Here is a 144,179-nt window from a genome sequence, read left to right on the forward strand (position 1 = left end):
TCCAGAACTGGACACAAGACTCCAGCTGAGGTCTTCACCAGAGTGAGCAGAGGGACAGAATCCCCTCCCTTGCCCTGCTGGTCCCACTGCTTTGGATGCAGCCCAGGACACAAGTGGCTTTCTGGGCTGCAAGCACACTTTGCTGTCTCCTGTTAAGCTTCTCAGCCACCATCACCTTCCAAGCATTCAAATTTTAGTTGTCTTCCTGTTTTCTTCTGGGGTTTGTGCTGGATTCTTCCCTGTCACGTCCTCTCTCAAGCTTCTACGTACACCACTGGAAAAAGCTGGTGAGGCAGGGAATGGCAAGCTGGAGTCACCAGCCTTTGGGTAGGACACTGCTGCTGAGTGCCCAGCAGCCTCACAGATGCCAGTGTGGAGTGCACTGCCAGGGATATTCTGTTCTGGTTCCCCGGCCTCAAATATTTCAACGTTGCAAGGGTAACAAAACCAAGGCTAGTGGTTCTGTGAAAACCAAAGGTGACTCTTAGTAATTTTCTTGCCCCTCTCTTCAAAACTGGTGATGAAGCAGCAGGGTCACGCAGTGGATCCTTGCAGACAGACCTTGCCTTCAAGCATGTTTGTAGAGGCTGTGCAGACCCTGCAGGAGGACTTAGATATACGGGGAGGCAGCAGCTGCATGGAAAGGTCTAGGTGCAATTTCGACTGCAACTGTTCTAAGTCATGCAGGAAGGAGCCAGAGGCTGTGGAAGGTCTGTAAGGCATTCCAGCCACCTGCACAGCAGCATGTGAACAGGCAGAGGTCAGCTCCACACACTAACAAACAGCGCTGATGCTGAGAAGCAACTGGAGCAGACTGAAACCAACTGTGAATCCTTGTTAGAGGAATTGGATGAAATCCAGCTGGGAGGACTGCAGAGATTGACTCCAAAGCAATAGGGAAGAAAAGAAAGCAACCGGCAACTGCTGTAATGACACCGAGATTTTTCCGCTTTACCCTCCTTTTTTTTGTGTTTAACCAAATTTCTGCAGTATTAATTTCTGAGTACAAGCATTACCTAATGGGTAAGATAAATGGTTTTCTCTGAGCACATTTAATAAGTTTTCCTTAGGTTTACACCAACCCACATCTCCAACTCTAATCCTGACACATTCATTTACTCTTCTGAATTGACAGATTCAAGTTAATCCTCTTATTCAAAGGCCATTTAATGAATGCAGTTAATATGACAAATATAGGCTCCCCATATTTGTAAAACTGTCTCCTAAATCCATATCTATAGTTCAGCTTCATATTTGCTGGGGTATAAACACAATAAGGCATACAAAGGGCTTCCACAACATCTTGTATCTTGTTGCACCTGAGACATCATCATGTCCATCATCTGAGAAGGCATTTTTCCCTATGATCAGAAAAGCAAATTTAAACAGTTAAGTCTCTGAGAATACTCTGCATTCTGAAACAGTGAGAATGTGCTTTGAAGACTTCTCTCTGCACAGAGCTGAGCAGAACTTTTTTATATGAGGCAAGGGCTGGTTCAAAACATTTGTATAGCACATACAAACATATATTTAACTTTTATCTTTATTTCAACAGAAGTAAATTTAATTCCACCTTTTATCTGAAAAATGGGAGATAATCAACGCAGAAACAATTTCTGCAATTATTCACTTTGCCTTTCACTGACCTATATGAACAAAGTGTGTTTGGGGCTATTTATATCAGAACAATGACTCAAGTTTTCTAAATATTCCAGCACTATTATTTCAGATGGATTCATACCAATGGAAACCCCTCTACTGAGTGGAGGGAAAAGCCCCTATGAATGAAAGTTTGGCTCCGATAACACTGCCTGAGCAACCGGACACTTCCATATACACAATTTAGGCAAAGAACACCAGAGATGGAGGAACTGAGGTGTGGAAAAGCTGGGAACCAGTCATCTCACAGGTAAAAAGGAGAATAGAGAATCAGCAACATTCTCTAACATGTTCTGATTCTCCATAACATCCTTCCATACCCCCAGCAGCACAGTGGAGAAAAGGAAGAGCCTAATCCCACTATAAAACTAGGGAATACCAACCAGTGCTTACTTCCAAGGAAGCCATGGTACATTTCCTCAGCTGTACTTCATCCTTTGTCCCACACTTCAGAGAAAGGAGCTTTTATTAAGTGACATTTTCAATTATGACAGTCATCAATCCAGAGAAAGGCCTGTGCTTGTATCCAGCTTTTAAAAACATAAACCAGTGTTTGGCAAGTACCAGTGTTATTACACAAGAAACCAAGTCCCTCAAACCCTCTTTGCTGTTAAAGAGGTTGAGACTGGGAAGGTTCACAGAACACTGAGAATAGGATCAAAAGCAAGTTCAAGTCATACACAAACTGAAGAAATAGGTGCTTTGAAGACTATAACTTTGTTGCCCTCCCTTTACAAGTCTGTACTATGATATGGACATAAAAGCCAGTGAGGGGGGGGCAAAGGTCTTCACCCAGTACTTCTTCTAAATTAAGTTCCACGTTTGTTCTTTTTAAAAAAAAAAATATAATTTAATACCTATTTCTGTGGTGCAGTTAACATTGCACTGAACTGGTATTCAATTTTTAAAAAGAAATTAAAAAGCAGCTCTGAACTTTGCTTCTGAGATGGCAGCACGGTCTCTGAACAGATGATGATTCCCATCACTCTTGCTTTGCATCTTTCAAGGCCTGAAGTCTTTCTAAAAGGGGCGGATGGGAGTAATGCCACATTGAAAAGATCCAGTCAGAAACAGGGAATCCTAAGTTATCTTTGTTTAGCTTGATCAAAGCAGAATATAGGTCTTTAGCCTTGCCAAGTTCCTTGGCAAATGCATCTGCTTGAAACTCAAACCGTCGGCTTAATACAGTCAAACAGAATGAGAGGACCTGAGGAGAGAAATATAGCAAAAATTATTTCAAAATTCAGCCATCTGCAAGTTCCTTATAGTATCAGTAAATGCTGCTGTACCTCCCTTCCCACATCCACCCATCACAGTTGCTGTTGAACGATCTCATTGAGGTTTATCCCGGCCACACCTGGAACTGGGACTCCTGCCCAACACCGAGCACTATGCCTACTCATTAAACCGAGACACTAGATAGAGCCCCTAAAAATTTCAAACATTTCCACCCCCCCCCAGTCAAAATAATATTGTTGTTTAAATAAGATGTAAATATGATAATACTTCAGCATCTATGTCTTGAAAACAATTTACCTCATTGTAAGGTGAAAAAATGAACTGGAAAATAATCATCAAGCCTATCAGGGTAGGCTGGGTGTCATAGAAACCAAATGCAGTGAAGAGTTCTTTTTGACCAATTAACACAGCAAAGAGGAAGAAGCAGAGGAAGGAATTCATCTAGAGAAAGGAAACAACCATCTTGATTAAGGCAAGTTTTTCAATTAAGTCAAAAACATGACCTAGTCATATTGCAGATTTGCATAGAAATATCACTGAAAAAAGCTCAAACATAATACTTTAGAGCTAATACACAAAGACGAACAGGCAGCTGGCCCTAATCCACTTTCTGTGAACACATGCAATAAAGAAACACTTACTATTTTCTGTCAGTAATCTAAGAAAAAGCCTAGGAAGATGAGGAAAGGAAGATGAAAAGACAAGAAGACAAGATAAGTGTGGAGGGAGTACAGGATAGAATCCATCTCCTTGGAATTAAGCATTTAGGTTCCAAGAAGTTTAAAACCAAGCAAGACGTGTCTGTGCTGTGTCATAATTCCTATTCCTGGAAACAATCTGCTTCCATCTAAGCCATATGTCTCTGTGTCCAAGCACTGTTCTTGCCTGGTTTTCCAGAGGCAAGAGGCAGGACCATGCCTTACTGAGTTTTCTAGAGAAGTTGATCTTCTCAATACAAGTGGCTGTTTGGCCTTCTCAGGGTAATGTGGAATGTGTCAGAACACTGTTTGTTATTGAAACACACGCGACAGAAATAAAGAGGATTGGCTGTGACAGCAAAAAATGAGCAGAAAAAGTAATGACATTGCAGAAGAATTTGTGAAAATGCCAGGAATTGAAGATAAAAATCTACCTATTAAAGCAAAATAATAATGTATAGAAAGTGGATCCAAAGACAAAAGGTACATGTGTGGCAAAAGCATCACAGTAGTTGCTAGTTAGTAGGGATCAACACTGACGTCAGAAGCTGGAAGATAATTGCCTTAAAGCAGACAATGATAAGGCCCTCACTGAAGCGTTCAGTTGTGTGGATAAGAAAAAGCCAGTGCGGAAACAGAAAGATAGAGATGTTCTTAAACAGAAGCACTGCTTGAAAAGCTTGTGAACAGCCTTAGAAAAAGAACAGCAGAGCATTCCTGGAATGGTGCACACATCTCAAGAAAGACATGATGGAGTTACAGAGGGTGCACAGGAGGGCAGCTAAGAGAGATAAAGAAAAGGCTGGGGATTTGGAGTAAAGAAGGGTGAGAAATACCTGGAGCAAAGAAAGATCTACGCCAAAGCACACAGGAGACTGCTGATAGTCGTTCTGTAGGAGGCACATAGCTGTGCCCTGCACGTAAAAGAACTTGAAGGAGGAGATTCGGTGGAAGAATTTTTTTGTACTGTGTGGTGTCCAGAGGCACATGCATGAGGAAACAGAGCACTGGCTCCTTTTCTTCCAAGGCGAGGCTGGGCAATCCCTAAAGACTGCCTCAGTGTTCACTCCCATTTGGGCACGCACCAAGAATGGCACAATAAAGTTATTTACAAGTCATCACTGCACAAGGTCTGAGTATACAGTGTAAATAAGTCAGAATGCCCTCCTCTGCCAGATTTCATAATACTCAGTCACATTCCTTCTCAGCCCTCCAAGGAACAAGACTGACAGAAGCTCTCAGACACAAAGCTTCCCCAGAGATAATGATAAACACCCAAAGAAATGCAGGCTGGTAGACAGGACACATCCAGTCCTATCCCTAGCACAGAGAAGGCCCTGATATCCATACAAGACAAAGAAGAGCAAGAAAAATATGTCCCAACTTCAGAAAGCTGCTGAGATGAATGCAGGCAGAAGAGCTGCTTTCTTAAGATGCTTTCTACCAACCAGATGGAGCACAGAGGGGACAGAAAGGCACATTCACTGCAATACAGCAAAGAAAAACAAAACCTGAGCAACTTTTTGTAGAGCATAAGTCTATTGTGTGAACGTACGCTTACAAATCTGGAAGCAGGCATACAAATCTGGAAAATGGCAATAATTACAGAATGCTCTAAGAAACCACCAGCTTCTCATAACTTACCTGGCTGATAATAATATTCTTGACAGTGTGACCTAGTTTCCAGTGACCCAATTCATGACCAAGTACAGCCAGAACTTCTTCATTTTTACATCCTTGTTTCTTGTTCTGAGGAAATACCAAAGCAGAATACCAGGTACGAGTAAACACAACCGCATAAATGTGATTCTCATTATGACTAGGAGCAGGTGTGCTCAAAATCCCCTCCTCTCATCACTCATTTCTGCAGTGTGCCATGCCAAACCAGGGATGAAAAGAATTCCATCAGCAGCATGGTTATAGGAAATGGAATCTGGACAGAACAACAATCTGCACAGTGCCCCAGCCCGAGGCTGCACAACACAATTCTGTCTTCTCTTATTCATGCAGGCTTTTCGGAAAGCATTCCATCCGTTTTAACCATTCTATGCTCTCCCGAAGCCACAAGTGCTGTTATAGCAGAGTCTTGCTGTGTAGCTGCACATCAATGGGAAGGACAATAGAAGGCCATCATCCTGAGGAGGATGCACATGTAGGATCCGTGTGTGTGCCCACATGAGGGCCTCTTGCACCACAATTCTTGCATGTAGTAAAAGGCACACAAATGACACACAGAGAAAAAACCTTTTCCTTCATAGGAAAGCTCCAATGTGGCTGACTCAAAAGAAGGAGAGCTAAAACCCCAAACAGGCCCCTTATTCAAACAATTACATGAGGAGAAACAGTGTCTTCCTAAAGCCCCTGTGGATTCCCAGTGGTGCCTTTAATGCTGTCTGCAGTATTCACACAGACTCAGAAATTCCAATTAGCAGCTCAGGGATACTTCGGTGTTGAAATAATTTGATTTTGTGTTTCAGCATCTCACTCAGAACCTTTAAAAAACACATGAAAATCTCACCAAGAAGTTAATGTAAATAACAATAAAAAAATAAAGAACTCACTTTGGGTTTAGGCTTTGTCTCTTCATTCTCACCATCTTCGCCTTCTGCTGGCTCTTTGTTCAATGCAGAATAATCTTCCAGGAGGGTGTCAAAGAGCACTATCCGCTTATTCTTGAAGAATCCATAGAAATAAGCATTGCTATGAGAAGAACGCTTAGAACCTGATGGGAAAAATTACATTTAAGACCATGATCTGAATAAACCCATGCACTGAAGACAATGCAATATTACACAGAACAGGTTCTTCCCATGGAATTCTCAAAGTTCACAAATAAACTCAGGCAAATGAGTTTGCAGGGTAAAGCACATTTTAAATTATGTAAGTGACTATTATCTCATTTGCTAACTTCAACAGAGAAATAATTTTTTTTCATCTGTAACTTGTAATCACTAAAAACACAAGCAGTCATGTGTCCATCCAATATCCAGAAGAAAAGTAATTTCTATTGCAGCTTTTGGTTAGAGCAGAAAGAGCACTCTACACAGTACATGCACTGCTCTCCTGGCAAAGGACCTGGGATGAGTACATCAGTGTGCCAGCAAAGACAGTTTGAAACAGGTAAGGGTGAAGATGCTGGAAACATAAGCAGAAGAAAATGAGAAGAACTACAGATTATTGGCCAGTCTCTCACAATTATTTCTGTTTGGAATAGGCAAATCAGGTAAATCATGGACTGTTTCTACTATCAATATGCTTGGGGCCAAGAAACTAATCTCTTTCCATAGAACACAGACTGTTTCAGTTGATACAAGAGCTGTTTAGATCAAAGCAGCTGTTAAAACGTGGCCTTTTTTTTCCCAATGGACAGCAGCTGTTGCAACACCAGGACTGACAGAGGTGTCCGTGAGCGAAGAGGTGGATTCCTATTGGACACAGAAGGAACAACAGTGACAGGGGATGAGGAAAAGGCTGAGGTACTTAATGCCTTCTTTGCCTCAGTCTTTAATTGTAAAGAAAGTCGTTCCGTCTGTGCACAAACCCAGGAACTAGAGGAGCATAATGAGGCTCCCGTGATCCAAGAGGAGGTGGTCAGAGCCTTGCGAGCCCAACTAGACACCCACAAGTCTATGGGGCCGGACGGGATTCACCCAAGGGTATTGAAGGAGCTGGCGGATGTGCTGGCCAAACCCCTTTCCATCATCTTCCAACAGTCCTGGAAGACTGGGCAAGTCCCACTGGACTGGAGGCTGATGTTGTGCCCATCTACAAGAATGGTCACAGGGAGGACCCAGGGAACTACAGGCCTGTCAGTCTGACCTCAGTGCCAGGGAAAGTCATGGAGCAGGTGATCTTGAGTGCTATCATGAAGCACATGCAAGAGAACCCGGTGATCAGGCCCAGTCAACATGGGTTCACAAAAGGCAGGTCTTGCCAGACTAACCTGATCGCCTTCTATGACAAAGTGACTCGGCTACTGGATGAGGGAAAGGCTGTGGATGGATCTTCCTGGACTTCAGTAAAGCCTTTGACACAGTTTCTCACAGCGTTCTGCTTGAGAAACTGTCAGCCTCTGGCCTGGACAGGCGCACACTCTCCTGGGTGGAAAACTGGTTGGATGGCCGGGCCCAGAGAGTGGTGGTAAATGGTGTGAAATCCAGCTGGAGGCCAGTGACAAGTGGGGTTCCCCAGGGCTCAGTGCTGGGTCCAGCCCTGTTCAATGTCTTCATCAATGACCTGGATGAAGGCATCGAGTGCACCCTTAGCAAGTTTGCAGACGACACTAAGCTGGGTGGAAGTGTCGATCTGCTGGAGGGTAGAGAAGCTCTGCAAAGGGATCTGGACAGGCTGGACCGCTGGGCTGAGTCCAACGGCATGAGGTTTAACAAGGCCAAGTGCCGGGTCCTGCACTTGGGGCACAACAACCCTATGCAGTGCTACAGACTAGGAGAAGTCTGGCTAGAAAGCTGCCTGGAGGAGAGGGAACTGGGGGTGTTGGTTGACAACCGACTGAATATGAGCCAGCAGTGTGCCCAGGTGGCCAAGAAGGCCAATGGCATCTTGGCTTGGATCAGAAATGGTGTGGGCAGCAGGTCCAGGGAGGTTATCCTCCCTCTGGACTCGGCACTGGTGAGACCGCTCCTCGAATACTGTGTTCAGTTCTGGGCCCCTCACCACAAGAAGGATGTTGAGGCTCTGAAGCGAGTCCAGAGAAGAGCAACAAAGCTGGTGAAGGGGCTGGAGAACAGGCCTTATGAGGAGCGGCTAAGAGAGCTGGGGTTGTTTAGCCTGGAGAAGAGGAGGCTGCGGGGAGACCTCATTGCTCTCTACAACTACCTGAAAGGAGGTTGTAGAGAGGAGGGTGCTGGCCTCTTCTTCCAAGTGACAGGGGACAGGACAAGAGGGAATGGCCTCAAGCTCCGCCAGGGGAGGTTTAGGCTGGACATTAGGAAAAAATTCTTTACAGAAAGGGTCACTGGGCACTGGCAGAGGCTGCCCAGGGAGGTGGTTGATTCACCTTCCCTGGAGGTGTTTAAGGCACGGGTGGATGAGGTGCTGAGGGATATGGTTTAGTGTTTGATAGGAACGGTTGGACTCAATGATCCGGTGGGTCTCTTCCAACCTGGTTATTCTGTGATTCTGTGATTCTGTGATTGCTCTGGCTTTTGCAACAGAAGATACTTCCAGTTGAAGGCATTTGCCTTCAGCCCTCAGTATAAACGTATGAGCTACGTAAATTCCTTAGGGCACAAAATATCCATTGTCAGGCAGCCCATTACTGTGCAGAATGCTCTTCCTGCTCTAACCTTCAGCACCAAATGAAGATGGATCAACAGAGGAAGAGACTGGTCTGAGTACAAAACCTCAGCATCAAGTCCCTCCTCAGTGACAAAATCTGAACAGCCACAGGGTAGTAACGCTCCCTTTCATCTGGATATCATTAAAAAACATAACCCTCCGCTAAGTGTTGGAAGAGAACAAACCTTTGTAATCCACCCACTGCACATGTTACTAAGAAGTCAGTTCTGGAGTGGGAAGAGTCAAGACAGAGTGCAGAAAAACACTGGCAAAAATATGCTCACACATCCAGCCTGCAAAATCAGAAGGAAATAGGGCCAGCTCAATACTCTTAAGGATTCTAGGAAAGAAAATGGGGGTTTGGCAACCTCACTCCACGGCAGATCATTGCCTCTAAATTTTGACACACTGAAGCAGCCAGTGCAGTGGCACACTACATTGGAAGCCAGAGTACTGACAGCTGGTTGTCTCATTGAACGTTGACCACGTTTAAAAGCCAGCAATGCCTCTGGGAAACCCCTCCCTGCTTGGCAAGACTCTGCACTGACTCTAAAGCTTGAAAAGCTTCAATTACATTAGAAAAGAGGAGTTTCTTGGGCCACAAGTAGATCTACAATAGTAGTTCTGGCTGCACTGAAGCAGAGTTTTGGAAGCCACAGCTTCCAGGCTCAGTAAAACCATCCCCCTCTCGACTGTAACATTGTACTGTTCCATCTCTTTATGCCATCTCATATTGCTTTCATGAAGGCAATAAAATCCCTTCTGATCCTCACAGCTGAGGCAAAGAAACAAAACAAAATTTGGGGAAGCACCTAAAATAAAGTTCAGAAGGGAACAAAATAGAAAAAAAAATGGAAAAAAAACCAACAGTGGCAAAGACAAACAGAAAAGTGCTCCATGAACATGGAGAGGAAAGGACACAGCAGCTGGCATGCTTCATGTTATAGTTCATGACCTAAGAAAAGAGGACAAGAAATTCATTACTAGAAAGTGAAAAAAATTAAGTATCAAGTTGAAGGTCTTGAGTTTGTCCAGCCACACCATCAGAAACCGTCCAAGTGAAGGCTCTAAGAAGGAGGAGGTGTTTTTAACTTGCATAACTTTTTCAACTGTTTCTCCAAGGACTTTGAGACAATTGATGTTGAACTCAGACTAGTAACAATAAAACACACTTATCCTAATGGTTTAAAGTTCTAAAATTGGAATCTTGACTCCTGCCTTGACTCCTGCCTTCCTTTTCCAACTCCAAGGCAAAAAAAAAAAAATAAAAAAAGGAAATGGCACAGGCATTAACAAGTATTCCACAAGCTAAGGAACACAATCAACTGCCATATTACAGCAACCACAATCAGAGCTAAAAATCCACAAATTCAAAATTAGAGTCTTTTTATTAACAAAAAATCCCGACTCTCACCTTCAACCACATACACCTTAGTCAGGGGGAAGTCAATGCTCTTTGCCATCGTTTCAATTTGTTGCTTGAGCTCTCCCTCGGGAAGTGGAATGAATTTATCAAACAAAGGTGCAATATAGTCTGCATAGATCGTAACAAGCACCTGCAAACACACACAGGTATTAAAAACAAGACACACAAATGTGTGGTCAGTACTAAAGGAGGAGTCCGAATACATACAAAAAGAGGGTACAGTTTCAGACAAAACACTTGAAAAAGCAGAGTCTGGTATGAAGCGTGATCTGTAGCCAGGCTGTCTATGGGTCATCTCATCCATGAAGACCACTGTTCAGTCTGCTGAGTCAGCAATTCCCCAGCATGGTGGGGTGGGGTAGGTCAATCTGCACTCTGCAGCCCTTGCAGAATCAGGGTGAACACGCTTGTGCTCTGATGGTTCATCAGACTGCAGAAGGCAAAGTCACTTGCAGAGCTGGGAGCAGGGGTCTTATCAGTGACAGACCATCACTGCCACCTGCTCCACCCATGCTGGAAAGCTCTGCAGTGTTTCATGATGAGCAGTAGTGCTGACTGAACCAGGAAATACTCACGCTTCTTCAAATTCCAGCTAACTTGCAAATTCACAGGGTCTAAAGCGAGTAAGAAATTTCATGTCCTGTATTTTCTGCCCTTTCTCCCAGCTGTACATAGGGCTGAGGAACTGCCTGAGGCTGCTGGTTCACAACAGGTAATGGCCATGTCCCAGAACCACTACAATGTACCTGCATCTTCAAACTGACAGCAGATGCAGCTCAGATGAGAAAGCCAGGACTGGAATAACACTGTGATGGGCAGGAAAGCTTAACTCTGATTTTTATTTATTTATTTAAAGAAAAGGACTGGAGAAAAGTTTAAATTCTGGTCAATGAAAATGCAACAGGACATGAGACAGAAATAGACATGAATAGCAGCTTCAAAGTTGTCTTGACAAAGACGAAGTAACTATTAAGACAAACCTCTGCAGCAATTTTGCAGCAAGTGTAGAAGGGGATTTTATCAGGCAGAAATCAGTCATTTTAGTCAAGGGAAGCATCTCAGACTATGCAATACCTGTGGGCTCATTTTAAGCTCTTATGTCTGATCCTTGGGTAACGTCCTGATGTTAGGAGGCAAAAAAAATGGTAAAAAGGATGCAACTCTAACTATGATTAGAGAGTTATGGAATGTGATTATAACCAGATTTTTTCCCTAAACTGAATGCCAAAGGGTAAATATAACATGTTTTACAGCTATTTAGCACATAAAAGATCACTCAAACCCACACCACTAAGGCCTCAAACCCTGTAAAGCTGCAGCAACATTGCAAGACACCTGAAAAGCACCAATTGTCTGGGCATGCACTTAACCTTCAGGATAAAAAGAGGAGAGAGAGGAAAAAATAACAGTGAGCCATTTGGTCTCAAACACAACCTTTCAGTACATAAATCTGTAGCTCTGACACGTCAGGTTTTATTTTCTAGCTTTTGTCATGTAAAAGACCAACCTATGTTTCATCAGTTCCTAAAGTATCTGTAATATCTCAGGAAAAAAAATAGTAAAATAAAAATAAAATAATAATAATTCAAAAAAAACCTATGTGGACAGCTCAATTGGAAGGGGCAGAGCAAAAACACAGGGTTGTGATAGAAAAGTAATAAAAAGAGAAATGTGCTCTCTACCAAGTATGTTCTGGTTCTCACCTTGAAGTTCAGGTATTCCTCACCTACATCTCTTCTTTCTACTAAACTTGCTTGGTAAAGATCATAAAATGGACATTCAGAAAGTTTCTCATACGAGACCATACAACATTTGTACAACACATATTTTAAAGAAAACATGGTAAGAATCAGAGCAGTTAATGACAGGTATAAATGTGGCTAAGGAAAAAAATGTCACTTTCTGGGCACAGATGAGGGTGGGCCATATCAGAAAATAATGTAACTTCTTAAAATCCTGAAAATACCAGTTCTTGCAAAATTTCAGATTAATCCTTCTATGAAGAAAACAAGTCTTTAAAGCCTCCAAGACTTAAAACATGAACTGAATATCACACAAGGAACTAACATCTCCCCAGTTTTACTAACAACAAGGCTGCACTAGGATGTTCTGTAAGTGTGGACTGCTTCACTCCAGCTGGCAGAGCAGCAGCTCAAATGCTGAAAGAAGATTTAAGAGTAAACTGCTGATTAAAGCTTGGAAGAAAGAATTGCTCTTCCTTAAAAGTACTGATCAGAGTCTACACAAATCTTTCTGCTTCAGTCATTCTGGTACGCTAAACTGACATTTCAGACACCTAACACGATTTTTCAGAGACACATTCAGAGACACATTCAGAGACAAAACCAGGGAACAGGTCACCAGAAAGGACATCTGACCTACAGACAACAAAACAGGAAACACTGTGTAAGTAAGCCAACAAACAAACAAATGAAAAAGCTTGAAAGAACTCGAAGTAGTAATCATGAGCCAGATTTGCCCCCTAAGTAGGGTACCTCTGCTACTACACTATTGTCATGGACTTCTTTGGACCACTGCTGGAAACGGCACTACTGCAAACTTAGTGGCCACACAGAAATCCAGTAATCCACACAGATTTTACTTCAGTTATGTGTTAGGTATCAATGAAGAAAAAATATGAGTAAGCAACGAATGCACTTCACATAATGGGATCCGTATCTGATAAAAACAGGTTTATGAAAAGATTTTGCAGTCATGATTTAAACTGAGTCACAATTCCTTCCATGTTGCCATGTCTGAGAAAGTCAATGCAGCTATTGGATATAACTGGGAAACCAGATTTTCCTGCATTAATTGCAGTGGCCTCCCATCTAGCGTTGTCATCATATTTTTGTACCAATTTGGCAAGCCAACACCTGTCATTTAGAAAGGAAGTTGACAAGGGGATGAAGGTACTTAGGTCATGAAAGGAGCTGAAGAAAGCAATCAATCATGACTGCTTACCCAGATATTCCTAAAAAAGTTCTTGATGATGCACTCCAGTGCAACCAGAGAGTCTGAACCTGCCACAAATTAGGGACTGACTGACCCAAATTTACTATTAGGCTAACGCGACAAGCTTTATTACAGTGTAACGTAATAATTCTTTTCTTTGTTAAGGTGTTCTCTAAATGTAAAATGAACTAATATATATGATAGCACTCCTGTAATTTCTTCCTTGGGCAAGCAAAGGTTCATATGTTGAGCAAAGAGACAGCAGAGCACTATGTTGAAAGAGGACAAGAAAAATACAGACCTCAGAGCTTATAGTAATAATAGAAAATATCAAATCCTTTCGACGTACACAAAAAGATCCTTTTAATTCAAGCCCTAAAAATGCCAGTTACTAATTCAGTGTATTAAAGCAGCTCTACAAGCAGAAGCAGCAAGGGAAAAAATCACTGCTCTTCTCAATACAAAGCAATGCAGTGGAGAATCAGTGTTTGATAACCTATAAGAAAAGGCCAATGGAAACATTTCTGACCAAAGCACATTCTGCCTCGTCTTGTCCCACTGCTGGCAGTTGCCCTTGTACCCTTACTATATTTAAGAAAGGAAAATGTGTCACCTCATCATGCCGTATTTCCAGTATCTATTCTAAAACTTTTTGAATGTTTATTTTTCAATTGATGAAGACAGTCGAGTACTAAATAGATAAAATATAAGGTATCGCATTGATGTGGAAAATTAATATGAGCTATTATTTCTGAACAAGTAACTGAGAGCAAGACACACTGTTAAAAGTTTGTAGGTACTAAAATTCCCAGGAGATTTAGAATTTTCTCCATTTCCATTCAGTTATGTTTTTAAACTTCAGCACAATGCAAGTAAGCCAGTATCCAGAAAAAAAACATATTCTCATACTCACCAAGGAAACAACTAATGTGAAGAGCCAGGCATAGATGAAGAAGTAGTCTCCCCCTATTTTAATAATGTAAAGCAGAAGGGAAGTCACTGGCAACAGAATACACTGAGTCACAATAAACTTCTTGATAGCGTCCTTAAAAAAAAATCCCAGTGTCTGTAAAGAAAGGATATTAGTCATATTTTCAGTGTAAATAATGACATGTACAGTGGCTAATGCCCCTCAGTGGGTGCACAGACACAAAATAAGATAAATGGCCAAACAGCAACACCAGTGTGATAAGAAAGTAAAAGTCAGTTAAGAAAAAGTGGAAGAAGCTCATCACTTCCTCTCCTGGGAGCTGTGCCTCTCTACATCTGCATGGCCTCCAAGTCTACGCAGATGTGCTTGTCCTCAGCGAGATCTGACCCAAACCCTTATATTTTGTTGCACATATGTATTTTGTTAGAGGAGTAAAGAAAAATTTAAGCCTATCTGTTCCTTAATTCCTTTACCAATCTATATCCTAGACATTATGGGACTTTTAAGAATAGGAAAACCTTAAAGAAACACAGCTAGTGTAAAATATTTTGTCTTCGAACAGTTGCTTTCATTCATCTTAACCTTCAGTTACCAGTAAGCTGACTGTCTTAACTGGAAATATATAGAAGTCCTATTAAAGATTTTTAGATATATGTTGGGCATCTCACCTCAAGCTCCCACTGACAGTTACTGCTCCAGTAGCACTGCCAGGTTTTAAAATTAGCATAACTTTAATGGAAACAATAGAAATTTCAAAGACCTCTACCTGAATGAATCTGATGTAGCGACTCTGCTATGTGATTAGACACCCAACTGGCTCCTTTAGGAACTGTTACTTAAGTATTTACAGCTATCTGCAAGGCACATAAGTGAGTGGGTTATTATGTAAAGATACTTCACAGCAAAGATGTATTAAAGAGCCCATACTACGTTAAAGATATGGAACCCGTTTGGAAAGGAAAAAAAAATACTTGTGAAACAGATTTAAATAAAAAATAAGGATTTGGGGCAAGAATTTGGATAGAGGCCTCAGACCTCCATAACTATCAGAAACAAATCAAACGCAGTATTTTAGACTATTCTTCACTCTGGTCACACAGTGGGTGCTCTGGTGACACATTCCTGCTATAAGACCATCAGTATCAGCAGTAACACGGTTGTGCAGACACCGGCCCATAGAAATGGAATGCTCCAGAGGACACCGTTCCTTGCCTGCCTTTCATATTCCCGGAACTCATGGGCTATCTTTTCCACCAAAACAGCTCTGTAACTAGAGCAGTCAAACTTGCAGCTCTTGTTCAGACCAAGCAGTGCTTCTTTCCTGAAAATGGCATGGAGAAGCATGAAAAACTCTGTGGGCCATCCTGGACAATGGAAATAGTGTTCCTGTTTGATAAAGACCTTAAACTGGTGCAAGCCACAAAATACACACCAGTGCGTTCCTCCTTTGTTAATTCCTCAGCTCAGAACTGTTGTTAAATAGCTTTTTCATTTTTTAGCTTAGTAAACAGCTCTCTAACCTAGAACAACTCTGAACAGAAGGATGCTGCCAGTGCTGCTTCCACTGGGCTTTCTGAAACACAGCAACTACAACCCATTTTGCCCAAGTTTTCAGTTCAGCTCTTTTACTTCCAGCTCCACAATCGAGAAGGAGTAGGGCCACAAAATCACATGGCGTCCTTCATTTTTGCCTGCTTTTTAACACCGATGGGACTTCAGGAGAAATCCTCATCTTCAACAAGCCACTGCCGTGGAAGAAGGATTCAATCTAAAGATCATTTGAGACTCATGACTAGAAATTCCAAAGTCTGGGCTGGTACTACAAGTCAATTTGGCTTGTTCACTGAAGGATCTACCCCGCCAGTCTAAAATGAAAGATTGAGATTTTATTGTGTTTGTGAGACATTTGGTACCTGGACTCAGCCTTCAATTCTTGGCACGAGGACCAAGCACAGTGAAAAAACCCTTGCAAGAGCCATCATGCAGGTAGCTCAGTCAAGCACATTACAAGATCCACAGGCGTCAGGGCAAAGCTTCCTTTTCTGGCCTGATCAAGCACAGTGCTTGCACTGACAACCGTGATGCACCCAGAGAGCGCAACTCCAAGGAGAAAATGTTTGGTGGATACACCCAGAATCCTCCTTGCCCTCCATAAAGCATACAAAGATAACACATGCATTCTGCAAGCTCTCAAGACCAGTTTTAAAGAAGTCCAAGCTTCTAAGTTTCTCCTGCACAGAGGCAGGGCCTGATCAACTCAAGCTCTCCATCCATCAATTAGTCTGCCAGTTTGCTCTAACTCTAGTGCTCTACAAGTCCCAATACAGACAGTCTTCGGAGTTCTGTCCTGGACATGAAGGGCGTGAAGATTTTCCTTGAAGCAAAGACTACTTGACTCATGCTCTGGAAACACGGGAACACTCCTTCCACCCTCTATAGGAAGAGTAAGTTTGTCAGTCAGTATGCTTCCTGGAAAGTCTGCAGAAGGGAAGGGGATGTCCAGGACTGTAGCTCAGATTCACCTGGATATGAATGGCCATGTGTGTTCTCATTCTGGCAGTGAGGATTTACTGACTGGTGAGAGAAACAAGTGGTTGTTAGAAGTTACACAGGGGTTTTTAGAAGCACAAGGGGTTTTAATAAGACTAGAGAGCTAAATGGAATATAGAGAGAGTTCAGAGGTGGTCACATGCTCAAGGCTCACGACTAACTAGACCAATCCTCCAATTTGCTTCCCAGAGACTGGAGCAGGAGCTGCCACTGGCACAGTATTCAAACACTGGAGGCGGGGACACCAAACAAGCCCTGCAGTTACTGGGAATAAACACAGATGTCAAGGCAGAACCGCGTAGGGAAGATTTTCATTGTTGGGCTTCCCCAAAAAGAAAACAGTCTGCCAGAATTTGGTGTGAAAATAATATAGGATGTGTCAGGATGTACACACTTCTGTATTAAGGATGATTGAGAGAGGGTGCAAACTGGATCATTGCGTTCAGGACTTTTTTCCTCACTTATTTTCTTACTCGTTTTATAAAAAGGAATAAGAAAATCAATTTAGCTATTTACCAGAAACATTAGGAGTTTAGAAACAAACTGCACTTCTTTAGGTGTAGCTCAGTCTTCATGCTTCCATAGTGACTGGAAGATGAAACTGGCAAACACCAGAACATCTCTACCTTCATCAAAATGAGCCAAACAGCTTTATCTCACATCTGTACCCACCCAAATTTCATTCTGCTGTAAAAAAAAAGCCCTTAGTTGACCAGAAACAGAAAGTACTGTAGACAACACTAGCTGGGTCCAAAAGCAGAAAACTGATTTTATGCTCTGGCATGAAGTGACTAATGACGTGTCCCAGATTGAGGCTCCTCTCCCAGAAGAAAAATCTGATATCATGAGAAACTGTTACTGAAACAGGTTAAGCTAAGTTAGTGACAGAAATTAAGAATGCCAGAGCTGATATTAAGCGCAGACCTGACAGAAGTACAAATGAAGAGCTGAATTCTCTCATTTAACAAAGGCTGATACAAGAAATCAATAAGCAAAACACAACGAGAAAAGTAATTTCTGTGTTGTTTCACCTGTTCAGTGTCCATAAACCAGAACTGCCCCTGCAAAGCAGACTGTGCAGTAATAGCAAAGAACAGTTCATCCAAAACCAAACCCTGAAGTACAAAATGTTCCTTGTTCCACTGCTCAGACACACATTTCTCTTTACACAGAGGCATGGGCTCATGCAGAGACATTCCAGTGAGGCACAGGGACTTCTGCAGGAGTCACAAACTGTCACTGCTCTTACGTTTATGCAGTGCAAGTAGAAATGTTCCTAAACCTTGAAGTGTTCCTAAACCTTTGGCACAGATATGGATGTACCAGTACATCCAGCCAACCAAAGCTACTGAAGGTGTTAGCTCAGCACCAGTGTCATTTACAGTACCTGTTGATTGAAGCCATGCTTCTCTTCTATGACAAATGTGTTATACAAACTCCACGGGAGGCCGGTCACTGCACTGAAGAGAGTTGCCAGCAGCAGGAATACCAATGACTGAACAATCTGAAAACAAAAAATGTAAATCTGATCTTTACTGATCTGTAGTTACGTTATTCAAGGTGTTAAAAATGGATTTTATGTCAGTGGTTTAACTAAAACTGGTTAAAAGATGAAGCTAGATAAATTCACAGATAGAATGTGTTTGTTAGATTACTGACCCCTGGAAGAGCTTACTGTATTAAAGAAAAAAAATACACCGATGAAATAGATTTAAATAACAACTAAGGATTCAGGACAAGAATTTGGATAGATGCCTCATCCACAGCACAAAGACAACATGAGCAGTAGCCTCAAATTTCTTACCCCTTTACTGTGCAGAAAGGTCACATCTAGAATTAGTATAAAGACACCATCAAAATAAAAAGTCCCCAAAAACTCGAAGCACCACCTTGTTTGACTCAAATAGTTTTAAGACTTGTATGATTTTAACATACACGGATATTCTAATTATTAAGCTAATTTAAAAGTCACACACTGTTAGCAAGTCTCAGACTCACTCAGTCACTGCATTCACCAGAATCTGTTTCTTTTATGATGTTGTACCTATAGCCGAATCCCACTCAAGTAAATGGCAAGCTTAAAAATAGAAATTATTAAAATAGTACAATTCTCAGAGCAAAAGTTTCTACTAAAATTTAAAGGCTGCTTACCTCATATTCAGGTCCAAACCCAGCACGAGCAGAGATCTGCCCAGACAGATTCCAGAGAAAAGGAATTCCTCCACAGAGGAGAATCATCTTGAAAACAAAACCACAGAGGCACTATCAAACAGACTGTCACCTTATTCAACTGAAATTTCATCACAATGAGGACCGTTTAAGGGTGAATGAGAACAGTTTTATAACTAGACACTTTGACTTCCTCTGACCTAAGCAGTGCATAAAGAAAGCCTGGAATATCTAGCAATGGTTCACTTTTACTTTACAGAAGTGCAGATCAGGTCAAGCTTCCCCCGTCCTGGGAAATATGAGCATATTTCCAAGCCTCTTGCTGCAGACTTTGCTGCTCTGATGGCTCAAAAATAAGGCATATTTCTCAGAGACCTTCAAACTCGTATCCCTGTGGCTGAGTAATGCACCATCACAAGGAGGGGAATGCAAGATGCAGCATCCTGACTGCACACCCTGCCAAGAGAAAGGTAGTAATTTCACTTTCAGTATTATTGATGCTTCAGCCATTTTAAGAAAGCTTCACACTCTCCCCCCTTCATCTGCCTCACAATGCCTCCTGCCATACCAGAATGGGGAGCAGGCAACTAGGGACACACCACCATCAAAGTAATGACCAGGGCAGAGCTGAGCCTGAGCCCCCACCCCCCGCACCCCAGGGGCTGGTGGTGTTTGTTGAACAGCTTGACTTCCAAATATTTCACATTTACTTTTTTAGCAATTAATACATCGCTATATATACATACATGTGAAAAATCAGTTTTCAAGAAGTAGGCAGACTTCCAGTATGGAAAGTACCAGGTTTTTATCCACTTATTTTTTTATTAAAGGGCTTTATCTTATAACATAACTATTAGGGTGAATTTTGAGTGTCAGCAGGAGACAGAATGGACCAAAGCAAACTCATTTTTTCCTTTGCATGCTGCCTGCAAGTTCCAGAGCTGGAAATCCCAGAAGTACCTATCCCTGAACAAAGACAGCTATTAGCATGATGTTGATACTACTTAATTAGCTAAAAAGAAACCCACATAATTAACAGCTGAAATAAATCAACACATGCAAGTAATTCTAATATAGCATCTCCCCTTCAATTAACTTGCTAGGTTAATGAATCATACTTCTAAAAGGGAAGCGTTGCAAAACTGTCATCCAATTTTATCAACTTTGGCCATGACAGCCTCTTTCAGGTTCAGGCTGCTCCTAAAGCCGATAAAGGATGCAGTTAAGCTCTAAGGAAGTAGTGAAATAAGACACTAGAGGCCACCCCACTGCAGCTCTGTTGGAATCTGATAATCCCATGACAGATTCCGAGAAACAAAAAGACACAGCCCAGCATCACAGAAAGGAGCAGTAACTCATCATCACATACATGGAGAGAAGAAACTGCACATACCCATCACATCAGTCATATCAGCTTGATTGTAAAATAGAATCATTTTGGTTGGAAAAGATCCTTAAGATCACCGAGTCCAACAGTTAACCTAACACTGCCAAGCCCACCTGTGGCTCATTACTTGGAAAAAAAGATCAACCCTTGCTTGGATCCAGCCTCCTTCCACAGAGCTGTAGAGAGCTATGAAGTGAGGCATGTACAAAGAAGCCATGTGAAATCTAATGATCAATAATAGCCATAGTTACAATTGCAGCATTGCTACAGCCTTCAGATCAATGGTATTTTCCCTATAATGAAATACGTTGTGGCCATGGCAGCATACAGGCATGCACAAAAAGGTTTGTACATGATGTCTTTATTTTTATTAGGTTCAGTAAGTGGAACAAGCAGGCAGTTTTTTCGGGGGTGCACAAACTTTTCTTTGAGTCTGACGTGAACCCACCAGTATCCAGTACAATTAAGAACAAGTTCTCAAAACCCAAGAAGCTGTGTATCAAGTCTGGAGGTGTTCACAGCAGCCGGCAGAAGATGATCAGAGTGAGCTGGATACTCAAGTGCCTCTGCCATGCCCACAGTACACAGCTGGAACTTCTCAATGTTTTACAAGCTGTTATTAAAAAACCCAATCACCCTAGTTCTCTATCCCTACCATTTGCACTACTTCAAAGGTAATGACTACTTTATCAGTCAATGTGCTCCAGCTGCTAATTAATTGAGCTCTGAACGTTATTCCAAAATTGTATTCTCTTTTCAGTGTACAGCTGACATTACTGACCACAAGTAGCTCTATAGGCCTCCAAGACTGTTTTTAGATCAGTGAGTGCAGCTGGGAAAGTGCTATTACCTAGATTTTTTACTGATCTTTAAAACATACCCAAAAAGGTACCATAAGGGTGATTTCCAAGAAAACCTCTTGTCCTAAGATGGCAATGGACTGGGGGTGGAATTTCCATTCAAGTGTAATTTTCCCTTTGCAGGAACAAGAAAAACAGGGAAACAAGAGGGTATGCTTTCCTAGGGAGAAGGAAAGACAACAAGTGTGTTAACGAGGCCTTGGTAAACAGTCTCTCTCCACCGACTTTATAAGCTCTCTAAGTATTGAAAAGCTGCAATTAGGTCTCCTCAGAGCTTTTTCTTCTCCAGGCTGAACAACCCCACCACTCTCAGCCTGTCCTTACAGGAGAGCTGCTCCAGCCCTCTGACCATTTCTGTGGCCTCCTCTGGACCCACCCTATCAGGTCCATGTCAGTCTTGCACTGGGTCCTCCAGAGGTGGACATGGGGCTCCAGAAGGGTCTCATCAGGGAGGTGTAGAGTGGTAGAACTCCCTCTCTCTACCTGCTGGCTTCACTCCTTGTTATGCAGCCCAGAATACCATTGGCTTTCTGGGCTGTGAGCACACATTACCGGCTCACATCCTATTTTTCCACCCACCAGTACTCAAAGTCTTTCTGAACAGGACTGCTCTCAATCCCTTCATCCCTGGGTCTGTACTGATACTGGGACTGCCCTGGCGCAATTGCAGGACTTTACACTTGTCCTTGTCAGACCTGATGAGGTTTCCACAGGCCCACTCCTCCAGCTTCTCGAGGTCACCTTGGATGGCATCACTTTCCTCTTGTGTACCAACTGCACCTCTGAGCTTGGTGTCACCTGCAGACTTGCTGATGGTGTACTCAGTCCCACTGTCTATGTTGTTGATGAAGATATTAAACAGTATTCATCCAAGTTTGGATCCTTGCAGGACACCACTGTTTTCCACTCAGACATTAAGCCATTGGCTGTAACTCTTCAGATGCAGCCATCCAGCCAGTACTTCATCTATCAAACTGTCCATATGACAAACCCATACCTCTCCAACAACATCTAATGGCCAGAATGCTGTGGGGGACCACAACCATCATCAGTCTCGGTGAAGATAAGCACAGACTGCTGATGTGGCCCTTTGTTGAGCAGGGCACCAAGTTCAGTGGCAAAAGAGGCTTATTCCAATATATTTTCCTTATAAAAAAAAAAGGGAAGCTGTTTCAGCTAAAGGTCTTGAAATAAAGATAAAGCTTCAGAACCTTCTGCCTTGTTGTGCTTGATAGGTACCATTGCACCCTGTCTGCTAACCAGCTACTGGAGGATGGCTGTATTTTACAGATGAAATATTGTCTCTAAAGTTAGTCAAAAGCACAGAAGCTTTTCCAATTCACACAAAAACTGCCTGAAGTTGTACTTGGCACCACAAAAAGACCAACAGCGTGAATGAACAGCCACATCGACACAGGTATAGCAACACTGTTAAAAGTTCATACGAAATGAAACAAGGAACAGGTTAGGTTGCACAAGAGAGACCAGGAATTGCAAAAGTGAAGAGGGTTTGCATCTCAGTTATGCAGTTACATGACTTACGCTAGTTTACAATACTATTTTCATTATCTTTTATAACTGACTTTTTTGCTTCTGCAAGTTTGTCATGCAGTATATCATACTCAAATGATATTTGTAGCATCAGGCATTTCAGGGTTCCTTTTTGACCCAGCTGCACTACTGAGAAGCAGTGCATTTCGGCAATAAGTCAGAAAAGGTTTCTCTTAAAAACTGTTTGTGCATCACACATATAACTCAATGGTTCTGTTTCTCCATACATCCCAACATTAATTGTCCAGTGCAACTGTTCTTATGCTTCAGAAGCGCCTCATTGGCACTCTTCCTGTTCTCACAGGCTTTTCTTTCTACTGAAATTTTACATAAAATTTGAATTAGTTGTGTTCTCCAAACACAGGAAAAGGTATATTTGTAACAACTTAAAATAATTCTGATGTTGCTTAATTACATTGCAGTGGAAACCACGATCGGTAAGCTGTGCCACTGAAGCACAATAATACAACGTACATTGTACAACTTAACACTGGAGAGAAATTATGTGCTGTCTAAATAATTCCTTCTTTTTATATTGCAAACACAGCCACAAATAAGAAATCCAAATGCTAGGCCTTCCAAATGTTGGTGTTTGATGTAAGGTGCTAGCACGCTGACAGTGCAGCTGCACAGCATCACTACAAATCAAAGTGCTGCACAGTTTAAGTACCTGAAAAGTTTCACGCGAGTGCTAGAGCAGCTCAGGTACTTACAGTGCCCTCCACCTCTGAATACAGGCCTGACCAGAAGCTGAAAGTACTTTTGTCCAGTTGATACAGACGAGATTTCTCAAATGTTTCTGAATCCATGATCTGTCCTAATTCCTGTGGTACATGTGTTGTTGTTCTATACACCCGTCTCTGAAAAATTGAAAAAGAAATTTACAGACAATATTTTTAAGGAGATAAATAAGATTTAGAAGTAACATATACCATGATCCCCTAGCCCACCACAGAAAGTTTTAACAAAAAGACCCCCAAAAATTTCTAAATTCGTATTTTCCATCAAGCTGCAAATATAACACTGAAGCATAATTATTGGTTATAATCATAGACTGGTTTGAGTTTGAAGGGACCGTAAAGATCATCATGGAATCATGCCCCCTGCAACGGGCAGGGACACCTCCCACTGGATCAGGGGCTCCAAGCCCCATCCAACCTGGCCTCGAACACCTCCAGGGATGGGGCAGCCACAGATTCCGTGGGCAACTTATTCCAGTGCCTCCCCACCCTCATTGGGAAGAATTTCCTCTTTATGTCTAGTCTAAATCCTCCCTTCTCCAATTTAAATCCATGCCCCCCTCGTCCTATCCCCCCATTACTTTGTAATCAGAAACCGAGTTGCCTACTTCTTAATTTATTTCCGATGCAGCTGCCCTATAAAGCTCACACACACTCATTTCTCCCCAGGATGTGACCTGCAGCACCGCAGTAACCACTGGGCAGAGTCGGAACCCAAGCACCGGATCCGCGACTGCGCCCGCGCGGGGCGCCTTGGCTCTCGGTAGGAACTCGCCACGTGAGCATTTTTAAAGACAAAAAGCCCTTATTCCATCCATCGCCTTAGCTCATTTCAGTACATCTATTCCTTCTCAGAGAAAGGGTTCCTACTCTTCATCACTTCCGAACGCAGCGTCGCCCCGGCCCCGGGACAGCGCCGGGAGCGGAGCGGGGAGCGCAGGGGGCAGCGCAAGAAGGAGTTCCTGTTACAAAAAGTGATACATTTTTGATTTAAACTAAAGTTCATTTTCGTCAAGTAATTGCGTTCTTTGAAAGTTGGACAGATCGACCGCCTGAGAGCACGTTCACTTTAAAACTGTGTTTTCCAGATACAGCTCATCCTGTTATAGTTCCGTTAACAACACAAAGTCCAAACGTGGATCAATTTACTATTTATTTAGATAGGAAAGAAAAAGCAGCGCTGGGCGGCCGGGGAGTCGCAGCTTCACCAAAGCTCGCAAAGTTAGGTAAGCTGAGCAACCCCTTTTATCCCCCCCGCAGCGAGTTTGTTTCACATCTTTGAAGATGCCCCCCCCCCTCCTCTAGGGTACATGCAATCTCCATATGGCCAGATAATACATCAGCTAAGTTTACAGAGTTGTCTCAGTTCAGCAGTCTTCAAGGTTGTAGTCCTGTTTCTCATCAAACTGTTCCTAACTCCTCTTCCTCATTATCCTCAAGCTCCGCCAGGGGAGGTTTAGGCTGGACATTAGGAAAAAATTCTTCACAGAAAGGGTCATTGGGAACTGGCAGAGGCTGCCCAGGGAGGTGGTTGAGTCACCTTCCCTGGAGGGGTTTAAGGCATGGGTGGACGAGGTGCTAAGGGGCATGGTTTAGTGTTTGATAGGAATGGTTGGACTTGATGATCCTGGGGGTCTCTTCCAACCTGGTTATTCTATGATTCTATGATTCTATCTCTGGGCAACTTGTTCCTTAATCGCACAAGGCCGCAATGTTTGAGCTGGCTAATCTACTCTGCTGGGGCCCGAGGTGATTTGTTGCTTTTGGCGCCTGCTTCAGGAGGTTTCAGAAGGCTTGGTTGTAAATTCAGTAGATACTTATTATGTACAAAACGTATATTATCAGGGTAACTTTTAGCATTTAGTTAAGATACCAAACAAGATGTTCCTGTGCTTTGGAGCAGAGAGGCCATTGTCACTGTCAGTTTCATAACAACATTATGCTCTGCAAAGGGATCTGAACAGGCTGGACTGCTGGGCTGAGTCCAATGGCATGAGGTTTAACAAGGCCAAATGCCGGGTCCTGCACTTGGGGCACAACAACCCTGTGCAGTGCTACAGACTAGGAGAAGTCTGTCTAGAAAGCTGCCTGGAGGAGAGGGACCTGGGGGTGTTGGTTGACAACCGACTGAATATGAGCCAGCAGTGGCCCAGGTGGCCAAGAAGGCCAATGGCATCTTGGCTTGGATCAGACACGGCGTGACCAGCAGGGCCAGGGAGGTTCTTCTCCCTCTGTACTCGGCACTGGTGAGACCGCTCCTCGAATCCTGTGTTCAGTTCTGGGCCCCTCACCACAAGAAGGATGTTGAGGCTCTGAAGCGAGTCCAGAGAAGAGCAACAAAGCTGGTGAAGGGGCTGGAGAACAGGCCTTATGAGGAGCGGCTAAGAGAGCTGGGGGTGTTTAGCCTGGAGAAGAGGAGGCTGAGGGGAGACCTCATTGCTCTCTATAACTACCTGAAAGGAGGTTGTGGAGAGGAGGGAGCTGGGCTCTTCTCCCAAGGGACAGGAGACAGGACAAGAGGGAATGGCCTCAAGCTCCGCCAGGGGAGGTTTAGGCTCGACATTAGGAAAAAATTCTTCACAGAAAGGGTCATTGGGCACTGGCAGAGGCTGCCCAGGGAGGGGGTTGAGTCACCTTCCCTGGAGGGGTTTAAGGCACGGGTGGACGAGGTGCTAAGGGGCATGGTTTAGTGCTTGATAGGAATGGTTGGACTCGATAATCCAGGGGTCTCTTCCAACCTAGTTATTCTATGATTCTATGATTAAAATTAGACCTCGAACAGTAACGGAACACGCATACGATTCCCGGGAAAACTCGATCCGCAGGCATCGAAGCGGCGCGCGGTTCACGGAGATCGCTGCCCGGGCCTAACAAAGGACGCTGGCTTTCCAACCCTCCGAAACGATTCTCAGAGCGGGGCCGGGGCAGGGTTTGCGGGGCAGGGTTTGCAGCCCGGTCCGCTGGGCGAGCGGAGCTTCCCCATTCCCCGGCTCCCACCACGCGGGGCCCGGACCCTCGTCCCCCGCCCCGGGCAGCACCGCCCCGAGTTCCTCCCCCGTGCTGGCCCGCGCAGCCCCCGCCCACCTGCCGGTGCGCCAGGAAGGCCTCCCAGAGGTACACGGCCCAGGAGAAGAGCAGCACGGCGCAGAAGATGCGCCGCTCGGCAGGCAGCTCTGCCCACAGCTCCCCCAGCAGCGACATGGCGGCCGACGCGCCTTCACCCGGCTCGCCCCGCCTCGCGCGCCCCGCCCCGCGCGCCCCCGGGGCGCGCGGGGCGGGGGCGCGCGGGGCGGGGCGAGTCTGTGAAAATGAGGGAGGGCCTAGAGCGTGAAGCCTACATCAATGGAGATAGTCATAGAATCATAGAATAACCAGGTTGGTAGAGACCCACCGGATCATCGAGTCCAACCATTCCCCTCAGCACCTCGTCCACCCGTGCCTTAAACCCCTCCAGGAAGGTGAATCAACCCCCTCCCTGGGCAGCCTCTGCCAGTGCCCAATGACCCTTTCTGTGAAGAATTTTTTCCTAATGTCCAGCCTGAACCTCCCCTGGCGGAGCTTGAGGCCATTCCCTCTCGTCCTGTTCCCTGTCACTTGGGAGAAGAGCCCAGCTCCCTCCTCTCCACAACCTCCTTTCAGGTAGTTGTACAGAGCAATGGGGTCTCCCCTCAGCCTCCTCCAGGCTAAACACCCCCAGCTCTCTCAGCCGCTCCTCATAAGGCCTGTTCTCCAGCCCCCTCACCAGCTTCGTTGCTCTTCTCTGGACTCGCTCCAGAGCCTCAACATCCTTCTTGTGGTGAGGGGCCCAGAACTGGACACAGGATACGAGGAGCGGTCTCACCAGTGCAGAATATAGAGGAAGAATAACCTCCCTGGCCCTGCTGGTCACGCCATTTCTGATCCAAGCCAAGATGCCATTGGCCTTCTTGGCCACATGGGCCATTTCTGGCTCATGTTCAGTCGGCTGAAGGCATGCAAATGGCACAGATTAAAAAACGTGAAATGCCGTCTAAACACAAGTTTTTTTACCGTGAGTGGGATCAAACGGCGGAGCGGGCTGTCCAGAGAGGTCGTGAAGTCTACATCATTTGAGATATTCATAGAATCATAGAATAACCAGGTTGGAAGAGACCTACCAGATCATCAAGTTCAACCATTCCTATCAAGCCCTAAACGATGTCCCTCAGCACCTCGTCCACCCGTCCCTTAAACACCTCCAGGGAAAGTGCATCAACCCCCTCCCTGGGCAGCCTCTGCCAGTGCCCAATGACCCTTTCTGTGAAGAATTTGTTCCTAAAGAAAAAAGCCATCTGGACATGCCCTGGGCAACCTGCTCTTGTTCATTCTGCTTGAGCAGCAGGCGGGGGTGAGAGGGAGGACTAGATGATCTCAAAGTCTTTTCCAATCTAAGCAATTCTACGAGCGCAGGGAGTCCATTTTCACAGGTCTGGCAAGTAAATTCCAGAAAGAGGGTGCCTTTCTCCCTTCTGCTTCAGCTCCAAATCCATGAACGTAGCATTAACCAAATCATAGTCAGGATTGCACTTCTGGGCCTGGCATCAGAGCACAGAAGGTTAATTAACACCAATCAGGTTAATTAACCAAGTTTTCTCATGGTCCCAAAGATACAGCAGGTGACCTGCTACAACCTTGGCAATCCAAAAGGAACAACGTGGGGGAAAAGGAGGGTCCTTACACCCCTAGAGACAGCCAAGCTCAGGGACTGGAGCACAGCACCCTCCTTCTGAAGGAAGAGATGCACGAGGCCCCAGAGAAAACTCATCCTGCTCTCTGTAGCACTTAACCACACCTACCCTGTGGTGCTCCTGGACAGACCTGACACTCGTGCCAGCAGTGCCACGCAGCAGCTTGTGTTCAGCAGAGAGCGGTGTGCACTAGCTGTACATTTACATCTTTGCCTACTACTGCTCTTCCTCTAACTATAAATCTGGAATCCCTTATTCCGCTCAGTGTTTTCAGGGTATTATTCTGATGCAAGCACATCTCACGCTGAAATTGATACCAAACTCCATCCATTTCACTGTTGTCTCAATTTCAGATGCTATGGAGTTAAAACACCTTTTCCATGCTGCTTTGCTTAGTGTGATCTGAAATCCAGCCCCATCTCCAACTCCACCTCCACCTCTCCCAAATACTTTTCAGCTGGCTACAACTGATAACACTAGCAAGTTATTCACTGGTCTTTGCTATCTACTGCTTCCTGCTCCTGCTATTCAGCAATCCTTGTCTGCATCCATTTACATCTGCCTTCCTTCCCAGAAAGCACTTGCTACTTAGAGATGAGAAAGTATTAGTTAGTTACCTTTCCCTTTAAAGGAAGAAGATGCTTCTGATAGTGCAGTACAACATAAGGGTTTGGAGCATTCCCAGACTTCCAAGAGAGTTGTGCCACATGAAAGTGTCAGTGCACCAGGAACCAGGGTTCCCTGGTTAGCATTTTGGATGAATAAAACCGAGCTGAAACACTGGCCAGAGTAATATAGTATTTTTAGATCTGTTTCTTGTTCTTCTGTATTTCTGCATACATTCTGATGCTCAGAATCTGTTTCCCCTCTAAGTGGTGTTTCCCAGTCTCTGTGAGGATGCTAATGTGAGCAAGCAGCCATCACAGCTTCTTCCTCATTGAGGGCTTGCTTTTTGTTGGAGCATTTGAGATTCTATATTGTGATCTGTAGCAGTGGAAAGGAACTAGAGAAAACTTTGGGCAATGTTGTTTAAAACACACCATGAATGCTGGCTGGGTGCTGGAATGAAGGCGGTTGCCTAGGAATCTATCTAGAGAACTGTGTTATAACCAAACCCAGGCAGAAATGGCTTTCTGTGAAGTCTGAAAAAAGCACAGAGAATATTATAAAATAAAATGTAATACTTTACTTTACCATATCTATTCAGTTTCATCAGTCTGATAAATTATCTACAAATGCATAAATCTTTAGCAACATTATCCAATGAACTCAGAATGGTCCCAAATTCAATTACAAGAAGATCACATTAAAGATTTACTGTACAGTAAACAAATGGGTGAAAAACTGTAATTTATTGAAACTCATAACTCAAAAAATATAAGATGCTGTAGTGTACAATATGTTACACAAAGCACCCTCAGGTGCACATTCAAGTCAAGTAATAACTCCATTGCCCCCCAAACCCTGGTACCCTAGAACTTGTTCCATATACAATCATGCACATTTACTCTCCAAGAGGAAGCCCCCAGTATTCTGATGTGTTAAATAGCACCAAAATCAGCATAGTCCATTGAAAAAAATGGGGAGCTAAATTAACTTGGCCAATACTTTTGACAGATATTATACATTCATGGAATTAAACAGTCTAAACTAACCTAAACAGTGTGTACTGTAACAATTACTGTTCTAATTTGAAGTTCTCCCCATATCAGCAGTAGTGGAGGCAATCTGCTCTAAGCAAAACTACCTACGTACTTCCTACACAAAGCTCATCTGTCTTTTTTGATGGAAATAAGTCTATGAGCGGTGTGGAAAACTTGGATCTTTCAAGAACAACTACTGGTCTTAAGTAATGGAGCTGTTTTAAGGCAAGGTCTCCACAATCCGTTAGTGCCTTGTCCAAGATTGCCCTCAAATTTTCTAAAGAAGGGGTAGATGACGATTCTGCCAACAAGGGTTGGATTTCTGTCAGCTGCTCGTGATTATTCTGGGGTATGATTACATTTTTGTCATTTACAAAGTTGTTTAGGGGGGCATCCCCTTGACTGTCTTCCTCTTTTTGCAAGGTTTTGTCTACTGGCAGGTGCTCAGGACGCTCCCACTCCACTACCTCATCAAAATCATCATCATCGTCATCTTTTCCCTCACTTTCCTGAATAAACTTCAAAAATGAAGATTCAAATCCCATTGGTTTATATGTCTTTAAATCAAATGGTTTGGGCACTGGAGGCTTCTGAAATGTGTCTTTCATAGCACAAAGTACATTTCTTTTTGCATTTTTATTAACTGCAGTGTGTTGACATTCCCCTGGGTCTCTCTCTCGGGGCAAGTCTAACTGCATACCGGGGAGGCAAGAGCCATTCTCCCGCTCACTATTTTCAGAAAAATCTTCAGTTTTACATGTAACCGTCTCCCTGACGTCACACTCTTCTGAACTGGTGTTCTTTGAACTATGGTTGTATTTTAAAGTGCCTGAATACATAAAGGCACTTGTATCAAAACTCACACTACTTGATGGACATCTTTTTTGGTCTTCATTGCTTACATCCTGAGGCTCACAGTCAGTATTTGGCACAGGTTTTTCACCTTCTTGCACACCCTCAGGATTAGCTGATTTATCCTCTTTAACGCTGACACCTTTTTTATCTGAGTCTACAGCTGATTCAGAGCAGGACTGTTTTTCAGTCATTATGCCACATTTAACACACACAACAAGTTTCTGTAGCCTTTGCTCTATGTACATATTGGTCATCTGGTGTGTGCGCTTATAGTGCCTCACTATACTGCTCTCCAGTTTGACAACAGACAAACAGCCCTGCACCATGCAAGGGTACTGGGTCTGGTTAGACTTCTCTTTGCACATCTGTAGGGCTTCCTCTTTTGTTTTGAAATTAATTAAATGCTTTTCTCTACTTCTGCTAATTCTTTTAGATTTTTCTTTTAACTGCTTCCCATTCTGCTTGCTTACATCAAAACTGTCTTTTGAGTAACTTTGTTCATTTTTATTTTTATCTTCATCGTCTTCCTCTTCATTCTGATTCCCAAAGAGACTATCGTAATATTCACTATGTCGGAAATACACGTGCTGAGAGTAGTGACTGTAATTTGTGAAAATTCTATTACAGCCATTAAGGTCACAATGGATTTCAAAATCTTTGTTTAATTTTTCTACATTGGCATGTTCTTCAATGAGGTGCCGTTTCAGCTTGTTAAAGGTACAAAATACAGCAGGGCAGTGGGCTTGGTTACAAGCAAATCTTACAGATTCAGCTTCTGCAAGCAGCTTCTGATCCTCTATGGGTTCGTTGTGGAAATCACTACGATGCTTAGCAAGAGCTTTAGAACATAAAAACCGCTTACCACAGTCTTTGTATGTGCATGCATATATTTTTTTACATCTGACAAGTTCTCTTTTTGTTCTTGCTTTGTCTTTTTCTAAGCAGAGCTGTTCCTTGTTGTACTGGTGAACAGTTCTGTAATGGCGAATCAACCCTTTTTGGTTGGTAAATGCCGAGTTGCAGCTTTTATGTATACAATGAAATGGTTTGTGGTATTTATGCAATATATAACATAAGTTTCCTTTAGCAACTGTTCTTTTGCTTCCTCTTCCCTGTCTTGCTTCCAGTTCTTCCCTATGACCGTCCAGAGAAGCCATGTTAGATGTTTTTCTTGTTACATTATTGTCTGTCTCTTCACTGGACTCCAAATCTGTCTCGGAACTACAGTCTTCCTTTTTAGGACGACACCGCTGGCCAGAGCGGTCTGAATGTTCAATGAACGCAACATTGGTTGCACAGACTGGGGTTGGAACAGCGCTGTTTTTGTGCATGTCATCTGTACATAAACCTACATGATCAAATTTGTCACTAGAACACCCCTTGTGAGCTGCCCTCTCACAGCCGATTTGATGTTTGTTTCTATAGTGAATTCTAAGGTGTGTTTTTCTTGTAAATGATCTTTGGCAAATATGACACTTAAACGGTGAGTACCGATGCTGGAACATATTTAACTGCAGAACCATTTCCTTTGAGTAGTTATGCTTTTTAACATAATGCATTAAAAGAGCTTCCCTGGTCACAAACTCACAGGTACATCCTTGACATTCACAGAAAAATGGTTTAGCTGCCAGTTGAGTTAGGTACTGGCTGGGTAAATTATCTTGTTGCTCCTGAAGCTGAAATTTTGAGGTAGTTTCATCTCCTGACTCAGGGCACTTGGCATCCCTAGATGAGTAGGACTGTAAAGAGCCCAGAAAAGACTTGTGTCTTGAAGAATTCTGAATGTTAGAATTTTTTAAGCTTAGATGTTTCAAGCCTAACATCAGTTCCAACATGTTATCTTCAATATTTGATTCTTTACAACTGTCATAATAAGATGTTTCTGGGGAAGAAGGACAAGTTTCTTCCTTCAGGCCACCACTTCCTCTAGCATCTATAGGACAACACAAGCTTTCTGGAGAGTCGGCATTGGTATCCGAGTTCTGACCTAGCTCTGCACTTATGTCTGCAGGAGATTTACTGTCCTGCGCATCAGTCAACAGATCGAGAAAGTCCGTAGTTTTCATCTCCATACTTTTTTTACCTTTAAAGTGATATGGATGGGCTCTGCGAAGGTGTTTTTGCATACTTCTGGAATTTTTGTGTGTGGAACAGCAGCCTTCAAAATTGCAGGAGAGCTTTTTATCCTCAAAGCTAACTGCCACATTGGAACACTCTTGTTTAACATCTGCTGGATGGAAAACTCCCTCCTGGGACACAAGAAAACCTGGAACTGACTGACTGTGAGTGATTCTTTCAATCAGTAGAGGAGACATGTGGCCTTGGTTTACTGCAGCATCTGCGCTGTGGTCCCCACAATGAAGACTGCAATTACTCTCACTGTCCAGATCTTCACTGTCAGAGAGAGCTTCTTCCTTAATCTGTGGAATTTCCTCAGAGCCTGAAGGATCCAAGTTATTACTCAGACTGGGATTTTCAGATTGTTCAAGCAGTTGAGGCTCTGGAAGATAACTGCATTTGTCTTTAGAAACTGACTCTTCAATCTTTAGTGCTTGCTTCCCTTCTTCATTGGACACCTCGCTGTTATGCATTGCAAGGTGATTCTGAAATTCAGTTTTTGAATAATAAAACTTTTTGCAACCGAAGAAGTTGCAGGTGTACGATGCGTCTCGGAAGTGCTGTGCCTCGTGATGGTAAAGTTGCCCTAAGTCACTGAAAACAATATTACAGCCATTTAGCTCACATTTATAACGAAGATCATCATGTGTTTGTTTGTGATTAAGAAGCTCGTTAACTGACCCAAATCGAGCATAGCAATCCATTGACACACACATGTATGGTTGAGGTCCACAGTGCACGCGTTCGTGCTCCCGCAAATGAAAGGATGTCATGAAGTGTCGGCGACAGAACGCACACTTCTCTCTCCTGTTTTTCATATCCAAGTAGTGTTTTGCATTCTCATCATTGTTTTGATGTTCAGCTTTCAGATGTACACTTAAGTATTTGAATTGCTTAAATACTCTAGAACAATCTGTTCCGGGACACGGATATATGTCTCTATCTTGTAGCTGGCAATTTTCCAGTTGGCTAAACGTGACGTATTCCTGGGCGTCATTTTCAAAGTTTTCAGGCAGCTGTGGCTGATGTGGCTTTTCCTGAAACACTGTGGGTGGGCTGTTGGACGCTGTTGTCTTTTGTGGTGATCTCTCTTTTTTCAGTATTATTTTCTTTTTAGGTCTGTGTGTTCTACTAGGTGGCATTTTAACATGTTCCATTACATGTGGTACAAAGAATTCCTTTCTCTTGAACTTTTTTGTACACACTGGACAAGTATAAACCCCATCTTCCATATGCATCTTGGAATGATGCAGTATTCGAGCCTCTATACACTCCCTTTTGCAGAGTACACAAAAAAATTTGTATTGAAGCCATCTCTGGTATCTTTCTGAAGAACCAATTGGTTTTTTTACTCTTGCTTTTTCTTTAGGGTGGTTCATTGTATCTTTTCCGTCATAATATTTATGTTCTTTTGTTTCATCATAGTCACTAAAGAAAGTTTCTAACATATCGGTTTCATTGAGTGACATATTACAACTTGCATCGTCCTCAGAATCAGAAGCTGCTTTCCCTAACAGTTTAAGGCAATGTCGCTTTAAAGTCTTCCAGTCCCAAAATTCAGGATCAAATGGCCAATATGCTTTTAAAGCTAACAGCAGCTCACAACGGAGTGAATTTGGAACCGGTGCATTTTCTTCATCAAATTTTTGATCTGGCTGCACATAGAGTTCTTCCAAAACATTAAATCCACTCAAAGTTGGCTCAAGTAAAAATTCTGTGAGCTGACAAGCTCTTCTAACTTCTAGGTCTTCTGGTAATAGGCATGCAATTGTTTTACATACTGATGTCTTCATTTCGTCACTTCCATTTGATCTGATCTGAAGGGCTCTCACACATAACAAAACAGACACAGCAAGTCCTGCTTCTTCTGCCTGTATAAACAAACAAACAAACACAACAACATGACCTTCAATAGCATCAGCAGTACAGAAGTTATTCCTGATGAATATAACTGACATTTCATTTCTAAACACTTTCTGAGAAGTCTATACAACTTGAGGCACTACCCAACAGGATCAGGAACATACCTAAAAATATCATCCCCATGCTGATTTAAAAAACCCACCATATTCCAAGTCCTACATGACAAAATGGAAAGTTACCTTGTTTCAAATGCCTACTCTTCAGCACAAAGAACCTGAATTTGTGAAGTAACTATTTAGTCCTTATTAGTAAAGAGAGGAAGCAGTGAAGATATTCATGAGTAGAATAGAGATATGCAGAATATTTATATTCATGAATAGAGAGAGAGGCCATGTGGCCAACGCAACCACATCCACACCAGCTGGGATGGTAAAGATCCAAAGGAACTAAGGACAAGTTACAAGAATTCACAAGCTCATGAACTCCCTGCACACCACCCGCTGGAAGTCAGGCAATACTTGAATCCAATACCAGTGTTAATTTGCTAGACAGCAGTAAAAAAACTATTTCCCCTGGGCAAGACATTTTAATGTGGTTTAGCAGGAAACCCAGGAAGAACTGGTATACAGTTAATAAGGTGTTATGTTTTATACATGAAGTGCACATTCACACACATTTTAGAAGTAGAATTACGCCAACCTTAACAGAAACGAGGAGCAAACACCTCTCTGCAATCACTACCAGAATTAATCTTTGCCAAATTAGACTGCTGGACTCCCCTCTATGATCTGTCAAAATGACAATCCTGTAACTTTTCCGATCTCTACTTTGACTCTGAACAGGACTGATACTTGCTCTTCTATCAAAACACGATTTGTTTCACAGGATCAATTCTAGTCAGTGAAAGAGACTCCCACCCAGGCAAACAAACCTGAAGCTGGAGAGCTGTTTAATTGAATCCATAATTCATTTCATGCTCGAACACTGAATTAACTGCTGCCCATAGAAGAATGCAGAAAGATGAACAAATCTAGGAGGGTAATGTTAATTGAAACATTCCTAAAACAGAAGCTCACGTGGCAGATTCTGCTCTACACATGCAAAACTATGCTGTTTTTCAGGAAGAAATAACTGAAATATTTTGGAAGTAGTGACATTCCTAAAGGAAAATCCCATATCTAATAAAAGGTTCATGATCCATGTAATACTGTTACTAAAAGAGTTGAAACCCTATTACTATCAGCAGCTTATTTTTCCTCCATTAAAGTGTGCTTGATTCATTCACAACTGCCCTCCACAAACCTGCTTTCACATTGCAACCACACAGAGGAAATTTCACTCTAACTCATTCAAAGAGTCAGAGAGGCCATCAAAGAAAGACAGAAACACCCTATTGAGCCACTACCCAGACTGACTATAGCTGTCCTTTCTGCTCTGCTTATGAAAAGCAGGTGGTATTTGCCGCCTGGATAGATGGATCACTGAAGTCTTTCCATTACTCCTCAGAGATCACAAGTTTATAAAAATTGCCGTTAACCATCTCTTAAACCTTTCTGCAACATAAGAGAAGGTACAAGTCCAGATGTGATTATATCACATCGTTTGAGGAAACGGTGTTTTCTCAGAATATAAAAATATGAGACATTTCAGCCAAGTCTCCATCTTTCATGAGATGCTGCAGGAAATTGTTGCTGTGCCTCACTTCTGAACAGGCATCAGATCAAAACAGCTTTATTTGCAAAATCCTGTCCTACTGTAGTTTCAGAGAAACAAACAAACCATTCCACATTGATTGCCGATCAGTTTAATGTGTTGGGCTGATACAAAACTGCAATGGCAGGCATTTTACAAAGATTTGTATTAGTAAGTTGTTTAGCACATAATTAGAAAGTATAAGTAATAAAATAAGCTGTACTTCCTATCAGTTCAGTAGAATTAAGGAAACAACAAATTTATGTGAACAGTTCAGGCTGTGTGCAAACACTCTGGACTGCAGCTTACTTACTTCAGACTGTATGACTCTTATCAAGAAAAATAAATGCTGTAGTGTTTTGGCAATGATGCCAAACTGACGACATCTCTCCAGAAAGGAATCTAAAGAAGGATCTATTCTTCTCTGCAATTTGCTCCAGAAAAGTGTCAGTTCCCTGCAAAGAGTTGAAAGCAGAATGTTAGGAACAATGCAGATATACCCACTGTGTACTATACCTGTTAGTTCAGTTGATGCCACAACAATTTAACCGTTCCTAAAAAGCAGCACACACTTCAATCAGATCTCCCTCTCTGACAGATGCTCAGGAGCACTGGTACTGTGCCTTACTTCTAAAGAAGCACCAGAGTATATCGTCTGTTATTTAATGGGGAAGGACACTGGCAAGAGGATCCATCTCACTTAGTACAGGCATCTATAGCTTCACAGATTTCCTTTCTAGACAAACACTCATGCTTGCAGAGCATTTCTTTTCACACAGAACTTTAAAATATGAATGAAAAATATGATGAATCACTTTAAAATATGATGAATCACAATGTAAAGTAGCCACTGCTCTCCTGCCAGGCATGGAGCTTCAATGCCAACAGTATTCGGAGTGATGTCACTCACTGCTGTAAAAGGTACCTAGAGCAGAACACACTCTAGAAAGTACGACAGCTGGCACATGCGAGCTGAGGGCTTTGTCTCATATCCATGAGCAGTTACGTCCTTTGCTACTCATACCATTTATGCACAGAGCTGTTCTGTTAGGCGATTCATTATTACCATGCAACACAGCCCCTAAATGATGCAACCTGTCACTTTGTGTTGCTTTGCCATCACAATGAGTGCCACAAACAAAAGCAGCAGAGTGACAGGATCTGTATCTTTTAAACCACTTGAAAAGTTTTTCTCCCATTCTTTTAGTACAGTAAACTTCCCTTCGCCACACGAGGAGCAGAGCTCAGCTAATGAAGAAGCTTAAGCTTTTCAAATATACAAGCATAACAATAAGAGGTTTGTGCTGGGTTGGACAGTCAACACTGTACCATCAGGGAGATACTAAAGCAGTGAAGAGGGGAAAGAGATTTTTCCCTTTCTAGACTGAGAGTGATGATAGAGGTGAATAGATTTAACACCTGGCAGATTCCCAAAACACCAGTGTTGCACATCTGGTACTTGTCCCAGCACACAGTAAACTAACCAAGCCTTTACCTGTAGAATGCTACACAGAGTTGTGGCTGGGTTAGATGGATTTACTCACTACAAGTTATGTGAGCCCAGGGTCAGAACAGCAGAGGAGGCAGGCTTATGCAGCCAGCATCGCAACACAGCAACAACTCATCTTCTGCTTTTTGCAGCAGCAAACTGTCAGGACTGGCTCAACCAAGAATATGGCACCAAAGCTCCATCTTCCTCCACATGTGTGGCACCCATCCAGTCTCTTAAAGGCATCCTCACTTTCACCGGCTTCTAGCAGCCATGAGCGGGTCTTTTCCTTTGACTAAACTAGAACACTTCCAATCTGGATCATTCCTGCTGGTTCACTCTGATGTTGTATAAAGCAAGATCTAGAGCAGAACAATGGGAGTGGGAGGCTGGCAACAAGCAGGACTGCACTGGACAACGCTGCCTGCTTACAGTGTCTGCTAAATGCCAGCCAGGGGTAGCAGAAAACATTCCATCGATGCACTGCTACTCTCAAAAAGAAGACAGATGTGATCCAGACAATTTTATTTAAGAATCCTATGGATGAGTGAAACATTTCCAGCACCTATGCCATGGCTTGCCTGTTGAACCAAACCTGTAACAGCACAAAGGAAGCTGACCTGCAAATTACATGATGCACCAGAGGTACACAATGAAAATGGCTTAAAGCTTAAATCATTTTATTGACCTGAAACACCATTATGCAGGCCTATTATTAAATACACACACCAAGAAGTTACATTTTATCACTAACAATTAAAATCCAAAAGGCATTAATGACGTCGAAAGAACAAGGTGCAAGCAGAGTTCAAACCATCAGAAGATGGATCAAGCACCACAGAATAAAACAAGCTTTCAACTACAATCCTGTCCTTTTGACTCAGAACGGACCTTTGAAGTGAATTGAGCAATTTGCTGCCCTTTAAAAGCAGCAGTTGGGTCACAGAAAGGAGGTCTCAGTTTATGTATTCAATTCGACCAAGTATTTTAAGTGTACATTTATGCTGTACTTAGGTCCATATAACAGCCAGCAAGCAACCTCTACCGTATGATTGCTCCACGTGAGTCTTAGGTGTAGGATTAGGCTCATAATGCACATTCCAGCAAGTCTGTCTTAACGTCCTTCCAGCCAGCTCTGACATTTGTCATGCTTTTGACTGAGCTCAGTTTACTAATGCAGAGAAAGCAACGTTACCTTATCTCTTTTCCAGGGCACTGATTTCAAATCAGCTCTGCAATGACCTTGGTGATCACCACAGTATGTATGGAGCAGAGGTCTCCTTGGTTTTTTGAACCATAATATTGTATCTGTAATGCGTAATCTCATGCCCCATTAGTTAAGCTGGCTGATCTGACAAAAGTAACCCTCCAAATTAATAGTTTTATGCCATACCAGCCTCTTGAATTAATCTGCTTTGTCACTAAATAATCACTAGATCTGTAGCTGCCAAAAGAAAGAAGGTGGAGGTCAAGAAAAAAGGCCACTCTACGAAAGAGCAGTTCACCATTAGGCCAGCAGCGCATCCTTATTTCCAAGCAACACTACTTTTTAAACAGACTTACGACGTACAGCCTCAAAAGTGAGAAAGTAACCTGATGGTCAAGAAGCATTGCACCAGATTCACAAGAACGGTATGAACCAACAACACCTTTCATTTGGACAACCACTAACAGCCATGTAGACAGTGATAGGACTTTAGTGTGAGTGACATACACCTGCTATGGTCGTCTGCGAGTAGAACACATTTCTGTTGTCAGACTGTGCTAACATTTGAATCTTCAAGCCTTCACTGCACATCACCTAGGCCAGACACTTTTAAAGCTGATGTGGAAGCACCTACAGATGTTACAGCATTACAGCTGCACTATGTTCTGTGTAGACTGAGGCAGGCCTCATGATGGGCCAGACTGGCACAGTGATAAGAAATCTACTGCTCTAACTATTCTCTCTTGACTAAGCAGGCAGGAGAAAATGTAGGCTAGATAAGAGTCACGGGAGTTGAAAGTTTCATTCAAATTCTAACTACTTTCAATTCAGACTTTGTACTGCAGGCAAACATCTACGCATAGTTGTCATAAAAATGTGAACTTATTCTGTATCAATAAACACGACATCACTGAAGGCTGGTTTAATACTCTTGGCTATGCATGAAGTCCAACTTTTTTCATTAACGCTCTACCGATATGGCTTTTAGAGCTGCTTAATGAGTCTCTTTGGACAGCAGCAAATTCTTTTGTTCACCCTGAAAGAATGTTCATTGCTGTTGAAGTTCTGGTGTTGTTTCTTGCTTTGTTGTTTTTTTTTTTTTTTCCCTTTAAAAAGGGATTACGGGATAGACTCTGACCTAACCTCTAATGACACGTTTCAGTAGTGATGAGTCCTCTAGGACTTTAAAGCGTGGTACGCTCTCCCCATTTGAGTCTTCTGCAAGTTAATTTCTCTCTACAAGATACACCCCTGCTCAAAACAACATTTCTGACCTGAAAGAGAAGCAATACATAATATTTCTGGCCTTGTTGTACAGATGATTGGACCACAATAAACATCAACCATCCTGCTGACACTAGAGTGAAAACTTTTATTAATGGCTTTAAAAGTCAGTAAATTAACACTACCACAGCTGCCTAAATCCAAACTCCCAAGATGTACTTGAAATGTCTGGCGATGTAGAGCTTTATCCAGATGAGCGTTTAAACAGGAAAAAACTACAGATTTAGTCACGTCTTCAAAGCAGAACTACAGACCCATGTTGTAAGGGGCAGAAAACAGCTTCCCTGCTTTGGCTCTACCAGTTCCACCACTGCAGATGCAAAAAGTTTTGTCTTTCCAGCCAGGTAAGAGGGCAGAGAAGTTTTATAGTCACAGTTTGGCCAAGATTTACTACTACAGCTCCTAGAGTTACAGGAATGATAAAAATATCAAGAGAGTCTCAGGGTGTGGCCCAGGGAGCTAATGGGCACTGCCTCTGCACATTCCTACTGCTTACACCTCTACGGAAGAAGCGGGGGAAAAAAAGGCATCAGACTCTCATGGGTCTCAGTATTCCAGAGGGAAGAACTGAATTACAACATGCTCTGTGGAATCACAAAGCTCAGGGGTTTAGTATCTACCCAGGCAGCTTGATACAGCACTACTTACAGAGTTACTACATTGTTGAAGCATTGCTGTTAAAACAATCAAATAACAGTGCTGCTTCATGTTTAAAGGATTTAAACATTACTTTTGTCTGATTGCTGTATTACTGCAGCAAGAAGAATCCTTATTTATTTTGTCACAAGTTATTTAGAAAGCACTTCGACCTGATGTACTTCACAGAATCACAGAATCACAGAATCACAGAATAACCAGGTTGGAAGAGACCCACCGGATCACCGAGTCCAACCGTTCCTACCAAACACTAAACCATATCCCTCAGCACCTCATCCACCCGTGCCTTAAACACCTCCAGGGAAGGTGACTCAACCACCTCCCTGGGCAGCCTGTTCCAGTGCCCAATGACCCTCTCCGTAAAAGTTACTTCTCAAGTTAAAGTTAAAGCCACCTTCGCTATATACTTTTGTGCTACATTAGCTCAATTCTCTTGCACTGAAGCCAGTGAGAAACCATTTGGAGGAGCGGTAATGCTTCTTACTTACCAGGAGCAATACACATTTGCTGTTTGAAGCTGATGTGTAAGGTATGTTGTACAAAGAATAAACGCAGTGTTTTCTTGTCCCTCCGATTCCAGATTACATATGATGTCCAGTACTTCTTTGCAATCCACTTTTGCAATCTTAAGAAAAAACAGAAAATTAGAAGAAAAGGCACTTGATTCTCAGAACGTGTACAGAAGAAATGGTCTCACAAATGCTGATTTAAGTGTCGATCACCGTTCCTTGCACGGCAGATATAAGCACTCACAGTATCTGCAAATCAAGTGCCACCTCCATCAGGCTGGGGAAAATGGAAAGCAGGCCCATACAAACGGCCATATGAAAGAGGATACTGCTGCGCACCACCACCCTCCAACACCCTCTGCTGGCAGTGCCTTTCTGATGCCTTTCATCTACCCTCAGCACTCACAGGCACGAACAGGTTTCGGCCTGGGGGGAGGCAGAGTTGGATACATCTGACAGTTGAAGACTCCAGTCTTCTCTCAGTATTCTACTGCCTCCCTCCATTCAGTTAATCCTATTCTTTCTAAGATTACCATTTCCATCAGCACATTTTATAAAGCAAATTAGGAAAAAAAAGCTGAGAGATCCAAACTCTTGTATTTGACAGTTTCCACAACTACTCACTGCCATCTCCGCAGTGCTGCAGCAACCACACATCAATAAAGCAAGAGGCTGCCTGCACTGCTTTGACACAAGCCTGATCTTCTAGATTTTGGTTTTTAGAAAAACATGTCAGTGCCTGTAAATATGGGATATTTCCTCCACAAGTCAGAAGACTATGTGGCAGCCTCATCTGCTGGGCCAGGCTCACTGGACAGAGCCCATGCTCAGTTTCTGAGTTCCACTAAAAGAACAATCGCTGAACAACACTACCACTGTTCTAAATGCTACAAACTGAAAACCTACTTACTAGGCTACAGAATTATAAACTCCCATGTTTTTTATAGCCACCAGTTACTCCTCACTCAGATTCACACTGGAACAAGGCCTGGAACTTCTGCCATGTGCTAGAGAAGCAGGAACAGTATAAACAGCAGCTTCAGGAACAGGCAGGTCTGTGGCACTTGGAGCAGTCTGCAGCCACACAGCATGGTGGATTCATTCTCCTTGTCCCATAGAAATCTGTCTGTTTGGCCAAACTCACTCAAGAGTTCCGGACACTAACTGCTGAGTTAGCAAAGTGCTGTTTATGTCAAACTTTGTCAACGATCCATCTCCTTTCAGATCTTGTTTTTTATTTGTTTGCTTAAAATATTTAGGACAAAATGTCCAAATGCACAGCTTGAAATCACCCAGCAATACCCAGCTGGTCACTTAAGTGACAAACCAGATGCTTACTAAGTGGTAGCATCTCTACTAAACCTGGAATGCTGACCAACAACACAAACAGCTGAAAGAAAGCTCAGTCCACAGAATGAGGAGCACAAAGGGATTTCAAATGAGAATTGTCGAAGGATGGCGCCATCCTCCCCATATGGTGCCATCCAACAAGAAGGAGGCCAGTTTACGCTTCATAGCTATTACATGGAACACAGCCATGTATGATTTATCCTGTCTTTGTCTTCCATGTCATTTTAGTTTGAAACAAAAGTTTTAAAGCTACAAAGATATTTCATCTCTCATATCATCATAAAAATTTCCTACCACTATCATGACCCTTCTAGCAGTTTTGTAGTAAGACATCACGTTAATATTCCTCAAAAAGGGGGCAGTCAGCCTGCTTCTCTAAGGAGTCTGACCCTCCTGTCAGGAACTGGAGAGAGAGACTGTGATCTGACTCAATGCCATTTGGTTTCACTTTGAAGACTGTGAATTCCCCCTGGCTGAGTTTGCACAACACACTCCTGAGTACGTACGTGCAGGCAACGCTTTTGCAGCTATTACTTTATTTACATTGAACAAAGCTGCTACAGCTGCAAGAATCTAGGAACTGCTGCCTCAAAGTTTAATAAAGCAACATGTTTCATATAAAAAGTATTTTGCTAAGCACAGACAGTTTGGCAGGGCAAAGAAAACTTAGGTTATGTTCTTGCACTCTTCCAATCAAACTGGAAATTACAGAGAGAAAAGAATGCTTAGTTTAACTTGAAATGCAAGGGAAACTTCATATATACAGCACAGAGTTATAAACACAGACATATACGCACACAGACATCTAGGTATACGTTTTTATACGTGTACATATACACACACATATATACATTATGGCCCATAGACAGAGAAGTAGTTCACCAGCCTTAATTTTCAGGAGCTCAGCAATCTAACTTCCACGTCTGACCTAGCCATTCCAATCACTTCCAGTTCCTGGAAAGGGATGACTACACATGTCCTACATCTTCCAAAACCCAAATTCCTTTTCTCCTATCCTCTCCAAGCTCTCTTTGCTATACTCATCCTTTCTCTAAAATTTACTTTCCTAGCTAAGCCCTGTTCCTCTGCTAGCCCCATCCTACTCTGAACTTAATTCATCTAACCCTTGTTTATTTTATTACACTTCACCCCTCTTCCCAACCTTACAGTTTACTCACTGCTGGCTACAGCTCCAGCTAATTCAATAAACTGTATTGGTTTAAGACACTGCTTTGATGCCTGGTGGCTTTACTTTCCCAAAAAAGGAGTTTAATTCACTGATTACCATAATTTGATTCAATTCATCAGCCTGTATTCTAGCTTTTATACTTGACTGGCAAGTAAAGACTTGTGAGTAGCTGTGTAAAACGGACACAACGACACTTCACAGCTCTGAAATTATATTAAAAACTGAACCCAATTTAACATGGTTTCTGTGCCATTTGTCAGTGGCGGCCAGTTCAACGGAAGAACATGCTGCAGTCATCCGTCTCTCCCAAAGCTCTCCAGTGCACAGGTTGTGTCTGCCGGAGCTGCTAATGCATTCACTACTTCTACAGCACTGCAAACAGAGGGTAATATGGCTCCAACTGAAGAGACTGTCTGAGGAGACACCTACCCAAGACATTTTTCTAAAGAAGGCTGTTGAAAGCAAAGCTTTTAAAACAGTTTACCTGTATAACAGGAACACACCAAACAAGTCTGCTGCTTGCTCAGGAAGTGCAGACATCAGAGCTGCTTTTTTTAACATGTGAAGCTTTGTCCAGTTTCACAGAGACTCACCCAAAACGGTCAAGGCTCAAATTTCCAACTCCCCCAAACCCACACAACTCTCACAAGAACAGCAAGACTGATGTGTGAGATCAAGAGGGAACAGAGGCTGTTATGATTGCAATGAGCTGACATAATTATTACTCTGACTGCTCGTGGATGAAGACTGACTCGTAAAAACGAGTTCAGGGTTCTACAGCAACAGCTCTGAAGAAGTTTGTTTTGTTCTGCAAGGTTTGGTTTTTTGGTTTTGAACTTCTCTTTACTGGCTCAGAAGAGGAGAAGAGCAGTGATTGCTCTCATACTGCTAGTTGAGCCAGAAGAGACAGCTTTCCAGTTGCATTTTACTTAGAAGGGGAACTGAAGACACAAGCCTTATTTTAAGCTTTCAAACACATCTAAACTCGAATGCAGGCACACAACAGGCACTTCATCTCCACCAGCAGTCAGTACAGATGGTCTTCTCTACAGCAGTCTGCAATAGAGTGTTTCCCTTTGGGAACTCTGCTTCAACAGTTTCATTCTTCAGCTTCAGTTCCTAGTACTGCAGAAATAAATCCTAAAATGCTTGATAAATATACATTTAAAAGGGAATACGGGTTACTAACCTCCTTAATGGAGTCTTCATTAGGCAGCATTGAACACACACATGTGATGTAGGCTTGGCGAAAAGACGAAACATTTGCAATTTCTGGAGAATCTGCACACAGTTTTGACAAGAGTGTAGCTTGTGGGATGCAGTTGGACTTCATCAAATGCTTTATTCGCAGCTGCAGAAATGAAGGCCCTTCTCGTGTAATCAATTTATTAACTAGGAAAAGAAAAAAGCCTTTGAGAACAACACCCACTTACAGTCAACACTAAACTGGAATTATTTTATTACAAACTTGTACATGTGTGGTCAGCTTGCTCAGGAAACTCTAGGTATGACAAAAAGTGACAGCAATAGATGGAGTATTTCCTCCCAAACAAATTCCCACCAACTGTGAAGGGAGAGAATGCTGGGCTACAGAAAACAGTCCCTGTCCCTTGACAACAGACAGCATCCCTCAGAGCAATGAGGAATTGTGCCACAGCAGGAGTTAACAGACACTGAGCAGACCACATAGCATTTTGAAAAAGATACTAGGAGTTTAGCCAAGATTCAGAATCTTCAGCATTTAATTGTAGCTTCATATTCCAAAGAACCAAAAGTATTTCAAACAAAGCATTACACACTTTTCTACGAGAGATTTTTCCATACAGGTTGTTAAACTCCACACAACGCCAAAATGTACAAAAGGAAGTTGCTGAAGATGTCTGTGGCACTCCGGAATAATTGCGTTTAAGACATGCTAGGCTTACACTCTAGATCAACCAAGACCTAGATCATTATGAGACTTGGTGAACTAATTCAGGAATAAAAACGTAACTTCAGATTATTTGTGCAAGTAGTTGGCAAAGTTTACTTAATCTGATTAAAAAAAATCACAGATTTAGTTTGATTCCCCTCCCAGGTATTTATAATAGAATTAGAGAATATCTCAAGTTGGAAGGGACCCATAAGGATCATAGAGTCCAACTCCCTGCTCTGCACAGGGCTACCTAAAACTAAATCATAGGACTAAGAGCAGCATCCAGGTGCTCCCTGAAGTCTACAAGTTTGGTGCTGTAAACACCTTGTCAGGGAGCCTGTTCCAGTGAGTAACCACGGTCTCAGGGACAAACCTTTTCCTAATGTCCAATCTGAACTTCCCGTGATGGTTCCTCGCGTCTTGTGGCTGGTCACCAGAGAGAGGAGGGTCAGCCACTCCCTCTCTGCTGCCTGCCTTGCAGACTGTGATGAGGTCACCCTCTCAGATGACAACATCATATGCCGCAAAACAGCTAATGGTGCTATTTCCACTCTGACGTAAAACTACTACAAAAAGGCTTGAGACTGTTCACCAGATTTGTTACTATTTCAAAAGGCCCTTAAGAATTAAGAGGGGTCAATACATTCTAACACTGCACACCTTAATACACATCAAGCAAGGAACAAACTGTGTCATTTTGTAGAATGAATTATGGAAGGGCCTCAGACATTCTGATGAAAACACACATCAGAACTGGTGTTCTGCAGCAGCTGTGGTCAACTGGCTACCTGTACAGCTTGCAAGAGACTCTGCATTAGTCAAAAAAGAACATTTGCTTTAGAATAACAATGCACTGGAAGATCCATGGCATACAAATATTTTCACTATGTTAGTATCTTTTTACTATGCAAAATGGGCAGCTAAGAAACCAACAGTAAATCAGTTTCTGAAAGAGAGGATTGTACACAAAAATTTTCATGGTTTCTGCACTTAAATTTTTTTCCAGACAGAAAAAGAACATGTTCTACAGGCACTACACTGGTGGGGCAAAAGGCTTACATCACGCACCTAAACAGAAAACTCATTTCAGGGCCAATTACATACCGGGCTCTTGCAGTAAGACTTAGCAGCACTCTGCAAGAGGCTGCCTGGTGGCCTAGAGGTCTTTTGAAGATTCGAGTCCATGGTATCAGTTTCCATTTTTCATAGCAAAAACCACTAAGCAGTAAACTTTTGACAGAGTTGATGCTGACACTTTGCATTGAAGTGACTTCAATAGGGAAGGCAAAGCCTGCTGAAAAGATAGTCTGCGAGATCTCTGGCTCCTAGCAAATGAGCCTCCTTTCTTTAAAATCACATCCGCACATGACACTGCTCAAAGATTTATTAAGGAAAACTCCCACTCCTCTCTGATGTAGGAGAGATCACTGTCACAGCAACAGACTGCTGTTAAGGAAGAACTCTAAGAAGGCTTGCTCACTCAGCATCAGAGTAGTCCCCTATTCCAGTGAAGCACTGTTCACAGGTGTCAGTAACAGTTTTCTGTGCCCACCAGCACTCCAAGCAGCCTTGCAGTCCCTATTTGCTGCAGTTCTTGGCTCACAGAATAATTAAATATTTTTCAGGTCCATGAGAAGATTAAAAGAAATACTTGGAAAAAAAATACTCTGTTCACCTGTGCCAAGAATATCTCTGATTCCTCTTGTTTCTCATTACAGTCAGACACACGCAGTGTTTCTCAGACAGTTTTTACTGACCTAGCAGAGCCATCCAGGCAGGACACAGAAGTGCTTTACGAGTTCCTGCCATCAGACAGACAAATTCAGAGTGCCAGACTACTGGTCACACTTCCGTCCTTAAGCACAGATGCAAAAAACTTGCTAACACAGGAGATGGACCGGCTGCTGACATGGCCAGAGGGTCTCAATTTGCTGCAGTCCTTGGAAGTGGCTGGCAAGCACGCACACCCCCTGCTCCCCAGGAGGAAGGTCAGTGTCCTGGAGTGACTCCTCCACATCAGCCTGTACAAAACTCTGTGAAGGAGGCAAGGAACAAACTGAGCTCCTCTGTCACACAGAGGTATGCGATGATGGTAAGAGCAAAAGCAGGATACCTGACTAGGGACTTCTATCTTAGCACTTGGTTTTCCTCTGAAGTGCCTATTCTTTTCCAGCAGCCAGCCTGCAGCAGCCTCCCTCTCCCTGAAATGGGAACACACACTCGTTTCACTACCTGTTTCACAGTGTTGCAAAGAGTGCAAGTTCTAAACATCTGGATAAGAAATCAGGTTGGACTAACATTTGTTAATGTTAAATGAAATAGCAGAACTTGTACTAAGTAAAAGATCAAAGTGTCTGCAATATATCAAAGCAGGACAGATTAAATCAGGTCTCCTCATCAAGACTGCCAGTTTGGCAGAGAAACATAAGACTCCTGCCTTCAGAAACAGCCCCCTGCTCACTGAGCAAGCACAGCAGAGAATGCAACCACCTATAACATTCGTATTAAATTGAGTGCAGAAGCTCCTGTGAGAGGTGCCCACCATCTGTGGGAACTCACTGAGCACCCAGACTTGTGCAACTCTAGTAAAGTGAATGTCTCGACTTGGTGTGAAACATTGTCTGTTTGCATGCCGGATAACACATCTGACTTTCCAGATGACAACAGAACAGTTGTTTTCCCCTCGGAGAACCAGATTTTGTACCTAATCCTAAATCCGTTCTTTCCAAACATGTCTGTTATTTTCTTGTTCCTTCTCTTCCAGGACTTACAGTTGTTGTCTGTTCTGTCACAGCGTTCTACCAAGCACCTCAGAACTAAACCAGCTTGCCTTAAAAATACAAACAAAGGCACCTTGCAAACCTTCCTCCCTCCAAGCCCTTTAGAGTAAATGCTAAGTGCAGCTTCAAATTTTGCACATGTCTAAAGGGCTGTCTTACCCCAAGATGAAAACATTGGGATAAGAGATTCCCTTCTCACTCAAAATACTTGCAGTGCAAAAGGAATTTAAGTTATACCACAACAGAGTGATTACAGCTTTTGAATGAACATGGATGGCACTAAAGCATGAAAAGACTCTGCAGTTACTATGAGAAATGTTTAAGAGAAACTGCATCTCAAGTCAGCATTTCCACTGAAAATACTCTAGAACAGGACAATAATACATTTACGGGCAGTAAAGTATGTTAAGCATGCACAAACGACACTGAGGACGGGATATTTTACAATAGCAGTGTGCTAGATAGAGAGTTCACCCAGTTCTCCTAGAAATCAACTCATGTTAACAGAGACATACTAAGATTTTGGTCTTCAGCTGCTACCTGCAGCAACAAGCTCACTCTAACCTTCCTAAGAAGGAAAACAAACCTAGCACCTAACCAATGATCTCCTATTACAGCTGGAAGCACTTGACGATACTGAAAGTAAAAAAGGATTAAGTTAATCCAAAACCAGTTGCTTAATCTCAGCCCAAACCAAATCCTACACAAGTCCAAAAGCATAACTTCATTAAACAGACAGACTTTCTGTAAGACATATGATATTACAGCAGCATCTGACTTCCTGGTGCAGAGAAAAGAAGGGACTGAAAAAAGAAATGAAAGTCAAGCACAACTGACAAGATTCTATTAATCGTAACACACAGTACAATACCAACTGATTCAGGAAACTGTAATTTCAGCCATAACTTCTATAGTCAGTGAATTACATTTGTTTGATGATGTCAAGAATTACATCAGCAGCCAAAAGATTTTTCCATGCCATAGTTCGTTGTCATAGAGAGCAGAATATCGTTAAGTTTTCATTTTGCCTTGCACCAATGTAGGGTATACAAATGTGGCACATTTATCTTGCCTGCTGAGAAGAGAGTCTACTTGACGTCTGTCCTCAATCTACTTCTTTCTTCCTGTAACATTTTAAAGATTTATGACTCACTGTTACTTATGATATTTTGATTTCTTTGAAATGCTATTGATGCTGGTAACAATTACAGTAGACTGAATCCCTGTATCCTATGTCATCTTTCCCAGCCTTACAGAATCATAGAATGCTTTCACTTGGAAAAGACTTTTAAGATCATCAAGTCCACCACCACACCATGTCCCCAGGTGTGACATCTACTTGTCTTTTAAACACCTCCAGGGATGGTGACTCAACCACCTCTTTGGGCAGCCTGTTCCAATACTTGACAACCCTTTCAGTAAAGAAATTCCTCCTAATATCCAACCTAGATATCCCCTGGTACATCTTGAGGCCTTTTCCCCTTGTTCTGTCACTGGCTACCAGGAAGAAGAGACCAGCACCTCGCTACAACCTCCTTTTAGGTAACTGTTGAAAGTAATAAGGTCTCCCATGAGCCTCCTTTTTCTCCAGACAAACTAACTCCAGCTCCCTCAGCCGCTCCTTGTAAGGCTTGTACTCTAAACCCTTCACCAGCTTTGTTGCCCTTCTCTGGATGCACTCTAGCATCTCAACATCCTTCTTGTAGTGAGGAGCCCAAAAGTGAACACAGGATTTGAAGTGTGGCCTCACCAGCACCAAGAACAGGGGAAGAATCAATTCCCTACTCCTGCTGGCCACACTAACCCTGACACAGGCCAGAATGACTTGGCCACCTGAGTAACTGCTAACTCATATTCAGCCAACTATCAACCAACACCCTCAGATCCTCCTTCTCCTCCAAGCAGCTCTCCAGCCACCCTTCCTCAAGAGGAGTTCTCTCCTGTACTCCCCTGCAAGTCTTCAGTACCTGTTCAACAGGTCTCTGTCTCAAGAGAAGCAGACAAGACCAAGACCAAAACCAAATAAATAAAAATAGTCCATCCTCTGTAATGTGAGGGGAAAGAATTATTTAACTTCTGAAGTGTTACTTTATAGTATTTGTAGCTACTAAATATCCCCACTCCCCCTCTTACCATTACGAATAACGCTACTACTTTGATCCAAGCACTTCCACAGTCTTTGCTGCAAACCAGAGCAGCAGGAACAGGATAGCACTCTCACATGGTGTTCTCACCATCCCTCTTACACATTGTTGACACATAGCAGACAGTCTTTCCTACTACTGGAACATCTTGTTTGGGTGCCAAGATGGCACATCCAGAGAGCTTGGAAAGCTCATGGAAAAGTCTTTTCTATAAGGCTAAGCAGCTACATTGTATGTCAAAAGGATGATAGTTTTCTCAGTTTAACTGCTTTTTGACATCCTGAAAGCAAACAAAAAATGAAATCAAATCAAGGTTTCCAATATTGCCATAAAAGCAAGACACTCAGCAACAAGCAATATTTTATGCAGATATCTGGCTTCTTACAATTGCCCTTTATTTAAAATGTCTAACTACCTTATGCTTTACTCGAGAAACTTTCCTTTGACAGACCGGTCTAACAAGGGATTCCAGAGTCACGTTCTGGCTGTTTAACCACACCTGAACTACTCCACACAGTGTGAGAATGCACTGGCGCAGTTAAAATCTCCAGTGACTGTCCTATTGCTTCTGCTTGCATCCCATGAAGGAAAGACCAGTGAGGACTACTCATCCGGCCGCGTGCTCAGATCTTGCTGAACAGACAGACATGTGCTACATTAACAACATGAAGATATTGGTAGTTTCAAGGTTGCCAAGTGACCTCAGAAATGGGAATCCACACTCAGCCCAATTCAGCACAGTCAGATGTGTCAGTCAGTCTGTCAGCAGAAACTCCAACCTAAATTAAAAGCCAAAGGACTGAACAAATTGGTTCTCTCCTACTACTGCTCAAGCCAAGATGTATTCCGAATCATGTCAAGGTCCTCCTGCATGAGTGACAAGGTGTAGCAGCCACTGATAAAACGACTCACATGTGAGAAGCAGATTAATCTCTTATGGAATCCAAACAGACACACACGAGGAAATCACTCCCACTGGAATTCACATCAGTTGTTCAGAACAGCTCTTGACTTGCCATGGCTGCACAGAGCCTGCAAATCTGACTTGCTGCTAGCCCTCACTGATGCACCTCTGAGGGATCACTCGATGGCTGAAGGTTTGCAGTAGTGTAGACAGTTTTGAAATACAAGTCCTTTTGACTAGAAATACACTATGAGCAGTAACCATGTAACTGCACAGTCTAGCACTATTGTAAATGAAAGACTTGGAGACAGGGCATTCGTACAGACTGCAATTCTCTTCAAGACACTGTTGGAGATGAGATTAACAGCTCTTAGGAATTACAATGTTCCTGCTATGCACTGGAGGCCCAAGCTGTCAAAGATAGCAGCCCACCCATGGCTCACTGTTTTTTCTTAACTTTTTCTAGCACTGGGAAGCATCATATCCTCTCCAATAACCTTAACGTGTTTCTCCTTTATTAATTAAAAACTATGAATTTAACACAACTCAGAGAGAGGTTGCCCAACTCAGAGAGGTGGATTCTGCTACACAAGAAAGCTTGAACTAAAATCCCTTTCAAGAAAATATTTTAAGCTCTTTCCCCTCTGTATAATTTTTTAACTTTAGGTTACTGCTGAGGTTAACCTATGCTCGTGTCCTTTTAATGGAACAGTTACTACCTGCAAGTACATGCTGGTTATCACTAAAAGACATGAAAAAATGTCAGTGATTAAAAGGAGAGCTTAAGAGAAGATATTAAAATATGAAAATGACACTAAAAAGTTCTTTTCCTCTCCTCTCAACATCTTCCGATTCAAGATCTTATCCATAGTCTAAACATAAAGAGCTTCCCGGCCCAGAGCTTCATAAAAGGAAACCTCCAGAATTGTGTTGCCCCTCCGCATGCATCTTCAATACCTCTGAAAGATGTGGACACACACAATTCCTCCCTGTGAAGCATTCAGGAAGACATTTAAAAGCACAGAGTAATGAAGAACAAACCACCCCAGGGAGCAAAACATCTGTATTTTTTTATGATGGGAAAATAAATATTATTTTTAAAAATGGAGTTTCAAGACATTAAAACTGACATGTTGTAGAGTCCACGCAGAGACACACAAGCAAGGACATGTTCTTCAGAGTGCAGGTGAGGCAGTTTCATCATAAATATTGTTTAGCAACATACAAATACTACTGCACAACACAATGTAAAATACAACTCTCTTCTGACTTTATATCAATGGTTCCCCACCAAAACAGCTTTAAGTCATGTCTTAATAACCACATATCACCTCTAAAATCACATTCTTACCTTCCTCAGTTTCTACTGGTTGCTGGGATAGAATTTTAAGAAGAACTGGATTTTTCCATACTCCTTCCCTTGTGATATCCACCAGTATTTGGAGGTTGTTATTCCCAAATTCCAGTAAAGCATCGTGTGATTCCTATGAAACGTAAAATAAAGTCATTAAAAGTCTTTGCTAAAAATTAAACCAGGGTAATTTTACTTTGATTGCCCTAATACTTGACTGCATTCTAATAATTTCCCACCATTCTTCTAAGCCATCACTAGTTTGACATGTCAGGACTGGGATTTTAACAGTACAACATCCTTTCACTTCTCTAAAACAACAGCAAAACTTCCAAATTTCAAAGCACTGGAAGTTAACTGAGACAGCTCCACTCGAACAGCCTGTGCTACTGTTGTAACTTCACAGCTTTCATGTTTCATCATGTGCACAGACAAATAAAATTACAGAAATCACTGTAAAACAGACAGGATGATCCAGTATCAAAGCATTCAGTGCTATTTAACAAACTAGAATGAAGATGAATGATTTTTCTAAATGAGTAACAAAATGCCAAGAATATAAAGTTTTCCAGGTTGTGTTCACACTGGAGATAAGCCTAGCCATTCACTGCTCCGAGAGGTGCCAGAGCCCTTGACAGCCCGAGGAAAACTGGAAAGGGACATCCCTTAAGCTACATAAGAAGCTGTGAGATGGGAGAGGCTCAGAAAGGACCCTTGTCCTTTTCCAGAGCTAGGCTGCGGGGCCATGTGAAGATGCCAGTCTCCTGGTGGTCAGAGATGCAAGGAGTCCCAGAGACCTTAAGGAAGCAGAGTACAAAACACAGCAGAGATTGCTGCATCACACTCACAGATCAAACCAACCTAGATCACGAGTAATTTCCTTTACAAAGATGAAAACATCCTTCTACTGGATACAGATATGCCATTTCCTTAGAAACTAATCCACATTCAGCTCCTCTACTCCAAGATCCAGGGATGTTCAATCCAGACAGTGTTGATGCTGTGCAGATGGACCCAGAGACCCTGCTCACCACATGGGTCTCCAGCTGAAGCTCTTCCACCAAAAGTGTACTCAGAGGACGCTCCTCAGAGTGACCCAGGCCCTCACTTCTACTTTTGCCAGTCTGAGGGGTGAAGGAAGGAAGAAGAGGAGAGATATTCCACATGAAAAGAAGTGAAGAGCCTAATGCAGAAGAAAAAGCAACTGGAAACAGATTCTAGCACCTCATGTCCCTGCAGGAAAATCAACCTAAGGTCACTTCCACTGAAAAAACTTAAAATTTATCACCACACAATTTCCTGATGCTGACAAACTGAAGCCAATCGACTGGAGGCAATTTCTGGCTACATGTTCAGTAAAAATGCTTCTCACGTCAGTCACAACAGATCTTAAGTTTTAGATTTAGACTGATACATGACAACGTCGCCTTGTTCCAGTGAGCTGTCTTCTAGGTTGGCAGTGCTTTTAACACTATTCTTAATCTCAAGTTTGATTTTCATAGCCTCTGCTGTGTCCTCTATAATGGAATCAATTCCATGTTCTCAATCATCAAAATTAAAAGGGGCTAATGCTTCAACCACTGGAAATTCTGGACTAACTGAACAGCCATGCACCATGGGCTGTCAGGATAGCAATAAACTGCATTCCACATAGCAACACACAAGGCATGTTTTACAAGTACCTGAGTTACCTTCTATAAATAAGTGAATCTGCTCTGACCATACCCAAGACTTGCCCATTAACCATTCCCAGTAAACAGTACTTTTACATTTAATGATTAGATGCCCTTTAGTGACATTCAGTATTGGATATCAGATGCTAATTTCAGATGAACTTTGATATTTCGATGCAACTATTTACTTCCTTTCTAATACTGCAACAAACTGCACTCCATAAAACTCGGCAAGGAGAATCTGGATTTTACCCCTGGGTGAAGCAACTACTAAGCAAACCTTTACTGCCAGCAAAAGACTCATGAGGGGAAAACTACATTCTTGCAGTGAAGGTTTCAATTACATTGAACCAGAGCCGTCTCTAATGTTATCTAAAGGTCTCTTCTTGCATAACTCTGAAATCATGCTATCAGCATGCTAATATGAAAGTGTAGTACAGCTACCACAGAGTTCTTCCCTCCTCACTCCTCAACCACCTGTATCTGCTCCAACTGTCTATTCACTGGAACAGGCTGCCCCCGGGAGGTGGTTGAGTCACCATCCCTGGAGGTATTTAAAAGATGGGTGGATGAAGTGCTCAAGGACATGGTTTAGTGGCAGGCATGAATGGTTAGACTCAATGACCCAAGAAGCCTTTTCCAACCTGGTGATTCTATGATTCTGTAGTGCACTTCTGTACTACAGGAATAAACTCAAGGATTAATTCAGCACTGAAGTCTGTGCCCAGTGGCCAGTTTAGATGGACCCAGACAGTCTGTCAGTCTCCAGAGTATCAAGTTAAACGTACGGGTCTCTTCAAGGAGTTTGTGCAGCCCAATGACTGTGGGGCATTCTTTCACTAAAATGAGCAAACAGACAAGTCTAGGAAAAAAAAAATCACTCCCAGCAGCTACCAAGTGAATAGTCCAACAAACGGAGACCAGAGAAAGATGCACAGACTCCTAAATTCATTGTAGCAGCCATCCAGCTGTTTCCTCATCTAGCACATAAGGAATTGTGACATTTAAGAGGATAAGCAAAAGCCCTGGTGGTATTGCAGATGTTCAGTCTCTGAAGGATATCTGGTTGTCACAAGGAGCTCAGAGAAGTCAAGGAAAAGTAGCGCATATTTTGTACATTTCTGTGTAAGCTGACAAGATGGCACAAAGGTATTCCTGATTCCAGAAATGGTACTGCTGTACTCCACAGCAAAGTGAACCATCTTCCTACACTGGTTATGACACTGAAGTGATGTGATGTCCTGATGTGATGTGATGTCCTGAAACATGGTTTCCAGATACAACTCATCTTTAATGTACCAGGTAAGATAGGAAAGGAGGATGGAAACAAAGCAAGTTATCAGTTATCATTGTTACAATCCTATTTAATCATTTGCTATCTCCAGCTGCTGATCAGACCTCGCGTCTCACAAGATTTGGTGCCTGTCAGTGATTTGGATCTGGGATGGTAGAGCAAAGGTGCTGAGGCTTGGCCTTGGATAGTCACTGCTTCCTGCTCACACCCCTAGACACCAACCACACTGCATATCCAGAGGGGACGCAAGGCTCTGGGGGTCAGGCAGAAACATCCATCTAGTTTTCTGGTTTTGTGCTAAGGAAAATATAAGCCTGAAAGCAAAAGGAAGGCCACAGAAAGCATGAGAACAGCTCACCAGAAGAGCGAATCAACTAAAAGAGGATGCTGACGAGGCTAAGGCAGTCAATCATTTTGCCTCAAGTTTTGCTCTCCAGGTCTGCACTCTGGCCTTGCTGTTCCCTGTGATTTCACAGAATCACTAGGTTGGAAAAGACCCATAGGATCATGAGGTCCAACCTTTCCAATCAACCACTAAACCATGTCACTGAGTATCTCATCCACCTGTCTTTTAAATACCTCCAGGGATGGAGACTCAATCACCTCCCTGGGCAGCCTCTGTCAGTGCCCAATGACCCTTTCCATGAAATATTTTTTCCTGGTGCCAAGCCTGAAACTCCCCTGGCGGAGCTTGAGCCCATTCCCTCTCGTCCTGTCCCCTGTAACCTGGGAGAAGAGCCCAGCTCCCTCCTCTCCACAACCTCCTTTCAGGTAGTTGTAGAGAGCAATGAGGTCTCCCCTCAGCCTCCTCTTCTCAAGGCTAAACACCCCCAGCTCTCTCAGCCGCTCCTCATAAGGCCTGTTCTCCAGCCCCTTCACCAGCTTTGTTGCTCTTCTCTGGACTCGCTCCAGAGCCTCAACATCCTTCTTGTGGTGAGGGGCCCAGAACTGGACACAGGATACGAGGAGCGGTCTCACCAGTGCAGAATATAGAGGAAGAATAACCTCCCTGGCCCTGCTGGTCACGCCATTTCTGATCCAAGCCAAGATGCCATTGGCCTTCTTGGCCACCTGGGCACACTGCTGGCTCATGTTCAGTCGGCTGTTGACCAAAACTCCCAGGTCCTCCTCCTCCAGGCAGCTTTCCAGCCAAGCTTCTCCTAGTCTGTAGCACTGCTTAAGGTTGTTGTGCCCCAAGTGCAGGACCCGGCACCTGGCCTTGTTAAACCTCATGCCATTGGTCTCAGCCCAGCAGTCCAGCCTGTTTAGATCCCTTTGCAGAGCCTCCCGACCCTCCAGCAGATCCACACTTCCACCCAGCTTAGTGTCATCTGCAAACTTGCTAAGGGTGCACTCAATGCCTTCATCCAGGTCATCAATGCACTGAGCCGTGGGGAACCCCACTTGTAACTGGTCTCCAGCTGGAGTTAACTCCATTTACCACCACTCTCTGGGCCTGGCTGTCCAACCAGTTTTCCACCCAGGAAAGCGTTTGCCTGTACAGGCCAGAGGCTGACAGTTTCCTAAGTAGAATGCTGTGAGAAAATGTGTCAAAGGCTTTACTGAAGTCCAAAATGACTAAACCCACAGCCTTTCCCTCATCCCGTAGGCGGGTCACTTTGTCATAGAAGGCAATCAGGTTAGTTTGGCAGGACCTGCCTTTCATGAACCCATCTTGACTGGGCCTGATCACCTGGTTCTCTTGCATGTGCTTCATGACTTGAGGCAGAGCTGGATAGGAAAAGGCCATGAAGCTGTACAACAGATGAGGTGCTGAGCCAGTCATGTTAGCATCCATGAGACCAAATAGGACAAAGCGAAGGGTGCAGGTGGAGATCACGGGTGTCACTGCAAGACCAATAACAACTCTGAAAGGTCATGGGCGCTGGGGGACTAAAGAAACCACTATGCTCATTTCAAAAGCAAAGGGAAGAGATTTGGGGAACTTCAGGGCAGTCAGCAGAGGACAATGAGGCAAATTCTCCTGGAAACCACATCCAGGCAACTGATCAGCAAAACAGCCAGGCTTGGAAGTTTTGTGACCAACTGCACGAAACCCAAGAGGCATCTACACGAAACCCAAGAGGCATCTACACGAAACCCAAGAGGCATCTACACGAAACCCAAGAGGCATCTATCTCCTAGCAGCATTTCTCAGGGCTCAACATTGAGCTGATACTTTTAATGCCTTTACTAATTGTCTGAATAATAGGACACAATGTGCGTTCTCTGCCCATCCCAACTCCTACAGATCCTGGAGAGCAGCTGACACTGGAGGACAGGGCTGCTGTTCAGAATGACATCCAACAGGCTGTGGAATATCACTGACCCATGGAAGTTCAGTCCAGGCAAATGCAATGTGCTGCACCCAGCCCAACCCCAAGGACTCACAGAGGCCAGTGACTGGCTGGTGAAGCTCCAGCTTGGCACACCAGGCCTCAAGGGTAAGTGATTTAAGACAGGACAGCAGTGAGCCCTCACTGCAAACAAGGCAAATTATGCCGAACAGTTTCAAAGAGGGCATAATCAGGAGGATGGTGAAGTGTTTATTCCCCTCTATTCAGTACTTCAGAGACTTCACTGGAGTTACAGCGCGCAGTCGGTGGTGCAGCTGTCCTGTACGACACATTGCCACAGACAAGCAAGTGCAGCAAAGGCCCCCACAGGGTCGATATGATCTTAGAAGGAGAGGGTGAAGAGAGGTATTTTAGAGCACCCTTAATTTTGCTGTACTCCCTAGCAGGCAGCTGGACTCTTTCTTTGTGTCTAGTGAGCAAGTCAACAGACAAGTTACATAAAGGGAAAAGCTCACACAGTTGCTCCTCCTTTCAAGTCTTCCCTTCCTGTGCAAGCTGGATAAGGAAACCAAATTCAGCAGAAAGAGCCTCAGGGGAGAAGTAGGGGGTTTCTTGGTTTCTTTTGAAAAATTAAGCATGATCAATTCCCCACTTCACACATGGTTTAGCTGGCACGCCAGGAGAACCAGGCAGCAGAATGACAGACTTCATTCTTAGGACAGCTTTAATAATGTCAGTGGGTAACAAACTGCTCTAAATCTGTATCGATTAAGTACACAACCACAGCCCTGAGGTCCTGTAAGCAGCAGTTATGATCATATAGGGAGTATATGTTTACCATTTTATTCTCAGACCTGGGTGATTAAGAAAACAATGAGGGCTGTGCAGGTAGAATGGATACTGTATCTTGCCCACAAAATACAAGCCCATGCTGACAACCTCTACTGTTCTCAACTGTACAGCACCATGTGCCAAGTCTTCTCAATACAACAGGTTGCCAGAGCATCCATTGCTCATCCCCCTCCCATACACTGAAACTACAGCTTTAACCTATATCAATCTCAAGAGTAGATCATAGATCAGGTTAAAGACAAAGTCCAAAACTCAATCAGAATTTAACAGCCTATGCTTTGAATTTCACCTGGAAGACTGAACACCATAAGCTTTACTGGGCTACAACACCCTGCAACAGCATTCACCACACAGGTTCTGCCTCTGAACGAGGTGGGAAGACCAACAAAGCCCTTCCAATCAGTCTACATCAAATAAAGGCAAGAAGTGCCAGGTTCCTCACAGTTGTGACTTGGAAGAAGAGAAAAGACATCACATCTTTTAAACAGAATGCTTTCTTGAAGAAAAACAACAGCTGAGTCAGAAGAATTCTTGTTATCAGAAGACCTTTGGTAATCAGCCTGCATTTCCTTTGAAGCTTATAGATTTTTTTTCCTGATTTTAGGTTCCAGTTCCTGACAAGAGAGCTTCAAAGCATTAATAACGAATAAAAAATTAACAATTTTACCACAAGCCATGAGCATTTGAATAAAAGCATTTAACTCTGACATTCCCAGCTCTTACTGTTAAGAAATGGCTTAACAAACACAAGACAAAGAATCACTTCTTAAGTCATTTAAACATACTGCAGTACTGCAAGACATATGGCTTTATGAAGCCAACAGAGAGCTCTCAATACACATTCCACATAGTGGTGTGTGTTCCAGAAATTCCGAGGTATTTATCAGTGAAGAAGACTGAACTAACGAACAGGATTTTCAGCTCTGTGCAGTTCTGAAAGGCAAGGAAAAGGAAACACCAGGTCCTGGTTGCAGGAACTCACCATCTCTGTTGACAAGGCAGGGTTAGACCCATCCTGGCCCCAGGAAGCACTCCTCAATGAACAAGTGCTAAAGACCAGATTTTGTAATGGCACACTGTACGAGCTGAGATTTGTTACCTTGTAGTGCTACCAATCCCAAGTGACATGGTATGTCCTGAGGAGCCAGAAGCCACTGCCTCAGAGACAGAACAGAGCACTTACCTGCTGCCTCTGCTGGAACAAGTCATAGCTGACAAAAGAACAAAACATACAACTTGGACAAGGGTGAGGTACTGCTACTGAATAGACTGCTGTCCCTCAGATTACAACATTCTGTGATCCAGACATTCAATGTTAACAATGTTTTACCAACAACAACTCTTCCCTGCTCTAAGTGCTTTAGGATGCAGCACAGAGCTTGCAAAGTCCTGGTCCAATAAGCATTCTGATTTCTGCACCTTTGTATCAAGGGCTGAAAAGTGCAAAAGGTGAGAAAGAAGAGGCCTACTACACAAGCCCACTGACATGCTGAGCCATCACTGTGTGGGAGAGGCAGGGTATCCTACTGAAACACCAAAGATAGAATTCACCAACGCACCTCACATAAGTCATGAACTGGTAATAACACAGCCCGCTTCTACTCTAGATGCTGAGCTGAACCATTCATTACTGGCCCTGCTGAAGAACAGAAGGCTAACAGTAATGGAAATACTTACAAAAATCTATCAATATCTGAAAAGCCTTTGAAGAAATCTAAGGCACAATTTAAGTACATAGACCACATTAGTTAAGAAAACATCATAAAAAGGTCCCGTGGAGAGGGACACAAAGCACTTAATTCTAGACCAAGTCAAGAATGGGTAATATAAGAAGAACATATGGACAAAGTTAACGAGAAAACACAGTCCTTGGAACAGCGTACACAGGATATCAGGATTTTTTAGTCCTGGCTATTTAAAATGATCAGTAACTACTACAGTGTCGCAAAAGTTTCTGGTTTTATGCTCAACCTTAATAGATAACTTCTCTAAAGAAACCATTCATGCTCTCCATAAGGCTCAAAGGGAATCCTGTTCCGCAACACATATTCAATTCCCGTGACAACACATCTCTGCTCCCACTAAAGCCATCCTTGAATGCACTGTTTTATCCTCCTCAACTGGACAGATCACATACACCCCCACTCACATCACCACCAAGTTCCTCCCCCAGATTAACTCAGCTCACCTGCATGAAATGCCCAGTTATAATTCTGCCTTAACTCTTTCACTCATATTTCACCCACTTCCTCACCTGTGTCTGCATCCCTCTGCCTGCTGCCATGGTATAAATCCCATGCTGAGACTCCTATTGCACAATCTCACATCTCGTTTTCGTTTTGCACAGGCTATGTCTGCAATTGCTTACAGATAAGAGTGCACTCATGGGGAACTGCAGGGCATAACTACTGCTATTTAGGACAAAAGAAAGAAAGGGTTCAGACACCAGATAAAGTTTTTGATAGCATTTTTAATACAAGCTATACAGCAGTGACACTCCATTTTCAGCTTTAGAACAATCCCTACACCTTGCTGCTTTGAAATGCAAGCCCTTACCTTTTTTCCATTTCTGGAATGAAAACTTCTTTGAAGTTTCCCCTGCACTCACTGTCTGTGCAGACTCTTACAGAGCAACAAATACTGGAGGCAGATCTGAAAAACACCTCTGTCCCACGTGTGCTGCAAATATCAGTTACATTTCAGAATCACAGAATAACCAGGTTGGAAGAGACCCACCGGATCATCGAGTCCAACCATTCCTATCAAACACTAAACCATATCCCTCAGCACCTCATCCACCCGTGCCTTAAACACCTTCAGGGAAGGTGCATCAACCACCTCCCTGGGCAGCCTGTTCCAGTGCCCAATGACCCTCTCTGTAAAGAATTTTTTTCTTTGGAATTTGGAATTTGGAGTAATATTCTTCACCAGCCACATTCTCCTCTTTTATTAGGAAAGGAACAAGCATATTTACATACGTCAAGCTGAAGCATGTGTTAACACAGAACTTTGCAGTGCTTTGCTGCTGGATTTGTCTGGACATTGGGACATTAACATGCTCACAGGCTTTAAAACTACCAGTTCTTACATGAGAGCCCATAAGCAATTCCTGTCTGAAGCTCTGTATTGCTCTCTGTATGACTGCATGCTCCTCTGTTACTCTTTTCCCCTCTTATGGTGAGTGGGTTCCTACTGCATTCTCAGGTAAAGTACAAACATTCTCATCTTCATGCAGAAGTGCTACTACAAAATCTCATTAGAAGCATCTCCATAAAAGCCCACAAAACTCTTTGGCAAGGTTTCACAGTGCTACTGTGTTAAATAAGCTCTGCCTGAATCTCTTACTATCTGAACCATGAGGAGCTAAACTCTGAAATCATAGTTTCAAACAGTCAGTATAAAAGCCAAGTACGCTGCTACAGCTGGCAGAAGCACATCTTGAGTTGTCCCTTAGCTATAAAAGCTGACATGAGAGATATGACTCTGGTTCACCCTTCTGCCCCTCGAATTCAATAGTTTCCTTCCACCATATTCAGCCTGAAGAATGTCATTGGACTAAAAACTTGCTCTGTATGAACAGCCATATCAAAGCTCAGTCGCTTCAGAAACCTACGAATGCACATGCTTGTTACATCACAGAAATTATTCTCCTCGGCAACAAGAATTCTTGTAACCCTCCAGGTACAAGCCAGTCATTACTAGAGCTGCTTTTACCTCTTCTGTAACGGGAAAAAGCCTGTATGTACCCTCCCATGCTCTGAATAGGAGCAAATATCTTGTTTTGGGTCTAAGCCACCTCCGTTACAAACTCATTAGATGTCTTTTAGCGTATGATGTGCTCATAAGGCTTCAGGGAGAAGTACTGCCATGTTCCGGTATTTAAAGGGTGGCTACAAAGAAGGTGGAGACTCTCTTTCTATAATAAGTCACATGGAAAAGACAAGGGGTAATGGGTACAAGTTACTCCTGGGGAGAATCCTATTGGACACAAGAGGAAAATTTTTCACAATGACAGAAATTGGCTATTGGAATAGTCTCTCCAGGGAAGTGGTGGATTCCCCAACACTGAGCACTTTTAAGATTTGGCTGCACAGGGGGCCGGGCCATCACGTCTAGACCGCGCTTTTGCCAAGAAAGGTTGGAGCAGATGGTCCTTCGTGTACCTTCCAACCTGGTATCCTATGATTCTGTGAATCACTCCTCTTTATCCAATGAGGACTAGATTCGTGAATGTAAGTGCTACCTTGGAAACACTAACTTCCAGCTTCTTCCATCAGCCCTATGAAAAAATGTGAAACTGTGGCTGACAACCCTAATTTGGAGCATCCCTGCAAATGAATGTGCTGGGAACAGAGACCCAGCACCTCTGCCACACCACAGCTAACAGCTAAACACTGCGTGTAACAGATGGCATAGCTGTGCATTGTCCAAATAAACTGAGATACCTTACAATTTGGGTCTGAGCACTGCGACAGCCGGTATGATCTGTCAGAGTCACTAAGTCAGAGGACTTACACACCAGCACTCAAAATAAAGGACAAATCTTTGACATCACCAAGACCACAGGATTTAAAGTGCACCTACTGCACTTCTTTCTACTACCAAGTACATGCCACACTCAACTGTTTTTAGGGTTGCCATGACAGTAAGTATTCCATGGTATTTCAGGAACAGGAGGTCTGTCCACACCTGAAGTCACCAGTCACAGACCACTTTGGTCTCCTTCACTCTTAGCAGGACTACAAAGCCAAACTGAGAGAAACAGATGAGTATAAAATGACAGGTTTATTCACCTTCAGACTGCTGAAGAGTTGCTATACCCGCAATTTCCCTGACTGCAGGTGAAACAGAAGTAGAAGGTCTTTCAGAACCTTTACCCTGGCATCTTCAGCTGCCAGTGAGCCTCAGGGACTGAAGAAATCCCCGGGCATAAGGGTGTAAGGTCTGATGATAACGTCTGTACAAGGACTGCTGCAAGGTCTAAGTTCACGTCCTCCCAACTACTTCCTGCTAAGATTTCAATAAGATCTTAGGAAGAATTCTTTTCCTGTGAGGGCAGGTAGGCACTGGCACAGGTTGCCCCATGCCTAGAGGCGTTCAAGGAGAGGTTGTATGGGGCTTTGAGCAATCTGATCCAGTGGAAGGTGTCCCTGCTAGTGGCAGGGGGCTTGGAATAGGTCCCTTTCAACCCAACCCATTCTATGATTCAGTAATTTATAACTGACACTAGCTTCCAAATTCAACAGCTGCAGTTAAAGCCAGAACAGCCAATAACAGCAACAGATCAGTCCCTGGTCCAGGAAAGGTCCAACAGTATAAACACAGCAAGACTACCATTGCTGTCTTTCAGCTCCATGAGGAGCACAAGTCCTTGAAGACAGCTAGGTACTACCTTCAGACTAAAACCTTGAAATCATCTCTTCCTTCCACATAGTCTACAGTAGCCATCTTCATCTGAGTGTAGGAATAGTAGTAACGTGAGCTTGTTTCAACACCATCTCAGAAGAAACACTTCTAGGAAGCACCTGGACTAAAGACCTGGCTCACTGTTTTCATCCCTCTCACATCAGGTACAGATACTGACTTGTCACTCATCTCCACAAAGGCTAACACTTTAGATCCATTGCTTTCCTCCACTTAACTCAGTCTGTCTTTCACACAAACCATTTGACAGATCAGATCTGCTCCAGTTCACTTGCTGCAGCTGCCAGTGATGGTGTAGTTATAAATCTGCTATTGGGCCTCAGGCTGCCAAAACTGTTGTAACATCAGTCTTTGACTGCTCAGAAATTCTTGCTGCCTAGAGAACAGCAGTGCAGGACAGGCAAAATTCAGGGGAAGGGTGGAAGAGGAGGAGCACAACAGCAGTAAATGGGAAAAAAAAGCAATTCTGAACACTTACCTGGATTGACTGATGGAATCCTAACCACACGTCAGACAGCAATTCACTTTCAGGAATTGAAAGCAGTAGCTCAAAACAGCTCCTGGAAAAGTAAGAGGCAAGTAAGCAAGCTATCGGAGCACATTCTGTTGTTATGTTAAATAACATTTGTGGCACATATGACCCAGCACTCGGATAAGAAATTAAAGAGTGCTCCTTGTTACTATGCACAAGCTTGCTAGGATAATTTTACAGCCACTCTCATAATCCAAGATAAATCTGTTCTATGTCACTCAGGAATACCGCATTACAGAACTTCTGCTTTTTCCTCTCACAAAGAATCTCAATACTCAGGTGAATAAAACTCACCTAACCCCAGCATGGTCTCTTTGGCCAGACTAAGAATGAAAGTCAGAGTTTCAGCACCGACAGATATAAGAAAATAAAACTAAAGCAGAATAGCTTCATGGATGACACATCAGCACAGAAACGGACCTAGAGAACAGATCCCTAACAGCACCCTAAAATCAAAGAGTGAAAAGCAAGCCGTGTCCAGAAGTGCAGCAGCACAGAAATAGACCTACTGAATGGATTCCTAGAAACACCTTATGAGTCTCTGATGGTGTGGGGAAACATTCAAGCACCCATGGTGCAAACTGCAATGAACCCATGGGCTTACCAAACCCAAACCCCCTCCCAACAATACGTGTATCATATGTGCTCAGCCTGAAGTCAGAGTTAAATGGACCACGTTGTATTATGACCGGTTCACTAGCTCAGAGTGCTGCTCTATTTGTGTAGCCCAGTTATCTACAGAACACAAGTGGAGAACATCCCCTTATATTTCTTCATTAAGCCAAACTCCTGCTTAAAAATAGGACAGACACCAGTCACCTGGTCTTGATTTTATACCCAGGAAAGTTTGTTACAACCCATTTTCAGCTGTACCCATGATGAATACCAGTAATTTGAGTCAGTCCCACCACAGTGGCATGCGAACTCCTGCTGTGTATCAGGTTTTTAAAATTAAAATTCAGGGAAGTGGGCAGGGTTCAGAAAGTTTTAACATCTCTGAAATATCCAGCAAATTTGAAAGCTATACATTCCACACACAGGCTCAGATCCCCAAAACAGAAGAAGGGGAAGACCTACTTGATATTCACTCCTTTAGACCACCAGGTCAATATCTCCCCTTTTCAGAAACAAAAAAGAAAACAACTGTGTGTATTTAGCACATCTGTTTCATTTCAAGGGAAGTCTTGGAGAACAAGAATTGCTGTTTTCTGGGAGACAGAGCAGTGGCAGGACTACTGCCTAGATTGCTCCTGTTTGAGAGCAAGCTAACCTTGCACAAGACACATTGATTACCTAATTCCCAATTGAACTGCTGCACAGAACAGTGTGACCTAATCAAAATAAATGTGTTAACACTGACACTCAGTCTAGAGATTCACAAGACTTACACACAGCAAAAATGTTTTCATAAACAGGGATGACAAAGAAAGAAAACTGGTCTAAGAATCTACATGTAATAAAAGTGCAGAGTAACTGCTACCAGCTATGCCTATGCTGTTACATCCTTCCAACTCATGCTATTTTTAATCCAATACCTCCCTTTCCAAATATCAAGTAGAAGAATGACAGGACAACACATTCAGCCTCACTACAGACAGAAGAGCTGAGCTTCGGGGGTAAGATAACCATAAAGCAAACATGTATTTCATAACTCCTTAGTACCCAAGGAGAATGACTTCCCTTCCCCTCTTCCTTGTGACTGTTGATAAAAAGTTTGAACAGGTATCTGTGCAATGCTGGGCCTAACCAGTTCTTAGCCAAATTCAGCAGTCATTTACACAAACAAGATCAAATGACCAAACACTGAATTAACATCTGGCCATTCTTTTCACATTTCAGAAGTTTGTCCTTGCTACCCAATCCTTCTCCTTTAAACCTTTAGACAGAGGTTAGACCTGCAGAAGTTCTAAACGTTTCTGTCAGACAGGCAGAAAATACTGTGCCCTTGAAAAAGCAGGCAACAGGATCAGCACATCTGCCAGCTGCCAGAAGACTCAGTATTGTAAAGACCGCGTTTCTCCTTGTACCGAAGCCTGGCAGTACAAGTTAACTCGTGAGCCCAGGGGTCCAAACCCAGGTGGCTGCTATCAGACTGTGAAAAACAGCTTTATGAAGTCTCACAGCAGCTGAGCCTTCTTAACATATGAGGAGAGGGAATCCCTAGCATTGTGTTCAGAGTTTATACATGTCATACAGAGGCTCTTTCCATAAAATACAACATTTGTAAATGCCAGGTCAATGTGCTTTCAGAACAGCCTTTTGCTGCGCTCCTCATTTTCAGACTTAAAGTCAACCAGTCCTGTCTTAATTCCTGGAAAGACAGTGTAGAATATTGCTTTTTCATATATAATATATTGGCTATATAAAATATCAGGTTTGAACAAAATAGCAAAGTAAGGCTCAACAAATTACTTTACTTAATGCTTAAGGCGCTACTTGGACAGTGGAAAAAGAATCTGAAATCAGATTTTCAAAGCATTGTGCACACAGAGTGAGACAACAGACTGTGAAGACAAGAGAGCTGAATTTATGCCAATTTTTGCAAATAAACTTGCTTTAATGCTTCCACTATTAAAAAATCAATCATGTTAAACACTCGGCTTCAAAACATATTTTGGAAAAAAAGGTCTCTTAGATTTGAATTTCTTTTGGAAGGAATAACTTGAGGCCAACACATCATTTGCATACAATCATTCTGCAATCCCTTTGGAACTCATTTGCTGTTATTGTAAGACAAATTTTTTAAAAGGAAATTTTAAAAGCATTCCAAATCATGTTCCTCTTTAGATTGTGTTAGAAAACTTATCTTATCCTAAGCTTCTTAGGCTTTAAAAGATAAATAAATATACGTGGGATGATCAGCAGGAATAGTTCATCTGTTGCTATGAATTATCCTGCATCTGTGAACAGCTGAGTCAGCTCTCAAGGATGGATGGCAGTGAGGAAAACACAAGGTAGTGAATCAAATCACAACAATTTTATTAGGCTGAGAAATGCTTTCTTAAGATGGACAAAGCAGCGAACTCTTCCACGCGCCTCCTCACAGAGGTGTTAAAGAAAACAAGCACAACTTTCCTGGAAGCAGGACTGTTTGACGAGGAACAACCCAGAGGTGAGATAGAGTACAGGAAGGCTGAGGCAGACTGCTCTTATCAGCTGAACCCCTTTTTGCTACTTAGAACAGATGACACCCAGATCTTCCTTCTCTTTTTATGGATAAGAAAGCATATTAACACCTTCTCAAAGATGCAGGAATGGAAACCTCCCCTTCAGAGCACTGTCATCACAGCAAACAGGACAAAGTAGAAAGCAGTCAAATATCAGCTACTGGCAAACACAAGGTGAGCTAGGAACAATCCCTTCTACTTTGTTAACTTGAATCTATCAATCTTAGGACCATATAAACCATTTTCAGATGGAAGTAAATTTTCATACTGATGGGAACGTGCATGGCACCTTCCCCCTCCCACAGTATCCTCAGAGAAGCTGAAATGAACAGTCTTGGCTTCCCAAGATTCACAAGGAAAGCCAGCTACCCAAATCTTCATGAAAGACACCTTCGATATGGCTAATTCTTTATTAGTTCCTCCAGAGAGGTAAAACCTTTGGTATAGTAATACCGAGGGGAACTCTGATGTGCTTTATGGCTGTGAAACGAAGCAGTCCCAATTCTACTCAACCAAGGCAGGTACACCCTTTCATGGCTGTGGCCAAGAACATCATTCCTGTTCTAGAATCATTTGTCAAATCTGTGAACTACTAAGGCAACCACTCCAAGCTTTCCTTTTACTTCCTAAGGTCAGACAACAGACCAACAAGCTCTTGCAGAGCATCAACATTATGTTCCTCACAGGGGCACAGACACTATGTCACACCAGATTGCCTGTGAGCACATAACTGACCTGCCCAGGTGGCAGAGAAAACCCCAGGATACCCAGGTTTGCAGTTACTGGGTCATCCTGCTGAGAAGAGTGTCAAGAGGAGGATGCTCTTCTGTCCTTCTCCGAGAGATACGTTGAAAGGGAAGGAGGATCCCAAGAATAAGTAGAGCACTTTTGCTTTAAAACAGGAAGTTTTGCTGCTTTCATTTCTCATCAGGGTTCAAGTCAGAAAATACAGAGCCCGTACAACAGCTGTGGGCAACCCAACTGCCTCCCCAAAAATCAGTGTCATGTGGGAACAGAATGCTTTCATATCCCTAGCCAGACAACAGCCTTCCTCCTTCATGGAGCTTCATTTTTATCTTTAATTCTCTGCTCTAACTTCTCTCTCCCTCCCTTGGAAACTCTTAAACATGGGAGAGTTCAGTTAGGTATGCCATTTGCCAAACCCTATCTGTCACTTGTTGTCTTCCCCATTTTTTGGATTCCTCTCAAACAACCACAACAAGAACAGGGGAGATTCCAGCAAGTCAGTCTCTCTGCTGTCCTTCACCACAGCTTTCTGAATGTACAAGCAACAGCAAACAAACTCCTCCCCATGAGAGACAGAAGAAACTAGAGGTAGAATATTTTTATTTTCTTAACAAGAGAAAAGCAATTGTGGTAAGGAATTTTGAAACAGAATTGGGATTCCTGTCCCAAAGTGTGTAACAGTGGCAAAACACACAGAAAGCACTCCAAGTATGGATGACCTGCATAGACAGTGACAGGCAAACTTGTTAGGTGGCATGAGTAGGAAATTATAAAACACACAAGCTAATTAATGACAATACGACGAAGAGGAGGTTACTCTGTCCATAAAAAGATGGTCTGCAAAAGCAATTCAGATATTTTGCCAAAATGTGTGTCATGTATAGGCAAATGATTTAGCAGTTTAAGTCTTCACATTGAGAAGTTAAGACAGACTTTTCCTGATTTAACGTCTTTTCTCTTCTTGACAGTTTAAAAATAAAAATAAGAAAAATTTCTCCTAGTTCACATATTTCTCATAATTCAAAAAAAAAAAATAAAATGTCAAGGCATCATATGGCAGTATCTGGCTCCGAGCTGCTGATTTATACTGCAAGCCAGTACATTATAAAAAAGCATCTGACCAAGGAGTTCATTGCAAAATATTTCCCCAAAAGAACACCTGACCGTAGAACACACAGCGAGGAAGCTACTGACAAAGAAAAAACGGCCCATAGAGAGACTGTCACAGAGTCACTTTGATTTTACGATGATAATTAAATTCAAGTTTCTAGACCATCAAACTCTTCACCCTGCCCCCTCCAATGAAACCTTACCATCAAGTCATCCTTCTCAAGCCAAAGGCAGTAATGGTTTCTACTCCCTGTGAAAGCCCTCAGGCTGCACTCTTCAAATACAAGCAGCCACTTTGCAATGAAAACAAGACTTTGAGGAACTACAGGTTACTCCACCTCAGTTGATTGACTGTAAAATAGTTCTCATGTCAGAAGAATCCCTGTGCTTTAAGTCACGTCTACAGACACTTGTCAAGAGCTCCAGCTGAATTCCTCTGCCTTCAGCTATCCTACAGCAACAGCCCACATGCACAGCTCCGTTTGCCATAAACACAGGCAAACTTATCCTTTTCAGAAAGAGTCGTGTTCAGAACTACCCTGCATTACAGGGAAGAGGACACAAGAAAGCAGCGACTGCAGAGCAAGTGGTGCAGTTTGATTAATTCATGCACAAAGGTCTAATATTAAACTTACTATTCTATGAGGACCACACTAAACTATTCCTATAGAAAATAATAATAATTTTCAGACTGTTTAGGAAAGAATGGAACCGTCCCAATATCTGCGCATTTATCCAAATGCAGAAAAAAGCCTTATCATTTGTTCACAGTAGTTAAATGCTCAAGTACATTTTTGTGGTATGACTTAAAAAGTACTAAAGACATTTACTAGATAATGAATCATAAATACAGTTGGCAAGTTAAGTACTACACTATTTCAACAACTTGCTTTTCATTTAGGGAGCACAGTTTGGGTTTTAATATCAATGTACCAACTTAAAACTTACAGCACTAGCCTGCCAAGTACCAAAAGAACATCTTCACATTCCGTAGTCAAGTAAGGTCGCGCATTAGCAAAGCTCTGGATGGAGATCCGATACACTTCCAAAAAAGGTAAAATATGTTCCGATGCACCCCGACTGCCAGCATACTGAAGCAGTGTCTGAAAGAAAATGAATTATCATTAGAAGTCCATAATGCACTTTTGTCTAAAAACACAATACCAACATACAGTACCAAGCTCATACAGTGGAAGAATTCTGGAAATTGGAACATTTTAATCTGAAGGGGATTTTAAAATGGCAGCTTTTCTCCTCAACTAAAGCAACATACAGTACCAAGCTTATACAGTGGAAGAATTCTGGAAATTGGAACATTTTAATCTGAAGGGGATTTTAAAATGGCAGCTTTTCTCCTCAACTAAAGTTATCCCTTTTCCTCAATAATATTTTTAATATTTTTATTATTTTTATAAAGTCATCAGGTTTATAAAGTCATCAGACGATTATAAAGTTCTCCTACTAGGGAGCAAACCAGATCCAACGGGCAGAAGCATGAACTGTAAAGTTGAAATTCAAGGAAAAGTTCTGTGCTCAGCTTCTTTTGTACAACCACAATGGAGACAGAACCACACACAGAAAACCACAATCCTCCTTACTAGTAAGAAGGCAGGAGAACAGGCAAGCCAGTCAAGAGTAAAAACATTACTCCAGCTGCAGTACTTTCAGGATACAGGCATGACAGACAGAGCAAACAAGGAGCCCTTGGAAGGGTATACAAACTCCAGATCAGACAAACATGCAGTCATTTTTCAAATGCAAATTCCCCTGGATTTCACTACTGAACCCCAGCAATCCTACATTATCCAGGCATGGCACTGAGGAAGCAATGTAAAATCTAGCCAGTTTTAAGACAAATCAAAGTAAGTTTTGAAAACCAGCACAGTGATGGCAGCAGCAACTCCTGTCTTTCAACCTCTTCAAAACTTCCCTACAATACCATGGGATCTTCCTACAGGATATCAAGTAAAACTGAGAGCCAGCAGGGCACTAAGGACACCTTTGCTTCACAAGTAATGGTCCCTTCTCTGTATGCATGCTTTCCAACAGCTCTGACTAGATACACTTGTGTTATCATCAGTTACAACCCCTCTCTCACCTTACACCTTCCCTAGACCAAACCCAGTTCATTTTGGTTAAGGCCAGGTGCAAAGAACGCAAAACCCATGAAAAAGACTCTGCTTTTTGGAGCCCTCTGGGCCAAGACCATACAGGAAAAAAGTTCAAAATGCCCCCCCCTCCATAATTCCTTAAAAGCCAAACTCTCCTAAGGGTCACATCAGGCCTCAAGTTACTGAGCCTCAAGTTGGGATTCTGACACTCCACACACAAACACTGGAAGGAGGACACTACTGAACAGATCCCATACTGAGCATACATTGCACAGTCATTTTAATGGTCAGAAACTTCTAAGATGAAGCCCAAGTTCCAACGCAGCAAGAAACAAGTGGCTAGCCACACACTATTGTGTAGATAATCTGGTGTTATGCCAGTGTTCTAACCAGACAATCCTAGCCCCAGTGCAAAAAGAAAACGCAGGTATTCACCAGACTGGCACAACCACATGTGAGAGTTAAAAAAAAATCTACAAAAAATACTATCTAAGAACCAGTGAACATCAAGACTGTTTTGTAGATTCTTCTCCCAGAACTCAGTATCAGTGATGTAACTCCAAGGTGAATGAGTTACAAACAGTCCAACCCCCCCCAACATTAACAGTTATACAGGGGTTAAGAAGGGGGTGGGGAGGAGATTGTAAGTTTACAGGAATCATCCTTGAACACAACGACCACCAGCAGGAGCCATCAGTGCCCTGGCACTGATCAGTCCAGGTGCTCCTGTAACAGATTAATGAAGGATTTGACAACATAACTCTAATTATCTATGGCCTTAGAAGCATTATACTACACTAAAAGGTTGTAATCCCTAGAGATACTCAACTGCTGACTATCAAGTCATCCTTTCAGTAAACTCAGCAGCAACGCTGTTCTTACAGTGACTGCAAAACAGAGTAAACATACAACTCTGCACTTTTCTAAAATACATCCATTAAAACTAATCTATTAAGAAAGCCAAATTTAGCACTCAAGTTAGTTTATCATCTAAGTGTCTTAAAATATTTGTTCAGTGTAAACCATAAATCATGGTAGAATATTTCTTAAGATTAAATAAACTTACCGGAAGACACTGCACCCCTGTAGTGAGTGCAATCATCACGAAGTGATCAGTTTGACAACTCAGACTGGCAATTCCTTGAGTAGCCATTTATCAAAACCTTCTCCCCAAACAGATGAGCAATGACGGCTTGCATGTATAAGGCAGATTCAAGGCATTAGACTAATTAACAGCTTGAACTTCAGAGAGATGCCTCTTGGAACACTGTTATACTGTCAGTATCAGCACACTGACTAACAGGCAAAACACAGTACCTATAGTATGGAGGCTCTGGAAGCCCTGGTGTTATTTTACAGGCAATACAAGTTTTAGTAGCCCTGTAGCCCACTACAGACTTCTCCAGGCAGTTTGTATATCAGATAAAATCAGATCATGTTTAACTTGTCAGAAGCGTATACATGCTTAACAAACAGTCACGTGACAATTCTATAAGTGATTACTACTTTACAGTCCAGTTACCTGAAGACAGTTTTCAAACATTCTAAGTCTGGTAAACACAAACCCACATATGCTGTCTCCTTTCCCCCTACCACCAACTGCAATAGCTCAGCTCATTGGGGATCGGGGTGTGAGGAGCAGATGCCATACACCTCAGTCTGCTGTGTCATCTACAAACCAGCCTGGTCCTCATCCTGCACAGGCTCACAGCTCACGACACTGCAACACCTGCTGAGCTGCATTTCTTTCAAAACACTGACTTCTTCCACAGAACCAATTTAAACACAGCTGAGTTGCCTGACCTGTTACAGCTTTAAGCCTCTGCTCAAGGAAAAAAGTTCCACCTCTTCTTAAACATACCCAACCACAACTGACAGCTTCAACTGTGCCACCTTTAATTTCAGAAAGCCAAGATGTGCTGGCATTAGCACATGGGATGTTTTGATGTCCTACGACCTCTAGTTTACTTCATATTTCCTCATATTTGCGGTAGTGTAGCCTCCAGCACACCCAAACTGCTGGAACACACAGTGTGTGGGAACACATTGTGTTCCCCAACAGGGAGGTTTTTTCTAAGATGAACCAATAAAGCATTCACCCTTGTACAATATAAAGCTGCAGTAACTCACTACTTAGGCTTCATGAGCAAGTTCATTGTGTTATCTGGACACCAATTTTACCAACCTCCTCAAAAGTAGGGATCTTCAAGGAAAACATGCCACCCAGTACCACTCTCAGGAAGAGCTACTGGAAAGCTGCACAGGGCAGCACTACCTTACATATAACAAACTGCAACATGGAGACAGTTTAGAGCACAGGAAAAATAGTGATTTAGTTCACAGTTTGTTGCGTCTCACCAGCCCTGGTAACTTTCACAGTAAACCAGAGCACCTTTCAGAACCTTGCCATGGATCTACCTGCAGGATGGCAAATCCATCGCTGCAGGTACATTTCTGTGTTAGCTCCTCATCGCAGCTATTTCCCAAGACTGTATTCAAGCCCAGTTAAACTCAACTTTTCTCTATGCAAGGTCTGCTGTAGCTTAGGAAGCTTATGATGCTGAGGCTCTGGAGCGAGTCCAGAGAAGAGCAATGAAGCTGGTGAGGGGGCTGGAGAACAGGCCTTATGAGGAGCGGCTGAGAGAGCTGGGGGTGTTTAGCCTGGAGAAGAGGAGGCTGAGGGGAGACCTCATTGCTCTCTACAACTATCTGAGAGGAGGTTGTGGAGAGGAGGGTGATGGCCTCTTCTCCCAGGGGACAGGACAAGAAGGAATGGCCTCAAGGTCTGCCAGGGGAGGTTTAGGCTGGACATTAGGAAAAAAAATTTCGTGCAAAGAGTCATTGGGCACTGGCAGAGGCTGCCCAGTGAGGGGGTTGAGTCACCTTCCCTGGAGGTGTTTAAGGGACAGGCGGACGAGGCACTGAGGGTCATGGTTTAGTGTTTGATAGGAATGGTTGGACTCGATCCGGTGGGTCTTTTCTAACCTGGTGATTCTATGATTCTAAGACAGCAGCCATACCCTCCCAGCCATTAAGACAAAATTCTATTGAGCTCTTTAACATTTCCCCTAGAGACAGACCTTAGGCTATTTTTCAGTTTTACTACCTGAACTCTTTGCAACATCCCAAGTCAGAAAGAAACCAGGATGTAAAACTGCATCCCAACCACAGTGCTTTGACTGTACAACAACACCACAAATCCATGTACACCCCAAAGGTGCTGCACGACAAACGAGCCATTTCATGTTTTCCCCTTTATTTCTTGGTGCGCAGTCAGAACAGTCAGAAACATCCCAAACTGATGGCAAATCCAGACAGAACCATTTTTATTTCTCTCTGTGCTCTCTATCAGCATTCTAACGTGATACTTCCATTCAATAACAATACGAAGACCTAAACAAGTCTGCATTATTTCTGGGACAGGGTTTGAGGATTTTGTTTGTTTCTTAGGTAACAAACAGAACTGTCTTCTGCCCAACTCCACTGATCAAGTACCTTTAAAGGTTTATCTGTACCATACTCATCTGGGCAACTGGGCCTCTACATAAATTCATCATCTTGACAACTTCTCCCAACTGCTTGTTTCAATGTCCTGATGCAACAAACACCACTGGAAACACCTTTAGCAAAATCTGGCACATGGAGAAAGACAGACACGCTGTGCTGGGCTCTGTGGAAAGCCAAGGTCACAGATCCTAGGCAGTAAGCTTAACACAGGACACAGAGCAACACACAGCAGATGCACCTGCACTTTGAGAAGCAACAGTTTTGAAATCTAACAAACTCCTCTTGTTTTAGCAAGCAATGAGCTGGATACCCTCCCAGAACAGTGTGGTGAACTACATAATCTGTAGGTGCCAAATGGAAGACTGCGGAGGGTGACATCGCTCAGCTTTACTGGTAGTAGGATTTTTTGTGTCATCTGCCATTCACCATTCAAGCACAGTGGGTGCATCAGCTGAGGGGTTGGGAAACTAGCTTGCAAAGCAGAACGCTTTGTTTCTCATTGTAGAAAACACAATCTCTTCAGATTCAACAGGAATGGTTCTCCAACCCAGGAACCTAACAGCAGAACCTAACATTCAGCTTTAGAGCTCACAGGAAACGATGCTGTGGGTGGAAGGAAAACCTAATTAACCATCGAAAGAATAAGTGATATCCATATCTTAGACACAAACCAAGTTTAGCTCTTCTTCTGGAAGTTAGCAAGTCGATTCGGAACCTGCTTATACTCAGTCTGGGCTGCATTACGCGAGCATTCAGCCAAGATGCCCGGACTACAGAAGCTCGCACAGTGGTTCGAGAGCACTGCGGGTCTTCAGGCCCGAGCACGCACTGCTCATCGCGCCGCAGACGTCAGTCCCGGGGGGACCCGCGGCTCTGACTGCGAAGCACGTAAAGAGCGGCAGCACGAGCTCTAGGAACCCGGCCCGGGCCCGCACCGAGACGAGGCGGGGCGGCCCCGGCTGCCGCGCGGCGCCCCTCGAGGGCCGGTCCGCCGGGCCAGGGCACGGCTCCCGCAGCGCCGTGCTCGGCGGGGCCCCGGGGCGGGCGGCTGTCGCCGCCGGGCGCGCGCTGCGGCCTGGCCCGCTCCCCCACCCCCGCCAACCCCCGCCCGGCCGCTACCTGGCAGAAGCCCCGGCAGTAGCTCCGGGACGAAGCCTCCGACACCTCCTGCTCGCGCAGCTCCGCCTGCAGCTGCCAGAGGCGGGCCCGGAGCGCCGCCACCAGCCGCTGCCCCTCGGGCCGCGCCGCCGCCTCGGCCTCCGCGTCCGCCATCCGCGCCCGGCCCCGCCGCGCGTAGGCACGGGTCACGTGACGCGCGCCCGCTGACCTCATCGCCGCGGGACGACGCACGTCAGGCGCACGTGACCCGGCGCGCACTGCTGCCGCGCGGGCGGGGGCGGGGCCGCGCGGGGCGGGGCTTCCCCGGGCGCCTTTCCCGCCCGCGGGGGGGGGGGGGGGCGGGGCCGCCGCCAGGAGCCGGGGGCCGCGCGCTGTGGTGGCGGCGGCGGCGGAGGGGGGGGGGGGGCCTGGGAGGGGTCTGGTCGTCGGGCAGAGTCAGCTTGAATGTCGCGGGCGTTGTAATCTCGTTTAAAAGCTCAGTATGGTAACCTGGACCTCTGCGACCCGAAGAAAAACCCTGTAGGGTCCAATCCCACACGGGAACTGGGAGAAAGGCACGGAACTTTTGCCAGGGATGTGCAACTTGCAGCACAGCCCCTGAAAGAAGTTTGTTTGCTGGTGGGTCAGGAAACTCTGCAGGGCATTGAGCAGAGCCCGGTGTTTGACAAGTTGACCTGCCAGGGTGGTAAAGGAGGAGCGCAGTCCAGCAGTAGTGGTTGTGAAGCCTCCCAGGAGGCGGCCAGAGCCAGTAAGTCTTGCTTTTACCACACTTGGCTGCAAAGGAAGTCATGAAACCCACCCCGAAGTAGGGGCTGAGGTGGCCTGTAGTTGCTTGGAGCTCCCAGGCCAGCAATCTGTTGGCAGTCATTTTGGCTTCCTTCATTTGTCTTGCTTAGGAATGAGGGGTTAATGAAATTCTGGCTTTTTCTGGACCCCCCAAAAAAACCCTCAAGAAATGTAACATTACCCTATGTTTTAGTTTGGGTAGCTCCAAGGTGTGATATTTCCTTTTATGATTTGAGAATTTAGATCACAGAGGCCCCTGCCTTGCTTATGACCACATGGGATTTCTACCCTTCACTGACGTGGGAATCTCTCTTTTTCCTTTTTATACTCTGCCTAATTTGACATCTACAGTTGGAGGGAAACATATCTCTCTCCATCTGGTAAGAATTATTTGCTCTTTTCCACCTCAGTCTCTGCCAAGCAAATGAGAAAGAGGAATAGAGAGATCACAGAATCACTAAGTTGGAAAAGACCCAGAGGATCGTCAAGTCCAACCATTCCCATCAAACACTAAACCATGCCTCTCAGCACCTCATCCACCCGTCTTTTAAATACCTTCAGGGAAGGTGACTCAACCCCCTCCCTGGGCAGCCTCTGCCAGTGCCCAGTGACCCTTCCCGTGAAATATTTTTTTCTGATGTCCAGCCTGAACCTCCCCTGGTGGAGCTTGAGGCCATTCCCTCTTGTCCTGTCCCCTGTCCCTTGGGAGAAGAGGCCAGCTCCCTCCTCTCTACAACCTCCTTTCAGGTAGTTGTAGAGAGCAATGAGGTCTCCCCTCAGCCTCCTCTTCTCCAGGCTAAACAACCCCAGCTCTCTCAGCCGCTCCTCATAAGGCCTGTTCTCCAGCCCCCTCACCAGCTTCATTGCTCTTCTCTGGACTCGCTCCAGAGCCTCAACATCCTTCTTGTGGTGAGGGGCCCAGAACGGAACACAGTATTCGAGGAGCGGTCTCACCAGTGCCGAGTCCAGAGGGAGAATAACCTCCCTGGACCTGCTGGTCACGCCGTTTCTGATCCAAGCCAAGATGCCATTGTCCTTCTTGGCCACCTGGGCCACTGCTGGCTCATATTCAGTCGCTGTCAAGCAACACCCCCAGGTCCTTCTCCTCTAGGCAGCTTTCTAGCCAGTCTTCTAGCACTAGTCTGTAGCACTGCATAGGGTTGTTGTACCTCAAGTGCAGGACCCAGCTTTTGGCCATGTTAAATCTCATCCCATAGGTCTCAGCCCAGTGGTCCAGCCTGTTCAGATCCCTTTGGAGCCTCCCTATCCTCCAGCAGATCCACACTTCCATGCAAACTTGCTAAGGGTGCACTCAATGCCTTCATCCAGGTCATTGATAAAGACATTGAACAGGGCTGGACCCAGCACTGAGCCCTGGGGGCACCACTTGGAACTGGCCTCCAGCTGGAGTTAATTCCATTTCCCACCACCCTCTGGGCCCGACCAGCCAACCAGTTTTCCACCCAGGAGAGTATTTGCCTGTCCAGGCCAGAGGCTGACAGTTTCCTAAGCAGAGTGTTGTGAGAAACTGTGTCAAAGGCTTTACTGAAGTCCAAGGAGATACATCCACAGCCTTTCCCTCGTCCAGTAGGCGGGTCACTTTGTCATAGAAGGCGATCAGGAGGACTTGGGGTGAATTGACATGAAACCATTTGGGAAGCTTTCCCTAGCTGCAAGCGAGTTGTATGATTTCAACTCGTGGCATTTTGGAGCAAAGCAAGTGGAGTACTTATAGTTTGGAGAGGTGGATTAAAACTAAGAGATGGGTTAGGAATAGCAAAACTATCCTCCTGCAGTTGTAAAGCCGTGGGGGGAGAGGAGTGTCACACTGGCCTACTTGCTGAGCTTGTCCAGGTCCCTCTGGGTGGTGTCGCATTCCTCAGGCATGCCAACCACATGTGTCATATTCCTTACTTCTGACATAAACATAATGGTATTAAATGGCAACTATATGAGTATGAAAATTTCAAGATTCTGCCTAACACTTGCTAGGGACAATTTTTCTAAGAATCTGCTTTATTTGCTTGCTTAATTCATACCTGAAGAATACAGCTCTTACGTGTTATTTTTATCAGCTGTATTTTATTTATACATATTTCTGAAAGAGAAAAAATCTATATATTACTCTGTTCATCTACATCAACATTACCAAGCACTATAGCATAATATAAGCAGGCTAAAACATTATTTTTCAGGACCTGATATATAGAGTATCCATTTTTTATGGAGGTTACTTTGAATTCCTTGAAGAGGAACATACTTCTGAGTTCAGTTTAATCTAAAAAGAATCCTGCCTGTCCCTGGGCTCTGTTATCACTTTGTGTGGCTTACTAAAGCACAGCCGATGAGTATAATCAGTATATTTGCTTCAAAAGCACGCTTCTGATCATTCTACTGGTGTAGGCATAACCAAGTACTTACCTTGCATAGGCTGATGCTGTCCTGAACTGATCAGGGCAAGGGAGAAGAAGGGAAACTGCACAGCCATGACTGAGGCATGTAATGCTTATAGCACACTGGGCCTGGCATTTCAGTAAGTTTTGAAGAGTCTGATAGCTGCATTTCCCATGTCTCTCTTCAGTAAGTGCGCACCTAGAGCCTTGTAATGCATGCAACCCCGCCCCTCCCCCCAATAATAATAGTCTAAAGTACTAAGAAGAGGAACAGCAGTTTCTGCAGGCATACAGAAACAAGGAAAAGATGTACTGAGTAGGGTGGCAGAATTGCCTCTCTCAACCTACTGGCCACACTTCTTTTGATACAGTCCAGGATACGGTTGGCCTTCTGCACAGCAAGCACACATTGCCAGCTCGTGTTCAGCTTCTCATCCACCAGGACCCCTCATTCTTCTCAGCAGGGCTTGTTTTGCGGAATCAAACTCTATGACTCGGTTAAGGGTTATAAAGTAGGTCTGTGTTTATTCACCAGCGGGTGCGAGGGGCTAATCCTCCTAACTTGCACACCGTATGGTCTAAGAAGCAGATAGTTATAGTGTAAAGACATGCCTATTCATAAATGCCTATTACATATTCATGACCTTTCCCTGCTTCCTATTATAATTAGGTTCAAGAAGCTTCTCCCATACTGGCGCAGGCGCAGTGTCTCCTGGTGGTCATGGTCTGGGGGCTCAGGGCTGAAGTAGCCTTCATCTTCCTCATGAATCGTCCCTGAACTTAATCTGTGCGCAGGCGCAGTCTCATCCTGGTTGAGCTCCAAGATCGCAGAGCAGGATGCAGTCGGCTTTTTGCTGTTGTCCACATTCCAGCTTTCCCTTATCAGTGAATGTCTGCGAATGAGCTCCTTCCTTATCAGCATCCAGGGTCTTCAAGGCCTTTACTAGCAGACGGTGCATATTTCAGTAAGCTAAGCCCTCTAAGTTTTTCTAACTTCTCCCCTATATCATATGCCTGCTCATCAATTCCCCCGTCTTTTAAACTTCGGCAAATTCATTTGCCTCATACATGATCCATCTTTTGAAGGGGGACTGGGTAGTATTTTACTTTCAATGCATTCTCATGAGCACTAGACGTAGAAGTCAAAATTGTTAGTTGTTGTAGCATTCTCCAATTCCAAACAAACAACACAGTAAAGAAAACAAAGCTAACTAAAACTAACATCAACAGGACAATAATGGGATGACAAAACTTATTTAGAATGCCAGTCACGGTGGGGGACCATCCAAATAGCATGTCCCACCAATGATTGTTTGCATCTTCTTTTAACCTTCTCAGGACCCTGTTCATTTCCTCCATGTCATGGTGGGCTGTTTTCAGGGTCTTTTTCCCATTTTCTTGGACCTCAACCAAGACGTTGCTCAAATCCTGATGTTTCATTAATTGTTTTACTAATATAAGATTCATTGCAATAGGTACAGGCGATAACTTGTGAAACATAGTGGTAGGATATGACTGGTGCTGAGTAAGAAAGGTCACACCCAACAATCTTAACAAAATTACAAATGCAAAAATTAGAGTGATTCTTGCTATCTATAGTTGTCTCATCTGTTACTGTAGAAATACAAGCAGTTCTTAAACATACACAACCTAGGTCAATGTATACGAGTGCAGTCTTCTGATTAGTGTCCAGATGGATCTCAAAGTGACAGATGGGTCACTGGAACCCCCAAACGGTGTATTATCTCTTGTATTAATGTTCTGGTTGCCTCTCAAGCCTTGACCTAACAGGTGGAGCATTCTTTGCTTTTCCGGGCACATCAGTGGCCCATACCCCATGGTATACCTGGTTTGTAATTTCCTCATTGACCTTTCCTCCTGTGCGCACACTAGCTAGAGATAAGCTCATTATTTGTATGTATTGTTGATCATTTACCTCCAGAGTAATCTCTCCTTTTTCAAATTTAATCACAGTCCCTAATTGTTCTAATAAATCTTTCCCCAAAAGTGCTTTCAGGAAATTAGGACATGTACAGGAATTGGTATATAACCCATTGTTTTCCCAATTTGTATTCCAAGTTTTGCAAAAATACACCTTTTCGCTTTGGCCAGTTGCTCCCTTTACCATCGTGTAGGTATCCAGGGGTTTCAAAGCTTGGTTTAAAAGGGTTTCAAAACCCAGGGGTTTCAAAGCTTGGTTTAAAACTGAATATGTTGCCCCAGCATCAATTAAAATTCTACCTTATTTTACTCTTTCCCTAGCTTCATTATAACTAGAGGATCTGCTAGGGTGGATTTCTCAGATCTCTGTGAATCCTTTTTCACATGGGCCACTATCCGGCCTTTCTAATTACTCCACTCTCTTTCATTTCTTTTTCGCCTCATCCAACAATACTTGCAGATTCCTATCTTCTGTGGAACGCAGCTTTTGAAATTCATGCCTGACATCCCCTGCTGAGTGACCCAAGAACAAAGAAACTAGTTGTTGTATTCCTAGCTCTGACCCAGGATCCAGCAGTGTGCTGTAGTACATTGTGTCCCTTAATCCAGGAATTCAGATGGTGACTCGGAAGGACCTTGCTTAACTGCATATAATACTGACCAATGTATTGTTTTGGGAATGGCTCTCTCCATCCCTTCCAGAATCCACCCCTGATACGCTTGTAACCTTTCTTTATGTACATTCCTGTTTGCATCCCACTTTGGGTCTTGAAGAGGGAAATAATCTTTAATGTCCAACCCTTCTTGTTTATAAAAATCTTCAGCCAAATCCCCTGCAGTCTTTAAGACTATTTAATTGTTTCTCTGTCTCTATCAAACGCTCCAATAATAACTGTAGATCACCCCCATTGGGGTTCTGCTGTCTGATAATAAACAGAAAATGTTTGGCTACACTTACCGGATCACTCCAGTAGTCTCGGGCAACCCTTTCCATGCTTTTAAATCGGTGGTGGAAAATGTACCTTGATTAGCATTGTCCCTCCATCAGGTTCTACTGCCTCCTGGAGAGGTGCCTGCAGGACCATTGGAGCAGACTTTTTCTGATGCGGGAGGATACAGGGCTATCCAGAGGAGTGGGGGTCCTTTCTGAGTTGGTGTCTTGTTCCTGTGATTGAGGAGGAGGCTTAAACAGATCAGTTAGATCCTGTTCTGGTACCTGGTGAGTTTTGTTTAACTGTGCACTTTTGTCCGATGCTGCACACTGAACAACACCAGCTCATCAGGCTGCTCTCAATCTCTTCATCTCCCAGCCTATATAAATATTGAGGGTTTTTCCAGCCCAGGGGCAAGACCTTGCACTTTGACTTGTTGAACCTCATGAGGTTTGTACAAGCCCGCTTCTCCAGCTTGTCAAGGTACCTCTGGATAGCATCCCATCTATCAGGGGATAGATGTCATCCTCAAACTTGCTGAGGGAGCACTCAATCCTATCATCTATATCGTTGATGAAGATTAATAAACAAGAATGGTCCCAGAACAGATCCCCAAGGGACACCACTTGTCACTGATCTCCAACCAGACATCAAGCTGTTGAGCACTACATTCTGGTGCAACCATCCAACCAATTACTTATCCATCGCACAGTCCATCAATCAAATCTGGATCTCACCACTTTAGAGAGAAAGGGGTTGTGAGGGACCATGTCAAAGACCTTAGAGAAATCCAAATGACATCTGTTGGTCTTCCCTTGTCCACTGATGTAGTCACTCCCTCATAGAAGGCTACTAGGTTGGTCAGTATAGGACTTACCCTTGGTGAAGCCCTGCTGGCTGTCTCAAATCACCTCCCTGTCCTCCCTGTGCCTTAGGTTAGCTTCCAGGAGAATCTGCTCCATGATCTTTTCAGGTGCCGAGGTGAGGCTGACAGTCTGTTAGTTCCGAGGGTACTGCTTACTCCCCTTTTTAAAAATGGGAGCAGTTTGCCTTTTTCCTGCTACCCAGCTACAAGTTGTATAGAATAACTCCCGCAGGGAAGATGCTAGCATGGAATGGTGCTGCTTCTGAATGTCTTCTCTTAGAGCGCTTTCACTGCAAAGCACGACTTGTAGAACTTTCAATCTAGGCTTCTAAACTGTTATACCACCATAGCTACTAACACGTCACTTCAAAATTTCAGACCGTTCAGCACAAGTACCGCAGGGAAGCTGATATGATCCAATGCTGGCTTTTCCTAGAGCCTTCTCTGGAAGCACTTTCACTGCAAGCTTCAAAGCATGACTAACAGAACCTTTTAGTACAGGGTACTGAATTGTGACTTAACTGCGCCTATTATCAGGCAAAAGGAAAATTGAATAACTCCCGCAGGGAAGATGGTAGCATGGAATGCTGCTGCTTCTGAATGTCTTCTCTTAGAGCGCTTTTTACCTCAAAGCATGATTTATCATAGAATCATAGAATCACCAGGTTGGAAGAGACCCACCGGATCATCGAGTCCAACCATTTCCACCAATCTCTAAAACATACCCCTCATTACCTCATCCACCTGCACCTTAAACACCTCCAGGGAAGGCGAGTTTACCACCGCCCTGGGCAGACCGTTCCATTGCCTAATGACCCTTTCAGTGAAGAATTTTTTCCTTATGTCGAGCCTAAACCTCCCCTAGTGGAGCTTGAAGCCATTCCCTCTTGTCCTGTCCCCTGTCCCTTGGGAGAAGAGCCCAGCTCCCTCCTCTCCACAACCTCCCTTCAGGTAGTTGTAGAGAGCAGCCTCCTTTTCTCCAGACTAAACAACCCCAGCTCTCTCAGTTGCTCCTCGTAAGACTTGTTCTCCAGCCCCTTCACCAGCTTTGTTGCTCTTCTCTGGACTCGCTCCAGAGCCTCAACATCCTTCTTGTGGTGAGGGGCCCAGAACTGAACACAGTGTTCAAGGAGCGGTCTCACCAGTGCAGAATATAGAGGGAGAATAACCTCCCTGGACCTGCTGGTCACGCCGTTTCTGATACAGGCCAAGATGCCATTGGCCTTCTTGGCCACCTGGGCACACTGCTGGCTCATATTCAGTCGACTGTCAACCAACACCCCTAGGTCCTTCTCCTCCAGGCAGCTTTCCAGCCAAGCTTCTCCTAGTCTGTAGCACTGCTTAAGGTTGTTGCGCCCCAAGTGCAGGACCTGGCATTTGGCCGTGTTAAACCTCATACCATTGGACTCTGCCCAGTAGTCCAGCCCATTTAGATCCCTTTGGAGCCTCCCGACCCTCCAGCAGATCCACACTTCCACCCAGCTTAGTGTCGTCTGCAAACTTGCTAAGGGTGCACTCGATGCCTTCATCCACGTCATTGATAAAGACATTGAACAGGGCTGGACCCTGCACTGAGCCCTGGGGAACCCCACTTGTCACTGGCCTCCAGCTGGAGTTAACTCCATTTCCCACCACTCTCTGGGCCCTCCAGCCAACCAGTTTTCCACCCAGGAGAGTGTGCGCCTGTAAAGGCCAGCGGTGACAGTTTCTGAAGCAGAATGCTGGGAGAAACTGTATCAAAGGCTTTACTGAAGTCCAGGAAGATACATCCACAGCCTTTCCCTCATCCAGCAGCCGTGTCGCTTTGTCATAGAAGGCGATCAGGTTAGTTTGGCAAGACCTGCCTTTCGTGAACCCGTGTTGACTGGGCCTGACCACCTGGCTGTCTTGCATGTGCTTCATGATAGCACTCAAGATCACCTGCTCCATGACTTTCCCTGGCACTGAGGTCAGAATGACAGGCCTGTATTTCCCCAGATCTGCCTTGTGCCACTTCTCATAGATGGGCATGACATCAGCCAGCCTCCAGTCCAGCGGTACCTCCCCAGTAATCCAGGACCGCTGGAAGATGATGGAAAGGGGTTTGGCAAGCACATCCGCCAGTTCCCTCAAAACTCTTGGGTGGACTCCATCCGGCCCCATAGACTTGTATATGTCTAGCTGGGCAAGCAAGTCTCTAACCACCTCCTCTTGGATCGCGTGAACCTCGTTCTGCTCCTCCAACCCCTGGGGTTGTGTGCAGAGGGAACAACTTTCCTTACTATTAAAGACTGAAGCAAAGTAGGCATTGAGTAGTTCAGCCTTGTCTTCATCCCCTGTTACCATTGTTCTCTCTGCATCTAGTAGGGACTGGAGATTCTCCCTAGTCCTCCTTTTACTGTTGATATATTTGTAGAAAGATTTTTTTATTGTCTTTCACAGACTTGGCCAATCTGATTTCTAATTGGGCCTTAGCCCTCCTGATTTTTTCCCTGCACGTTCTCGCTTCCTCCCTATAGTCCACCCAGGATGCCTGCCCCTTCCTCCAAAGCTCATAGACCTTCCTCTTCTTATTGATGTCTCTCAGGACCTCCCTACTCAACCACACTGGTTTCTTACCCCACTGGTTACTTTTCCGGAACACGGGGATGGTTTTCTCCTGAGCTGCTAGGAGTTCCTTTTTGAAGAGTGCCCAGCCCTCATGGACTCCCTTGCCCTTAAGAAGCGCCTTCCATGGGACTTTTCTGAACAGCCTTCTGAACAGTCCAAAGTCTGCTCTCTGAAAGTTGAGTGTGACTGTTCTGCTAACCTCTTTCTTCATCTCACCCTGCACTGAGAACTCTATCATCTCATGATCGCTTTGCCCCAGGCGTCCTCCAACCCTCACACCCCCACAAGGCCTTCTCTGTTCACGAACAGTAGGTCTAGGAGGGCACCGTCCCTTGTTGGTTCCTCACCAGCTGTGTGAGGAAGTTGTCTTCCATACACTTCAGGAACCTCCGGGACTGCTTCCTTTCTGCAGCATTATACTCCCAGCCGATATCCGGGAAATTGAAGTCTCCCATGAGGACTAGAGGTAACAATCTTGAGACTACTCTCAGTTGTTTGTAGAAGAGCTCATCAGCTGCTTCTTCTTGGCTGTGTGGTCTATAGCAGACTCCAATCACAATATCTGCCTGCCCCTGGGCTCCTCTGATTTTTACCCACAGGCACTCAGTCCCTTCCTGACCGTAATCCAGCTCAAGGGTATCAAAGCCCTCTCTAACATAGAGGGCTATCCTGCCTCCTCTTCTGCCCTTCCTGAAGAGTTTATACCCCACCATGGGTGCACTCCAGTTATATGAGTCATCCCACCACATCTCCGCAATGGCAATGACATCGACTGAACATGAGCCAGCAGTGTGCCCAGGTGGCCAAAAAGGACAATGGCATCTTGGCTTGGATCAGAAATGGCATGACCAGCAGGGCCAGGGAGGTTATCCTCCCTCTATATTCTGCACAGGTGAGACCGCTCCTCGAATCCTGTGTTCAGTTCTGGGCCCCTCACCACAAGAAGGATGTTGAGGCTCTGGAGCGAGTCCAGAGAAGAGCAACAAAGCTGGTGAAGGGACTGGAGAACAGGCCTTATGAGGAGCGGCTGAGAGAGCTGGGGTTGTTTAGCCTGGAGAAGAGGAGGCTGAGGGGAGACCTCATTGCTCTCTCCAACTACCTGAAAGGAGGTTGTGGAGAGGAGGGAGCTGGGCTCTTCTCCCAAGTGACAGGGGACAGGATAGGAGGGAATGGCTTCAAGCTCCACCAGGGGTGATTTAGGCTGGACATTAGGAAAAAATTCTTCACAGAAAGGGTCATTGGGCACTGGCAGAGGCTGCCCAGGGAGGTGGTTGAATCACCTTTCCTGGAGGTGTTTAAGGCACGGGTGGACGAGGTGCTAAGGGGCATGGTTTAGTGTTTGATAGGAATGGTTGGACTCAATGATCCGGTGGGTCTCTTCCAACCTGGTTATTCTATGATTCTATGATGCTACCTGTGCCCCACAGCCCTCGTTCATTCTCCCTAGAGCCCTGAAGTCCCTCTTAACAGCTTTAGGCTTCCTATGCTCCGTGTCCTCATTGCCAACTTGAAATACTACGAGTGGGTAGTAATCTGTGTCCTTGACCAGGGACAGAAGTTTTCTAGTAACGTCCCTTACTGATGCTCCCAGCAAGCAGCAGCCCTCCCTTTGGAGCGGGTCCGGTCTGCAGATGGGACCCTCCGTTCCTTTAAGAAGGGAATCCCCCAAGACAATCACCCTCCTCTTCTTTTTCACAGAGGATGTTTTTATGTCTGTCTCAGGGTGGCAAAGCTTTGGAAATGTTTCCAGGCTGTGGGTGCAGTCCTCTTCATCCTTAGGGATGGGGTGCACCTGCAGCACCTCATAGTTGCTCCCCAGGGGCATCTGGGGGTTAGTTGTCTGGGTGGGGGGAGCGGGTTTCCTTCTCTGGACAGGAACCTGTTGCCATTCCCCATCTCTCTCTCTCCCAGCCTTGCAGTTTACTGGTGGGTGGTGCACAGCCTCACTAGCTCTGGCAGCATGTGAGAGGACCCTGCTCCACTGATCTATCTCCCTCTCACATTCCCTGATGGTCCTCAGCCTTTCCACTTCTTTCCTCAGTTCTTCCATCATATGAAGGAGTTCCCCCACCTGAGCACAGCTGCCACAGGTGGAACTGGTGCCAAAGGCGTGAGCCACTGTGGGAGGGGGCACTGTCTGCAGCCCAGGGTCTGGGTAGCTGCATGTGCCCACTGGGGCTCCGTCAGGGTGGCAGCTTCCATCATGCTTGGTGCAGCCTTCATCTTTTGATGGGTAACCACCATTGTCCTCCGTCGCTCCTGGATGTGCTCCAGCCCCTCTCTGCCTCCTCCCTGCTCAGCCAAACTGCTGCTCAAACTGCCCTGTTTAACATGCCCCGCACCTCGTCACCTGTGCTTCGGTCACCATGCTCCCTAAGGGCCGTTTAAACACCCCGCGGTAGCTTCTGGGGCCGCCCCCTCCCATCAGGCCCCTGCTGCCCAGGAGCCCCAGCACCGACCCCCCAGTCGAGTTTTTCAGGCTTTTCGCTGCTCAGGGAAGTGCCCCACGGCCTTTAATGGCCGCCCCCCACCACAGACCTCACCGTCCTGTCGCTGGGTGCAGCTGTATAAGCTTGTAGAACTTTCAGTCTCGGCTTGTGTACTGTAACATCAGAATGGCTATTAAGGCGTCACTTCAAAATTTGAGAGCGTTCAGCACAAGGACCGCAGGGAAGCTGCTACGATCAAATGCTGTCTCTCGTTAGAGTCTTCTCTGGAAGCGCTTTCACTGCAAGCTGCAAAGCACGACTAACAGACCGTTTTAGTCTAGGGTACTGAATTGTGACTTAACTCTGCCTATTAAGGCGCTTTAGGAAAATTGAATAACTCCTGCAGGGAAGATGCTAGCATGGAATGCTGCTGCTTCTGAATGTCTTCTCTTAGAGCGCTTTCACTGCGAAGTGAGACTTGTAGAACTTTCAGTCTCGGCTTGTGCACTGTCACATCAGAATGGCTATTAAAGCATCACTTCAAAATTTCAGACCGTTCAGGACAAGGACTGCAGGGAAGCTGCTACGATGAAATGCTGTCTCTCGTTAGAGTCTTCTCTGGAAGCGCTTTCACTGCAAGCTGCAAAGCACGATCGTTCAGCTTCTTCGGCAGCACCCGGCAGCAGGACGGTGAGTTCTGTGGTGGGGTGGACATTTTGAGGCAGTGGGAGCTTCCCCAAGCCGTGAAAATCCCAGAGAAACCCAGGCTGGGTCGGGGGTCCTGACAGCCCCCACACGCTGGTCCCGCTCGGGGCCTGACGGGAGTGGGGTGTCCCGGCGGCTACTGCGGGAGATTTAAACCGTCGCTCTGGGAGCACGGCGAAGAGGAGCGTGGCAAAGAGGAGCGAGGCAGTTTGAGCGGGCAGGGTGAGAAGGCAGGGTGCAGAGAGGACCTAGAGACTAGACAGAAGACACCGAAGACCATGGTGGCCACCGGCAGAAGATTAAAGCTGCTTCATGTGCTGCAGCAGGCAGGATGGATGCTGCCACCCAGACAGAGCCACAGTGGGTGCAGCAGCTCCCCAGACCCTGGGCTGCAGGCAGTGCCCCCTCCCACACCAGCTCGTGCGTCTGGTACTGGCTCCACTTGTGAAAGCTGCACTCGAGTGGGGGAACTCCTTCACATGGTGGAGGAGTTAAGGGAGGAGGTAAAGAGGCTGAGGACCATCAGGGAGTGTGAGAGGGAGATAGACCAGTGGAGTCGTGCCCTCTCACTAACTCAGCGGGCTGCTGGAGCTGGTGTGTCCAAACACTGTCCACCTGCAAACTGCAAGGTTGGGGGAACAAGAGATGGGGAATGGCAGCAAGTTCCTGCCAGACAAAGGAAACCTGCTCCCCTCACCCAGACAGCAAAACCCCAGATCCCCCTGGTGAACAAGTACCAGGTGCTGCAGGTGGAATCTAATCCTGAGGATGATGGCTTCCACAGCCTAGAATCTTTCCCTAGGCCGCACCATCCTCAGAAAAAGATAAAAATATCCTCCATTAAGAAGAAGAGGAGGGTGATTGTTGTAGGGGACTCCCTCCTAAAAGGAACGGAGGGACCCATTTGCAGACCGGACCCGCTCCACTTACCAGGGGCATCAGTGAAGGAGGTAGCTAGAAAACTTCCTTCCCTGGTCCACAAGACAGACTACTATCCTTTGATAGTAGTCCAAACTGGTAGTGATGATCTAGAGAACAGAAAGACCAAAGCCATCAAGAGAGACTTCAGGGCCCTTGGGAAAATGATGGAGGGCTCTGGGGCTCAAATAGTATTCTGCTCCATCCCAAGGCTAAATAGAGAGGAGCTGGAAGTCAGGAAGAAGAATTCGATTAATGCCTGGCTCTGAGCCTGGTGCGAGGAAAGGCGTTTTGGCTTCTTTGATCATGGGGTGGCTCACTCACTCCCAGACTTTGTTGCTAAGGATGGGACACGTGTGTCTCCTAGGGGGGCTAAAGCCCTTGCTAAAAACCTAGCTAAGCTCATAAATCGAGCTTTAAACTAGATGTGAAGGGGGAGGGGGTTGAGACTAGGCTAGACATGAACGAGCCTGGACGTGGGCCACTGGTGATTTGGAGAGGGTGTGCTGGTGTGGACCACCAGTACCTCACCACACAGAAAGTGGGGGAGAACAGACCTCGGGGTGCTAAGTGAGATACGGGCACTCTGGCGCTAGCTACTCCAGTTACCAGGCAATTGGGAATGAACTCTGTTCCCTCTAAGAGGGCTGAAGGCTCGGCAGCTCAGCTGAAGTGCATTTACACCAATGCATGCAGCATGGGGAATAAGAAGGAAGAGCTGGAAGCTGTCATAGGGCAAGGAGCCTATGATGTCATTGCCATCATGGAAACACGGTGGGATGACTCATATAACTGGAGTGCAGCTATGGTGGGGTACAAACTCTTCAGGCGGGACAGGAAGGGCAGGAGAGGAGGCGGGGTAGCCCTCTTTGTAAGGGAGGACTTGGACACCATTGAGATGGATTGTGGCGATGAGGAGATTGAGTGCCTGTAGGTTAAAATCAGAGGAGCCCATAAGAAGGTAGATTTTGTGATGGGAGTCTGTTACAGACCACCCAGCCAAGGAGAAGCAGCTGATGAGCTCTTCTATAAACAGCTGGGGTTAATCTCTAGATCAATGCCTCTCGTTCTTGTGGGAGACTTCAATCTGCCCGATATCTGCTGCAAGTACAACAGAGCAGAAAGGAAGCAGTCTGGGAGGTTCCTGGAGTGCGTGGAAGACAACTGCCTTGCACAGCTGGTGAATGAACCAACAAGGGAGGGTGCCCTCCTGGACCTGCTGTTTGTGAACAGAGAAGGCCTTGTGGGGGATGTGGCAGTAGGTGGACGCCTAGGACTAAGTGATCATGAGATGATAGGATTTTCTGTTCTAGGTGAAGTGAAGAGGGTGGTTAGCAGGACAGTAGCATTAAATTTCCAGAGGACAGACTTTGAACTCTTCAGAAGGCTGGTTGGCAAAGTCTAATGGGAGACAGTCCTTAAGGGCAAGGGAGCCCAAGAGGGCTGGGAGCTCTTCAAAAAGGAAATCCTGGCAGCTCAGGAGAAAGCCATCCCCATGTTCCGGAAAAAAAGCCGGCAGGGGAGAAAACCAGCTTGGTTGAACAGAGAGATCTTGAGTCATATCAAGAAGAAGAGAAACGTTTATGGGCTCTGGAAGAGGGAACAGGCCTCTTGGGTGGACTACAGGAGGGAAGTGAGATTGTGTAGGGAAAAAATCAGAAGGGCTAAGGCTCAGCTAGAAATCAGATTGGCAAAGTCTGTGAAAGATAACAAAAAAATCTTCTATAAATATATAAATAATAAAAGGAGGACTAGGCAGACCATACAGTCCCTATTGGACGCAGAAGGAACAACAGTGACAGGGGATGAGGAAAAGGCTGAGGTACTTAATGCCTTCTTTGCCTCAGTCTTTAATTGTAAAGAAAGTTGTTCCGTCTGTGTACAAACCCAGGAACTAGAGGAGCCAAATGAGGCTCCCATGATGCAAGAGGAGGCGGTCAGAGCCTTGCTAGCCCGACTAGATACCCACAAGTCTATGGGGCTGGATGGGATTCATCCAAGTGTATTGAAGGAGCTGGCGGATGTGCTGGCCAAACCCCTTTCCATCATCTTCCAACAGTCCTGGAAGACTGGGCAAGTCCCACTGGACTGGAGGCTGATGTTGTGTCCATCTACAAGAAGGGTCACAGGGAGGACCCAGGAAACTACAGGCCTGTCAGTCTGACCTCAGTGCCAGGGAAAGTCATGGAGCAGGTGATCTTGAGTGCTGTCATGAAGCACATGCAAGAGAACTGGGTGATCAGGCCCAGTCAACACAGGTTCACAAAAGGCAGGTCTTGCCAAACTAACCTGATCGCCTTCTATGACAAAGTGACTCGGCTGGTGGATGAGGGAAAGGCTGTAGATGTGGAGGGTTGTAGAGGCTCTCTATAACTACCTGAAAGGAGGTTGTAGAGAGGAGCATGCTGGCCTCTTCCCCTAAGTGGCAGGGGACAGGACAAGAGGGAATGGCCTCAAGCTCCGCCAGGGGAGATTTAGGCTGGATATTAGGAAAAAATTCTTTACAGAAAGGGTCATTGGGCACTGGCAGAGGCTACCCAGGGAGGTGGTTGGTTTAACTTTCCCTGGAGATGTTTAAGGCATGGGTGGACGAGGTGCTAAGGGACATGGTTTAGTGTTTGATAGGAATGGTTGGACTCTATGATCTGGTGAGTCTCTTCCAACCTGGTTATTCTATGATTCTAAAACAAAGATGGCCCACAGTCCTTATTCCCCAAGTCCTGCTCCCTTACCTTGGCCATTCCCCACCATCTTCTCCTGTGACTTTGAGGCTTACGCACCACCTGTAATACATAAAGAGTAAGGAAGGCTTGCGACTCCATGAACTAAGACATGTGAGCAATAACTGCTTCTTCATGTAACTCACCGTTGCTGTCCTTCACTGACACGGCACCCATACCGGTATTCCATTTTGCTCATTGCTCTGAGCAAAGATGCTCACTGCATCTTGAAAGACAAAAAATAAAACCAAAACACAATTACTAGCTGTGATTTGTAGGTAATGTAGGTACAAGTCATATCTAACTGCTGACTCGGCAGCCAACCCACCTGGCTGTGGGAATCTAACCCGAGTTCAATTGTCACCCCTTGCTGCCAGACCCGATGCCTCTGCACCTGTAAAACTCAACATTCAATAACTCACTCCCAGACTCGACAGTAACTAAACAATTCCACACACTGTTTTGATTCAGGAATACCAACTCTTCCTCACACAACAGCCAGGCAGAAAAAAAAAAGATAAAATCAAATCTTAACAACCATACCCACTAGATTTATTGCCCTAAGAATTTAAACTACTCTACCGACACTCCAGCGGCATATCTGAGGTGGCCTTGGTCATTCCCTCTGTGGCTGCATAACCGACCAAAAATGATTCTCCTCACCCCATATATCTATGGCTACTTGCTCTGGAATGCACCGTATCACCTCGCCCTTCAAAGCCTAACTAGACGGGTATATCTAAAGATAGAATTTCACTACTATTCTTCTGCTAACTACCATTTCTTCAGCTCAGGCAGAGCAGCTCCAGCCAGATTTAAACATGCACAGACTGACTCTGCACAGAAAAGCAATGACAGGATGCAGAAACAAAAAGGAAACTTGGTAAGAATGACTCTCAAAAGAGGGCTGGCATTGGGCAACAAGATGTAGGGAGCTGCAAGAAAGATTATGTCAGCCCTTGAAAAATGGAAGACTATGGCCCCTTTAAGAGCCACAGCCACAACTAGAAGGATGCAAGGGCGAGCCCTTCTTAAAGACCTCAAAACAGAGTATGTATGGAGGAAGTCCCAGAACAGGGATTTAAGAAAACAGAACAAAAAGGGCTGAGGATGCTAATGTGTCCTGTGATGCCTACGCAATAGGCAACTGACCGGAAATTGCCAAAATGTAAGACCTATCTGTGCTTGAAGATCACAATGCAAGAAAAGCAGTGCCCGATCAGCACCTTACGAAGAACAGACATCCAAGAGTCTAGAGATTACACGTGCCTCAAACGCAAAGATGACATCAAGACCTGCAGAAGATTTAAGACACAGCAGAGTCTACATAGTCTAAACAACAAGACAGGTACAGGCTGGAACTGCCCTGCCTGGCACACGCTAGCTTGGGACTGAAAATCAAACCCCTCTCCAAACGTGTAACAAGGCGCACTCTTCCTGCACAACCCTCTACCCTAGGCTAAATCCCCTCCCTGCCATTCTCAACATTCTGCCCTCTTCCCGGACCAAAACCACAGCCCCCTTAACTTTCTGAGGACCGAGGGCCTGAAGACACCCTTGGCAGAAAAAACTCAAACTGCTTCAACTAACTGGAAAAATCCTGCACTCTCACATTGTCCTGGACTATAATCTGCAAAAAAAAAAAACAAACATACAGAAAACACAGTGCCAAGTCAGCATCACACTGCTCACTGCCAACATTTTGTACTACACCCACTGCAAAACTGCCAAGGCATTCTGCTCACCTATTTGATGCCAATTCAAACATTGGATGCTGCAGTCATCATCACCTGGGGCACTTCAGGTAGACAGACAGAAAATTTACTATTGTGCTTCTGAGAAATCAGTCCCGTGCTCCATCTCTCTACTCCCCTGTTCACCTCAACTGCTCTTTGCATTCTAAAAGTGGACCACACAGCATCTACAAAACCAAAAGGCCAATGCTCAACGGAGTTGCTGCATACTACAGGGCTGTAACACACCTATTTGAACAACAACCTCCTCACCTCTCAGACCACACATCAGCATGATGCTTCACCCCTCTGAGGCTGCATTTGGCACCTGCCACAGAAAAAGCATGCTTTTGTACTACACTAAAACACAGGCTGCCCCAAGCAACACCTATTTCCTACTGCATTACCTTGACTGCTCAGATGCCCGGCTTCTGAGTTGTGTTGAGGCTTGAGCTCCACCTGGAATATACAAACAGCAAGGATGATTGTAACTTCATGGAACAAAACCAACACAGGGTAACTGATCATACAGCCACTGGTTACATTTCCATGCCAACACCACAGGCAACTCACCTCGCTATGGCACTCTAACTGCATGCAAATCCATCCGTGCCCCTCGGCACACAGGTCGGCCCTCTACGTCTGAAAAACACAACAGCAAAGAAGTCACCTTCACGCTCAGCAACGCCCTAAGAATTCTAAGCCTCTTGCTTGCTTTTACTGAGACTGCCTCTACTGTGCATTACAGCCAAGCAAAGCTAGTCCACAACCAAACCCAAACATTAATTGCTGCTCCCTTGACATTCAAACCCCTTTGCTACCGCTCCACTGGCTTCTCCCACGCAGTTTTGGTCATCCCCTCCATGGCTCCAGAGACAAGCAGAAACTACCCTCCTCACCCGCCACACCTAGGGCTGCTAGTTCTGCAAATTCATGGACGCCCCTAGACCGCAATGTCTAGTCATGTCAAAACGTTAAGCGCAGAATAGGGCCACTATACCCCTGCTGACTCTTATCACCTCCTCTACACACCGGGCAGAGCAGCTCCAACCAGACACAAATACACACAGAATACCAACACACAAGACCGACGTCATGAACTGGGAACAAAAGAAAAGTCGTGGCAACAAGGAGGACTCCTGGACCACGCATGCCAATGGGCAAGGCAATGGACAGGACTCCGAGGAAGAACCTACGGCAGCCCTGGAAAAGCAAAGAACCATGCATGGTTCCAAAGAGACGTGGCCACGACTGGCAAGATGAACGGGCAAGAAGCCCTTTTTAAAGACCTAAAGATGCAGAGGATGCACTGAACAAGTCCCAGAACAGGGATCCAAGAAAATGGAAGACTAACTATCCCGGATGGTGAGGCGGGCTACAAGGCTGCAGCAGAAGATGACTGACCGGATGCTTCCAAAACACAAGAGCGATCCACACTTTAGAAATGTGAAGAAAGAAAAGCAGTGCCCCGTCGACACTGCCTTGATCAGTACGAGCATTTGGGACCCTAGACATGGTGCCCAAGGCACGCCCGCCATGCCTTGAGCACAAAAGACGACATCAAGACCTGCAGAAAATTTCAGACACGGCACGGTGACTACACAAACTAGACAACAACAGATACAGGCTGGAACTGCCCTGCCCATACAGGGTTTGGGCTGAGAAGTAGGCCCCTCTGCCTTCACCTGCCCAAAGAGGACTCTCCCTGCACAGCCTAGGCTACCTTCCAAACCCCTCCCTGCTATCCCCAACCCGCCTCCTGCTTCCCAACTCTGGTCCCTCAACTTAGCTTTCAGAGGGCCACAACTGAATCTGTCCTTGGCCAAAGCAGCTCAAATCACATCAGCTAATGGAAATAATCCTGCAGTCACTGGGTGGTTCTTCAGCATCTGCAAGGAAAACAAACAGAAGTACACAGTGCCAAAACACGAGACCAATCCAGGCTTTAGGAGCACAATGCAAGAAAAGCAGTGCCTGATTGACAGTGCATTGATGAGTACGAGCATTCAGGACCCTAGATATGGTGTTCGAGGCATGTCCGGCATGCTGTAAAGGATCCCTCATTACAATGGGATGTGGCCAAGACTGCGAGGATGTATGTGGAAGAATCACCTTTTAAATGCTTAAAGGCATAAGAGGCATGGAAGAAGTCTAAGGTCAACAGGGATCCTTGAAAATATGTGACTAGCGATTGTGGCCACCAACACAGGCTGCAAGGCCACGGGAAAAGATGGCTGACTAGAAACTTTGAAAATGTGAAGCCAATCCAACTTAGGTTATGATGCAAGAAGAACAGTGCCCAGTTGGTATTGTACCCATGAGTACAGGCATTCAAGACCCTTGAGATGCTGCTCAAGTCATATGCTGCATTCCTTTAAAGCAAAGGGGACATCAAGGCTTAAGAAACATGAAAGAGAAACAGAATATAAAACACACAGCACAGACAAGCTGGAACAGCCCTGCCTGGAACATGCTAGCTTTGGGCAGAGAAGTAACACCCTCCAGCTCTCCCTGCCCAAAGGGGACGCTTCCCGCACAGCCCTCTCCCCTAGGCTACTTTTAAAACCCCTCCCTGCCATCCCCAGCCTTCTCCCCTCTGTCACACCCCATCCCTAAACTTAACTTTCAGACCACCAGGAGGCTTCCTCAGCAGAAAAAAAACTCCAAGAGCATCAGCTCCCTGGGATGATCCTACAGTTGCCAGGATCCGCTTTGCCATCTACAAGAAAACCAAAGGGAAAACTAAAATAGTGCCAACAGCCAGCATTGCACTGATCAATGTCAGCACCTTACATGACAACTTGCTCTGCCTAACTGCCATGTTCTTCCACTCACTTGCTCCACAGCAGTTCTTCTGTCAGATGCTGCAGCTGTTATCACCCAGGGTAATTAAATTAAGAGAATTACTCTCACACCTGTGAGAAGTCTGCCCCATGCTCCTTCTCCCTACTACCCAGCTCATCTCAAAGGCTCTTCCCATTCCCAAGGTGGCCCACACAGTGCCTGCCAAACCAAAAGTAAATACTATGTTGCCAAATAATACTTTGCTCTTCTAGACATACTCAACTTCCCCCTCACCATCAGCCCCACAATGATGAGAATAAGCCTGACTACCCCACCAGCACCCCAAAATTCTGTGCTGTCTGCTTACTTCTCCTCTCCTCCTCACCACTTAAGTTGTAGGACCAGTAGTGGGTGATACCCAGGACAAAAGAAAGATGAGCCATAGAGATCCAAATTCTAGGAAGCTACCAGACTTTAGTCACAGGAGTGAACAAATAGAACTTGAAAAAACATTCTTATCGAAAACCAGTAAAGGTTATTAACACAGAAGACCTAAAAAACACAGGACACTCACCACACAGCAATGGAGACTGGAATTACAGAGGCAGTCAGCCAATGAAAAACTCACAACAGTGGAATTTGACTGCTCTAAGACCTAAATTGGAAACTCAATGACCGTAAAAAACCACAATGGATAACATGGATGAGGTAACAACTGCTGTGAGCAATAATAGAGCAAACCTCACTGGTAAGTTCAGGAAAAATCCAAAACTCTACTAAATAAGGGAGGCTTGCATGCCCACAGACCAGATGAAGAAGAGTTGCTCAGCTGCTAACTGTTACAAGCCAAAATAATATCCAATCTCTTCCCCAAGAAATGCAAGGGAAACAAGGGGCAGAATCCTGCACTGTAGATAGGCAGTGAGTCCGTACCTTTAAGTAGCAAGGTCTCTGATATTCAAAGAATCACCAGGTTTGAGAAAACCCACTGGATCATCGAGTCCAAGCATTTCTATCAATCACTAAACCATGCCCCTCAGCACTTCACGCACCCATCCTTTAAACACCTCCAGGAAAGGTGACTCAACCCCCTCCTTGGGCAGCCTTTGCCAGTCCTCAATGACCCTTTCAGTGAAAAATTTTTTCCTAATGTTCAGCCTGAACCTCCCCTAGCGGAGCTTGAGGCCATTCCCTCTTGTCCTGTCCCCTGTCACTTGGGAGAAGAGGCCAGGTCCCTCCCCTCCATAACTTCCTTTTAGATAGTTGTAGAGAGCAATGAGGTCTCCCCTCAGCCTCCCCTTCTCCAGGCTAAACACCCCCAGCTCTCTCAGCCACTCCTCATAAGGCTTGTTCACCAGCCCGCTCACCAGCTTCATTGCTCTTCTTTGGACATTCGGATGGAGACAGGATGGACACAAAGTTAGTTGAGGAACACAATAAGTAGAAGGTATAGGGAGCAGAGATCTCAGAGCCCTAGAGATTACATTTTTTACAGTAAGTGATACTTTTCAACTTGTGTCTCAATCTCATCATTACCTCATTGGCTACAGAAAGACTAGAACAACAGACACCTGAATGGCACTTGCATCTGACCACCAAACTGACCCAAGAAAGACTGATGAACCCATTTCCTTTTCCCCAAACCATTAAAGCCCTTTTTCACCCCTGAAGTATCAGAGAAGGAACCCTGCTCCTTCCTAACAGTACCTGCCCTATATTTTAACCCCCCTGAGCCTTCTGTGTTGCTGTTCTTTGGGAGCTGTGCTCCTGAGCCCTTCCCAAGGTTCCCCTGGCCCCTTCTATCTTCCACCAGCCCACAGACTCAACTTCCTACCCTAGGCTGGCAAACTTAATTCCAGATTATTATCACCCACGAGGTGCCTGTTACAAACTGCAGAGCCCCTAGGGCCAATGCATCATCCCACACAGAATGAGGAACAAAAACAAATCATCCCAGAACCAGAAACTCTAGGCAAAGCACCCAGAAAAAAACAAAGAAGGAAATCAAACTGTTAATACATTGTGCCCCCTCCAACACCCAATCAAAAACTACTGACAAAAAAACCCCATAGTTACAGCTGTATGTGCTGTTTAGCCTGGACTCTTCCAAAACTCATACCTCCAACAGATGCCTGTGCTTCTTTAGAGGACCAAAAACAAACAAATAAAAAACCCAAACCAGAACCTAAATGACCTAAATGAAATAGGGCCTGGGGAGCAGCTGTGTTTTATTAATTCTGTCTTGCATTCTCAGCAAGAACACTACTACATGCCTGAAAACATCCTTGCAAGAAATAAGGGTATGTGTGCTTTCACTGTAACATTGCTTGTTATGACAGTGATGGGACTAGGTAACGAGCATTTTAGAGCTGGACTTTTTGGTTCCTTTCATTTATTGAGCTGCTACGATTTTTGTTCCCTTGTATCCCTGTACCCCTACTCTTTTTTTTTTTTTTGTGCTCTTTTCTCTCTTTTTTTTTTTTCCCCTTTTCCATCTTTGTTCTAATCTGCATTCCTCATTCTTTTCCCCCAGAATTTCACTGGCTTGATCCTTGCAGTTTGTTCTTTCTCTGTACCTGCAAATGCCTTGCTTTTCTTTCTCTCTTTTTTTCTTTCTCTGTTTCCATCTCTTTCTTTCTTTCTCTATCTCTTTGTACTGCTCACTGTTGCTGTTCCAGCTTTTAAATTCACTTTGTATCTTGACACTCCTCTTTGCTCCTCTTGCTGTTTCTGAATCTTTGGGCTAGTCCCTGCCCTTTTTTATAATCCTCTGCCAGTCTGTAGGGCTCCTACTTCCTCTCAAAAAAGTCATTGCTCTTCTCTGGACTCGCTCCAGAGCCTCAACATCCTTCTTGTGGTGAGGGGCCCAGAACTGAACACAGGATTTGAGGAGCGGTCTCACCAGTGCCGAGTCCAGAGGAAAAATAACCTCCCTGGACCTGCTGGTCACGCCGTTTCTGATCCAAGCCAAGATGCCATTGGCCTTCTTGGCCACCTGGGCACACTGCTGGCTCATATTCAGTCGGCTGTCAACCAACACCCCCAGGTCCCTCTCCTCCAGGCAGCTTTCTAGACAGACTTCTCCTAGTCTGTAACACTGCACAGGGTGGTTGTGCCCCAAGTGAAGGACCTGGCATTTGGCCTCGTTAAACCTCATGCCATTGGACTCTGCCCAGCGGTCCAGCCTGTTCAGGTCCTTTTGCAGAGCCTCCCTACCCTCCAGCAGATTCACTCTTCCACCCAGCTTAGTGTCGTCTGCAAACTTGCTAAGGGTGCACTCGATGCCTTCATCCAGGTCATTGATAAAGACATTGAACAGGGCTGGACCCAGCACTGAGCCGTGGGGACACCACTTGTCACTGGCCTCCAGCTGGAGTTAACTCCATTTCCCACCACTCTCTGGGCCCTCCAGCCAACCAGTTTTCCACCCAGGAGAGCGTTTGCCTGTCTAGGCCAGCGGTGACAGTTTCTGAAGCAGAATGCTGGGAGAAACTGTGTCAAAGGCTTTACTGAAGTCCAGGAAGATCCATCCACAGCCTTTCCCTCATCCAGCAGCCGAGTCACTTTGTCATAGAAGGCGATCAGGCTAGTTTGGCAAGACCTGCCTTTTGTGAACCCGTGTTGCATGGAACTTATTGATCTGCTTCTTAAAATCGTGTCTCAGAGAGTAAAATATTCACTGTACTCTGGACAAGTTTTAACAAGGATTATTGATACTTAATGGATAAATAATGTATTTGCAGTTAACTTATATTATTCAAATCAAGCCTGGCCGTGCTACTTACATAAAACCCTTTCATTAACCCCCAACACATCCCCCTTCAGCCTCCCCGGGGCAGCAGAGAGCTCGGCTCTCGCTCCACTGCGCGTGCGGCACCCGGGCTGCAGTACCGCGCTCCGGCCACCCGGGGGCAGCAGAGAGCCCCGTTAATCGATACGGGCTGCAGTACCGCGCTTCGGCCACCCGGGGGCAGCAGAGAGACGGGTTGCAGGACTGTGAACAGCATCACTGGACCGAGATTTACAAAGAACCAGGGAGAATCCAATTTATTTCAGTTCTCTATTATTTGTACATGATTAACAGTCATTACATTACTAAATAATTAACCATGTTATTAGTACATGATTAACAGTTATTTAAACCAAACTCTTGTCTCACCAGATATAAACGCTGTGTGCTAAGCTGTTCTCAATCATTCCTGTGAAAGTCTGGCATAGAAAAGAAGCCGAGGCACCCTCTTAGTATTAAAATACACTATTTCTAGCAATGTTGACAGAAAGGGGCATCGAGAGGAACAATTCTTTCAGAATTTATCACTCAAAATGCTTCTACAGACAGTGCTGAAGTGAACACACGCTCTGGGCTTGTTTTAGGAGTCACAGGGCTTTTGTTGGGGCCTCCGGGCCAATTTTAGGGGTCTCTGTACTTGCTTTTTTGTGTCTCTGTTCCCATTTTGGGGACCACTGTACTTCTTCTAGGGTGTCTTTGTGCATCTGGAGGGGCTGTGGTCCCATTTTTGGGAGTCACTGTTTGAGTCTGAGCCCATTTGTGGGACTTGGTATTTGGATCTCTGAGCCCATTTGGGGGGCCTTAGGTTTGGGGTTTGGGTCTCCAGACTTGGTTTTGGCATTTCTGTGCCCATTTTTGTTGTCTCTGGGCTTGTTTTGTGGGTGTCTGTGCTCTTTCTTTGTGTCTCTACTCCTATTTTTGTGCTCCCTGTGCAGGTGTCCCCCCATGCACTGTATTAATCGTAGGCCTGGCTGAGTAAAGAGCCAAATGGACCTTTAATTCTCTGTGGAATGATATGAATTACGTTCCTTAGAGAAGTACCGTCGCAGAAAGCACTGCAGAAAGGACTAATTCACAAAAACAGTTTTAATGGGTTCATGTTTCAGTGCTAGGGGTTTTGTGGATGTATTCTCCCCTCTTCTTTCTTTAAATCACATGGGCTATACCTTGCTCCATTCAAAAGTCATTATAAGACTAAGATCTATTGAACTGTACGGAATCATTAAATCCATAAAACAAGTTTTACAAATCTAAATACACAATAAAAAAATAGACATTTCCCAGTGGCTTCTACTACTTTTATACATTCAAATATTTTAAGCTTCTGTAGTGACTGCTTAGAGTATTCAGGTATGCCTAACGCTCATGTGTGCCGCCTTTTCAGCATCATAAACAACATCAATAGCAGTAGATGGTTTTTCCCCTCAAGATTAATTTTTTGAATCATCTTCAAGATGGCACTTACTGAGAAAGACAAAAGCAAGTCATGGTTGGGGCTTTGCTTACCTAGGGCAGAGGCGGGTGGCATTCCAGGGACAGGGAAGCACTGTCAGAATAACTGCCTTGTACAGCATTCATCACTCAGATAATCATTCCTTTGAGCTGTACTGCACTTACAGGACTATGGGATGCCCTACACTAAGCTTCCAAAAGAGAACTTCTGGCCTAAGCCCTTTAATGCCTGCAATTTAAGCCAAACTGACAAATGCTCAAAGAGTAAAAAGCTGCACTGATAAAAGGGATATTGAGAAATGTTATGAAACGCACAGAGCCTTTATCCACTTTGAGTGGAAAAGGAGTTTGAAACATGCCTAGATCATGCAGATGCATATATCTGGTCAGACAGAGGGCTCCTTCCCCTCACACCTGTTTGTATGGATTCCAGAAGCTTTGCCTTAAAATTCAATGAAGAAAAAAAAGACGCACTTGATATTAATACAGCCACTGAATTCCAGACTTGACAATTTGTCATCATTACAGAGAAAATATTCTTCTTCCTATGGACTGGCAAGTAGGAATTTTTGGATTGGCATTTCCTCAGTGACTAAAGACGCAAGACGTGGGCAGATGATCAATACCTGGTCTTTGTTATCATTCTTGCTTCTGCAGACAGCCACTTTCTGATCTTATGATAATCTCCAGCCTCGCATCAATAAAGGAGTCAGGCACAGTAGCAAGGCCTCCCCACTATGGGGGGGAGGAAAACCGAGCCTGTTTAACAGAGGGAGTTCCCTAGCTCCATGGGAAGGCGCTTGCGTTATCCATTCCCTCCAGTTAGACAATTGTTTCGGTTACTCCCTGTGTGAAATTTTATGTGAGGATGTACTGCAGAAGCCAGAACCAAACCGAGGGCATTTTCCAGGCAATACACAGCAACACCAGCTGAGAGAGACACAACGTGGACAGGGCTGGCAGTGACCTCTGTGCTAACTTGCATAAACCTCACTGCATCCCAATGTGAAAACCAGTTCAACCTGCACAGTGGCTCCATTAAGTACCTTTACGGAACAGAGATTGCCAATTGTATTTAACTGTGCCAAGCCACGTGATGGGTTTGGAACAACTTCTAGAAATGGCAGAGACCGAGTTAGGGCTGAGCTATATTTACAGTAAAATCTTAGCAGTTTTGTTCGGCACTGCAGTCTGAAATGTCATGTAGTAAAACACATAAAATATGAAAAAAAAAACCCTTGCAATTGTTATCCCAAGAGTACTATCAGAAAAGCAGCGCAGCAAAGTATTTTGATCAAAGCGTAAACCAAATTATCTGTTTTCCTAAAGTGAAAACACACAACAGGAAATTCCATGATGGCACAGCCGCGCACAGCTTGGCAAGGAAGAGCATCATTCAGCTTCTGTTTTACTCATTGACCAAAAAGCAGTGTTTCTGGACCACATTCATCTACCCTGTCTGAAGAACCTTAACTCCCCTGCAAGAGCTCACTATTCATTGCTTTTTAAACAAGGTTTTCTACATAAAACTACTTGGAACAGTCACCACATAAATAAAAACATTTTCTAAACACATGATAACAGTACAATTCTCGTGTAAGTAAGCACTACATCTAAAACCTCTTACGTTCTCTCTACTCAAAACATTTTCAATTCTGAGCAGGAGTTAAACAACAACAGAAAAGCACAAAAGAGGGCAGAAATTCAACACACACACCCACACACCCCCAATACTCTCATTCAGTAAGTCAACAGAACTCAGCAGTTCTATCTGCCAGCAAAAAAAAAATCCATACGTAGTTTTAGCTAGTGTACAGGAATAGTTTTTTCTTCCTGCTCTTGAGAAAACATCATCTAAACAGTAGATAAAGCAGCGTCAACCAAATCATCCTAATTTACAAGACTGCAGTTTTCCTCAAAAAACTCCGACAGGTGCATGCGGTAGGATAACCCCAAACACCACACTTAGCCATACCCTCTAATTCCATTCTTAGTTACCATTTCCAATAACTTGCCTGGCACAGTTGTCACAGCCTTACTGGTGAATAGTTTACTAACTTTCCCCTAGAAAGTGCTTTAAATACTGCTCTCGTATTTACCTCCTTTGAGTCCTCTGGTACTGATGTAGATTTAGAAAAAAAAACCTTGGCAATACAGGCAAGCTAACAGTTTTCTTGGGCATTTCATCAAGAAGTTCTGGGCAAATATAATTTTCAACTGCTTATGACACAAACCCCAAATTAAACAAATCACCTCTGGGAAAAAAAGGAACAGCTATCGCTAGAACTACACTGGAAATGTTATTTAGGCTGAGCCTAAATCCTTAGGGCCCCAATAGATTAAAAAAAAAAAAAAAGTAAAAAAAAAAATCCCTACTTCTACTAATAAAACAAGAACAAAGAAAGGTGACATTGACTGCAAAGGTTTGTGGTAACATTTCTCTGAAGCCGCCACATTGCAAACCAATTTTACTCTAAGACTAAAAAGCAAACCCACAAGCAAAATCATTACCTGAAACTCACAGAAGAAACGATGACAGGAGGCTCAAATGCCCCACAAAGAAAACCACACGACTGTTCAAAACCCAGCAAAGAAAGGAAGAAAGGCAGGCTTCTGTAGCCCCTTCCTTCACTGAATGCTCTAGCTGCAGGTGAGAGGCAGCTCTAAATCAAGAGGCCTTTTAAGGGGCAAACGCTTCACCTGTACCTAGTTGCTGACCACAGGTGTGGCACAGACTTAACCAACCCAACTATGACCTGCAGAGGTTTCTGAACAAGACCCACCCTTTTAACAGCAAAACTATAGCATCCCACTTAGGATGGATAATAGGAAATTACTCCTAAGTATAAAATGTTGGTGGTTTACTGAAAGTTCTGTGTATGACAGCCAGGCTTGATGGAATTTATATACAATTATATATGTTATTAAGCCACTAAACATCAATTATCATTGTTAAAAAACTATACAGATTTAAAGATTCCTTCCATGTTCTAGCTACTGAGATACAGTGCTTTGAAGTGTATGTGTTACAGTTACATACAATATGCTTTACATAAGCATAGTCCCACCTACCATTTAGATAGAACAGAATTTTTATTAAACGTCTTTAATCTGTCTCACGCAGTAGCAAATTCAGAGACACTCCCATTTCTCAGCAGTGGGACAAGCAGCAAACTCTAAAGGGCGTGTTTCACTGTTTCTTGTCGATCCTCTTGCCATTTCCCCAGCAGTCTTCCCATCACATTCAGCCACGTCTTATGCACAGTCATGAGGCTAAAAGTCAAGTCCAATAAAGCTGTCATAGAGAAACTAAAAAAGTGAGCAGACATAAGAGGAAAGACCCTCCCCCCGGCCTCGCGTGGCACCCCAGGCAGGGACAGGAGGGTTTCGGGGGGACAGGAGGGACATGGGGCGCTGTCCCTCTCCCAGTCCCAGCCTGCATCCCATTGGCCGCAGCCGGCAGGAGGGCAGCGTGCTGCTGTGTCTGTGCTGTGTGTCAGCATGTACGAGGCAGAAACATAACAAGCACATGGCGTGTGTGACATGCTGCTTGTGTGTGCAAGGTGTGTGCGTGTCATGTGGATGGCGTGGTTGTGGCACGAGCCTGCCATGTGCACAGCGTGTGCATGGGCACAGTGGCGTATGCATGGCATGTGCATGGTGTGTGTGCATGGCTGGTGCGTCATCTTCATGGCATGTGCTAGCGTGTGCAAGGCATGTGGATGGTGTGTAAACAGCATGTACATAACATGAACACGGTGTGGCACGTTGCTTCTGTGTGCAAGGCTTGTGCATGGCGTATGCATGGTGTGTACGTGGCATTTACGTAACATATACATAGTGTGTGACATGTCTAGGACAAAGTGATCATGAGATGATAGGGTTTTCTGTTCTAGGTGAAGTGAAGAGGGTGGTTAGCAGGACAGTAGCATTAAATTTCCAGAGGACAGACTTTGAACTCTTCAGAAGGCTGGTTGGCAAAGTCTCTTGGGAGACAGTCCTTAAGGGCAAGGGAGCCCAAGAGGGCTGGGAGGTCTTCAAAAAGGAAATCCTAGCAGCTCAGGAGAAAGCCGTCCCAATGTTCTGGAAAAAAAAGCCGGCAGGGGAGAAAACCAGCTTGGTTGAACAGAGAGATCTTGAGTCATATCAAGAAGAAGAGAAACGTTTATGGGCTCTGGAAGAGGGAACAGGCCTCTTGGGTGGACTACAGGAGGGAAGTGAGATTGTGTAGGGAAAAAATCAGAAGGGCTAAGGCTCAACTAGAAATCAGATTGGCAAAGTCTGTGAAAGATAACAAAAAATCCTTCTATAAATATATAAACAATAAAAGGAGGACTAGGCAGACCATACAGTCCCTATTGGACGCAGAAGGAACAACAGTGACAGGGGATGAGGAAAAGGCTGAGGTACTTAATGCCTTCTTTGCCTCAGTCTTTAATTGTAAGGAGGGTCGTTCCGTCTGTGTACAAACCCAGGAACTAGAGGAGCCAAATGAGGCTCCCATGATGCAAGAGGAGGCGGTCAGAGCCTTGCTAGCCCGACTAGATACCTACAAGTCTATGGGGCTGGATGGGATTCATCCAAGGGTATTGAAGGAGCTGGTGGATGTGCTGGCCAAACCCCTTTCCATCATCTTCCAACAGTCCTGGAAGACTGGGCAAGTCCCACTGGACTGGAGGCTGATGTTGTGTCCATCTACAAGAAGGGTCGCAGGGAGGACCCAGGAAACTACAGGCCTGTCAGTCTGACCTCAGTGCCAGGGAAAGTCATGGAGCAGGTGATCTTGAGTGCTATCATGAAGCACATGCAAGAGAACCGGGTGATCAGGTCGAGTCAACACGGGTTCACAAAAGGCAGGTCTTGCCAAACTAGCCTGATCGCCTTCTATGACAAAGTGACTCGGCTGCTGGATGAGGGAAAGGCTGTGGATGTATCTTCCTGGACTTCAGTAAAGCCTTTGACACAGTTTCTCCCAGCATTCTGCTTGAGAATCTGTCACCTCTGGCCTGGACAGGCGCGCACTCTCCTGGGTGGACAGGACGAGAGGGAATGGCCTCAAGCTCCGCCAGGGGTGATTTAGGCTGGACATTAGGAAAAAAATTTTCACAGAAAGGGTCATTGGGCACTGGCAGAGGCTGCCCAGGGAGATGGTTGATTCACCTTCCCTGGAGGTGTTTAAGGCACGGGTGGACAAGGGGCTGAGGGGCATGGTTCAATGCTTGATTGGAATGGTTGGACTTGATGATCCGGTGGGTCTCTTCCAACCTGGTTATTCTATGATTCTATGAAATTGAAAACATTATTAGGACACACAAAAAAGTCCCTGCACCGTATTAAAAGTCAGGACAGTGCCACTGGGCTCAATTTCACACCCTGTTGAGTCACAAGCTTCATCAAGAAGTCTTGGACTAACTTTTCTTCCGTGGATACCGCGATTCCCATGGCTGCTCACCTCAAGGGCGCGTACCACCGGCCCTTCGATCTCGCTGGCCCTCCTCTTCCTCTTCCTCTTCTTCTTTTTACTAAATACTACAGCAGCCCTTCCACCTGCCTTGTTGCTCTCCAGTTTGGACAGTGTAGCTCCACACTGCCGACCTACCACGGCACTCCTATCACGTCGCTGGTCACCATTTGTGGGAGACTGAACCCGTGCATGTAACCCGGACAAGATCACAGACAATCAATATGACTGGAAATCAAGTCATTTATTAGCAAGCGTGCAAGCCTTTTGTACTTTTCTGACATCTTGTCTAAAGCCCAAAGTTTCCCCTAGTAGATTTTGTAGAAATAATCTTGCATGTAGACGGCCTTCTTGTTGTCATGTTGCAGCTGCTTCTTGACCTTGATGTATTCCATAATTCTCCCTAGAAACCTGATAAGGCCACATCGTTAGACCAGCAGACATTCCCACAAAAGCCTCTTCCAGAAAGTCAGAGGGAGCCCCGCTGGCCTCTCAGAAGGCTCAATAAGCCCTTTCTGCCCAAGTCACTGCAAAGCCCGGCCTTGGGTAAGGGAATTGGCTGTGAGGATGGAGGCTCAGTCACCCTCAGCCTTAAAGGGCATGATTTTCCTTTTGTCCTTCCAAGCATCCTCCCTGAGCCTCCCCCCACTGGCGGACTTGGAAGTAACTGGAACCTCTGAGCATTTCAAGATAGGAATTTAGGGTCAGGGCACCTCTCTATCAAAGCAGTAAGTTCAGGTCTGATCAGCAGAAGGTCTGGCTACCGGAACCTGTGGATGAGGCTTACCTGGGAGGCAGGACTCAGCAAACAGGGTATAGGGAATGCCATGGGGATTGTCCGTGGGGGCTCTGCCTTGGATATCGATGGAGAGCTGCCCCTTGCATTTCCCCAGCATCCCTGCATAGCACTCGACCGTGATTGTCTTCTGGCCCCCAGGAGGGATGGATCCAAAGCCAGGGTACACGGTGAACATGCCGACAGTGACGCGAGTCTGCAGAAAGAGTCCCAGGAGAGACTGATGTCCAACAGCCTTACCTTGAGCATCCTCAGCAAGGAGCATGCCGCTCCTGGCCCTCCAGCTGGGCCCAAGCCCAGTTCCAGGGAAGGGACAGATGACTCCATAGCCCAGTGGCAGCCCCAGAACAGGAAGAACAAGCCAGGAGGAGCTCCAGGCCTGTTCTGAGTGGCATAGAGGAAAGACTTTGGGTGTAAAGGGTGAAGGTGGTAGCTAGGATCCTTCAGACTCTATGGGTAATACAGGAGAGCGGAAAGAGCTGTCAGAAACTATGGGAGAGGAGAGAGGGGATTGGAAATAAGAAAAAGCCAAGTCTCCTGATACCTATGGACTGGGAGTTCAAACAGGGACATTCTCATCTGTGGCATTCACAGACCTATTTTGGCTAGCAGCTACCAAACACAGGACCTGCTCCCTTCCCTTCACCCCACAACTCCAGGTCCGAGCCAGAGCACGTCCGTCATGCAGACGTCGTCCCACCCCATGGTCATGAGCCCCCAGCCTGGGCACAGCAGTGTCCTCTCACACCACCTGCAGCAGCACACGCTGGGGAGCAGGAGCCACCTACCTCCATGACAGGGCCTGCATCCTGCTTCAGCAAGGGCTTGCTTCTCTTGCCAAAGACAGTCCTTGTGTCTTTACTCTTGCAGGGGTGGGCAGGTTTCAACTGATGTGCACTGAGAGGAGAAAGCAGGAAACATCCATCATGCTGAGTTCGCCCTGCCTTTCTCTGAGGACAAAGCTGGCCTTCCTCCCCACAGAGGAAAGCCTTCCTGCTCCTGACGGCTCCCAGACTGCCTGCAGCACCCATTGCTGTAGCTTACGGAGAGGTCAGCAGTATCGCCAGCTCTGTCCTTCACATGTGAGGTGTTCTGCTCACAAACCAGTGACACGAGCGGACAATAACCTAGGTCTCCTGGCTGCCTCTCCCACACAGCCATGCTACAGGGCCTCCTCAGCAGGAAGGGGGGTGCAGGTATTCTCTCACCTCGGCTTTGGCGGCACTTGGCAGATCTGGAATTTAAAGGCCTGGACACCTTTGTTCTCCAGGGTGAAGGTGCAGGTTTTCTTGGTGCCCCTCAGCATGGAACCAAAGTTGATGAAGGAGGCGGGGGAAATTCTGTACTCGCTGAATGCAGGTTTTGCTGACTCTTGGATCGGGATGACAGAGGTGATCTTGTCTCCTTCAGAGATGCTGTGATCAATCACCTGTAGCCGGGGGAAGGGTTGTTAAATACTGCAAAGAGACCAACCTCTGTCTCTGTCCCCTGCCCCCATCCCAGGTCCCCATCAGCCTCCTCCAGAGCCAGTTTCCAGCTCTACTTTGGAAGCAGTGCCCAGGAGTTTTTCTGCATCTGAAACCTGGGGCAGGGAGAAACAAACACTACTTAGACCATTCTCCTAAACCCTTTTGGCAGACAACTCATGAGTCCTTGTCTCTGCCAGCTGTTTGCACCATGGCCTCCCCTGCTTGGCAAGCGTTTGTGGATTCCCAAGCTTTCCTACCCTGTTTATCTCATGGGTTGCTGTTATCCTGCAGTAAGAGTCCCTTGTTGCTAAGGGCCTGGGCATGGCAATGCAGGTAGAAAGGCCTCTCATGAAGGCTCACAGCTTTCCGGTGTGCCGAGCATTCCTGTGAGGGGCTGGTTCTTTGGGAAGTCTGGTTGCCGATGAATACCTAAGGCCTGGCGGTATCTCACTAGTGGGAGACCAGACCAGACCTGCGGGCCAGCAGCGCCAGGGGACAGCTCTGGGGGTCACATTCCTTGGCCATCACGGACACAAGCTTGTAAGCCCCTGGTGCAGCATCCTGCAGCCATGCTAGCCAGGACTGCACTGTCAACAACCTGTAAGGCCCAGGAGAGCTCTGCTGGAGCACGGGGTTTTGTGTGTTTTGCACGCTGAGGGTGGTGAAACACTGGAACAGGTTGCCCGGGGATGAGGTAGATGCCCCATCCCTGGTCAAAGCCAGAGACAAGATGTTTACATCTCTGCCAGCAGTTAAAACATCCCTGGGACTGCTCCAAGGCATAGAAACACTTGTGTCCGCACTGTTACATGCTGCCACTTTCCAAGTCATTGTGGCCACATACAAAGTGCCTTTGGGAACACTTGCTCTATCATTTCTGCTGACTCCCGAACTGCCTGGGAGTGTGCAGGTGGGCCGGGCCACAGCCACAGGGGCTGCTGGCAGCGCACCACTGCGGGTGACTCTTCTGCCATGCCCAGAACAGTGTCTGGTGGCCGTTGTGTCTGTGGGTGCCAGCAGCAGGATTAGCCAAGCACAGCCCTCCCAAGGTTACCATCCCCTGGGAGCATACCAGCTGCTCTGCACGAGGGGCTTACAGCCTGCAAATGCACCCACGCAAGGAGGAAGAGGAGAGAAAACAGCCTGACTTCCCCCCGCGTGCAGAGAGGGAGCCACACTGCAGTGCCGTGATGCTCTCTGTGCAAGCTCCCCAAGGGGATTTCAAAACACCTCTCAGAAGAGGGTGCTGCAGGGGAAACTGAGGCACCGTGGGTATGGGGCTTGCAGAAAGCTCCACGGGGCAGTAGACCTCTTCTCCTGCTCCCCAGACTGGGCTCTCACTACCACCCTGCCCTGACAGACCTCCCAAAATGACAATCGCCAATCTCACCTCTTCTGTGGGTGAAAACCCGACTTGCACGTTGCATCACTGTCCTGGCGAGAGGGCTCCAGCCAAGGGCAGTGCAGTGAAAACACGGAGCTTGCTAGTCAAGTCCTGGAGCAGCTTCTCTTCCACGTTCCTTGTCACACGTTTGTCCACCTGAGCAGAAAAAACAACGGTGTCAGGTCTCCTTGGTCTGGGAGGACAGACCCTCATTCCTGCATCACTCTGAAATGCTGTCACAGTGCCAAGAGCATCCATATTCAAAGCAGCCATGGACACCACTGGCCTGGAACCAGACAGCAAACACGTATGCAGGGACGAGCAGCTGGGAAGGCACTGCTCTCAGAAGACGAGCAACAGGGGAAGGTGGCAGAGAAGCAAAGGATCACCTCATGAACAGGTCCAGGTGAACCAGCCTTGCTCTGGACCCTCAAAAGCATCCTTGAACAAGCTATAGGCCAAGTGCTCAAGCAATCACAGGGGCACAAAAGGCAAAAGAGCCACAGAAAATGCAACCAAGAAGTTACATGTTACACGTTGTCTGTGCTTTACCTTCTCCACAAGCTCACTGATGGGAACCTGCAGCTGACTGTGCAACTGGACAGTTTCTTCCTGGCACTGCCCAATTTGGACAGCAGAGGATTCTCTCTGCTGCAAAACTTGCCTTTAAAGACACCCTTTGTTGCCTCTAGAGAAACACGGGACCTGGAGGTGAAAGCCCTTGGAGCCACAGGGTGGCTGGAAAACAAGGATCGTGGGCTGCAGCAAGGAGCTGGCTGGTCAGGGCAAGACTGCTCTGCTGCAGGTGCCATCACCTCATCAAGCCAGGAAGAGATAAGATGGGACCTGGGTGCAATTCAAGCAGGGGTCTGTCTGCACCTTCAGCTGAGTGTGGGTCCAAGTCCGCCCACAGATGAGCTGCAGGGGCCATCTGCACTTCCTATTCTCAAGCTTCCCAGGCAACTTGGATGCACCCAGCACTCAGTCCCGGCAGAGATCTCAAGGACATTTTGCACCCTCATACCAGCCTGGCTTCACACACCGCTGCCCAAGGAACATGCTAGCAACCTGATGCCAGGAGAAGTTCGGTTCTCCGTGACAAAAAGAGAAACATAGCTGCAAGGGAAATGTATTAAAACCAGGCAAGTAAGGTCTTTGAAGGTGCTTGAGATGACCCTCCCATTTCAGATGGTGGTGAGGTTTCATCTCACGCACCCAGCTGTGCAGGACAGCTGAGGGTCTCTGCTTGGGCATTCCTCTCAAAAGGCACATTCCTGATGAAGGCAGCTGAGATATTTTGTCTGTCTTGCAGCAGCTGAGTACACATGTTTAACCTCAGAGGTGCCACCTTTCAAAAGGAAGCTTGTCCCTAAGCTTTGTGTTCCGCCCCTGCAGAAGCCCCATGTCCAGCCGCTGGCCCTGCTGCCTAGCACGCTTGTGGCTATAGAAGAAAATCTACCTTTGCTTCCAGAGAATCATCTGCATCTGCTGGCTTTTGGAGACGATCTCCTGCTGCTCCAAGGCCTTTGGCTGGCTCCTCCACAGCCTCCTCCTCCCTGGGGCTGCTCTCTGCAGATGCTGAGTGTTGTGACTGGGCTGTGATCTCCTGTGGTGCTTGGGGTGTGATGAAACGCTGACTTCCAGGAGGGCTGAACCTGCAAAATAGCTTAACTTTGACTTTGATCAGAGACCTGCAGTGGGAAGGAGAGAAGCTTGCACGAGCTGCTCCTCAGCAGGACGTGGCTCCTGCGTGGGCACTGGAGCTCAGCAGTGGGTCTGAGCCAGCAGCTCCAAAACCAGGATGGAGCAGGTCAACACCTGGTGCTCCTGCCCAAGGACAATGCTGCTATAATGGTGGTGCAGGAATCTGGCAACTGATTACAACCAGAAATAGAAGAGGACAGAGGTGAACACCATGTGGGGAGGTCAAAAGCGCAGCAGGAAAGGAAAAGAGACACAGCTTGTGCAAGATAGTGAGACTGAGACATCCAGGGCAGATCCAGACAGATGAGCTAGTACAGACCCACCTGTAAGTATCCTCCTGAAAACACCCACATCCGTGGAACTTCCCTTCCCTCACCCAGAGGGCCAAAGGAAGTAATTCTGAAGCTGTGCTGGGTATTTATCCTGAATGTTTCCCTTGACAGTTCCCTGCACCTGCAGGTCAGCCCAGCAAGTGGCAGTGATGGTGGCTTTCTCCAAGGGTGATCAGGCAGGAGCCACAATGGAGTCCCAGACGGCTGTGCCCTGGCCAGAGAAAGCCCAGCACCACTCAAGGGCACCCGCAGAGCCCAACATGGGACACCCTCGCACATGCAAGGCCACCAGCAACACAGAAAGACACGTCAAGCAGCTTCAGGCAGAGACTCACAATTAAGCAGCCCATCAAGCCCTGGTAGGCGCCAAAGCAGCGGTGACGCATACTCTGGGGAAGGAAGCTTTGGCCGCTTTTAACCAATACACTGCAGATCATGATAAGATCCAGCTCCCTGCTGTGCTACAGATATTCCCTGGCTGCAAAACAACAGCTCCAACAGCACTTCATGCTAAAAGGGCAGCAGCTCTGCTGGAGCAAAGTTATAACTGATGTGGCACTTACTGATGGCATGATCGCCTCCCCAGATGTCTCCAAATCCAAACTGTCTGAAGACCAGTTTGGCAAATGATTCAGGAGAGCAGCTCAGCAGCTCGTTTTGCCAAGGAGAGCTGAGTTTATAGTTTGACCAACATCTATCAGTAAAAAGCATGGAGCTTGACATCTACAAACATCCCCTGGTGACTCCGATTACATTCCAGGCTTTAAACTTCAGACGTGCTCACAGTAAGTCTGTTGGTGTTTCTGAAGCCACATGGAAGACACACTCAAACCACGCCTGCTGTCACTGTCCCCACTTGCAAGGCTTCCCCCAGAGACAAACAAGGCAGGCTTGTTAGAGCAACCCAGATGCCTCATTTCCAGCTGGGAATTTTGCCTTTAAGGATATGATCCTAAATGAATATTTATCTTTAGCTTTGTAGCTTTTTACTTAAGGCTGGTTTTCATTTCTGGATGCTCTACTCTGCCCCCCAAGAGGTCACACGTGACTTGTCCTTCCTGCAGCCACGTGCAGGAACAAGGTTTTGCCCGGGTGACCTTCCCTGCACAGGGATGGATGAACAGCGATGCAGTTTCACAGGTAGAAACTCCCCTCACCAGGGTGGTGTTTACCTCAGGCTACAAAGGTCTGAGAAAGTAGCTTTCCCCACCAGCTTTTCTTCCCATGGGAACCAGTACTGAGGCTACAGCAAAACAGCAGCAAGAAGCTGAGACAGCAGCAAATCATTCCGGTGGCAGTGCCTGAGTCGGCTCTTAGGATGAGATGACAACAAACTGGGTTGGCAGGGAAGGAGAAGAAGTCACTATAGATCTGCCTTCCAGCTGCCTAAAAGTGGCTTTAAAGCTCCAGAGCTCCTCCTTCCTAGCATCAAACTGGTGGAGATCACCTGCTCCCTAAGCATCTACACTGACCATAGATGGGAGGCAAGCAAACGTTTGCTTTTCCACAAGCAAAAGTTGAAAGCAGTTTGTCAGATCCCAGGAAAAGAGACTAAGCCTTTCCAAAGAAAAAACCACATCAGGAAGAGGAGCTTCAAGGAAAGGGCAAAGGTGCACATACCTCATCTGGCTCGCCGGGCTCTCTGTCAGGAACCAGCGGTGCTGCACAGGAATTGGGCTGCAGTTGGTTATCTCAATGGAACGCACAGCTTCAGTGTCATTCAAGATGCAGCCAAAGTCCAGGGCCGTGGTCTGGATATGGAGGTTCGGAAAGTAGACTTCTCCCCGAACAGTGACCTGCTCCTTATGAGGGTGCTCAAGAAAGCGTATCTTCAGAACCTTCTCCACCTCCCTGCTAGTCAAACCCTCTTCATAAGCAGGATTAAATCTGATGGAGAGATGACGTTCCTCCCCTGCCTCCAGCTTCACAGGCTGCAAGGAGATGGAAGGGTATTAACCACTGTGTGATGAAGCCCCAAGGTCTGATGGCACAAAATATCTTAATGCTCAAAGCTGGCCCTCCATGTGGGCTTCTCAGTTCATACTTCACATCCTTTACAGTGTGTGCCTGCCCGCAAGCACCACGAGACTAGTGTCTGACACCATCTTAGGCTAATATCTCTGTGCTCTTCATCAGTACAAGAGGGAAATAAATCTTGTTCTACTGAATTCTGGACCTACAAAAGCTGTGTGCTAGATACAGAACCAAACTGGCACCCTGGCAAGCCAGGGCCTTTTGCCCTGACTCCAGAGGAACTCCTTTACCCTCATGCTCAACACAAGCCCTGTGGCATCGCATCCCCACTCTTGCTGGGGCCAATTACAGGCACAGCACAGAAGCGGTGGCTGTGCCGACAACAACACGTTTAGCAGAGACGGTGTCCAACACCTTCCACTAGCAATAGAGCAGGTGCCAGGCTCCTCAGCCTTCTTGAAGGAAGGCCTGTCCTCAAAGAGACCAAGCAGCTCTTGCGGTTATCTGACGATGGCTGCTGGAGCACTAGGACTGCTTCCAAGAGACACTTTTACCACATGGCTTGCCCAGACCCAGCAGCCTGCTCCTTTCTCTTCATGTCTTAGAGCCAAGATGTGTTTCCCCAGTTCAGAGGACCTTCAGCAGCTTCAAATCTAGTGTCCAAGACCAGGTTGTATGAGGCTCTACACAACCTGATCCACAGGAAGGTGGCCCTGCCATGGCGGAGGGGTGGAACTGGATGGGATTTAAGGCCCCTTCTGACCCAAACCATTCTATGATTCAGTCATTTAGTCCAGGCCAGTCTCCTGCTGACTCCAAATAGAAAAATTCTCTCCTGGAGAGCCTCCCAACAGAAACACACCACCACGCGTCTCCTCTTCAGTCCCCACCAGCAGGAAGCTCCAGAGCTGCTCACCTCAGTATCTGCAGGGAAGGGCTGCCGGTCCGCATGGCAGATTGAGAAGGGTTCCTCTAAGGCCAAGAACATGCTGAGTGGCAGGAGGCAGGTGTTTTTTAAAGAAAAGGGCTTATACTGAAGAGTCAAGGTGTCACTCAGTTGCTAGAGAAACAGAAAATGAGAGAAAACAGCCTGAACCGGCCATGGACCTCGTTCCCTTTCTGATGTATTTTGAATTTTCATCTCTATTTACTATTTCTATTAGTTTGTACGCTTCTACAAGTCTAAATATATCAGATGCTTTTCATGATTAGAAACTACAGCATCCCTTGGGGGAACAGGAAAACAGTTTCATGCACAGATGAGAGAAAGGGACCCTGAGTAGAGGCAGCTGCTGGAACAATATCAAACCCAGAAAGTGAACCCAGATCATCCGTCTGCAGTTTTTATCTTCTCTTGGGTAGAATGGCACAAGATGTTTTTCACTCCCATACAACAATTTCTTGCAACCTCATTATCTTTCATAGCCTCATCAAAAGCAGTGAAGTTGGTCAGAGGAGACAGGAGAGCCTGTAGTAGCTGAAGGTTAGTTTTGAACTTCTACATGCATGTACAGCCAGCTAGAAACCTCGGCAGTCCAGCTGCAACATGACTCCTGATGCCCCTGCTGCAATGACAGCGCGTCTGTGGCTTCAAAGCTAAGCAAAGCATAAGCTGTTTCTTCTTGGTTATGCGCTGCTCTGGGCTTCCTGCATGGTTTCTATAAATTAGAGAGTGCTTGCAAAACTAGTTCTGCATGTATTGGTATCAAACAGCTGCAGTGTTATAGCACTCAATAAATCAGAGTGCATGACACCAAACAGACCACAGGCAGACATCAGGGATAGCTGAAAACCTTCTAATTAAACCTGAACTGCCTGCTCATGGCATTTTGTGCTTCTCTGGATGCCTAAGAACTAAAGGAGAGACCTGAAAACACAGAAACTAAACAATGAAGTAGCCTCTCTTCTTTTAGACACCTCGAGGAAGAGGGTGATAATGCAGGATTCAGGATCCACAGACTGAAGGGCTTCTGCGTTGGTGTTCCCACTGCTGCAGAAGGACTCCTGCAGGTCCTTTGAAGAAAGCAAGGCTGAGGGAAATGCAAAAAGCTTGCATCCACATTAATGCAGAGAAGGCAAAGAGAGACAAGAGATGGCAGGTTTTCCTCATCAGCCTGGGGAGCTGACAGGAATCCAGAGCTGACTGGTTTTTCTCAGCTGCCCTGCGTGATTGGTGTTCAGACTTCACTGGGCCTTGAAGCATCCTTGCAAATGTCCCTCTATGAGTGTGTCTCTCTAGAGGTGGCCATGATCCCCTTTGACAGATCAGCTGTCACCAAAATAAAACCAAGATGAAGTTAAAAAGCAGTCGCATCTCTAAAAACAAGCTCAATGAGTTTACAAAGCACCTCAGGATGGGTTTAGCGTCGCTCAGCTGCAGCGATCTGCTCTCCTGCCCACAGTCACTGTCTGTTCAAAGCCCACAATGTTCTTGTGGGTCCCACACATCTCACCTCATGCCCTTGGCTCAGCAGCTCAATTCTGTCTCCACATCAAGAAAAGTAGAACAGACCTGGCAAGACTGTCCCCAGCCCCATCTCTGTGCTAATGGCAAAAGCTTGGTCCCACTCAAATCAATCAGCAAAGCCCCAGAGATTGGCAGAAGCTGTTTAGCTTCCTCCTTTGAACACAATCTCACACACCCCACACAGGCTTTCAGTCATAAGCCACACAATTAACTGCCAGCATGCAATCCACAGCCTTACCTTCTCGACCCGGAAAATGAGTTCCGTGGAGGACAGTTGCAGAACAGGAGCAATGAACTCACACGTGACATCCACCTGCATCACCTGCACCTTTTCTTCCTTGCTCCCCACACCAGCGTGCCACAGCAGCCGCTCCTTCACCACCTGTGTGCAGGAGCTGCACGTTACCCAGCAGGTGTGACCAGGGCAGCCAGAAAACACATGGCATGTGCTCACCACCTGGCTGTAGGTATAATGGATTCTGATAGCCTGCATGAAGTTGTGTCATGGGAACTTGGCCATCAACCACCAGCAGGTAGTACTGCCCTAAAGTTATGGCCATTGCTTTCCTCAGCAGCCCTGCTTCCTTTTATACCACATCCTATTTATTTTGCACTCAAATGCCCACACCGCTACACCCTAAAACCCACAAATTCACTTGTGAGCCAGGTGCTGTCTACAGCTCTAATAACTACTACCCCAAATGACTAATGCTTTGATGTACCCCGCTGCTAACATAATGCTTGCAGAAAGCTGCAGGAACCAATTTAAAAATATGTAACCATATTAAAGGACATAGGTGGCAGAAGGACCAATGCCAGCAAACCCTTTCGTGGAAGCTTAGTGGAAAAGGTACATGGGAAAACTCCAAACAGCCAGCCTGCCTTCCAGTAAAGTGGCAGCACTCATTCCAAGGGTGAATTGTGCCCTCCTGGAGATGGTTTTAAGAGAAATCTCCCTAGGAAAAGGATGTCTTGCACTTCAGAGGGAAACTCTCTGCTTAAGCTGGAGGCTCTTCTATTCAACGCCTTTTCCCAATTTCTCATGGTTTTACTTCCCCAAATTCCTCCCTTCATTTCTCATTCTTCCTTCTGGTACAGTGCCACAACCCAGCTCCTCATCAGAGCCTACAGTCTTCAAAGTCATCTGTGTTGCACGTGCAGTGCAGGGAGCTGGGCTTCTGACCAGCCTGAAGAGCATGAAGTCCTCCAGATTTTCACTGCGGGAGCCAGCTGTACTCACAGACACCCTTTTGGCTTTCCAGGCAAGACACCCTCACCAGAGCCCAGACCATTTTATTTCCTTTCTGGAATCTTTTTCTCCTCTTCAGCAAACCCTTGGAGCTCAGAAATGCACAGGGACAGTCCCATCACAGTCAAGCCTTCCTCAAACTACCACTGAGGCAACCCTTTAAAACACCTTCCAAAACACTCCTATCAGCAGGAGCTTAATGCATGCCTATCTTACATTCGCTTAAACATCTGTGCCCAGTGATTCCAGAGACAGGGAATGCACACCAGCCTTAGCTGGCAGCTTCTCCACAGCATTGTGTTTCCCCTGGGAAGAAGGGTCCAGGGAGGACACCCAGTGACCGTGCTGAAATCTCCTCCTCTGAGCTGCCACCCAGGGGCGCTGCGAGACCTGGCTGCCCTTAGGACAGCAGGGCTGGTTGAGAGGCTGGGGGGAGCTGTCAAGCTGTCAATTAAAATGATCCTTGGCAACAGTTTCCCACAGGGAGAACATCACATTGATCATTAAAGCTGAAACACTGTGCTGGATTCTCCTCCAGGACTCAGTGCTAGACAAGCCTGCTGCTTGTCTTTGTCTACAGAGGAAAATCAATGCTGCTCCCATACACTCTCCTCCCTTCCCAAGGGATTTTGTTCCACTCACTGCTTCCCCCAGATAATTACCTTGCTTTCGTTAATTCACTTTCTGCCTGCGCTCCTAGTCTAAGTGTAACTCTCTGCCCTTCATTTCTGCCTCAGCACATGACACCTCGTAACCCGTTGTCTGCCCCCTGAAGCACTGATGCTTCCTTCAGATCAAATTTGGGTATCAACAAGTTGGGTTTACGGTAGCTACAGAAACATGAAAAAGCCTTAGCAATTGATGGTGGCCAGCAAGGAAAGCAACTGGTGCTGCTGTGGTAACTTCTGGCACAAAAACAGTTTGTTGAAAGCACTTGCCTCTCTTCTCAGGCAAATATCAAGGGGCTGCTGAAAAAGTCCCAGTGGAGGTGATCCAATGGGAAGGACTCAGCCCTCATGGGGGACCTCACCTGTGGAGTGCTGGAGAAGCCTTCCACCACCATCTCCATACTCTTGCCCGGCATCAGCTCCATGCTCAGCGATCGAAGCTTAAACGTGGGGCAGGCAGATTTGGGGTTCTGGGAGGAATCCTTGCCCTCGGTGGTACTGAGGGCATCGAGACAATGATGCTGCTGAAATGTGGAAAACCCTTCGGTTGTCCAATAGAGCAAATGGGTCTTTCTTCCTTTGTTCGTTACCTTGAAGCGGTAACAGAATGGAATTTTGCTAGAAGAGAAGCAGAGATCGAAAATGTCATGGGACCTGCTATTTCACAGCAGTCACCCAGCTTCAATGCCCCAAAGCCATTATCTCGCTGTGCATTTGGCAAGAAAGCCACCTCCCAAAAGGCTGACCTAGCAACCTAGCACCAACCCGCAGCAAGAGCCAGACCTTGGCTGCCCCTAAGCTTATCCCCGTCCAGCAGCTGGTCTGTGTGTGGACAGCGAGGAAAAGCTTTTTGAAGAACATCATCTCAGTCACAGTGGACAGAGCATTAAAATTAAGGGTAACTGAGAGATGATTTAGCAACTGGTTTCCATTTTGGTGCCTTTTGAGGATCTCAACCCACATTCACGTGGCCATAAAATGTTTCTAAAACAATTCCTGTAGTGTCAATGAAATGGCGCTGGGACCCTGAGTGCAGAAGGAGAATGAGCTGAAGGACTATGGCAAAACACCTCCTTGCTGAGCCCACGGGAGGAGCAGGAGCTGAGACATACTCTACCTGAAGCGGGGCCCCAAGTTGAGCTCCGGAACAATGGGTTTGTCGGTGACAATTGTGATGCCGGTGCCAACAGCCTGGACAGGGATGACGTAGCTACAGCTGTTCTCAATGAACACCTTCACTTCGTCATTAAATATTTCAGTGTCATCCAAGTTTGCTGTGACAGCCACAGGCAGCTCGGCGTTGGGGGGGATCACTCCTTTACTGGGTTCAATCCTCCAGCACGAGCATTTGCCAGCCTGCAAGACAAGGCAGACACTAGCTGAGGAGGGAAACCAGGACAGACTAGCATTGGGAATAAGAGCTACCACAGTTTGCTTACAATAGACACCAGCAGCATCTGAGAGATGGACGGATGCTGACCTAAGGGACGGCTGACAAGCCACCACATTCCATTTTCTTGAAATTACTTAGGGTTGGTTAATTAAAATGATTGGGTCATTCTGGCCTTGCACAAGTGAAAGAGGAGGCAGAACTCAGCATTAAAAGTGCAGCTGTACTTTGCCAAGCCATACCTCTCCTCAGAGAGCATCCACACCCTGGTCTCTGTCATTAACAGGAATGTGACACAAAGCAAAAGCAGACAGAACAGGGAAACCAGAAGGGAACCCATGCCCTCTCAGCAGCAATGGGCTACAGGGTTCTCTTGAGCTCCTGGAGCTCCAAAAGCATGATTGTCAGAGCTAAGCCGTTTCCACAAAATAAAGGAAGAACTTGTCAAAGTGATCCAGGCTCATTTCTGCTCAAACAGCCATGCAAACTCCCTATTTTATTGAGGACTGCTCCAGGTAAATTGCCCCCAGAGCCAGGCTCCTCTTGCTGCACTGTGGTGGAACAGCTTGCTTTCTCTCTGACAGAAAATGTTGTATATAAAAATTAATTCACAGGCTGCTACGGACCAGTCACTTTTGTTGGAAATTAGCCCCACAGATACCTACCATCTCTGCCCAGAAGGATGCAGGGGTGGGAGACTGGTTGGACAGGTGGAGAGTTTGGGAAACATCTTGTAGGACCTGGATACTGCCGAAATCTATCTTGCTTGGGTGCACGCAGACAACTGGTCCTTCTCCAAAGCTCACCAGATGGATTTCCTGCTCCAGGAAGCAGGTAGGAAAGATCAAAAAAAAAAACCAGGGAAAGTTTAAAAAGGTCAGACAGCTCTGAGTGCTCCAAGCCTGAGGGATAATTACAGCTCTTTGAAGCTTGCAGCGTTGACAGACCGAAAAAGAAAGCCTGGAGCAAGTGTGGGACCTAGAGTGAATCTGTCTGAAAGCCACAGGCTCCCATCAGCAGCAGATGAACAAGCCCAGCTCCTCACGCTTGCTTTTCCACCGCTCCAGGCCCGTGGCCTTGGCTGGGGCATTGACAGAGAGATGTGATGGATATTTCTCAGATGTGACTATCAGCACAGTTTCTTACACAGTGCCTGCTTTAGCAGACTTCAGGGATTTCCCTGTGTGCTCCTCAACCAAAGTCCCAAGGAAGCAGCAGTTGCTCTATCGAATAATGCAGCAGAGTGTGAGACCCAAGGACTCTGCTGATTTTCAGACTGGGCTTGCTATCCCTTCTCACAGATCCATCATTAAATGCTGTGTCAGACACTCAGTTCATCATCTAAAAGGATGCCATCTTTCCTCTTCTCGAGGTACTGGCTGTTGTTCCTGCTATGAATCCTCTTGGTCCCTGTCCACACCAGCCATGTGTTACAAGTCCTTGTTTCCTCAGGAAGAATCTCTGTACCCTTTAGGCCCCCCCAGCACAAGTGCCCATGCACCTCCCCTAGCACTCACCAGTGGGGATCCTTCCCTCCCAATCGTCATGACACGAGCAACAGTGTCCTGCTCTCCCATCACCCGCGTTTGCAGTGTAAATGGGATTTGCACCCAGCCGTGTGGCTGGATAATCCCGCACGGCACGAGGCTGGAGTACTGTACAGCAGTAGCATCCTTGTATTCCTGTAAGGGACAGAATCAAACTCAGCTTCAGAGGAAACTAAGCTTCTTGACAATTACCACAGCAGCAATTAACACATTTTAAAAAACCTCTAGGACAAAGCAGAAAGGCACAAAAGCAAATACAAAACCAACATGGGCTTAACACCTTGAAGGGCTCCAGAAGCTGCTGTATGCACACCCAAAGCTGTGCTGGCAGCCTCCTTGCAGCACCTTTTCAGAAGCCTCTAAGTTCTCCTTCATGAAAGTATCCTAAGGATTAGGAGCTAATCTGCTTCCTAAAGAGTTTATATTCAGGTAGGAATATGAACACAGGAACCAACCTGAATATAATTCACCAGTCTTATACAGAACCCTTCTTATTTTTTCTCTAATAATCCCCTCGGTAGCATTAGAGGGCAGGAGGCGGATGCAATGCCAAACCTGGGGAAGAATCCTGTAGCAGCCCGGCAGATCGCTGTCGTTCACAAGGGTCACCATCTGCTGATAGGGGACTTCTAGGAAGCATTGTCCAAAGGTCACAACAGGGTTGAGCGCTCGCAGCAGAGGAACTACACATCTAGGCAGAGAGATGACCAAAAAGGAATTAGAGATACTGAGAGAATGCAGAATTTGTTTACTCCCTGAACAGCAAAAAATTAAGCACGACATGTTTGTCACTGCCAAACAGACATTTAGTACCCCTACAGCAATAAACTGTCTTTAACTCCTTACTCAACAACCTCCTGCAAAGGAGGGGAAAACCCTGAGATTCAGCATCACAGAGGCTGCCAGGTGCCCAGGCAAAGCAATCTGCCCTGTGCCAGAGCTGTCTGATGGCTACCTTCACTGCAGAAGGTTTGCAAGGACCCTTCCAATGGTCCCAGAAAGGCAGGCGTTCAGGGGGAGACTTCCCAATGGGGCCCAGGGATTGCCAAGGCTCAGTGAACACAAGACCCCAGTATCTCAGCAAAGGTGACTCCCTCCCCTCCCACAGCACTGTTGCCCTGCCTGAAAACTCAGCCACTTTGTCCCAGCGGTGGAGGGCACCTGCCACCACCTGCCTTTATGCAGTGGGTGATTGCCGTCTCCTAATTCCACCCCCATGGGCCCATACACCGTCTCTTCCCATCTGCACTACTTCTACAAAACTACAGCCCAGATACTGACTGAATGGCTATGTCTGGGAAAGGAAAACTAACCTCTCTTGTAATCAAAAAGATAATCACTGCAGCACAACAGGACCGAACCTGGCTGCAGGTTCAGCTTAAGTCCGAGTATGGTAATGCTCAAAAGAACTAGAGGGAAGCAGAAAAACCTGAGCTCACTTTCCACAACAAGGACTATTTCCCCCTTCATGAGATCTTACCTCGATTTTTCCCTCACCAGCCCTGCCACAAGCCCCTTCCCCACCTGCATGCACCTTCATTAACTGAACCAGACAGCAGCTTTCAGCAGGCTCACTGCATGCAAAACAATATTTGCATTTTGATTGCAACCCAGCACAACTCTAGCACTTGCACACAGGAGGAGAGGTGGCCCTTTGGGAGTTTGTTACACCTCAAACACCAAAATCCAGGCCAATAATGACTATAATTTCTGTTGCATTTAGGAGAAGGCTCAGGGCCGTGCCTGTCCACTGGAGCCCAGGTGCTTCACAACATGGGCTGCTTTCAAAGCACTGACACTCTCACGTCTGGCTGGGCAGAGCTGGCTAGCTAGGCAGTGCTTCTTCTTGGAAGCTGCAGTCAGCAAAGCTTGTGCAAGGCAGCGTGCTGGTGGTGAACACACAAAGAGAGACAATGAGCTGCAAAGAAAGTAAAGATACCTGGCAGTGATAAGCAACGATGACACCTTCCTGCCAAAGCCCTCCACATCCACCAGCAGTGCCAGTTTGTAACTCTTCACAGTGTTGGAACACAGAGTGACCTGGTAGAAGAGAAGAGCAGCAAATGCTTCATCACTCCCAAAAGCCATTGGCTATGCATGGTGTCCTCCAGTTCTCCTTCCATGGTAAGGAAAGGGAGGATTTTGCCCTAATTCTTCTACTGGTCCACGTGTAGAGCACAGTCTAAAGGAGTGATAACAGTCTTCTGACAATAGCTACTTCGTTAAATATACCGTGCAGTTATCAGAGCACATATGAGCTAAATCAAAACACAGTTGGGCTACTGCTCTACTCAATACTGCATTAAAATTAAGGGACCAATTTTTAATCTCAACTACAATAACGTAAAACCAGAGGAAAACTGTTGACATCATAAAAATGAGCTCAGTTTTACAGTGGGAAGCTGAGGGCAAAACGTGGCCCAGCTACACTGTGCAGTTCACAGGTCCCAGAGCTTTTTCAGCCTGCTCTGGAGATCTCTGCAGTGAATACAGCTCCTTCTGCTCAACAGGAGATGCAAAATCAGACCGAGCAGAAAAACAAACTGTTTCATGCAATGACATCTCTCTTTTTATAACAGCCACCTTCTGTCCTCATCTTTCCTCTGCCCACAGTAAATCAAAGAAACTGCTCTAAGCAGTTCTCAAAACATGAATGGCTTCTCTCCTTGACAATACAGTACAAGACCTTCAGCTTGTGATTTTGGAGAGAAAATGGTGCTCCTGCAGAAATGCCCCAGAGTAACGCAGCCAAGAAGAGCCTAACACTAGTGCACGTATCTGACTTGTGTATGCTAGCAGCACCAAAACCCTCTCATACAACAGCAAAGCTTCAGCTCCACCTGCTCCAGCACGTACGGCTAGACTGTTCCCATACCTGGATATCCAAGAATTCCTGGGGATGGATGGTCCCTCTGCAGGGAGTTATGGTAAATTCAGTTGGCCTCATATTCACTTGAGCTCCACTTCTCCAGGACAGGCAAGTGTCATCTGACATCAGAGCATAACTGGTGACACTGGGCGCTCCGTAGCCGTCCCCAGGAATGCGAAGGTTGAAGGTCATGGGCCTCAAGGTGGTGTTAATGAGGCGACAGGACAATGTGCAAGGGAAGCCTAGGAAAACAACCCAAGTATGAATTTATGTACCCAACTATCCAAGGAATCCTAGTGTGAATACCCTGTTATGATAAAACTGTGCTTGGAGTTCAGCTCTTTTCTATCTGAATTACAGCCAATTTGAGAAACTAGGCAAGTAATTAATTGTCCCTGAAGTTGCCTTTGATACTGATCACAGAGCTTGCTTCCTTGGTAATGCCTGCTCTTAGCAATGCTGAACACAAGAAGTTTCTTTCTCTTTAACTGAGGAGCTCTCTCACACCCCCACCCAAAACAGCATGAATTATATTTCACTTATGAGTGCGCACCCAGACAGACCACTTATTCTGAACATTGAATCCATAAAATCCCCTCTTAACTCTGTGAACAAGTAGAGTATTGGCATTGAGGAGAAGCTACAGGAAGACAAAGGATGGAGGAGCTTGGGAACTACAGCATGATGAAAAGCATTCCAATGTGGTTTCCTTAGGCAGGATCCTTAAGGCATCTCATGTTTTTGTCAACCAGACCAAGCACGGGACAACTTGCAGGCCACTCCACAAGAAGCCACTTGACCTTCGATTTGTTAAATGGTCCATGAACAGAAGCACCCTGGGCACAGAATGATAACGGCCCTTCAATCAATCCACAAGTGATTTTGCACCTAAACTGGAGATCATCTCAGTAAAAAGCCTTTTCTAAGACTGAGATGAAAAACCAGAATCTGCATTTCAGTGGAGATGCTCTGGTTGCTCAGCCACCGGCTCTGTCAGCAGGGAAGGAGCCCACATCTCCAAGGACATCAGTGCCTGATGAAGAGCCATCGTTTGGGCATATTTGCTGGCTGGTGATAACAAGGTGCCCTTGCAGTGCTGCATAACATCTCACGCTGAAGGTCAGGTGGGAAATTGTGGCCTTGCTTTGCATCAGGAACATTCACCCAGAGCAGCTACAGGCTCGTATGTGGCGTAAATTCCTTTCTCCTGCAGTCCCACGCCCTGGGCCCTTCTGGGACATGGGCTTGCACAGTCATTCTCCCACCAAGGATCACGAGGTTGGGGCTGGACAGATACGAGGGATATCAGGACACACTGACTTTCTACTCCTTTGGTCCCCTTTGATCTCATGGCAGCTGAATACTGCCTAAGCAACCAGCAGCCCTGGTTTAACACCCCAAAGGCCGCTGAGGAGGAACACAAGTGATGGATGTTCTCATGCTGCAGTGCTCCATGTTGGCCACACACAGACCTCTCAACTCAAGGTCCCAGCCCGGGGTGCACTCACCAAAGGGGACATCACCAAAATCGAGGGAAGGTACAGCAAAATGAACAGCTGGTGCAAAGACACAGCCCCTGTGAGGAGAAAGACAAGGGTTAGCTTGGTTAGGGACGTGCTAAGCTTTCAGCTTGCATTACCACTCAGATCAGCAAAATCTGGTCTCAGGACCACGGTGAGTTTCAAATCAACCAGTCACCATCATGCTCAGCATGACATCCACGTGGACAGGAGGCAGCTCAGGCAAAGCATCTGAGAGCCACCGATGCGGCTCAGAGCTCTGTGCTAGGCAGGGTTGGCCCTCAGGTCACTGCTGGCCCCATGAAGGACCCTGAACAAATGATGGCTCTGTGCCTTATGAGGAACAGCTGAGTGAGCTGGGGTTGTTTAGCCTGGAGAAGAAGAGGCTGATGGGAGACCTCATTGCTCTCTACAACTACCTAAAAGGAAGTTGTGGAGAGGAGGGTGCTGACCTGTTCTCCAGCCCCCTCACCAGCTTTCTCACTCTTCTCTGGACTTGCTCCAGAGCCTCAACATCCTTCTTGTGGTGAGGGACCCAGAACTGAACACAGGATTCGAGGAGCGGTCTCACCAGTGCCGAGTCCAGAGGGAGAATAACCTCCCTGGACCTGCTGGTCACGCTGTTTCTGATACAAGCCAGGATGCCATTGGCCTTCTTGGCCACCTGGGCCACTGCTGGCTCATGTTCAGTCGGCTGTCAAGCAACACCCCCGGGTCTTTCTCCTCCAGGCAGCTCTCAAGCCAGACTTCTCCTAGCCTGTAGCACTGCATAGGTCTATAGCACTGCATATCAACCATGGAGTCCCTTGATTTCTTTACTGTTTTGATCTAGTGCCTCCCAACAGCAGCAGCCCGGCAGCCTGGATGCTGAGGAGGCACAGGCAGCCCCAGAGCTCCAGAGCATCCAACACCAGCTTTCCTGCCAACACCACATTGTCCCCCAGCCCATGCTTAAGACTGACTGTGACAAGCTCGCAGGCTGCCTGGATCCCGAGAAAGGAGCTTTGCCACTCCTATCATCAGTTGTTCTTTTCCCCTTCTCCCCCTTGCTTGGCGAGGGTTTTCTTTTGCAATGGCACCAGCCCATGGGATGATACCCAAGTCCTTGGGACAGCATTTGCTGCTGGGCTTCCCAACTCCCACATCAGCACTTTTCTGTCTGCAGAAAGGAGGCACCGGAGCTCTCACTGCACAAGCGCTGGGAAGACAGCTTATAGCATGAGAGATGAAGCCGAGGCTGCTGCTTCCCATTTTGTATGGATTTTTAACAGAGGATTTTAAAAACACTGCTTCTGGCTGCAGAATTGCTCCAGGCTGGCCCAGCCGTCAGCCACCTCCCAGGCCCTGCTGGCCCTGCTGTGTGTTCAGGTGGGACGTCTCTGACCAGCGCTGCCCAGAGCTGATACCATCCCACTGTCTGCCAGGGCCCCCGGGGGAATGAGCTCCCTGTAGGAAGGAATCACTCCAGGTCCTTGGAGCCCGGGCTGGGCAGCAGGCAACTCCACACCTTTCCCCGTCAGGCAAACTCTTTCCCATCACGGAAATCACTTCAAGCCCTGGGGGTCTCACACAGGGGTAGCAAAGGGTCACAGAAAGAACCCACTGCTGCCAAATTCCATGCACACAGCATCTCGGAAAATTGCAGAGCAACCCACCAGGAAGGCAAAGTTGCTTCCCACAGGGACTCAAGGCTTTCAGAGCTACACTGGGTATTGAGAGCATCAGAGGCACAGTTACTTCCCCTTATAAAGAACCGCGCTTCATTTGCTACTGGAATTGCAGGATTCAAACTGGAGTGAAGGTTAAAAAGCCTTGGCTCTTCGTCTTTGTCTTGATCCTAGACACCCCACACAAAGACCTTAGACAACACCTCTGCTTCATCACAAAATGAGGTTGGTGGGAGATGATTATCCAGAGGTGGCTACAGATGTGCCCAAAGAGCTCCTACACCCCTCCTTACCCAATAGTCAAAGTCAGAGGCTCAGCAGATCCATTCACCCTGAACCTGAACTCTTCCGTGAACTTCCCCAGGGTGGTAGAACTGAAGGAGATCTTGATGACTTGGAACCCATGCGGTGAAACAATGCCCTTCTGGGGATGAAAGGTGAAGCAGGAGCCCAGAGCTGTACTTGGAGGTATCAGGCTGAAGGCACCATCGATGTCTCCTTCGTTAAACAAGAACACCTGCAGCAGTAAGAATGCAAAACAGAAATACATTAAGAAATCTTCCATTTCTCAGAAGGCTGATGGGCTGTGCTTTGCTGAAGCCAAAGAAAATACAAACAAGACAAGTTCTGCCTTTGTTTTTTCTCAAGCAAAGCAGTGATAACTTCACATGAACAGAGTCACTCTGGGTTTAGCCCACTGACACAGAGCAGTCTGCTTCGACTTGCAGTGCAGAGGAGCTGCACAGCATCACCCCGTCAATGCAGCCCTGTCCCTAAGAACCCTGAAGGCCAACTGCAGCCTCGTGTGTGACTCACCCACAACAGCTTCTGCCCCAGGTGAGTCTGGTCCTGCCAAAGGCAGAATACCTTCAGCTTCCACTGCAGCTGACAAGGTCACTGCCTGCAGCAGATACCTTGGGGCTGCACTCAAACCAACCTCAGGAACGCTCTCCAGCTCCGCTACAGGACATCAGTCAGAATTTTTTTTTAATTTTAACTTCAATGTGACAGTTTCTCCATCCTTGTTTAGACTGATACATCAGGAAAGGATGAGCGGGAGGTGCAGAGCTGCTCCATCTACTCCAAAGAATTTCTCTTCCCTAAATACAGCCACCACAAATGAATTTACCATTGCGAGAATAACTGCAAATTCAGAACCACGCCTATTTTCTTGAACACTCAGTAGATCAGCTGCCTTGAACGATTGACACAATCCTGCAGCATTTGCCAAGATGAACTTCTTTTCATGTCAGGGAAGGAGTGCTCACATCTGCCTGCATGCTGTCACCAAGAAGCCCACCCAGAACCGAGCTGGAATGTTCCTAATTGCTTCAGGGGCAAGCCCTGCCACTTGCTGCTCAGTGTGGCACTAACATCACCTACTTATTCATATTTTCGCAGGTAATGATACTGATAAATTGATACAGAGAGAGTCAATAAAGTACCAGCATTAAAAATGCAGAGAGCACAATGTTTTGGTAAGAAAACACCTTAATGTGTCCTCGCCGGCCAGAGTCCATCTTTTGAAAGCATCTGGCATGGTGTATCACCTCATTTTCTACCTCTTTTCTTTGCTCTATCTTGGTTTTTTTGCAAAAGTCTTGACAGTGGGGGGAGGAGGGGCAAATTTGCAGATATGTAGACAGTTCTCTGCTTCTTTCCAGAAATGTTTTGCTCTCTTTAGAGCCAGAAATGTCCCAAGACTCAAGTGGCTTTTTGATCCACTGTTGCTTTTGTGTCAAGGTGCTGGGTTTTTTTTGCATGAAGCCTCCCAGCTGACCTCAAAGGGAAGTTGCCCAAAGGCAGGGATTATGGCTTCATGAACAACACATGCACATTTTGGACCCCATCAAAAAGCATCCACATTCTCTGACACCCCCCCCAACCATTTGACTGTTATGTCAATATTCCCTGCCCACAACTGCCTGTGTTGCCAGAAATCCCGTGGGTCCACAAGGCTCACAGTTGCCCAGAAAGCCATCAGGATCCACCCCAATTCCTGTGTACCCCTACTGCTCACCTCACAGCTGCGGGCCCATCCAACAGAAACGTCCCCAATGTCCAGTTGCTCGTTGCTGAACCAGAGCTTGGGCCCAATGCCCTCAGCTTTGATGTGGAGGGGCAGCCTGGCTTCACGGCCTGGGGAGAGATTTCTGTTTCATTACAATATTTCCCTCTGTCATCCTGGATTTTCCAGGCTGCCTCCACGCTAGTCCCTGACTCCAGGCTGGAAGGGACCAGCTCTAGATGCTCCAGGAGAAGACACAGGACCCGCAGGAGGTACGCCCTTGGGCTGCTGCCTAATTTTTAACCAATCAGTTCAAAGTTTAACCAATTGCAGTTCTGCGTACAGACGAACACAAAAATGAATTTTCAGAAGCTGAGCCCCACATCGCCTGCTCCCTCCCAGCGCCCAAGAGCCATGGCTTTATTTGCATGAATAATTAAGAAAGTTCATTTTGAGCTTAAATATTTTCCAAGAGCAAATTTCAGACCACTGCCTAACTGCCAGTTTTGCCAAGTGACCAGTGCTGATCAGTTCTGTAAAGAACCAATCCAGAAGCATCTGCTAAGCCATTAGCGCAGGACCTGCAAAAAAAGCTGAGGCCAGCAAAGTCCCTTTCCAGTGAGGCAGGAGATCCAGCTGCAAAGTTCACAGCACTACAACTGCAGCAAAGCTGCCAGATAATCCCAGCAAGAGGCATGCATGCCACCCGCACATCAAGCTCCAAAGGAATTTGTGACCGGCACCCAAATGCATGAACAAGGCAGTGAGAGAAGCCAAGAAGCAGAAATAATTGATCCTCTAGTTAAAGATCATCATTTTCTTCTTTAAACTCTTTGTACCAGGCACCTCGGCTCTGGGACAGTTTCCATCCTGACAATCGAGTGGATCAGCTCTATTTTGTAAGGGATAGGGGCAGGCACGTCGTTTAAATGACCAGCTAGAGGTCCTCTCCCAAGGAGCCAGTGGAAGAGTTCACCTCTCACCAGGGCCCATCAGGGTTTCTCAAGAACAGGCTCCTCCTGCTAAACACACATCAGTTACCCAGCTCTATTTCTTGTGACTCCCAGACCAGTTATAAGCTTGCACACAAGTAGTTTTCCTGTTTCTCTGCAACAAAAAAGCTTTCCTGCCACAACCCCTAGAGAGCCCTGCAGCAGTGTGAGGGACACCGCTGTCACCAGTACAAGAACCTCAGAGCCAGGAGCACAGCACTGAGTGAGGAACGCCTGGGAGCATCTTTTCAAATCAATCCTTTCCTTCCACAGCCCCAACAACTGCAGCTGGTGGGCAGGAAGACTTCTTGTTGACACAAGCCCTGTGTAATTACCACAGGGAGCTTTTGCCCAGTAAACCCTGCACAGTTACTGTTTAAAGCTGCTCCATCACATTTGTATCTGTCAGCTCAGAGCAGTCAGGAAAGAAACAAAGCAGCTGGGTCAGTAATTTCTTCACCTTCCAGAATGGGAGCTGGGGATCACGGGCCTCTCCCCTCTTCCTCTCAGATGGGGAAAACCATCACGTTCCCTGGATGGAAGGTAGACAGCCATGCCCTGCTCCTGAAAACCACCCATAGGAGCACCATGCAGAGATGCAGGGGAAGGACAAAGTAACCTGAATCACACAGCTTGCTGTGAGGGGCGAAGCTGGGTAGGGCAATGACAACTGCTCCCAGAAAAAGGCTTGACAGCACTTCTGAAAGATGGGATGAACATAAAGCTTGTCTAACAGACTACCTGAACTCTGATTTCCAGGAAGGGTGCTCACCCTGCTGCTCACAGCCAGCCCTGGGCAATGCTACCCATACGCACCATGGACTCAGAGCTACAAGGTGACAATGCCCACACAGGGAGAGAAGCATGTGCTAGCCAGAGGAGGTCCTTTCACAGACACCCTGTGCTCAGCAGGGCTCAGACACCTTAGGTCTGGCAGCGTCTGGGCAGTGGGAAGTGATCTGCGCCCTGGGAGCACAGTGGTAACTCAGCTCCTACCACCTCAGTAGTCTGATGATGCATATGTGTAATAAAGACTCATCGTGGAAGGAAAAGGTCTACAGGAGCATCGTACTTGTCCATTAAAGCTCTTCTGCTCTGTAGTTCTTTGGCCTTCACAGACACCTCACAGGAGAGCAAATGCTGGCAAAGCCCTGGCAAATTCATGCTTTGATCGTTCTGGGATCAGTGATCCAAGCTTAGAGCCAGGCATCCTGAGGGCTGGTCTTGGACAGAAGGCTACCTGGAAACCACAGGGACAGTGGGCACGTGCCAGCACAACCCTGCTGGTCGCTGACCCTTCCTAGCAATTACACAAGAGCAGAGGGAGCTGGAAGGCTGTGCCTCGCCTTCCCTGTGCCTGACAGAAGACGAAGGAGCCGTACCTGAGATGTCGCAGTAGACTGTTTGTTCATAGACTCTGGCTTCTTGGGGTTTAAAGATCACGTTAATTTCAACTGAAGAATTTGGCAAGACATCTCCCTCCTAAAACACAAGACAAATCATGCATCTTCAAATATTACATTTCTTGTTTTCAGCTCCACACCTGGAGCACTTACTCAGAGCATCAGTGCAGAGAAAGTAGCCAACAACACCTGTCACCAAAATTTGTAAGAGCATTTGGAATCAGCTGCAAAATAAACTTTCTAAGGCCCCCACCCTTACCAGCACCTGGCAGAAGAATTTGGTTAAATTCAGGCTAGAGAGAAGGAACCAAACTGACTCATACTCCAGCAAATCAGGCAGGATTTCTTCAGAAGTACCAGGCAGTCTAAGGGACCTCTCTCCTCCAAATCTTCCACTGTATCCCTGTGCCACTATGGCTACACAAACGCTTTGACTTAGATCAGAAAAGATCGAGCAAATCAAATGTATTTTTCCATTCTATGTTGCAAAGGTGTTGCACTGACACCCTGCCCCTGCACAGATACCTAGAAGTACATAATGCACCCTGATACCTCTGAAGGCTGTAAGGACACTTAAGTGCCCTCAATTTATAGCCCTCGCAACAGAGATCAGCTTTAGGCAGCTCTGACCACCTGCCAGATGCCCGCAGTTCAGAAATGGTTTTTGCAATAAGTTCTCCCAGCCCCATGAGAGAAACCCGGAGTCTTCTTTCTCAGCACATCCAACCAGCTGATGTGGGATCTGCCAAGCAACCTTGTCAGGGAGAAGGGGGAGGAGGAGAAGGAGAAGGAAGGGAGCTTCTCAGCTATCACTTACCACTGGGTCAATGGTGAAAACATCACTGGAGAAAAGCAGGGAGTCTCCTTGCACTTTCTCCCTCTGCTTCTGGAAGCCACGGCACAGCCTGCAGGGAGAGACAAACCAAGCAGATCATTTAATAAGCAACATCTTTGCAGTGACCATCAGGTAAGCACAAGCGACGCACTCAGGAGGAACAGCAGCAGCTCAGCAAGGGGCTGACCCTGTGCCACGGGGTCCCCAGGGATCCAACTGCCACTTGCTGCCCTCCGGCACGGCAGGCAGTTTTACTCCACACTTACAAGTTCTGCCTTCCAGCACAGGATCCCAGAACACTCGAAAAGCAGATGAATGTATTCAGGTATCGCAACAACTTGGTGAAATTTGATGGGGTTACATGCATGAAAACAGAGGCCCTGAGAAAGGAAGGGGCATCACCTCTGAATTCAGATACTTCATTCTAGCCTTAAACCACCTTTTCTTTTTCCTTTTTGGCCTTCAACACAGGGCTTTGATGCAGATGATCTCTCCCACACTTGCTAGTTGTAGCAGAAATCATTCACAACCAAGAGAAGAGAAGGGACCACTGCTGCAGCGCAGCTGGCATACTGGTGTCCTCCCTTCCCACGCCCGTCCTCTGGCCGTGAATAACCAGCAGGAGACATCTCTGAGGGAGAACTGGAAGGCTGCATGTGCAGCAGATGGAGGCGCAGCAGTAAGAAGAGGATAGCGATCGCTACCCAGCTGAATTCAAACACAGATAGAAAGGAACCACAGCCACGGAGCTGCACACAGAGCCACGGGCAAATGCTGTCACCAACACCAAAACCCCTCACTTCGGCTCACTCCCAGGCAGTGCAATGGGAAATGTTTCTCCAGGGCTGACAGATGATGCTGTGCATGGGGAGGGCTTCCAGTCACTGAGATGGACAACCCTCAACTCAACCCATCCACGGACAATAATTCCACCTTTACATCCCAGAAAGTCCTGCAGGAGGGAGACAGAGCAAATCCCTGGACAGACCTCATAACAACCCAGGTCATTTTGGGTCACATCCTAGTGCAGAGTCCCACACTGCCTCCTCCCTGCTCCAAGACCTCAAAAGTTTCTCTTAGAGCAGGACAGTCACCCTGGAGCTATGGACATCCCTAAGATTGCAAGTAAGGAAGAACAAAACCTCCTGGTCAGCATTGAGGACACAAACTGGCTCAAGACCAAATGTAACTAGAAAAAAAACAACAAGGGTCAATGTCTACTGTGGGGAAACCTGGTTGCTCTTGAGGGGAAAGAGGATCACTCAGGGTCCACTCTGAGACATAGGCAGGTAGGAAGAGATGGAAAAGGAATGGTCCGGGGAAGTATCAAGAGAAGTTCAAGAGGTTTTCTTTTAACACACTGAGATTCCACGGAAGCCATGCACTGGGTAATTAAAAATAAAGAGCAGTGGAAAACTCGTTTTGTCCTTCAAGGCATTTCTGACCTAATTACACTGAACCTTATTTGCTCAGAAGCCCTGAAAAAAATCACGCAAGTTTAGGACAGTTTCCTAACCATGATGGGTTCAGACTAACTCCTAGAGACCTAAATCCACCCAAGGCTGAGAAGTCACACAAGAATTTCACAAGTCACCCAAGCTTTTGTGTGTAATTTCTAACTCACTCACCCAGCTGTAAGTGTTTCTCTGTGCTGACCTAAATGGCAACTGCAAAGCTTCACCAATGATGCCCTTTGAAGAACCTGCCCCATCTCCCACTACCATGAAGACACGGGCAGCTGAAGCCCAAATGCGCTTCTCGGTTCTGTGCTGTCCTACCTTCCCTACAGAACCCTCCACCTCCAAACTCTCACCAGACTCTAAGGAAGGGCAGAAACACTTCATTCTGCTGGAAACCAGGACCAAAGCACTCTACCCTGCACCCTGCTGGGAAACCAGTTGCCACATTATCAAAGCTGGAGCAGAAGCAACTGCAGTGACTGTCACAATAGTTCTGCTCCCTGAAGCTACATTCCTCAGCCTCATGGACCCTCTGGAGCTCAGGGATCTCTGCACCTCAGTGGTCTCTGCTCCCACAAAACACCAACTTGCTGTCTAGTCATTGCAAATTTTTCCCCCCAAAATATAATCCTTAGCTGGAGCATGGGTGGAACTGGAATGGGAAGTGCTGAGCTCTGTTATCTCGGAGCTCAGTGGCATCCCCTGACACTGTGAATGGTTTACTCGTCCTAAACCTTTCCAAAGCACCGACATCACTCTGAGGCCATACGTTAGTTTTACCCCTGTGCAGAGCACCCAGCTGAAAGGAGTTTTTCAAACAAACCTCAGCTTTTGCTGATCCTCCTGTTCCCGAGGAACAGCAGCCTTCCACTGGAAGTGGGCCGTAATTTCACTTTGATTGCGGAGGACCACAGAGCCGCGGCTTGCCAGCGTAAGGTAAGTCTTCTTAATTGTCACGGAGCCCTTCTCCAGCTCAATGCTGGCATCTACAGCCGATCCATAAAGCCTTGTGTGGATACCTTCACCTGGAACAAAGCACAGCAGAGTCTTTGCTCACCTCACTTGCTGTTACTAGAACAGAGCAAAGGAAGTGTTATGGCTCTTTGCAGTATTGACAGTTTCACAGACCAGAACATTTACCACATCCCGATAGCTGCATGTGGACTACCAGAGGATGTCCTGGACACCACACTAAGCACTCTTTTTCTTTTTTTTTTTTGTAGACATCTAGCCCCAAGGTGATGCTGTGACACTACTGACAGTGAGATTTTTCAGATGTGCCCAGGTGGCCTTTGGGTTGCCATCCCACACAGGTCACAAGGAATTCTGGATTGAGGTCATTCAGGTGACTGAGGAGTCCCAGTTCAGCCAGGCCTCACGTAGAGTCTCATGCAGACCTGCCACTAGGGCTGTGTTTCTCTTGACCCCTTGGTGCTGACAAGCAAAGGTATCTGGGGGCACATGGGCAGACAAGGGAGGTTCAGAGGAACAAGAGAAGCAGCAGCACACGGCAAAAATTAAACCAATATAATGTGCACCTGATCCTGCCTAAGTCACAGTGACAGCAGCATGAGGTATTGGGATATGCTGCCACTGGTGAGCCAAGCAAGTCAACGCAGCAAAGCACAGAAAATGCCTCCCAACCTCCCAGATTGCTGGCTTGTCCTTAGAGCTTCTGTTTTGTAATAAACAGTCTGCTGTTGGTGTTTCTGAAAGAGCCACATGGCTGCTTTTTGTATGCGAATCACAGGGAGTCTGACTTAGTGCGGGACAAAGCAGCCAGAGCTTGCCAGGTGAGGCTGGGTGACATTGCCTGGTGCCCTGCTCCACGCCTGCAATAAGCAGCTTTTAAGACTGAGTGATTAAATATTTCCATTTCACTTTAGCAATTCATCTCAACAGCATTTAGCTTATTTGCATGCTTTGAAGCTAGAGAGACAATCCCTCAAGTAATCATTTGCTCTCCGTCTTAAAGTTTATTTCAAAATAACTGCATCATAACTGTTTTGAAGGAAGCTGAGAGTGTGCAGCATGCAGCGCTTACCAGTGTCATAATGAACAACCAGGGACCTGGAATGATTCCCGGTTTTCCGTGGGTGAAACTCCACTGTTACTTGTGTGGCTTCGCCAATCCCAAGGTTCCCAATGGAGGGATCGACAGAGAAAGGGCTGCAACACAAACAGAGATATCAGCACTACTGTGGGAAACTTGAGGACTATATTCCTTTTGCAGTCTAGTTCACTTCAGCTCACTTAGGCAAGCAAGGAACAATCAAACCACAGTCAGCAGAAGCAAACCCCAACACCCAGGATCAGCAACAGAGCTGCTGACTCTCCTTTCTGAAGGGATCTAGCACTTCAGAAGATCCTATGGTATAAAACAACCTCATCTCCTCCATACTCTCCACCCAGCTCTCTGCAGTGAGACTCAAGAGTCTGGCTGCGAGCAATATAGTCAGAGAATGGTTTTTGAAGAGCACAGAGGTGGTGAGAACTGTTTGCACACACAACTTGACCCTGACTGCCTCAGGAACTCTGCCACCTATAAACCACACCTCAAGAGATGCAAATGTCAAGGCAATACCTGCTCCAATGACATCACAGGCTATAAATCAGACAGGGAGAATGAAAGCGTTTCTTGAAGACCAGAGAATAATTATGGTTTAATTTTCAGCATTCATTTTTTACCTTCAAAAAACAGCCTGGCTGAGGCTAGGAAAGGTTCAATTTTATCAGCATTGCAATGAAAGCTGCTCTGAGCAAAGGAAACATCACACAAATCTCAATGAATGCAAACATACACTAGATACTACCCCATGGAAACAAAAGGAGAATCCCATTTACAGCCTGAACAATTAAATGCTGAGCTAAACTTATCACCATTAACAGAAGCCTATCAAGGTGAACTTAATGGAGGTTTTCTCAATTCCCAAGCAATTCAGTCTGGGAATCTGGGCTGTAATCCAAGCTTGTAAACTGTCTGCTTGGCCCAGCAGACAAATTCTGTGCAATGTGTTGGAAATAATTATGAAAGCGTGCTGATGTTCTCCAAATTAATATGAGTGATGACAATGATCTGTTGCCAGCTAAACAGCTCTTGGCTGACAGATACAAAACTCAGTGCTTTAGTGCTTAGTGATAAGCCAAATGAAACACTCCTGCACATGGCAGCTGGGCTAGGTGGCTCTTGTACAACCACACTTAGAATAGAAAATTTACTTGGTTTAGTGCTTTGCTAGTGGTCAATTTGTCACCTTAAAAACATGTCCTGGGTATTTAGTTTGGTGGTGACAAGGAGATCTGGAAATCCCAGAGGAAAACTGTGGAGTGATTGACAGGTTCCTGCCTATGTATTTCCCACAGTGAAAAGCAGCAGCCTGCTTAAAGAGCATCCTAGAAGTTTGCTTCAACTGCCTTGCCAGGCTTTGGGGGAAGCTTCTCTTGGACCCTCACAATTCACAGAAGAAAAGTCAAATCCTCTTCTGAGCCTTGTTTTGATGGAGAAGAAACTGTGGTAACTCAGGCAGCCCCAGTCAGACCGTAGGGTCTTTGCTGCAGTCTTGACCTTGGCTCTGACACCAAGACCTCTGGGACTAAGCAACTCTCCACTCATCACCAGCCAGCTGAACTGGTTTCCTTGCAGATGTGGTGTCAACAAAGCATTACCATTCCCAGGCCAGCAAACTGGAAAACTGGTGACTGCCTTCTGAGACCAAAAGGAGCAACGCAGGCTGCCCACAACACAGCCCACGCCAGGCATTTGATGAGGGGACCGTGGGAAAATCATGTGCATGTAATCCCAGAGAATGGGCATGTTTGGCTGGCAGAGGTTTGTAAGCATTTCTGGAGGTACTTATGGCCAGGAGGTTGCAAGCCAGCTACTAGCATATTCCAGCACTCTCCAGGAAATCTGGGAGAGACAAAGCTCTGGAAGAAAAGGCCATCAACCTGTGCACAGGCATTTGCTGCATCTTTTGTAGAGAGGAGGGTGCTGGCCTCTTCTCCCAAGTGACAGGGGACAGGACAAGAGGGAATGGCCTCAAGCTCCACCAGGGGAGATTTAGGCTGGACATTAGGAAAAAATTATTCACGGAAAGGGTCATTGGGCACTGGAATAGGCTACCCAGGGAAGTGGTTGATTCACCTTCCCTGGAGGTGTTTAAGGCATGGGTGGATGAGGTGCTAAGGGGCATGGTTTAGTGTTTGATAGGAATGGTTGGACTCAATGATCCGGTGGGTCTCTTCCAACCTGGTTATTCTATGATTCTATGATTCTGCCTGCACCCACGTTAGCACTCTGCTCTCAGGCTGCAGTGCAGTTTTGAAGCCAGTGCCCGCTCAGCTCTGCTTTCGAGCTCATTCTGCTTAAGAATACTTGGTCCCAGGGGCCAGACCAACTGTCACACCCTGGGCCCCCGAGCCACACGCTCACATCCAGGCCTGACTCGGGGTGGGGGAAGTGGATTCATTTAGCCGTGTGGCAATCCAGAGGCTAATAAGATCACTCCCAGGGTAAAAATCAAAAGCACTATTTATTCTGTTTGCAAAACAAAGTTCCTGGACCACTAAGCGTTATTGTCAGGGCCTCAATGCCAATCACTTTGATTGACCATCTCTGGTTGCACTTGCTTACACAGACATAGCTGATGACACCATCTTAAATGACTCTTTCAGTAGCTCGGAGCTTACCTGCTTCTGAACACGGCATTTGGTCTGCCTGAGCCGAGCTCACAGAGCTGCTGCTGCCATGCAGCATCTCAGCCCAAAGGCAGCCGAGGTGCCTTCCTATGTTTTCCCTTTCAATCTAACAGAATCAGTCTTGCTGCATGCTGTGTTGGAGACATCACTGCAGCTTGCAGAGTTTTGTCAGGAGATGCATCATGCTTCAAACACTGTAAGGAACTGCAGAAACCCCATCCTGCCCACTTCCAGCTATGGCAACAGAGCAGCTCCCACGCTCTGGTTCCTTTTGGTTTCTGTTTACTGTTTATCACACAACAGTAGTTTGCACAGAAGAAACAAGCTCTGTTACCTCTGAGTGCTGATGCGGTAGCGGGCCTCCCGACTACAAACATTGCGAATCAGCAGTGTCTTCCGAGTGCTGTAGTTGACTGGACAGATGGAAAAGTCCAGGTGAGCAGGGAAGTCCAGGATAGCTCGAGCACCAATAGCTCGAATTGGCACAATAAACTCTCCCCTTTCTGTGATGCAGATGAGCTCGTGCAAATAATCCTGCAGGGAAAGAAACAGTCTCAGCACTTGGCATTTGGTACCATCCACGTAGCGCAATGGTACTTTTTACCTTAATGACGTTTCATTCCAGCAGCAGGACTTGCACAGGGCTGTGAGCTCACAAGGAAGAAACAGCCCCGTCCATCCACCTGCTCTGGAAGCAAGCTGACAGAACCAGACAAAACTGATACTTCGATTCTGAGGCACCAAACCAGAGTCATTTTATGTGGGAGATTACAGCAGTAACAAAACCAGCTTCGATCCCCACTGCAGACTATCAGAGGCACCATTAAGAACCTAGCTGTGCACAGCACTGGATCCTATCCCAGAAATGCAGCAACATCACTGAAGCTTGGCAGAGGATGCTCAGGTTCATTTTCAAAAAGACTTTCTCACATGCACAATCAACACTCAGGCCCTGGTAATACTGAAAAAGCTGCACATGGTAACTGTTTTAATGTCAGCTGAGTGTCAGGCACACGCGTATTTCCCACAGCATTACAGGGACAAGGCTCCTCTTCTCTTATTCACATCTGATAAGCAGTCACTTATGAGCTCTGGCTTTTCAAGTGACACCACTGACATTTGAATGAGCATCCACTGAAAAAAACATGTCATTTCAGGCTCTTTGCAAACACAGGCTAACAATAATAATTGTCACAGCGACAACAACCTTAACTGCTGTGAGAAAGCCAGATTAAAACATCATTGCCTCAAGGACTGCGGCTGTTGCTAAGCTGAAGCACACTTGAGCTGGAGACACTGCGTGACAATGCCCAGGCCCAGATGGGTGAAGCTGTGGAGACACTACAACTTGGACTGACGAAGCTATAAAAGCATCCAAAAAACTTGCATGTGTGCCTCTGCCTACCACTAACTCTTCGTGGGAGCCCTGACTTTTCACCAGGCTGCTGAGACATGGACCCTTGAAGACCCATGGTGGTAACTATTTTTGCAATCCTATTCTGAACTCTTGCTTGAGTTTCTATCTTTGTTCCTCACTTTCCTACGACTGCTCATATTACATTGCCTTTCATCTTCTGCCTTTTTTGCAATAAGGAAAACCCTTTTGATTTACAGCAATTGACCTTGTTTTTATATCGTCTGGGGGATTCCAAACAAAACCCTCCAGGCTTCGGCTTGGGACCCTTACAGCTGCCCAGTACACCAGCAAACTGCCATCCATTTTGCTGCATAACCAGTCCTAAATACTTCTCTCAAGTCCTTGCAGCCGGCAGCTGAAGTCAGATTTACCCGAGGGAAGAACAAATTCAAAGCAAGAGAATTCTGTAAATCAACCCCACGGCAGGAGGACTCCAGCCATGATGGAGGAGTTTGTACCTTCATCCCATTTCATGGGGATAGCCACAGTCCCTGGGGATGATACAACAGCAGAGAAGCAGAGAAAGCTCAAAGGCAGCGCTCCTACACCTCCCACAAAGAAAAACAGGTATTCTGCACACAGGCAACTGCATGCACAGCACAGGAGGCTTTGCAGGCGCTGTGCCCCTCCTGACCGCACTGCTGATGCACTTCCAGCTGAGCTGCAGCACCCTGGTACTGCAGTGACTCACACTCCACCAAGAACAAGACAAAACTGTATACAATTTATCCAACATTTCTATTCCACTGTCAGTTCCCTCGTGCTCCTCAGCAGAAACCGCCTAGTGTGGCGGAAGCTGTGCAGAGGAGCTCTCACTGGCAGAGCTCCCTACTCCACACACTCACCCGCTCAAGGGTAAGATAAGGGACAAAGTATTGGACATCAGGGCTCTCTGGGGTTGCCTCACCCTGCTTCTGTTTGTGGTGATGTTCATATGTTGCTCTGCTGCCTTTCTAAACTTGAAGAGCGGCACTTTGCCTTTCCTGGACACCAATTTCTCTCTTCCACCCCAAAAATGAACACTATTTGTTACTAATAAATCATATTTTAAAGGCACCAGTGTATTTGGCAAAGCTTGTCTCAGTGAGATGAAGCTCATGTCACTTGGTTGCTTGCAGAACTCCCTTAAGCCAGCATAATTTTTACCCTAAATATTAATGATGTTCAATCATTTCTCAGTCTCTCCAAAGAAACAGATAATGCCATAAGCATGGGGAGCTAGAGATCACAGGGTACTTTCTCTTTAGTTTTCCATATCCATGCTGTTTGAGGATAGTACAAGTTGCAAAACTAAATCTAAACACCAAATGAAAGATGAGAAAACAGGCACGCCCAAAGAGATCTTGCCACTGTGGCCTGGTGCAGAAACATCTGCTGGCTCAAAGTTATCCAACAGAGCCATGCTAAGAGGTAGCAGGATGTTGCCTGGTTTTGTTCCCCTGCAATGCTTCCTCCCTTCCACGCCCTGTACTAAATCCTCCTCCGGTAACTGGCCAAGAGAACAGCATTGACCCCTCACGGCACAGCACTGAGATTCAGACACGCAAGGATCACAGCACTGACAGTCAAACCTCTGAGCAAAAGCAGTGCGCATTTGGCATGGAATAGGGGCCTGTAGGCAGAGCAACCCCAATAACGTGCATGAAGACACAGGCACAGCAAGACAGCTGCCCTCAGGCTCTGGGGTGATGTGTCTGCCTACTTATTCCTATACACGCTCTTCCAGGCAGGCATCTCAAAGCCATCAGCAGCACAGCAACCTCGTTGGAGCTAAGGACATGGCCCAGCACTGAAGGATAAAAGCAATCTGAAACATTGAAGAGCCTTCAGACTGCGAGAGCATCCTCTTCACGACATGGACAGAGGTTCCCCCAGTCCTA

General features: G+C 45.8%; 3 protein-coding genes across 4 annotated transcripts in view; all 3 read right to left on the minus strand.

The window, feature by feature from the left end:
- Positions 1 to 1,525: 1,525 nt before the first annotated feature.
- On the minus strand, positions 1,526 to 26,671 carry ZMPSTE24 (zinc metallopeptidase STE24). The gene is made up of 10 exons (XM_069875463.1): positions 26,548 to 26,671; positions 23,437 to 23,583; positions 18,908 to 18,994; positions 18,144 to 18,260; positions 14,189 to 14,341; positions 10,309 to 10,450; positions 6,158 to 6,318; positions 5,241 to 5,345; positions 3,196 to 3,339; positions 1,526 to 2,866 (listed from the first exon to the last, which is right to left on the minus strand). Exons 1-10 carry the CDS (start codon positions 26,662 to 26,664, stop codon positions 2,642 to 2,644), a joined length of 1,398 nt encoding a protein of 465 aa, XP_069731564.1. The 5' UTR covers positions 26,665 to 26,671; the 3' UTR covers positions 1,526 to 2,641.
- A 2,833-nt stretch (positions 26,672 to 29,504) lies between these two features.
- Positions 29,505 to 77,148, minus strand: RLF (RLF zinc finger). 2 transcript variants are annotated; one of them, XM_069875461.1, is made up of 8 exons: positions 76,953 to 77,148; positions 71,164 to 71,318; positions 65,138 to 65,219; positions 53,120 to 53,252; positions 45,215 to 45,417; positions 41,466 to 41,602; positions 36,654 to 36,795; positions 29,505 to 34,656 (listed from the first exon to the last, which is right to left on the minus strand). In XM_069875461.1, the coding sequence occupies exons 1-8, from the start codon at positions 77,103 to 77,105 to the stop codon at positions 29,917 to 29,919; spliced, it is 5,745 nt and encodes a 1,914-aa protein (XP_069731562.1). In that variant the 5' UTR covers positions 77,106 to 77,148; the 3' UTR covers positions 29,505 to 29,916. The 2 variants fall into 2 exon arrangements, with proteins under 2 accessions (XP_069731562.1, XP_069731563.1); XM_069875462.1 differs by lacking the exons at positions 65,138 to 65,219; positions 76,953 to 77,148 and having other exon boundaries at positions 71,164 to 71,289.
- A 40,014-nt stretch (positions 77,149 to 117,162) lies between these two features.
- Positions 117,163 to 144,179, minus strand: part of LOC138730417 (hydrocephalus-inducing protein-like) — a 30,772-nt gene continuing 3,755 nt past the window's right edge. Inside the window, exons 5-20 of the mRNA XM_069875590.1 lie at positions 141,217 to 141,416; positions 138,229 to 138,353; positions 137,008 to 137,209; positions 135,298 to 135,432; positions 134,707 to 134,794; positions 133,869 to 133,968; positions 131,507 to 131,625; positions 129,780 to 130,003; positions 123,986 to 124,121; positions 123,401 to 123,565; positions 122,549 to 122,701; positions 121,611 to 121,849; positions 120,856 to 121,111; positions 118,815 to 118,958; positions 118,070 to 118,122; positions 117,163 to 117,169 (exon numbers count right to left, since the gene is read on the minus strand). Coding sequence (XP_069731691.1) covers positions 117,163 to 117,169; positions 118,070 to 118,122; positions 118,815 to 118,958; positions 120,856 to 121,111; positions 121,611 to 121,849; positions 122,549 to 122,701; positions 123,401 to 123,565; positions 123,986 to 124,121; positions 129,780 to 130,003; positions 131,507 to 131,625; positions 133,869 to 133,968; positions 134,707 to 134,794; positions 135,298 to 135,432; positions 137,008 to 137,209; positions 138,229 to 138,353; positions 141,217 to 141,416 — 2,346 coding nt within the window. The remainder of the gene's footprint in view (positions 117,170 to 118,069; positions 118,123 to 118,814; positions 118,959 to 120,855; positions 121,112 to 121,610; positions 121,850 to 122,548; positions 122,702 to 123,400; positions 123,566 to 123,985; positions 124,122 to 129,779; positions 130,004 to 131,506; positions 131,626 to 133,868; positions 133,969 to 134,706; positions 134,795 to 135,297; positions 135,433 to 137,007; positions 137,210 to 138,228; positions 138,354 to 141,216; positions 141,417 to 144,179) is intronic.

The sequence above is a fragment of the Phaenicophaeus curvirostris genome, chromosome 23, assembly GCF_032191515.1.
Source record: "Phaenicophaeus curvirostris isolate KB17595 chromosome 23, BPBGC_Pcur_1.0, whole genome shotgun sequence".
Classification (NCBI taxonomy): Eukaryota; Metazoa; Chordata; class Aves; order Cuculiformes; family Cuculidae; genus Phaenicophaeus; species Phaenicophaeus curvirostris.

Bases quoted from the DNA above. Each gene is read 5' to 3' on its own strand.
- RLF (XM_069875461.1), bottom strand. From the start codon at position 77,105: ATGGCGGACGCGGAGGCCGAGGCGGCGGCGCGGCCCGAGGGGCAGCGG. The intron at 53,253-65,137 runs GTAAGTGTTCAG...TACGTTTCATAG, and splicing joins GATTCCATCAGTCAATCCAG to GAATCACACGATGCTTTACT. The intron at 41,603-45,214 runs GTTAGTAACCCG...TTTTTTCTTAAG, and splicing joins ATGAAGACTCCATTAAGGAG to ATTGCAAAAGTGGATTGCAA.
- ZMPSTE24 (XM_069875463.1), bottom strand. From the start codon at position 26,664: ATGTCGCTGCTGGGGGAGCTGTGGGCAGAGCTGCCTGCCGAGCGGCGC. The intron at 18,995-23,436 runs GTAAGTACCTGA...TTTGTTTTCAAG, and splicing joins ATTCAGAGGTGGAGGGCACT to ATGATTCTCCTCTGTGGAGG. The intron at 18,261-18,907 runs GTAAGCAGCCTT...TTTTGTTTTCAG, and splicing joins GGTTTGGACCTGAATATGAG to ATTGTTCAGTCATTGGTATT.